The 144,179-nt window shown below is 34.8% G+C and overlaps 1 pseudogene across 1 annotated transcript; it reads right to left on the bottom strand.

The window, feature by feature from the left end:
• Nucleotides 1–51,176: 51,176 nt before the first annotated feature.
• On the bottom strand, nt 51,177–101,039 carry LOC308510433 (keratin, type II cytoskeletal 8-like; annotated as a pseudogene). Its single transcript has 3 exons — nt 100,917–101,039; nt 54,823–54,928; nt 51,177–52,516 (listed from the first exon to the last, which is right to left on the bottom strand). The product of its transcript is annotated as a keratin, type II cytoskeletal 8-like (transcript).
• Between the last annotated feature and the right edge of the window lie 43,140 nt (nt 101,040–144,179).

Below are 144,179 nucleotides of genomic sequence, written 5' to 3'. Positions count from 1 at the left end.
TGGTCAATGACAGATGGTAAATATATTCTCACCAACTGACAATTGTAATTCCCATGGCCAAATAGTTCCTATGTCATACAGTTCCCAGGTCAAAGTGACTTCATTCTATAGTGATGCTCAACAAATATGTGTGACTATTTTTAACAAACACATATTTTGAGTTACAAGAGGTGCTTGTTGTGTTTAATAAAAATGTAAATACTTGTTACAAATTTAGAACACTGAAAAATCTATTTGATCATCATATCGTGCTACATTATTCTGGAATGTTTTTAAGTATTATAAAGTACTCAGTTAACACGTTTAGTCTTTTGAAAAAAATATGTTCTCACAATGGAAACTAAAACAGAAAGACTTTCAAAATTGTTTCGCCCAGTTACACGTTTTTATGGGTATTGGAATTAGGGAAATGAGTAAAACGGTATACGAGGTTATTTTTTTATCAGGCTTTTGCTGTGTGCAATTGATGTTTTAGGAAAAAAAAAATTATTTGGTCCAGAGTTTCTCCAGATTGGTATGAATTAGATTTAAATGAAAGCTACTCTTTTATTTTGATATTGCTACATTACATAGAATCCTTTATTCTAATATCAGTAAAAAGGATCAGCTGTTCACTTAGAAAAAAATATGGTCCTTAGTTAGTCTTCAAATATGTACCAGATTAGAAATGCTGACAGTGTTGGCTAGTTCAACACAAAGATCTTTCCAGATTTCAATTTTGCTATTACATGGAAGTCACATTTCAGAGTCTGTAACAATCCCCCTGGAAATGGAATATACAAAGGAAGGTGACACACCCTATCCCCAGGGTTGAGACTGTCTTACTGAAAAGCATCCACTGCCTTGGACTGGCAAGACTTCTTGTGATCTTTTTTTTGTCCTTCATTCTGAGAATAAGACTGAGAATTTCGCTGGCTAAAATCTTGCTGGAACTTGGAAAGTAACAGTTTTCAATCGCTAATTTACAGTAAAGTCTAGGTTGGCTAGCTTCAAAAATGAGACTAAGTACAAAGACAGACGACCTCAAATAACTCCAGGAATGAGCAGTCGTCTGTGCATTAATAATCTGTATATGACATGCTTCTATGCAATGCCAAAGTATGTCATGCAGATTAAAACATGGATCTGAGTTCCCCAGTTTGTTTATCCATGTCATCATGTTAATCCAATAATTGCCAAATTTTCACATAATTTCCCTTCTACCCCATTCATACCATAGTATCAAGAAAGAATCATTGATCTTTTTTTTTTCTTTTTTTATTTATTGTGACTGACTTGACTCTACAGGTGAATATGAGGAGAATTTACATCTTAATGTTGGGTCTTCTAATTCATGGGAAAGGCATCTCTCTCCATTTATTTAGATCTTATTTAGCTTCTCTCAGCAATATTTTGTAGTTTTTAGTGTACAATCTTTCATATTAGGTTTATCTCTAGATATTTCTATTTTTGATGCTATTGTGAGTGGCATTTTTTTCACCCATCCCCCTTCCCCACCCCTTTGACAACCATCAGATTTTTCTCTGTATTGGGGTCTGTTTCTGTTTTGTGTTGTTTTGTACTTTAGATCCTGATATCTAATTTTCTTACTGTTATTTTTGAGGAATAATATATCACCCTGAATCTGAGAGGCTTAAAAGTCCAGCTAGTGAATGAGGTCACAATTTGTCAGGCTGCAATATGCACTAAATTTAGTGGGCAGTTTTTCCACAGGTCTCACCTAATCTCACTTACTCATCAGGACTCACCTGGGGACTGATTGGAGCTGGCTGGTTTGGAATGCCCTCACTCATAGCTCTGGGGGATGGCTGGCAGCTGGCTAGTGCAACAGGAGTGACCAGGTCACAGGTCTCTCTTCATCCAGCAGGCCAATCCTGGTTCATTTACATGGTGATTGCAGAGTTCCATGGACAACAAGAAAAGGACAAGTCCCAATGCACAAGCATTTTCTCATTCTCTGCTTGTCTCATGTTTGCTATTACCCTATTAGCCAAAATAAGTCCATTGGCCAAGTCCGGCATCAGAGTGGGTGGGCACTCAGAATTCTAAGGAAAGGCCACATAGATACAGGGAGGTGAAACATTTGTAGCTATTTTTGCAGTCTACCATACTTATTAATCATATCAGTTTAACATGCAGAACTGAACATTCACTGGGTTTATAGCTTTAGTTATGTTTACTAGAAAATAAACCAAAAATTGCCACAGTGCTGTTTTCAATAGGTCAAAAATTTGAATAAATGTTTTAATCTACAATTTAACATTGACTAACATTTATTCAGCTTTGACTATATAAAAAAATCAGCGTTTTATCTACATTATTTTTTTTTGAATGGAAAAATGAGGCAGCTGAGTGTATTATTTATGAGTATAGATCTAACGTCAGACTGCCTCTGTTCAGTCCTAGAGGATTTCCTATTATTACCTGTGGGATTTGTGTTAAATAATCTACCTCACAAGGTTCTTGTGTTTTCATGTATTAGTATATACACGGGCCTTATATGCCTAACATATCATGACTGCTATGTAAGTTATCACTATTATGATAAATTAAGTATATTATCATCTCCATTTCAGTAATCATGCAACCTAGAGAAATTCATTAACTCAACAAAATAACAGAGTCTGCATTTAAATTGAAGATAATCTGAGTCAAAATTCCATAGTTCATCTAGTGCACTCTATTTTGTGCAATGGGGAAACAAATATGGAAACTGTTTATACACACAAGTAATATTTTTTGCCTATAAATAATTCCCCACCTTATTAAAGATTTTAACATAATAATCCAAACCATGGTTTTCTTTTTCTTATTAGCATGACAAATATTTTGACCTGAGTAATTTTGAATAATTGCCTCCATTCTAACATAGGAATTCATGATCAACAATTCCCAAGTTATATTTGATTAAATTTCTGTCTCAAAAAATATTACATCATTTTTACTTTCTTTCTGTTAATTGTAGTCATAAATACGCATTTTGCCATATTCCAATATTAAGGGATATTAAGGGTTGCTTTGCCTATTGAAAAAGATGCTGAATATAACATAGCATCTAAAAACATGTGGGTTTGAATTCCAAATCTTCCACTTAAACAAGGCCTAGGCAAGTTATTGCCTTCTCTAAATCTTAGTTACATACACAAAGATAAAAATATGACCTACATCACAGAGAATTAAATGAGATAAAAGATTTTCAAAAACAAGAATGGTGGGTAGTATATAGTTAATATATGCTATGATTATTAAGAGTTGCAATACTAATTGTTTTATTAATTTGAACAATTCTTTTTGAGTGAATTTTATGTAAATCAAATAAAATATACATGTTAGTATTAGGTTATTTTACCATTTGGATTCTGTTATAACAGCTCTGATAAGGTGTTATGAAAACACTTTTTAAGGTAAGTGGAGCATAGTTTAAACTTATTTATGTAAATAAAAATGGCAACTTTCTGAGAAGGAATTAGTAATGGAGAGTAATTTCACGGTGCCCACGTATCATAAGCGTCAGCTTACTGGTACTGATTTACTATATAAAATACTGAATAGTTGGGAATTGGGTGCTGGATAGCATAATGGTTAGGACATGGACACTAGAAACAAACCACCTAGGTGGTTCAAACACCATCTCTATCAGTTTCCCTGACTGCTTATGTTGGGCAAAGACCTGACTCTTAGTTTCCTCATAAAAAAAATAGAATTAATACACAACACATAGATTTACTGTAAAAATTTAATAATGTCACTTTTATTAAGAACCATATGAAATTGTTAATATTTCCCCCATTTTTGATCTACAAAAAAGGCAATTTCACGTGACTCAACTGACTAGTATAGTTACTTAACAAAGCAAGTACTGAATCAATTTTAGCTGCTACTATTATTATTGTTGTTATTATTAGTAGTATATTACCTAGGATTATATAGCAGGATACCTTCTTAATCTATGAATTTTTGATAATGTAACAACAAAGTATAAATGAAATCTAACTAGTAAAATTTTAAAGTATGCATGACATGGAAACATTTCTAAAAGAAAAAAAATATATACCAGTGAAAAATTCAAATGGATTCAAATACTCTGAAAATACTGGGGGTGCCAAAAAATGTACACAAGCGGACACTTTGGTCAACATTGCTCAAGAGTAGTTCACTGTAATCAGAAGTGTCTGGGTGTTGATGGTAACCACTTTGAGCACCTCTTGTAATTGCAGAAGTCAAATGTGACTTGTGTTCATCTTTTGTTATTGGTATGTACTGAGTATTACAATTTTAATACAGTTTTCCTTTCTTAAAATATATGTGTTTTCTTCCTCTTCAGTATTCCATAGTAGGATATTACTATGAAATAATATATGAACCTTTTGCTGAAGAGGAATATAAATACAACAAAAAACAACCGAAGATGCATCTTCTGAAAATTAATATCTATTGAAACACAGGTCAAGGAAGCCAAAACTTTGTTAGACTTCCTGATAAGGTGTATCAAAACAGTTCTTAAACAATCTATAACAGTGAAATTCTACATTCTGCACATGACACAATGAAATTTCATCCTATGTTGCTCTAGTTGTTACTAAACACCTTACTAAAACATCTTTTTCTTGGCTGCCACACGTCTGAATACATCACCCTCTTTATCATCCATCTCTGCGATTTCTTATTACCTACCCCTGGCATTGCAACTACACCTCTTAATCCTCCTGACCATCACACTCACACCAATGTCCACTAATGAATGGAGCTGGTGAGATACCATTCTTTCTTTGGGCTGTTTATATGCATTAATTTATACTGGGGCTGATGATCCTCCTTGGTGAGTAACGTGAGCTAATGTAACGACCGTGGCGCAAACATATTAAAATTGTTCAAGGACTACTTTTATATCTGTGGAGTCCAGATTGCCTGCAGCAAGAAAAGAGCTTCCTAGAGAATACTCAGCTAAAGGTAGGAGGCAGGATGGTGAGCCAGATGGAGACTCAGGGACAACCGGCAGAGAAAACAAATTCCAAATGTGGGTTCATGGGATATTCTAATTCTAACCTAGGTGTTTGGACACCAAGTTCTAATGCTAGACGACAGAGGTTCTCTCCATAATTTGAAAGATTTTCTGAGGACTATAATCTTTTGAAATAGAAGTTAAGTTTGGTTTAGTATACTACCTATCTACCAAGTTGAGTGTTACATAGGAATATTGTTTTTTCACTTTATTAGCACAGAGATATTGCTCATCTGCTTCAGGGTCTAAAGGTGGTTTTCCAAATCCACTCAGAGTGGCATATTTCCAACTTCACCTGCTCCTAGGTGATGACAATGGCCTCAGAAAGCGTGCTGGAAACCACGAACATTGCAGTATTGAAAACTGGACTGGCTGCAATTGTTGCTCGGCCATCTGAGCAACCATTGAGAGAACAGTTTTAATAATTCTTGTAATATATTTTGTCTTGAGTAAGCTCTTGTTGGATGTCCTAAACGGGCATAACAGGGAAAAAAATATGCTTCTTTTTATTTTGTAAGAGTTGAAAGAAGGCAGAAGTTGGTGCTAAGATTTATCAAGATCCAGTGTCCTCTTGGGGATGACCTTAGAGAAGCACTGTGGATTTGTGGGGAATTTGGGCCACCCAGTCCTAAGTCTGCTGCCCCCAGAGGCAAATTACAATTCAAAGGGATTCATGGGCCCCAATATTCTTTCAGGCAAGCAAGATTGTTTCTGGAGCATGGAGATTTGGGTATTAATATCAACACCCTACATCTGCAGTGGATGAATAGTGGGGCCTGAGCCCGTGTTAGCAAGTGAGGTCCCTGTCATGGTCCAAAACAAAAAATTACATTCATAAAATTTTATAAAGTAAGTAAAAATTTGATCCAATTTATTATTACTCCAAATTAGCTAACATTTTTTAGGGATGGCTCTAAACATCAGTGTAAATTGTTACCAGATTTTTCTTCTTTCTACCTGGAAGAATTAACATAAAATATGCTTTTTAAATGCATACAATATGGTTTAATAACTTTTGATTCTTGCTCCTTTCCTTCTCTTGCCTTTAGCTCTTGGCTGACCTAACCGGGATCGAGCCACTCCCTTCATTTTCCAGCAGAGAATGTACTCACTCTTCCAACTTACGGTAGCCTGATGTTTCTAATCAAATATAAGGACTTGCGATTTAGTTTGAAAGCATCAGCATAATACATTTAAGTATAGACAAGTTATTACAAGTGTTATTTTCTGGTTCTTAAAATAATAATACTTGAGGCTATTTTACTCCAAATTCAGACTGTATTAGTAGTTTTCACAGATATAATCAAATTCCATATATTTATTATTTTAATTAAGGTTATGTTTTTCTTTTATTTTATCCCTCTATTTTTTAATCAGCATGTATATAGATAAAACCCCCTCCCGATTGCATAAACTCAACTCAATTTGTTGAACAAATACGGAAACTCTATTTAGAGAAGATATTGTCAGGCACCAAAAAGAAGCAATTGTGCTTTCTATTTCTTTGCACTAGAATGTATTTTACATAATAGATGCTCAATAAGTAGTTATTGAATTAAACTAAAGCATATTTTTTGTTTATGCTTTTAAAATAGTGAAATTAGCATATAGCTTTAGATAGGCTAACAATTTGCACAGCAAGAGTTTGGGCTTCAAAAAATGTGCCACAGCAGAGGCTTAGTGGCTGGACTGCAAAAGAAATAAGATGATTTCAAGGTTCTTCTCCTGTCAGATAGGAGAAAGCCTGCGTGAGGCACACAGAAATGTTTAGCCAATGATTCACTGCTCTGGTGATGGACACTGGAGTACAAAGTGCAAATCTGGAACCATATGAACCCCAAAGACCAATACAAATGACACTGAAATGTTGTTAGTCATATCCATCAATATTTTCATTTATATTTCAATATAATATATAATATTGGTGGATTTGGAGTTGACAGCAGAAGTAGGTAAGGAAATGGTACTAGGAGGCTGGCAGACTGGGATGCAGGGTGGTGACTGAGCTATTATATAACATGATGAGACAAAACCCAGGCCACCATAGCTAACATATGAGTGAAGCCCGATTGTTATAGGAATCACACGAAAAAGTGAAAATCTAAAATAAAAAATGGGTAGATATTGTTAAAAGACCATGAGCATTGGAACTAGACAGACTTGGACTTTAATCTGTCTGTGGCATTCAGCACATTAAGTAATGTATTTAAGCCCCACTTTATCCTTGCAGCAGGAATAATAATAAATCTATGTGAACTATCTAGCACAGTGCCTTATACATGGTAGAGGCTCAATAAATGTTAATATATGTCCCCCTGGGAATGAATAATGAATAGATGTGTGAGCTGTGGCAGTTGTTCAAGGAGACTCAGGTAAAAGGAAACTGTTCTCTAGCACTGAGGGGCAAACCCATTCATGGTATGTGGCACCAAGACCTCCTTGAGTTCCGAGGAACCAGGAGCAAGACCTACTCTCCTGAGACAGAGATCAGTCGTCCTCTCGGACAGTTTAGGATGGTATATGACTCTCTCTATTTTTCCAGTTAAGCAATAATATCCCTTATTAAAAATAACAGTAATTTCCTTTTATCTCTATAACAGCCTATGAAATATATACTATTATATTCATTTCCTGCTGAGGAAGGTAAAGCTCAAAGAATCTAACTTTCCCCAGTATACCTGTAACCTATCCACTTCACTCCAGTTTTGTCAATACCCTCGTTCAGATCACTCATTGCTTGCCTGTACTACTCACAGACAGACCTTCCTAATTAGAAGCCTCAAACCCACTATTTCTTCCTCTAACCAACCTTTAGTAGCAGTCTATTACTTAATGTAAAAATGTATATTTAATAAGTCTTTATTTTTAAACCTTTCATTACCTTGCCAATGCATTTAAAGCAAACATCAGGATCCTTTAAATTTATATTGAAATGTATCACAGACACAGGAAAGTACACAGATCACAGTTATAGAGCCCAATGAATTATTACAAAGTGAATACACATATGTAAATACCAGCATTTCTCAATTATTATTGCCCACACAAAAGATAACCACTATTCTGACTTCTATCCATATAGAATGGTTTTGCCCATCTTTGAACTTCCTGTAAAATAAATCAGATAGTATGTACACTTTTGGTTCTGGCTTATTTCACTCAACATATGCTAAATTCTGCTCTGCTTTTGGGTATAAGATGAGTTTTATCCTTTTTACTGCTGTATAGTATTCCATTTTAAGTATTTACTATGATTATTTATCAATTTCAGTATTGATGAAAATGTCCCCATTTGGGGTTTTTATGAATACTGCTTCTATTAAAATCATTAAATATTTTCTGTTGTGCGCATATGTATGCATTCTGTTGGGTACAAGTTTAGAAATAAAATTGTTGGGTATGCATATGTCTAGTTTTAGAAAACACTGCCGGAGTTTTTTTTTTAGAGTAATTGTTTATATTTTCATTGGCAGTGTTTTAAATGTCCTGTAGTTTTGAATCTGCACTAACATTTGGTATGGTCTTTTAATTTTAGCCATTCATGTAGATGCTTAGTGGTGATTCATTGTTTAAATCTGAATTGTTTAATAATGAGTAATCATGTTAAGCACTGTTTAAATATTTGTAATGGTCATTTGGATATCATCTCTTCTGAACTACCTATTCAATTTTTTTTATCTTTAAAAAAATGGGATTCTGGCTTTTCCTTATTGATTGTAGTTTCTTTTTTAAAAAGTATGCACTCTGGATACATGTCCTTTGTCAGACTGATATATTACAAATATCTACAACTATCTACAAATATCTACAACAATTGATATATTACAAATATCTACAAATATTACAACTCTGAGACTTGCTTTTTCACTGTCTTACTGTTATGTTTGGACAAACAGAAATATGTGACTTTAATAAGGTTAAATTTATCATTTTTTTCTTATGTTTTTTCATGTTTTGCTTAAGAAATGTTTGATTATTTCAATGTCAAGAAGCTATTCTCCTATCTTATCTTTCAGGAAATTTATTGTGTATCATATACATTTAGGTCTGCAATCCATTTGATTTTTGTGTGTGGTGTAAACTGGATATATAGTTTTTTTATTTAATTTTCTACATGGATATCCAAATGAATCATTACCACTTATTGAAAAGAACATTTTTCTTCACCATATTGCAGTGGCGCCGTTTCATACATCAACTGAATCTGTAAGTGTAGATCTGTTTCTGAACTCTCTATTCTGGTCAATTTGTCTTTGCTTGCTTTGCTTGTCTTTGCTTGCTTATCTTGCTTGCAGCAATAATATACTGTATTTAAAACAAGTCTAGATTGTCCAGTAGTGTGTATTCCTGAACTTCATTCTACTTTAAGAATAGATAGGCTATTCTTGATTCAGAGTTTTCATGTAAATTTTGGAATAATCTTGTAAATTTCCTTACACATGTGCAGACAACTACAATCTTCTGGGGTTTTGATTGAAATTGATTTTATTCTATTGATCAATTTGGGAAAAATCAATATTTTTACAATATTGAGTCTTTAAAACTCATGGTATATACATTACCTTGTTTAGGCTTTCTTTTAGTTTGTCATTGATATTTTATAGTTTTCTGTTTAGATTCTTGTATATTTAGCATTAAATTTATTCTAAGTTATTGGATTATTTTATTCTATAATAAAAAGGTTCTTTCTTAAATATCATTATCTAATTGTTATAAATATATATACATTGATTTATGTATATTTTCCATGTCAATATGTTTTGTCAAATTTGTTTGTTAGTTCTACTTTTTTTATCCATGGATGATTCAGGATTTTCTATATTCTATTATTAGCATATTATGATTATTTTAGTCTTTTCCCACTATCTATGCCTTTTATTCCTTTATTGCCTTATTAAACTCTATAATTTCCCAAAAAGTGTTTAATAGAAATAATGAATACCTTATTTCTGATATCAAGAAGCAAGCCTTCAACATTTCACAATATGCATAACATTAGCTGTTGTTTCTTTTAGAGATATCTTTTAGCAAGTTAAGAAAGTTCTTTTCTAGTCATTGTTTTCTTAGGTTTAAAAAATATTTCTTATATTTTAACTTTTTTTTTTTTTACAGTATCTCTTATTATCTTATGGTTTTCCCTTAATGGAGTGAATTTATCTTTTTTGGGATTTATAGTACTTTTAGATCTTTAGCTTGATTACTTTTGCCATTATAAAAGAAAAAAAGACATTTTGAGAAATTAGCTTTGCAAATATCATTTTGCCGTCTGTTCTTTTCTCTGCTTTTTGGACTCTAAACATATGATGGATTTCTTTTTTTTTTTTCTTTTTATAATGTTCTATAGTTTTCCAATGTTCTTTTTCTTTGAAAATTTGTAATTTTTGTATTAAAATTTATTGAGGTGACAATAGTTAGTAAAATTACATAGGTTTTAAGTGTACAATTCTGTAATATATCATCTATATATCACATTATGTGTTTTCTCTCCTTTTTTTCTCTTCATCCTCTTCTGCCCTCCTTGTTCTCTTCCTTTGTTTTCATCACTATGCTTCAGCTTGAATTCTTTCTACAGATCTATATTTCAGTGTACTAATCCTACCTTTTGCTGTGTATAATATGATGTTAAAATAAAAAATTAAGTTCTTAATTTTAATTATTGCAGTTTTTAATTCTAGACTTGCCATTTGATTCTTTTCTCAGACATTCCATTTACAAAACTAGATTTTCATCTATTTTAAACATATTGATAAAATCTGTGGCTGCCAACTTGAATAACTAGGTGATCTATGGGTCTGTTTCTCGCTGAAATCTAGAGCTTTTTAATGAAAACATCCTAGCAGCTCTGTGTGGTATTATCATCTGCAGAAAAGGTTTACTCCATCCTCTAGTGGAAATCTTGAGTTGTGAAGATCAGAGTAAATCAGAGCTTAGCTCATGTAGCTGGATTGAAATTTTTGTATGGCTCAGTTGATCTCTGTTTTATCTATTGCTTTTAGGGTGCTATTCTTTGGGGCACTAACTCAGAGCCCAGGATATTTATTAGAGTCCTTCCTATTCAACAAGTCCTTAATTTCAATTCTGATCTCCTTGGCACTAAGAAACTTCCAAATAGTCCTGTCAGCTTTTAAATGGTTTCTACTTTCTGCTTACATTTTTAGATTTTTTTTTCTTTTGCATAGGGTGGAACAAATGCTTCTAGGATGGATGCTGCTAAGTGTAAATAATGTAAGGCCAGTTCTCTTTGCCTTCCTCACTCTTAGGTTTTGCTTCTTAAATTCTGATGACTTACTCTAATTTTTGTCTCTCAATCCCATATATTTTTCCTACATACCCCATGTGTTAATCAAAACGTATTTCTTCTCTTTGCCTAGTTATTGTCTTCTGCCTGGTTATTGTCTTCTGCCTTGTTTCTCCATCTCTCTCCCCACTCCAAGAATTAGCAAATGCTCTGAGAAAGAAAGCTTTTCCTAGAACGTTAGATCACCACTTTTTGGTTCACTTCTCTTTGGGATTTTGATCCCTCAAGTTCTGATAGCCTTAGCAACTCTCTAATGATTTCAAACAAATCCTTACCCCCTTTATAATGTTATGTGTCTTTTCTAGTTGTTCTCAGCAGGCGTGTTGTCAACCAAAGCTACTCTTATTATAGCCATAGGGAAATAGCCAGCAAGTTGCTTTTGATAATTCAAAAGTTATATATTGCTTTTGAGTGTCAGAATCTGAGTGATTTAACAAGCATTGCATAAGCTTTAATAAAAGACATAAAAACATGAAAAATGTTTGCTATGTGTGAAATCCTTTAAATAGGCAACCCAAAGGCACTATGCAAATGGAATGGTTCTTATTTCTGAAAGAAGAATAATTGAAATGGAAGGATATGCTAGTTTTTTTAGAATCTGAGAACAGATTATATTACAATATAAAATGGCAAAAAAATGTATCAATGTATAGTTGCTTAGTTTACAGTGGAAAGATCATGCTGATGGCAGTACACAGGAATTTCCTTTGCAATCCATTGGAGACCTAAAATATTATTAGTCACTTGTTTTTCAGCTAAGGCAGAGAAAAGAAAAAGGGTCCTGCTGTACTCAGATGAATGGTGAAAACTTCAATGGCAACAAGAGAGTTCTACAAGTTGAGATGTTGCAGATCACTGGGCTCAAGAACTGTTACCACTGGAGGGACCGTTTCACTTTTACTCTGCCAAGAAACATTAATAAACAGTTGATTGTTGCCAAAAAGATTAGGACAGCGAAAAGGAACTTATTGAAATGATTTTAAAATCCTGTAAACCACTTTCAGCTGAAATTATATTTTGGATTTGAATTAGACAAAAACAAAAACAAACCTATATCTCTATTTATTTTATGTATTAGTTTGTTAGGTTTAGGTCTAATATCAAACTAAATGTAAATCATGCCACTGAATCAAATTTAGACTTGGACAGGACATTATTCAGAAGCTTTAGAGGGTAGAAATAAATATATCTATGCTTCTATTTTATGCATCGGGGCTGTATTTTCCTAAAAAAATAGCGTCCATTTGAAAAAATGTATTTGGTTTCATAAACATTATGTATTTTCTATGAGAAACATATTATTTTGAAATTGTCAAGCAAACATTTTAATGCTAAAAAACGTCTAGTATATAAAATTTCATATTGTTATAATATTTTATTGTGAAGAATGCATTATCTATTTATGCTTTAATAATTAAATGTTAGCCACAAATTCCTAGACTCCGAAAGCTTTGTTAGCACTGTAGACACTCATAAACGTATTTCAACTAAAGGTACTAAATCTATAAATAGCAACAATTGGGAGAGTCAGAGAAGAGAAAGGATTACATTTCCAGATAAAACGACTTGTTTACAATTATAGTTTGTATAGGTGGAGACTGCTGACTCACTGTAACTGACATACTCATGGCAGGGTAAAAAGCTATTACCCAATCATTCTGTTTCTTATTCACCCTTGTTTATAACATCATATTACTTAATCACATCATTATTTTATATAGTATATAAACACTTTCTGCAAGTTTTCCATGAAAGGAATCTATTTTTTTTATCAACTTCTATATATTTGTTTCTTGTACCATGTACCATTCATTTGAAACTCCCTAATGTGCCAATCTGTCATTACCAGTATTATTCCACGATTGAACCTCCTATGGAACTTGTGTGGAAAGAATCTACATGAGAATTAGCAAAATCAAAATCTATCTTTGCTGTCCCATTACTGCCTGGCTTGGGTGAGACACTTCCTAGTCTTTTATTTGTTCTTAGAATGAAAGGATAGCTACATATAGTCTCTGGTTTTCAGTTTAAGTTATTTGATTTGATATTACTTTTTTAAAGATATACTATAACTTCTATTTTTTTTCAATTGGATAGAGTTTAACATTTATTTAATTTAAGTTTTCTTCAGATCTGAAACTATTCTACTCTTTGTAGTTTTTGGACACTGTCATCACCTTCATCTCCCATGAGTATTTCAGATAAACTGACTATGCAACTAAAAAAACAAGCAAAAAACAAAAACGTTTCTTAAAGCAAACTTACTGGCAAAGATTTTACTAACATATGGATGACCAATTGTCCCAGCACCATTTCTGAAAAGTCTGTCTGCAACTTCAGCTCTGTCAAAAATCAAGTTTCGCTTGTGCACTGTTGGTGGGATTGCAGATTGGTGCAGCCTCTATAGAAAACAGTATGGAGGTATCTCAGAAATCTGAAAATGGAACTACCCCATGATCCAGTAATTCCACTCCTAGGCATCTATCCGGAGAAATACAAAACTCCAATTCAAAAATCTGTATGCACTCCTATGTTTATTGCAGCACTATACACAATAGCCAAGACATGGAAACAACCGAAATGCCCATTGGTAGATGACTGGATTAAGAAACTGTGGTACATTTATACAATGGAGTATTACGCAGCCATAAAGAAAAAAGAAATCTTACCATTTGCAACAACATGGATGGATCTAGAGAACATTATGTTAAGCGAAATAAGTCAGAAAGAGAAAGACAAGTACCACATGATCTCACTTATATGCGGAATCTAAAGAAAAGAATAAGTGAATGAACTAATCAGAAACAGTTTTGGGAACAAAGAGGAAAAACTGAGGGTTATTAGATGGGCGGGAGGGGGTGGGGATAAGGGGAAAGGTGAGGAGATTAGAAAACAGTCCGTAACCACAAAATGGCCTCAGTGTTTTTGAAAAATTTGGGGAACGTAATCAATAATGTTGTAAAGATTTTGTAGGGTATCTGATGGACACGTGTCCCATCTGGGAGACCACCTCAGGGATGATGTAGATGCCTGATCACTGCACTGTACACCTGAAGCTGAACAATAATGAATGCCAACTATAATTTCATATATATAATGTGAAGGCTTGGTGCGATGTCGGAGGGATAGTGAATGGGGGGATGGGGGAGGGGGGTTCACAGTGTGAGGGATATAAATGATGAATGTCTAAGTATTACCTTGTCTTGTGCACCTGAAACTAAAAAAAAAAAAAAAAAAGATTTATTTCTGGCTCTCTTAGTCTGAATATTGAGGGATAAACTACTGTATTAAAAAAAAAAATCAAGTTTCTATATTTGTGTCCACCTGTTTTAGAGCACAATATTCTGTTCTACTGTTCACACTGCTTCACTGCCTTATTATTATAGTTTCAAATTAAGTTTCAGTCACATTTTATTCTGTTACAGGAGTGTTTTGACTTTTCTTGACCCTTTGAAATTCCATATACATTTTAGAATTTACATCTAAGTTCCACCAGACTTTTTTGATCTTGTTAGGACTGCACTGAATTTATAGATTAAATTGGGGAAATGATGTCTTTATCATATTGTGTCTTCCAATCCATGAACTTGGTATATCTCTCCATTTATTTAGTTCTTTCAAATATTTTGCTATAGTTTTATAAAATGGTCCTATAAGTATTGTGCATATATTTTGTTAGGTTTAATTTTATGTCATTTATATTTATTTAACCGTACTGAAAATTTTATACATACACACACAGTAGTACAAGTCAGCTGCATATATTTTTCTACTGGTTTGTGCTCATGGTACGTTGTTATATCTTTATATGTATTGTGTCATTTCAATACAATCTGCTAATCGGAAACTTATCTACGGAAATACTTTGAGCCTGGGATGAAGTTGGGTTCTTTCAGAAAGAACTTGTAATTACTTCTGTCAGTAACCTGGGAGCAACAAGTCTAGGGTGTTTTAAACTAAATTCTTAGCTTAAGGGTTTTCTGGACTTCCTTTTAATATAAATTCAGACTATCAATCTGTATAACAATCTAGTTATGGTTACAAATATAATTCTCAGGAATGATTTTTTTTTTTTAAATTCTTTGTGCCACATCACAAGACAGTCAATTGCCTACCAGTACCCAGCTTGGGGAAGAGTATTTCTAGCTCATCTTTATAAATCAGGTAAAACTTTTTGGCTGGGTTCTAGCTTTATAGCAATCTTCATTATACCCATCAAGTCAGTCTCTGGAATTGAATTTTTGTCCCAAATTATTTACATTTGCAAAAACTGATGCTTCTATTCACTGAGTTCACAAAATTCTCCAGAAATAACCGAATTTAGTGTCCCTTTTTCATATGAGTCCTTACTTTTTTGCCAGATCATGAATACATTTAAGAAGATTTTTATCTAATATTTTACAGTGGATAAACATGGACAATTAGACAGCCATATTACCTGAAGCAGAATTTCCTCATGTATATTTATTAAATGTTATTTAATTATATGTGAATACTATTTCAATTAAAATCAATATTTAAATTTTAAAAATTAGTACTAGAACAATAATCATTGATAATATGTAGTTACATAATAATTGTTTCCAAAACCTATTCATGGAAAACACCTACAAGCAATGATAACCCAATAGGAATAAACACTATTCATCCATGTTATGGCTCTCAAATATAATTTCCCATTAAGAGGAACTATGGCTTTTGTAAAGAATATTTATTTCAGCCATGAGGCAAGAAATATATAATGAACTTGGAGAATTTCAGTGAGTCACCAATCAAGCATTTATCAACATTCTCATTTTATGTAAAAGGACATGGAGATCAAGATAAAAGAAGACATTTTTCAAATACTGGATAATTTGAACAGCAAAGACAATGATTAATGGTAATTGTATAAAGCCCATTAAAATTGTATTGAGTTTAAAATATAGAGAAACAGAGTGTGAAAGAGATACAGAAAGAGAAAAAGAGAAATCTGACAGCACTGAAAGTAACTTGACAAAAATTACTCTTAAAATCAGCAACTAAAATGAGAAAATCAAGCATTTATTCTGGAATGTGATATTTTTAATTTTTTTTAAATTTATTAGTTTCAGGTGTACAAGACAAGGTAATACTTAGACATTCATCATTTATATCCCTCACGCTGTGAACCCCCCTACCCCCATCCACTATCCCTCCGACCTTGCACCAAGCCATCACATTATATATATAAAATTATAGTTGGAATTCATTAATGTTTAGCTTCTGGTGTACAGTGCCATGGTCAGGCATCCACAGTCCAAATAACCTTGGATGGTGAGGGAGGGAGAGCATTCTTTACAAAAATATTCCAGCTGATAATTAAGAAAAGAATAATTAAATGGAAAAAAAATACCATTTTGTTATCCCCAATGAATAAGTGACTTAGGCACATAATCGGTAAATTGATAAATTGACTGTCAAAATTAAAAGGGTTTGATGTTCAAAAGATATCCTTATGAAAATGAAATGATAAGGCACATATTGAAAGAAAATATTTTTGAAAAGTATTTCTGATAATGGACTTGTATCCAGAATTTATGAAACAGACAGACAAACAAACAAAAACCTCTTTCAATCCAGTATCAAGAAGGCAGATAAACTAATTGGCAAAACTAAACATTTAGCCAAAAGAAAATGGATTACAAATAAGCACATGAAAAGATGTTCAACATCATTAGTTACTAAGGGAAATCAAATCAAAACCACAGTGAACTATCTCCATACACTTATTAGGATGATTATAATGGAAAGTAGGATATCTGTACCAGATATCCGTGGAATAACTGGACCTCCTGTATATTTCTAGTGAGAACTGAAAAGCTTTTTTGAAAAGCTGTTCGGAAGTTTTTGTTTTGTTTTGTTTTGTTTTAATAAACAAATAAGAGGCAAATGTTTTTTTTACAATCAAATCATTTATAATGTTAAATTTATTTATAGGTAGATCATTCTTCCCCTGAGGTTATGTGGGAAACTCACATCTTCTGAAATTCAGAATTGTTGTAAACACAGAAACAAGGGAGTTAATTCTGTGATTAAAATTTTAAATGTTTAATGGTACAGCTATCTTTTAAGAAGTATATTTTAGACAGATAATCTCATTATCTCATATTATGTTGAGAAGTTTCTACTATGACTTTTCTTTGTGTCCAGATGTTTACAATTCCTTTCATCCCGTTCTCATTTTCATTGTGCCTAGTGCAGTGTAGATGTTCAATAATTGTTCATTTAATAAACTAATTATTTTGTTATATATAAGATTATATTCCATCAGGTTACAGTTTAGTCTTTTGGACTTTTGAATGACTGTGAACTTTTCAGGTAATGCTGTATACCTCCCTTTGATCAAGTTGTCTTTGCTATATACACTAATGTAACCAGATTTCTAAGCTATGTGTAGCATCTCAATTTTATCTTCTTTGCACTAATTTATAAGAGAATAAAAGATGAGAATTTGTAAAGCAGATCAAGTTCTTTTAAATTTCATTCATTCACTTATTCTTTTATTCTCCAAATATTTATCGAACACCTGAAATGCAGCAGATGCTCTGCTTTCTAAGGATCCTCTTTCAAATACATATATATGTTCTAACAACATGTCATTTTATAACTTTTGAGAAATTTTATTGACCAGAATATTTTGGTTTATTATCAGTAAGGTTGCTTTCTTCCTTTTAATATTCCATTGAAGCCTTTAGTTGCAAATTCTACCTTAGTTGCTTTAAGTTAGGAGAAAAAAAAATATGTTTTCCAACTAAAAACCATTTTGTAAAATTTATGTTTGGAAACTAAATTTCATTTTCCTCATAACATTGGTGAGCATAAAGATGTGTATGGCTTCAAAAACCATTTATAATTAAAACACTTAATTAAATGGGTATAGAAGGAAAGTACTTCAACATAATAAAGGTCATACATAACAAACCCTCAGCTAATGTCATACTTAATGGTGAAAAACTGACAGCTTTTCCACTAAGATCAGGAACAAGAGAAAGATGCCCTCATACCACTAGTATTCAACATAGTATTGGAAGTCTTAGCCAGGGCAATCAGGCAAAAGAGATAGATAAAAGGCATCAAAATTGGAAATGGAAAAGTCAAATTATCACTTTTTGCAGACAATGTGGATATGTGGATATGCAGACAATGTGGATATATATGTGTATATATATATATATGTGTATATATATATATGTGTATATATACCCTAAATATATTATATATTTAGGATATATATATATATATATATATATGTATATATATACATCCTAAAGACTCCAACAAAATACTATTAGAAACAATAGACAAATACAGTAAAGTTGCAGGATACAAAATCAGTGTGCAAAAATAAACTGTGTTCCTATGCACTAACAATGGAATTTCAGAAAAAGAAATGAGAGAAAAAAACAATTTGTTTTGTAATTGCAACAAAAAGAATAATATACCTAAGAATAAACTTAACAAAGGTTGTAAAGGACTTAAACAACTGAAAACAAAAAGACATTATTATAAGAAATTGAATCAGACTCGAAGAAATGGAAAGATATTTTGTGTTCATGGATTGGAAGAATCAACCTAGTTAAAATGGCCATAGTACCCAAAGCAATATACAAATTTAATATAATCACCATCAAAATAATAATATTTTTTTGAGGAAATAAAACAAAAAACATCATCAGATTTGTATGGAACCACAAAAGACCCCAAATAGCCAAAGCAATAAGAAAAAAGAATAAGGCCAGAGGTATCACAGTTCTTGACTTGAAATTATACTACAAAGTGACAATAATCAAAACAGCACGGTATTGGCAGAAAATCTGACACACCGACCAATGGAAAAGAACTGAGAACACAGAAATAAACCCACATATATATGGGCAAATAATTTTCGACAAAGGAGCCAAAAGCATATATTGGAGAAAAGAAAGCTTCTTCAATAAATGGTGCTGGGAAAATTGGAAAGCCACATACAAAAAAATAAAACCAGACTATTTGTCACCACACATAAAAATTAACTCAAAATGAATCAAATACCTAATTTAAGATCTGAAACAATAAATTGCATAGAAGAAAACATAGGTACTAAACTTAAGGACTTTGGTATTAGAAATAATTTTGTTAATTTGATCTCAAAGACAAAGGAAGCAAATGTAAACATAAATGAATGGGACTATATCAAACTGAAAAGCTTCTGCACAGCAAAAGAAACCATCAACAAAATAAAGAAGCAACCAATGGAATAGGAGAAGATATTTTCAAATTATACCTCCGATAAGGAGAAAATACCCAAAATATATAAAGAACATATACAACTCAATAACAACAAAACAAACAATCCAATATAAAAATGGGCAGAGGACCTGAACAAACATTTCTCCCAAGAAAACAGCCAACAGATATATGAAAAGATGCTCAGCTTCCCTAGTTATTGGGAAAACACAAATATAAACCACAATGAGATACCACCTCACATCTGTCAGAATGGCTATCATCCAGAAGACAAGTAATAACAAGTGTTGGAGAAGTTGTGGAGAAAAAGGAACCCTCATCGCTGCTGGTAGAAATGTTAATTGATATAGCCATTGTGGAAAATATCCTGGAGGTTCCACAAAAAATTAAGCATAGAATTGCCATATGACCCCGCAACTCCTCTTCTGGGTATCTACCCCAAAAATCCAAAAACATTTATTTGTAAATGTATAAGCATCCTTATATTCATTGCAGCATTATTCACTGTGGCCAAGACATGGAAACAACTGAAGTGTCCTTCATTAGATGATTGAATAAAAAAGATATGTTATGTATTACTTGGACATAAGATGAAATATTGCCATCCAATACAAGATGGACAGATCTTGAGACTATCATGCTAAGCAAAAGAAGACAGATGGAAAAGGCCGAGAATCATATGATTTCACTCATATGTGGGATATAAAACTGAAAGCAACAAATAAACAAGACAAACAAACAAAAAAAGACTCATAGACACAGACAACAGTTTAGTGATTACCAGAGTAAAAGTGGTGAGGAGGGAGGTAGAAAAGCATAAAGGGTGTGAAATATATGGTGATAGAGGAGATATGACTGTAGGTGGTGATCATACAATTCAATGTACAGATGATGCACATTTGAAATCTATATGATTTTATTAACCAATATCACCTAAATAAATTTAAGAAAACAAGAAAAATTAAAATGCACGACAGTCACACCAAACTGTCACAAAAAACAGTCACAAAACAGTCATAAAAAAACAACCAAACAAAAAAGAAGTGTATAGCTTTTCTAGTGTGTTTTTTGGTTTCTTTGATGTACATGGTGTGATCACAACATAAGGTCAATACCGCTGCCAAGTGCCACCCAATGTAAAGGCGGGGATCTTCAATACAGGAATCTGCGCATTGAACCTTAGTAACAGTGTGTGACAAGTTTCAACTTGTTAGGTGCTGTCAGTGGGGTGTGAGCTATGGTTGAGCGAATGTGTGTTTTAAAGTGTGCTGTAAATCATCCTCTAACATGACAACGTTCCATGTCACACATCGCTTCTGGTATATGGCCGTTTCTGTCAAATAAGAACATTACAGTGTGTCCTCATCCACCTTATTCACTAGATCTGGCACCGAGCGACTTCTGGGTCTTCCCCAAAGTCAAAATGATTTAGAACATCGAGGCAGCCACGTCAGTGTAACTAAAGACACTCCCGAAAGAGGACTTTCAGAACTGCTTCAGAAAGTGGCAAGAATTATGGGATAAGTGTGTTTGAAGCCAAGGAGAGTATTTTGAGGGGGATTAATAGAAATGTGTCTTTCACTGTAATTTTTTTTTAAATTTAAACATTCACCGCTTTTGTTGATCACAGCCCTGTGTGTCTCAGAACCAAAGAACATAAACTCTCTATTTGCTTTTTATATGTTGTGAGGACTAAAAAAAAACAGTAAGTACAATCTACTGTTTACTAACTGTAGCTTCCAGTAATAGGAAGTAAAACTTATACTCAATATATTACATATTTAAATAAATTCCCAAGTGATTGCATGATAATTTATACCCTAAATCAACAAGTTCTGCAAGTCAATTTGCATAAAATTCTAAATGTCACCAGTTTTACAGGATACCAAATATTTGAATAAAAGAGAAAACTAAATCATCCATTTATTTTCAAATATTCAGATGTCATTCAGATCAAACATTCAGATATGTGATGAAATTTATGTTTTCATTGTTTCATACTAGATAGATATGTATAAATGTAACCAATTAGATCTATGTACTTTAAAATCCATAGCTAAAATGTGAAAGTATACTATGCACAATAGAAGAATACATTTTAAACTTTGCAGTAATGCAGTTATAGAACCAATCACTGAAATTACCATTTTCAAGAGCTCCTTTTGTAAATGTAATTTCATTCATATGACTTCAATCAACTAAATTCTTTAGTCTGGATCCTATAAATATATTTGAAGCTACAAAATAATAGCTATCCATTATTATAATTTAATCCTCAATTCATCAAAGGGTCTTAAACACGAGTTCCATTCTTATTAATATCAAATATAGATCAAAAAGGTTAAATTTATAAATTAGTATTTTAGCTTATTCAAAAGGTACTTTGCTGAGGCTTACATGAATAAAAACTAAGTAAAAGCATATGGAATCAAATTCACAGATTCTCTGTGCTCTTTCACATTATTTTCATTCTCTTCACTACTCTTTCTATTGAAAATGAAGTAACTAAACATTTAAGTTATTAAAATGGAAACAAAGATCCAACTCAGAAATAAAACAATCACCTGCAAGTATTTTAACCTTTAGTTAGAGCTCCTAAGATTTGGACATACCTATTAGTACTTCCATATTAACAAAATAAGAAATGTAAGTATTCCTGATAAATAGATAAAGGATATATCCACCCAATATCAGGAAAACTGTATTTAAAGTAGAAACTTTTTCATTGGTCATAAGATTGCATAAAAAATTAAACAATGGCTTTTAGTTTCCAGTATCTGAAGTTCAAAAGAGGAAAGATTAACTTGTATCAAAGTATCTGTTTCCATCCAAATCATTTTTATACTATATTTAGAAATCACGAGTGGTACTAATATATTTTTCTTGGAAATAACTAGTGAACTCTCCAAAGACTATGATTGTATTTTTTTTTATCTAAAAGTATGTCTGGCTTTTATTTATTGAAATATTATGACCTAGTAAGTGACCTGTTATTCTCAAATGTAGACTCTCCCCATAACCACACCCTTTATCATCAGGGCTCCAGTGAGATTAACAATGAATATAAAATTGCTTTCTTTTTCGATTTTTTTCTTAATATGGTTTAACTTAAATTACATGCCACAAGAGATAGAAAAAAATCAAATAAATGAATTCCAATTTGTATTAATATCTGATAAAATATTTATGGTTAAACAGTATTAAAAATCTACAGTCAAATGAAGATTTGAAGACCATTTTTCATTGTATTCATGGTTCATATTTATTATATGTACAAGGTTGAATTTGGTGGTTTCAACTCGGTGGCAGTTCTTGAAGCCAATTAGATTATTTAGCTTCATTCAGAAATTGCATAAGAGTTTAGTGATTTTTCTCATGCGTGGAAATTTTTAATAAAAACTGAAGATCTTTGCTGATTTTTATTCTTGGATTTCCATAGGTAACCAACCAACTCAAATTATTTAAGGAAATAATCCCAGATGATAGGATCATTTATTCATTCAACACATACCTACTAATTGCCTATTATGTGCAAAGTACAGTTCTAAATACTAGAAATACAGTGTTAAAAAAAAGAAAACAGAAGCTCCTATCTCATGGATAATATGAATCAGTGACAAAGGACAGACAATAGACAAAATAATAATACGTTGTTATAAAACGTAAATTAGTAAAATAAAGTCGCCAAGGAAATAGGAATTATTAAGGCATATGGCAGTATTATATAGAGCACAAAGTGAAGGATTCTTTAGGAGATATTTCTGGAAACGTTTAAGGTGAGTTTTGGGATGGTCAGTACTGGTATGGGGTCAGGGAACAGCATTATGGAAAGAAGGGAACAGAATATGCAGAGGTCCTGAGGAGGGACCATGTATGAAGGATGTGAAGGAGTCCCAAGCGGCAAGAGCAGAGAGAGAAAGGGATGAGTAATCAGAGATATGATCAGAGAGGTAATGCTTGGGGGCAGACTGAGTAGGGATTTATGGCTATTTTAAAGGTTTGGAAAAGTTCTCTATAAACTTTATTCATAGTACAGATAGTAATTTTAAAACTGTTTGAATTGCACTTAATGAGTATTAATTAGTGCTTCAGTATTAACGTGGAAAACGAGTGCCATTTCTGTTCTTTCCCCAAAGTTATCATTTGTCCAGCTTAATGGAAATTCTACGCATTGGAATGGCACAGTGCTCTGTTCTTGTCCCTGTCTTGTCAAAAAATGTAGTGGTAATTCAAGTGAAAGTATAGAACTAATATTTATTACATTTAAACTTTAAATAAAGCATGCAAATGGCTAATATGAAACACTGAACTAAAAATACTAGAAAAAATTGGAAAGATAAATGTGATAAGATTTCTATTTAATTTAAAAATAACAAATTGCATAATTTGGGAAATTCCTCTTAACAAATCCAATAAAATTAATACAGGATTTAATTTTATCAAAACCTTCAAAAGATGTGACTAATAAAAAGAAAAAACATCCAGCAATATCTTAAAATGTAGCATTAGAAAAATAGTGTTCATATCATAAGACATAATTGTCTATGTCCATCTCTTGTCACAGCATCTGGGATATTGTGTTCTATTTTTGGAGCCACATTTTAAGAAGGACACATAAACTGAATCATGCCAAGTAGAGGACACAATGGAAATTCAGGATGATAACAGGTCAGGAAATGATTTTATAAACCATACAAAGAAATAGATATAACTCTGTGCTTTTCGCTTCAGACTTTCTCCCGACCCCTGCTGTGAACCTACTCTCAACATTGCAGCAGAATTGAGATTTTAAAAATGTCAGAGAATTTCACTTCTCTTCTCAAAACTCTACAATGGCTCCACAAAGTGCTTAGAAGGGTCTACAAAGCTGTGTAGACCCCTCCTTCACAGGGCTCTAACCTGCCCTCTCCCACTATACCCTTCCTTGCTCACCCTGCTCCACTCACATTGGCAGCTTTGGCTGTGCCCTTGGCACAGGCCGTTCTTTCTACCTGGAACACTGTCACCTTGAATAGTCACGTGACTAATGCCCATACCGCTTTCAAGTCCTTGCTCAAATATCACCTCAATTAAGCCCACCTGCTGACTCTATTTAAAACTGCACACCACCCCTATTTCTGCATGGTCACCCCCTTGCCCTGCACTTCCTCTTTCCACAGGACTTATCAATGTTTACAAACTATATATTTTACTTATTTATTATGAATATTGCTGTTTCCCCAAAAATAAGACCTAGCCGGACAATCAGATCTAATGCATCTTTTGGAGCAAAAATCAATATAAAACCTGGTCTTATATTAGGTTAGATAATACCCAGTATTACATTATAATAAAATAAGATCGGATCTTATATTAATTTTTGCTCCAAAAGACACATTAGAGCTGATTGTCTGTCTAGGTCTTGTTTTTGGGAAACATGGTGTTTTGTTTGTTTTGGGCTATGTCTGTGCTGAAAAGGAAGCTTCATGGGAACACGAATCTTTGTTTTGCTCCATCTGAAATTCTCAAAATAGATCATAAAGCATAGTAAGATGTTGAATGTTTCTTTAATTAAAGTGATTTTTTAAATTGATTTCACTCAAAAAAATAAATAAATAAGGCATTATGATCTTAGAAGGGCAATTAATGATATCTTTCATAGATTTAATAGATAGTTTTTCCAGCAGAACTTTTCACAATGATGAAAATGTTCTCCAGAGTCCAGTATTATGGGTCCTTACCACGTGTAGCTGATGAGAACTTGAAATGAGCTCATAGTGTGGCTGAAGAACTGAATTATTTTCCATTTTATTTAATTTTCATTCATTGAATTATATAGTCACAGGAGTCTAGTGGCAACCACATAAGACAGTACAGCTCTAGAAGCATAAACTAAAGCTACTGAGCAAATGTTAATGGTAAAAATTGTTGAATTCAGGAAGAACATTTCAATCAGAGGCATCCAACGATGGAATGGGCCACCTTATCAATAGAGTGTTCTATGCCTCATTGCAATCATGTTTCAGCAATGGCCAGGGGGTCACATACCAGAATTATTACAGCAGAGATGCTTGTTTGGATAGGCTAGCTGTACTACAAAATTAATGTAATTCCCAAATTCAATATCCTATTAGTATATGCTTGCTACTTAGAATTCTGTCTACTATACCTTCTTTAGTATTATCATTGTTGGAGAGAAATCCAGTATTCCAAAAGTAATGAAGGATGTGCTAACAACAAATAACTTTTTAAATCCTCAGTTAGTGAAGGAAGAAAGTATATTTATAAAGGTGCCAAAATAAAATAAAATTATTACCATCCATTTGGATATGAAACCAGGCTTTACAATGAGGAGACCATGGGTTCTGGAATCATACAGGCTCCAGAAACTTGGGGGAATAGGAATTCTCTGATGGTTTAAGGTCACCAAATGTCCATCAATATCATTCTTCTCTACTTCCATAGTAATAGAATTTAGGCCGGTTCATGGGTGCCCACCCAAGAAGGACATGTCCGTAAGCCTCATGCAACGAAGCTCTTGGCCCTGAAGTATAAGCAGAAGTGATGTATACAAATTCTGCTTTGATTACTGAAAAGGAAATCTCTGGCTCTGGACAGCCTTTCTTCCTCTCCTCACTGGCTGAAATGGCAGTGATCAAAGTGACTTTAGATATTCGAACAGCGTGAATATATTATTCACTCAATAAGTTCAAAGCAGATCCACTGAAGTTCTGGTATATAGAAATACTAGTTAGTAAGATAAACATAAGGCGTGTCTCCCAAAGCAAAAAAATTTTCAGATATCTGTTTTTCTCAAACGTGATTTCTTTCCCTACAGGTTAACATTAGATTTGCAAGTACAAATTTGGGGAATAGTCATGGAATAGTGGTTACCATGACAGGTAAACCTTTACAATTGCTACTAGAGCTGGTGACTTTTCAGTTTCATTTTTAACACTTTATATGAAAAAGGGAAAGGCTATTAAAGCAACGACAAAGATACAGGTGGGCAGGCACCTTTCCTTTTTTCTTACATGGTACTTAATGTTTGACAACAAATACGCTTAGATTTTAGGCTGCAAATTTGGATGGCATTCAGAGGACGTGAAGCAGTTTCCTGATGCAAACATGGAATTATAATCAAACAATGAGAATAGTTAAACATGGCATCGCCCAACAGTTGTTTAATGATGGACTTCCTTTTCCCCCTAGTTGAAAGGTAAGGGTTCATTGCAACCATTCAGTAGTCTAAATACAATTTGTCTCTTAAAATATTTTTTGACAAAAGCCATAGTCCTCTGAATGTATATTTTCTCATGTGCAAGTCCTAGGTTTAATAGGTATTTTATTAAGCAAAATTGTTTCCCCCACAAAGGCTTGCCAGAAGTCAAAGTTGAACTAAAAAGACTCACTGTTTTACTCCTTGTTGTATTTCTGATATAATGAACTGTAATTAGTGTACCTGACATATATCATAATAAATAGAACATTCAGTTTATAATACAAGCAGATGGTAAAGTTTAGCCAATTTATCTCATAAGGTAGCTTTTTTTTCTTCTTACGATTCTTTTTTTTTTTTTCTGTCTGCAGTCCCATTTTATTTTACTTAGATTTTTCTTAATTTTTATTAAATTTATTAGGGTGATATTGTTCATTAAAATTATATAGGTTTCAATGTACAATTCTATAATACATCATCTATATATTGCATTGTGTGTTCTCCACCTACCACCCAAAGTCAATTCTCCTTCCATCACCATATATTTGATTCCCTTTACCCTCTTTTAACTCCTCCCTTTCTCCCTTCCCCTCTTGTAACCATTAAACTGTTGTCTGAGTCTGTGAGTTTTTTGTTTCTTTGTTTGTTTGTTGTATATGTGGGATATAAAACTGAAAGCAACAAACGAACAAGGTAGTATTAAGTTTTAAAACAAGAAATTTAATTGCTGCTATTTTCTCTTGTTAGGTGTATTCTTCAAGTTTGAGCAACACATTCAATTCCAGCATTCATCAGAAGTTCAAGTTTAAGCAAGTTATTGAAATGATGTGTAATGAGGTCTGTTTTGAAAAGGAGAGTACTAAGAGCCTTAAGATTTTCTCATAGGTAAAAGTAGTCTATTGCTTCCAAGAGGTACTGGGAGAACACTTAAAATATTTAACATGCAATAAATTACAAGGTTGAAAATGAGTATATTGCAATAAGTACACCAAAAGCCAACTTTCTGTAACATATCCTTAAGGTGATTCTATCTAATACCCAGTGTTAGTTCTGTGCTGCAAAATAAATATACCAATGCAACCAGACCAACATATATCTAACAAACTTCATCTAATTTCTTGCTCTAAACATAAATGAAAGGAGGCAATTCTTGAGACATACATCTATTAAGTTCCTATGGCATGTCAGATACTGAGTTAGGTGATTTATTTGTGTTATTTCCTTCTCCCAGCAACCCTATGTTACTGTGTTACTGAATTTGAAAGATTATGAACTAAGACATTCAATTAAACCTTTTTTTCAGGCCACACACTTGAGGTAGCAGTTGAGTTTGGAATAAAACACAATTCCACTTTCATCCAAGGTCCATTCTCTATGAATTTGTCATCATGCTATCTCAAAGTATTGCCAAGTGTAATTTGATTGTTCAGAGTTCAGGTGAAGAGTGAAGAGAGCTTTTTATCCACACAATGAATGTTTCTGTGCTCAAATTCAGATCAGAGCTGTCTCCTTTTTCATTGCATATTCATTCAATATCAGAATGAAACTGAAAAGAAAGTGTCAACAACTCGTGGTCTAGACATAGTGTGTGCACAGCAGTATTCCTTGTCAAAAGGCAGTAGACAAAAGTAAGGAAATATTTCTGATCAAAACCCAGTTGTTTTCCTAACTGCTGTTCTCCATTTCCAGCTGCTCCAGCCTTTCATTCGGCTGCAGGAAGTTAATGACAGCTGTTGTAAGGATTATGATGAGAGATTTCCTACTTTAACTGATCTTCTGGACAGGCTAATAGCTTTGATCTGTCATTGTTCCGTCTGATCTAGTGCTGGCAATAGAAAAACCAGTCTTATTACCATTCGATTAAAAGCTGATCCAAAATTAGATATGGAAATAGAATTATATTGTTCCATTTTGTTTAAATTATCATGCAACTTAAAAGGACTAAGTGAATAAGAACATCCATAAATGGAATACGATTTATTAATTGTCTTGGCTTTCTAAGAACACAAAAGTATTTTACTGAAAGAATAACAGCAATTGGGCATTATCTCTCCAAATCCCAAAAGTTATTTCACAGCTATAATGAATTTTAAGTGATAGAAATATTTCTTTAAAAGAATATAAATAATATGAAATAATAAGAATTAAACCCAAAGTGATTTTCAGAACAAAATGATACAATCACAAAGATGTGTCAAAAATATCATCGGTTTACTCTGAGTTTTATTGACTGAATTTTTGTTTTTCATTTGGATCCGTCAATGCATCTTAGAATTGGCTTTTGTAGCACTGTTTAGTTCTCCACTGGGTTCACATCAAAAATTTTCTACTCTAATCACTCGCCCACCCTTATCCCCATTACTCACTCACAAAATAGTCTGCCTCCTACTTTGTTTGTTGAAAATTTCTATACTCTGGAATTCCTGTACATTCTCTCTTCCTTATTACCTCCAGACTGTTTTTAAAAGTTTGCCCATGCTTTTATCATTTTCTGTGGTTTCAGAAAGGGTTTCCTCCTTTTTGGTCTCACCTTTCCCATCGTGCTCATTAATCCAAAACCCATTTTATCCACTTCTGTTCTGAGTCAGAATTTATGCCAGGAACTAGGAATTCAGAGATGAGTAATGTCCCCCTGAAAGCACTTACTGCCATCTTCTCCACTATCAATTACATTCTATCACACTGGCATCACCAGGCTTACCCTTTCCCCTGCCTTGTTTTCCTATGCATCAAAACAAACACAGTGAAAGAAAATAAAACAAAGCAAAACAAAATAAAAACAACCTCTTCCTATTAAACTATTGTCCTATCTCTTGCCTTGCTGTTATCGCTCAATCCCATAGTAACATTCATATCTATGAAATTTGTTTCCACTTATTCAGCACCAAGTAGTTCCTTATGCTGGAAGCACCCCTGCTTCCATCACACCACTTACCTGAAATTTACTTGAATATCATCTATGGTATTCCAATGGTCTTCTTTGAAGTCCTTTTTCTCTATGACTTATTTTCAATACCTCTATGCCTTATTTTGACTTATTTTGAGAGCTTTGGGAATCAGTCCCTTTGTTTCTGGCTTCATGAGGCTAATTTTTTTTATTATTGTTCTCCCTATTTGTCTGATGTTTTTCTTCTCTGTCTTATTTGCTGACCTTGGGCTTCTCATAATTCCTAAATAAAAGTATTTCCCAAAGTTCTCTTCTATCTATCACAAAATTGTCTAGTATAATGTCTTCAAATAATGTCTTTGTATAACTGCCTACCAAAATTGGATTTTTTATCTCTTGGTGGGGTGGTTGGGGTGGAAGATTATAATGAGCTAGCCTCCATCAGGGGTTGAGATGTATTTATCTAAGAACATAGGGAAGAAGAACTCTAGCAGTATGTATGTATGTATGTATGTAGATATGTGTATGCATATATGTATGCATGTATATATGTATGTATTTTAGTTATTCAATGAAACCTAGTGATAATCTCTTGGTTACGTGGTAGCAAAGGTCTACTAAACTAGTACTAGGTCATAATTAGTAAAAATATAGATGTGATATTAGCATTTATAAAGAAGAAAAATTAGATGGTAACTCATGCATCTCTAATGACATTATTGAGAAGGAGGAAAGGATGCATTTTGTGGGAAGAGAATTCCCTGAATCCCATCAAAGTTCAAATCATATTTCCCCAAAAGATAGGCCCTGCCTGCAAGGTCATTGTTTTGTAAACCTCAGGCAAGCTGTGTTTATTACTGAAGAAAATTTGGGGAAGGCATAGCACAGATCTGCTCAGACTTTTCCATAGGACTCCAACCCTTCAGGTTATAAGGTTACCATTTACCAGTAAATCGTAAAAAAGAAAAAAAAAGGGGGGTCGGCACTGTGGCTCAGGCAGTTAGAGCTCTATGCTCCTAACTCCAAAGGCTGCTGGTTCGACTCCCACATGGTCCTGTGGGCTCTCAACCACAAGGTTGCCAGTTCAATTCCTCGACTCCTGCAAGGGATGGTGGACTGTGCCTCCTGCAACTAGCAACGGCAACTGGACCTGGAGCTGAGCTGCACTCTCCACAACTAAGACTGAACAGACAACTCGACTTGGAAAAAAAAAAAATCCTGGAAGTATACACTGTCCCCCAATAAAGTTCTGTTCCCTCCCCCAATAAAAAAAATCTGAAAAAACAATTCAATCTGTTTTTTTTTACCTTATACAAATATACATAAAAACGAGGAGACACCTAAATGAATCATTTGTTCCTTAGAATTTCTTAAATGGAAGATACAAACACAACCTGCTCTAATACACTTTCTGTCGCTTGCCCTGTGGAAATAGCATCAAAGATAGGAATTTCGGTCTTAGAAATATGGGTATACTAGAACACGGCCTGTGGCCCTAAAATTGGATGAATAATGCTTGCTGTCATAGGGATCAGAATACCCCTTGCTTTAAGACACTAACCACACATCTGAATCTTAAGAATCTCTTAAGAGAGTCAGCAGGTGGCTAAACAGGTATAGTTACTAGATACATTACTATATTAATGACCCCAAGTTACCCAATGATAGTACCTATCATTTTTGATGACATTGATTTTGAAATTAGCTTTAAAATATGAAAAACAAGGGCATGGATCGTTATGGGCAGGCTATTATAGGTGGGAAGAATAGTATGATTAAAAGGTAAAAGACTAGATAACACGCTAAACATTCAAGATTTGGATACTATTTCAGGTTAGCTTAATGTAGATGTAGGAATATAGTGGATAGCCACATGGGAAGCTAATGTGGTTACAGATTGAAAGGGGTCTGAAGGTCATGCCACATAGATTTGTACTTTATTTAGTAGGCACAATCATTGGCAGGAGGGGCGCCAATAATTTTCCCTCTCCCACATTTTCAAGAGCGTGATATAAAAATAGCTTTGTTTTTAAGATCAACTAAGTAATTACTCAAAAAAATTTGCAGGTTATACACTAAAAGCACAGAGACCAGTTTTAAGAACTTTGTTTCTCTCTCTCTCTTTCTCACCCCTACTCCTTTCCTTCCTGCTTTCTTTTGTTAAAGGAATAAGGTAATGACAGTCGATATTAGGGTAATTATCACTGGGATGGATAAAAAAGAGGGGAAGACACTGGCAAACAACAACAAAACCATCACAAGAACATAGAACACAGATTTAGTATGGGAGAAATGAAGAGGTTTTGAAGCATACGGTAATGAGACAACAATGCCGAATAGAAACGGGCAAATCTGTGTAGCTCAGAGATGGAGGGCAAGAACTGCAAGTTTGTTTTCATACATGATAAATTAGGGCAAAAGGATAACAACCAGGGTACATTTGGAAATTCAGAAGGAAGATGTGGACAAGAGATAGAGATTTGAAAATCATCCACAACAAAGTAAAATAAGCAAACAAAAACAATTCAGGGAGGATTTTTATGTTTTAAAGTCAGTGTTTTGCTGAGGGAGTCTATCTTTTGCCACAAGAGTCCTGGACTTCATCTCTTTTACATAAGTGCCCTTCTAAATAATTCAGTGCAGTGCTTATTGTGTGAATGTCAAGCTGTATCAGGGGGGCTGTTCCTAGGAATAAGCCAATATGGAAATGTTTTTGTCTGCTAATTGTTTAATACTTTCCATAAACAGCTTTATCTGCACAAGGTTTCTGCTTGTGCTTGAACTTCCCATGCTAGTACTTTCACCATAAAAAGTTGAAGAATGTAGAACACTCCTCCAAATCTTGTTTTGGCAGAAAAATCTTTCTTGGGGTTTTAAGTTTGTACTCAGTAAAGCTTGTGATTGAAGCAGCATCACGTCAGACTAGATGTAATCATTTTTTTTAATGTCCAACAAAATGAAATCCAACCAACCTATTCACATAAATACACAGCAGTGGGGGTAGAATCATATTCTATAATAGTAATAGAATTTCTAGGAAGTATTTTGGAAAGATGGGAACCGGGATTCAGAGCAACTAATTGAGGCTTTTGTGGGAATCAATAGTGAAGGTATGTAACAGCTAACAGTCAAAGGAATGCAAATGAAAATGAGAGATCTGGTTTCATCCTATCAGTTTGATAAACAACTAATTACAGTGGAAAAATAAAAATAGATTTATCATTGATACCAATGAGTAGGAGAAATAATCCTCTCCGACATTGTGATGGATTGAAAACTGGTTACATTTTTATAGGGAAAATTGTATGTGTAAAAATAATTAATAACTATACCTTTTCATTCAAACTCCAACTTCTAGGAACATGACACTAAGATATAAACAGATGTTGGTCAGTTGAAACTTGGAAGAACACTTAGCTTTGTAGGAAGGGATAAACAAATTTGGGGACAGCCATATAATTAAACAATATACAATAATTAAAACTAATAATATTGATATGTAATATTATTTTAAAAAGCTCACAATGCATTTATTAAAATAAAAAACTAATTACAGAAGAATATGCATGATCCTATGTACATATATATTATATGCACTGATTCACTTTGACTAGAACAAAAATGATCAAGTATTTAGACTATCGCTCCATATCCACCAAACTAATGGATATTTGTTTCATAAAACAGGCTTTCTCCTTCCTCCTGAATCCTGGCCTTTTTGATGTGCTCATCCATCAGAAAGTGTAGGTGGAAGTCACTGAACAGGGAGTCTAGATGAGGTTCTGCATTAAAAGTGGCGAAGAGCAAGACAAGAAGAAAGCAAAGGCAGATAGAGCCGATTAAAAAAAAAAAAACTGCTTAGAAGAAAGAGCTTGTGAAAGTAATAATGAGTATCAGAGATTTGAGAGAGGAAAAAACAACTATCATATAGGTTGAGATACTGTGAAAAGAAAAATCAATTTACCGTGTTTTTCCGAAAATAAGACCTAACCGGAAAATAAGTTCTAGTATGACTTTTTCAGGATGACATCCCCTGAACAAAAGCCCTAATGTGTCTTTTGGAGCAAAACTTAATATAAGACCCAGTCTTATTTTCGGGGAAACATGGTATCATCTATCTATCTATCTATCTATCTATCTATCTATCTATCTATCTATCTATCTATGTATCATCTATCCATCTACCATCTATCTATCTAGATGGCCAAGCCCCATACCAATCAGAATCTCTGTGTGTGGGACCCAAGCATAGGTATTTTTCAAAATACCACAGGTGATTCCAATGTGCAGCTAAGAATGAGATCTACTGTTCAAAATGTGGTTATGAGCCAGCAATATTAGCCTCACATTTGTGCTTGTTAAAAATGCAGAATCTCAGGCCCCACACAAAACCTCTTGGATTAGAATCTGTATATTGACAACATCCTCGGGTAACTTATGTGTACATTAAAATTTGACAAGCTCTAGAATATTGCTTGTTGAACATTAGAATCATCTGAGAAGCTCTAAAAAGATGCTGGGTCCCTCTCTCAAAGATTTTTATTTAATTAATCTTGGGTATTTCCCTAGGCACTGATATATAATTTTTAAATTTTATTAAATTAATTGGGCTGACACTGGTTAGTAAAATTGCATAGGTTTCATGTGTACAATTCTGTAATACATCATCTATATATCACATTGTGTGTTCACCATCCAGCGTCAGTTCTCCTTCCATCATCATGTATTTGACCCTGTTTATCCTATTTCACCACCCTCCTCTGCCTTACCCTCTTGTAACCACTAAACTATTGTCTATGTCTATGAGTTTTTGTTTGTTTGTCTTGTTTCTTTGTTGCTTTCAGTTTTATATCCCTCATATGACTGCAGTCATTTGGTTTTCAGCTTTTTCTGCCTGACTTATTTCGCTTAGCATTATAATCTCAAGATCCACATTGTCACAAACTACAGTATTTCATCTTTTCTTATGGCCAAGTAATATTCCATTGTATATATGTACCACAATCTTTTTTTATCAAATCATTTATCAAAAGACACTTCAGTTGTTTCATGTTTTGGCCACCATGAATGACGACACAATGAACATAGAGATACATATATCTTTATGGATAAATGTTTTCAGATCTATGGGGTACATATTCAGAAGTGGGATTGCTAGATCACATGGTAATATCCAAAATATAGAAAGAACATATGCAACTCAACAACAAAAAACAAACAATCCAATTAAAAAATGTGTAGAGGACCCAAATAGACACTTCTCCCAAGAAGACATACAAATGGCCAACAGATATATGAAAAAATGCTCAACTTCACTAGTTATTAGCGAAATGCAAATCAAAACCACAATGAGATACCACCTGACACCTGTTAGAATGGCTATCATTAGCAAGAAAAGTAATAACAAGTGTTGGAGAGGTGTGGAGAAAAGTGTATGATACGTACACTGCTAGTGGGAATGTAAATGGTACAACCACTATGGAAAACAGTGTGGACGTTCCTCAAAAAATTAAGAATAGAAAAGGGAAACTTTTACAAAAAAATGTGGATTAAAACTGTACTCTATCAGCAGTGTATTCTGGAAAAGTTTAGGTGCATAATTGGATCTCAATCAAAGTTTAATTTTTGTAGGACATTATTTCTTTAAGTGTAATTTACTGTTTAGGCTAAATCACTTTTATGCATAGATTAATAAAAAATAATTTTTAAAGTAACTGGAAATATTTTTCCTTTCTAAAACAAATGTAAAATTAAATGTAGTCTGATGCTTCTAAAGAGATTTATAAATAAAATTTATTTTCATGCTATTGTTTATATATATACAGGTGCGTATGCGTATACACACACACACATACACACAGTTGGTGTGGAGAGTTCAGCTTAGTTACATACATGGTATTGCTACTTGGGCATCCATTTTGTGTAGCCAAATAGCCTGCAGGGGCCTTAAACTAACACTAGATCCCTTCCGCAAGCACATGCCCGAGATAACAGCCTTCAGAGTCACAAGGAAATGTATGTTCCTGATATGACCACTTTAATAACCCTTGTGATCAACAGTCTCCTTGCCTCCCAGGGCCTTCCCTTTTTAAGTCCCTTAGATAAGATTCCCATGTATGTGACCAAAACCCCACTCCTTTTGGTTTGGATTGACCAGTCTGGCCTTAGTCTGGAAACCTCAAAGCATTCTTCCCAGAGACCCTTCTAAAGGCACGTTCCCAGTTCCTGTCTCTCTCTCTCTGCCAGTAACCTGCCTTAATCTCCCTCTGTGGCCCCTTGAAAGATGCTATATATTTCCTCCAGGACTGTGAGTGATAAGCCTCTCTATTTCCATTTTTGTGATTTTTTTCGTTGAATCATGGCTCACTACACTCCAAGGATCTATTTACCAAACATTAATTTAAAAAATCATGACAGTTGTTTTCTTTATATTTATTATATAAGCAACAATATTTCTAGGTTTTTAAAGGTAGAAGAATGGGTCTTCTGACAGAAGTAAGGAAGCCAGCACAAATCCTGGACACCTGAAAGACCTTGCTTGTAGAACATGATTAAATCACAGTTATAGTATCCTTTATTTCATTCTTCCATGGGATTGTGAGAGTCTACAATCTGAAGCTCTGAAGCACTGCAAACTGAGGTTTAAAGCTATAAGTTTACAATTATTGAGCTAAAAGTATTACTGAACACTTCTAAACTTCGGTCTTCTCAAACATAAAGAACCAAGGATAAAGAACCAATAAGCCTAAGAGTTATATAATAACCATCTTTTATTTTAATATACTTTGTTACTAAATTACTTTCATGTCACTATGACCAGAGCAACACATGCCCACACCTAGCTGCAAAGGAATCAGAGAAACCTACCAAGTTGCGGTCATGGACATTCAGACATTTTTTGGTAGGGAAGAAGGAGAGAAGAGGTATTAATAGATACATATTGGGGTAATAATATCTAACTCACAAACTATTGTCATAAGAACAAAATCTGAATACACACATGCACACATACAATCAAACTGAACATAATATCTTGTAAAGAGTACATAGTCATAAAATATTATGTAAAATATCTCCCTTAATTTTCCCAGGTTGAAAAAAAAAACATATAAAAATCTAATGACTTCAAAAACAGTTGCACAGGCATTTTTAGAGAACATATGTATTACGTTTACATTAAAAACTTTTATTTCCCCAACTAGGTCACAGAAGTCCTGGTAATGATATCAATAAAGCTTTCCTATAATTTAATACATATTCGCTAATTTAAGCATGAATTTCTTCCACTTCAGTGTTTGATATAAACAAGGAAATGTAATAGTGTTCTTGAATGCAAATACAATATGTTTAAGTTTTACATTAAATATAGTATGCTGGTGGATGACTGAGTAGACATAAAAGAAACTCTGGAAAAAGTCTAAATCGAAAATTTAAGTTACATTTGATAGCACTTGAAGCAGCAAATGGAGGCTTCCCTCTGGAAACTATTCCAGCCTACAGTACCAACTTTCAAATTTTAATTGAATTCACTTTACAATGTTTGTAAACTAGGAGAAGGTTTTTATTCCAGAGAACCTTCCAGTCTGTGCCCCAGCACCCACCCTGGCTTGCTCTCAATGGGTTGCAGGTACGTCCAGAGGTGGGCCCATCTACCTTTGGTTTTGCCAGTCGTGGGCTGTTCTCCTAGTTCTAGAGCAGCTTTGTCACTTTACCCCAGCATCCACTAAAATACTGTAATTTTTTAGATGTACTGGAACTTTTCATGCATTTATGCTTCATTTTCCTAACTAGATTGTATGTCTTAAGAGCAGGGACTGAGTCTTCCTTCAGAGCCTACCTACATGGTTATATAGAATTGGTGTTTACTGGAGATTTTTTATTGATTTTTAACATAAACACATTACTTTTGTCTGGCATTCATTATCTGTGCATTGATGTACTAATATATGTTATCTGTGTTATTTTGTTTAAAAAGAAAAATGTTAGTCTCTCCTATTCTCTTGATGATATCTGCACTATAATTGCCTCATGATGGAATTATATAGAATACTTTCATGAAGCAATAAATGTTAACTTGCATTCATATCCAATCTTTTTTCCCATGCTCTCTCTTTTATATTGGTTGTAGGTTTAATTTTATCCTTGGAGATGAGATCAGTGCTCATCAACCCCACCCTGTGCTTAGTTATAGAACTTCGAGAGCTTGGAAGGTACTTGGAAATCAAGTGTCCCAGCACTTGCATTTTACACATGAGGAATCTGAAACCAGGAAGGTTTCAATTTTCAGTTAAAGAAACATTTGTTAAACATCTGTCGTATACTCAGCCCGGGGGTAAGTCTTGGGGATAAATGGGCAAATTAGATATAATTGCATACGAATTAAATGTGATATTGTATGTAATAAATGGAACACAATGCATGACATGCCATGCTCATTCGTAAAACACTATTTGAACATTTTCCATTTAATACTGTAGCTCCTAATTTTCCCAGATTGGAGAGGGTGTAAAAAGGCCTGAAAATCATGTGGCAGATGAGGATTCCTTAAGGATTTCCCTCTCAGTCTAATAAGACACTAATATCATGACTGTTCTATGATTCCACTGCAAGTAACTGCAACAGGAATTTAGCCAAGGTGTCTTGACTCTTGTTTAGTGCCTTTTAACTCCAGTTACAACTCATCTTCAAGCTTCATTATTATGACTTACAGGTTCTTACTGTTAAGATACTAATGCCACAATGTTAGAAAGTAGAAAGAAAAATACAACAATGAAAGAGAAGTAAGGAGAGCTTTTCTCGACTCTACAATATACATTATAGAAAACATGCAACATTAAGTAAGAAAATACATGTATTATAGGAATGATCAATTGCAGAAAAGAGAATACTACTACTTCAGACACCTCAAGTGCCCCTGGCCTAAGGGTACTCAAGTAAGGACCATTCATGGTCCTGTTTGCCTGCTTTTCATGAGAAAATTATTGTCCTAATATGCTGTGAATTGGTTGCATTCATCACTGTAAGGGCGTAGAAAGAAACAAACTTATTTAATTTAATAAATTAAAATTATTTTAAGTACAGGTATAGGTGATATATATTCAGTTTTTAAAGAAATTATATTGCTACTACATCATAAATGACTTTAGGATCTGACTTCTTTCTCTATCTCCACTTCCCTTGATGTATTTCATCCCCAGTTCACCTTTAAACCATATCCAAATCAAACCCTTTCGCTTCTGGAAAACACCTATAGGTTGTTTTGTATTATATAAGTAAAAATTCAAATTTCCTCAGCAGGCATAAAATAAACCACTTGCTCCATAAAATCTCAAAAACTCAAAAATTTGAAGCTCCTTGCTTTCTACCAAGCAGCTTGAAAGTTCCTGTCGATGTAATTTAAATAATTAAATATCTTAGTCATCGTGGGCTGCCATTAAAAAAATACCATATATTGGGTCGCTTAAACAATGGACATTTATTTCCTCACTGTTCTGGAGGCTGAAATCCAAAACCAGGATATCAACATGGTCAGGTTCTGGTGAGGGCTCTCTTCCTGGCATATAGACCACCTCTTCTTGTGTCCTCACATGGCAGATAGAGAGCAAGAGCAAGCTCTCTGGTGTCTCTTTTTAAAATGGCACCAATCCCATGATAAGAGTCCCACCCTTCTTATTTCAATTAACCCTAAATACACTCTAAAGGCTCCATCTCCAAATACATTCGGGTTAGGGTTTCAACATATGAATTTTTATAGGTCACAGTTCAGTCTACAGCACTAAGCTTTAATAATTTCAAGCTACTCTCGGTCTCTTCTGGTAAATACTGCAAGGCAGGAATTAATTGTATCCATGTATAAAAATACTTAGGTATCAATTTTTAGCTCCTTATCTAATCATTCAGTCAACACAAATGAGTTTAAATATCCCTTCCACGACTACAGATAGAGAGAGTATCAACCCCACAAAAAGAATGTGTTGTAGTTAGGGATAGACTTACTTCTCACCAGTTTGCCCATTTAGGTTTTGCACTAATTAAAAAATAGATACACAAGTTCGATAAGGAATAAAATACTAACTTAATTGGCAGTAAAACTGGATTTCAGGATTGAATTTGGAGCCATATTGGACTTTCTGATTTTTTTATTTTTCCTCCTGAATGGAACTAAAACACAAATGTATTGATTGAGGATCTGGACAATAGTGACATACATACAACAAGGGCAGGGCTGTCTTGGTTAGATAACATTGTGGAAGCAACACGGAGGAGAATAAGAGGGGCCGGTGGGTGAGCTGGTTCTAAGAGAGAATCACAGGCTGGATCAGATATGTCTACCTAGAAACTCTTCCTAGTTTTCCAGATTAAGGAAGTCACTTCTCTTCTTATGTGAAAGAGCTAATGAGAGCTGGAGGCAAGGGCAGATACTTAGTCATCAGTAAAACTTTCCCAATTAGTGAGCTGAGGCAGAAATGTGAAAAAGTGGGAGAGTGGTTTGTTTTGATTTCTGCTTTGTTTGTGTGTTTGATTTCCGTCCAGAATGTACACACAAAACTCTGAGAGACTGAAAATGGCTGAAGCACTACAGAGCTCAGACAACATTTCACTAATTATGTAGAATAATTACTTATTCTTTCATAAGTCAATAAGGAATGAAGCATCAATACTTTATACATTGAGCAAATGATTAAGACAAGACTAAAATCCATTAACAGTGAAAAGAGAAAATAATCATAGTTGAATTCAAAATTCCTTTCAGAGAGGAACTTCTCTTTGTTTAAGAAAACACAATGATAAGCCATTTAGCCTAAAAAGGGACATTCTAATTGCATGGTTTGGGATAGGACCAAAAAGCACTTTAACCTACTCTACTTAGAAAATGAGTAAAATTGGGATGGTGGTATCACAGAGGAGAGAAGAAGGAATGAGAGATTAAACAACAATCTCACAAAAAGAATGTGCTTCAGTTTGGAGAAACTTGTATCTCACAATTTCTACCAATTAAATTTTAAACCAATTGAGAAATTGATACAGGAGTGAGCTAAGAATAAACATCAGCAGGAGTAAAACTGAATTGGAGAATGTGAATTGATCATACAGTCAAATGGGACGTTTTCTACTTTTTCCCTTTTGTATTGAACTGAACCACAAATAAGCCAGGGAACAAAGGATGAGAGTGGATATAGGCTTGGATTTTCTGCTCTTTAATTGCTATCCATAGACAGCGACAGTCATCAAGGCGACTCTTGTACTGACCTGGCTGCCAAGTGTGTCGTGGTTCACAGGGAAACAGAGAGAATAAGAAGAGAAGCAGATGCAGTGGGCAGCTGTCTGAAGACAGAACATGTTTTTTGCCAAAAACATAAACAGTCTTGGGGTGGTGATGGTTGTTGATCACTGGGGTCTACTTAGAAATGGAAGCCCTGTTGCAAAAATGGACATCTCAGTGCAGACATCATGGGAAGAGTCTATCGGCCCTCCACATCGCTAAGCCTCCAGCAGGAGGGAAGAGTATTATTTTCAAAGATACCAAGGCTGCATTCTTCAGCATTAAGGAGAAGGATCCAGCTGAGACATGTACGTAAGTGCCCAGAGACAGAGAACAATGCTAATTGAACTGTGATCTGAGCCTATCTAGAGTTGGTAGGTATCTGCCCAATTCTAAGGCAAAAGGAAAGGGGGGGGGGGGGTCAATATACTTTCTTCATCATATTAATAGCTGTCTCAAGCAGCTAATCTGAGGAGTCTGGACTGCGTTGACAGTATAGAAAACTAAAAATAACATTTAGTCCCTTGAGTGATTTGCAGCTTTTGGGACATCAGCAGAATAAAGTCTGCCTTATTGGGTGCTTTATAGCAATCACTCTTCTAGGAGGTACTGATATGGCAGTGATAAAGTGTCTTCCTCATGGGTTTTAGAACTCAGGACTGTAGGTGGAAGAACATGATATACAGTGAGAAGACTTGGACAGGGGACGGTGAGGTCATCTAACTATGGATTAGCAAAGTGGGGAAATAATGTCACTGTGACCTCAATTTGTACCCACAGTCTTGTTTGGCTGGATTATCAGATTACATTTAACTGTCTTTATTCCTTTTCTTATTCTCTTCTTATCCTCTTTCTGATACTTTCTTATTCTCTTCTTATCGTCTTCCTGATACTTACCTTGTCCTTAATGGCTATGGATATTTTAAAATTATCCTTCATCTAACTTTTGGTAGAGACAATGCCCATGGTGCCAGGAAGTCTAAGATGGGTGGACTACAGGGGAAAGAAGTGGCAGTTTTAGCAGCATCAGTGTTTATGTGGCAGCGATGCTTCAGTCATTCCTTAGTGGTGTGCCAAAACCACATCTGTGGATAAAAGTGTTTTTAACAACTCCCCAAGGCATGCTAATGACTCAGTTTCTCTTACATGGAACGTTATATGTTTATAGAAATTACCAGATACGACCTATTCTTTCTTGGGTGTGTGTATGTGTGTGTGTGCATGTGTCGTGTGTGTGTGTGTGTGTGTGTGTGTGTGTGTGTGGAATAGGTTCTGATATCAATCTTCCACTCTTCCTTACTCAAGTGATTACCACTAACTAGCATGCAGAAGAAAATTGTTCTGATTAATCCTGCTATAGTTAGAAGACCATCCTAATTTGCCCCTAAAAAGCCTAAGAAAGGAAGAAAGAATATTCCCTGTTTTCTACATTCTGGTACCAAATGTCATACAATCTAGTAATGCCATCCCATCAATGTTTCAAAAAATAAACTCCTTTATAAAGGCCTACATTTTTTTTTTTTTACTTAAATTTGAGAAGATATTATTGAACTTAAAAGAGAAATGCCCTTCTATCCCCAGGTAAAGTATAAACATCTTAAGTTTCCATTAAAAATGTTCAAATGAAAAAATCATCCATAATTCTTGGAAGACCTAAGGTAAGCATGTCAATAATCCCTTTGTGCACTCAGCGTTATTTTCAGTATGCCACACTGGTTTGTTAGAATTACAGTTCACCTCTCTCATTACATCAAGATGACCATAGAGAAGAAAATGTAAAAAGAAAGCAACATGTGCCCCTATGGAAATAATAAGGAATATCTGCATTTCGAGAGCAATGCCATATCGAGGATGATTCATAATAATACCAAGGGCTACTAAGCAACATTAACCCACCTCTTTTGAATTTACTCAAAGAGAGCAAAAAAAAAGTGTTTTCACAGTTGTCAGAAGCCTTAGTTGACAAGGAGTCCAGCTGAATAAAGCAAAAGAAACAAATGACCGGTAACAGGAGTTGACATCAAAAGTTTTATGGAATTCCAAACTTGAGTAGATATCTTGACTAAGGCAAGTGTAGAAAATAAAATGAAATAGAACATTACACCATTCATGCTTTTGGGCTCAAATGAAGTATATTTTAAAGTTTACATAGGAGGTTACCACAGAATCACACAATAAAATGTCAGTTTGCCATGAAGGACTAAACTAAACAAAAAAGTATAAATGTGAGTAAAATTTCCTCTGTAATCAAGGAAGCTGTTGCAGGACAGGTGCGTGTCATAGAAAGTAATTAAAGCTATGCCATAAAAAATGGTATTTATAACAGTATAAAGTGAAATATAGGCTTAGGATAATCATGACAAGAATAAAACAGAAAGCAAGAAAATATTAAAGCAGAATTTTGCAATATCCTGGCTAAATATTCAAATACTCTGGCTGAATTGACAGAGCTCTTTCTATCATGAGTAGAAGTCTTCCCAAATTACTTTGGCTAAAGTTTATCTTGGTCAACTGACCTGTATCTTCATATAATTGGCAAAGTAATTTATATAATGGGAAAGAACTTGAACATTTCTTAACTGTGGCAGATAGATGATGTAGATAAATTGATACATAGATAGATTTTTTTTTTAACTTACGCATACCAAAGCACATTTCTGATGTTTCACTGCCCAGGTAGCATGATCCAGAGAAGGAATGCTCTGATAATTTGAACTACAAATACTCTAATTTATGTCACAGTGGTCTGTCATCATAAATTAATAAACTCTCACATTTGCGTCAGTTCTCTGAAGATCTCTTTATTCCTGAGCACTGAAGGTTGTTGGTGTTGTTCTTGTTGTTGTTGTTGTTTTTAAGGCATAGGGGCCAGATCTCCAAATCTGCATTGACTTGATGGTCCAGTCACACTTCAGCAGGCTTCTCTGTGGATTGCAGTGCCGTCATCCATCTGCTTGCTTTGTATACATGTCTTAATTATGTGTATTATGTATGGTGTCGATAGGCTTTTTCCACCTGAAATTGTCACAACAGTTCTGCCACGTTGAAATACTAAACCGATTTCAATAATTTTTTTTCTCCCCCAAGGCTAACATTAGTTGAAAGAAAGGACACTTTCAAACAGAACCTACATGCTTTGTTTCCTTCATGGATTCCTGCACTCAGCAAGTATATAGAGAGAATACCTGTTGTGTTGTAGAAATAATGCTCAACTTTGGCAATATAACAGTGACCAAGTTAGAAAGGGAGACTGATGTCTGGGAATTTATGTCTTCATGGCCAAGACCATTAAATGCACCATTTTTGTGATGCTGTGTGATACCAAGTTTGGTAAGTCAGTAAAATTTTAGTAGTGAAAGTGATATGCCAAAGTAAGACTAAAATGATGAATAGAATTACTCTAGGAAAAACACACACACACACACACAAATGGAATGGTGAAGTGACCTTTATTTGTTTTGATAAAATGTTTTTGTTAATAAGTCACGTGTCAAATTTAGCCTCTGAGGACACAGCCGTAGACCAAACACACTAGGTCCCTATTCTCATGGAATTTGCATTCTGTTTGGGGAGACAAACAAAACTAATTTAAACACCTATAAATAAACAATCTTAGATAGCAGAGCTATGAAGAACCAAAACTGGGTTGTAGTGACATTATGTTTGCCTCCCTAGCATCTATTTGCTCTGATTTTTTTTCAAGGATTTACTAGTTTTTCCATGGAGCTCACATGTCTCTGGGAAAGCTGAAGTCTCTCCTAGCATTAGCAGTGAACACAACTGTTCTAAAAGTAATTTCATTTTTTTGCAAGCCAATACTTGAGAGCAACCCAAACCAAAGTAAAACAGTTTTTGCATTCACTTGACCTTAGATGTTAGTTCAGGGATGGGTAATGTAACACGTTCTAGCCAATGAAACATGAGGGAAGCATTTTTCTAAGCCTCTAGGGAAAATGTTCTTAAGAAAAAGGGGGGAAATGGCCCCTGTTTTCCTAAGGTTGTGATGCCTACAGTTGCTACCATATCTCTATGTGGTTGAGAGAATCTCAGTGAAACAGAACAAGGTTCTTGGTGACTGATGCTGATTTCTACCTGCCTCTGGATATCGGATTACATAAGCCAGTGATCACAGTTGCATAAATTAATATAATTCTGAATTTCGTGTACTCATCTGAAAATGATGTAAATGAAATCAGAGAAATGTTTATTGTATTAAAAAAGAGGTGGGGGGACAACAGGGGATAGTATAGGTTCTGTTTTAGAATGGCTGGTCAAAAATGGTTTTTCTGAAAAGGTGATATAAAGTGAGATAAGAAGTTACCAATGCTGAGTCGTGACTGAAGAACCTTCCAGGAAGCTGAAAGAACAATTCAACAGTTGCAAGGTTCAATCAAGAATAAGGAGGTATGACATTAGAGATGAATGATGTTCCAATGATAAGAGGCTTATGAGACATATGGAAAGGTTTAGAATTCAATCTAGGAAATATTAAAGCATTTGAAGTTTGGGGATGACAAATTACTGTCTTTTTTCTTCTATGTAATATTAAATATGATGATTTTCACTACTGTTAAAATGTGTTGTGTAGTTTACAGCAACCACATTTCACTTTACAGTGCTGATGAAATTAACATCATTCTTATGACATGAACTTGTCTTGTTTCTAAAGAATTGATGACAGTAATTGCTTACAGAACACGATGACGTTCAGTTAGTAAAATCCATTAACAAGAAGTAAAGATCAAAGACAATATGATTTCAATGAAAAATAAATTATGTTTGGAAATTTTGTCTTTTTAATTATTGTATAAATAAAAAAATAAAGTTGCAGGATGTAACTGCCAAAGAATTTTTTTTGTCTAAAATAATTCCTCATCAAGACAGCATTGTACTAAGAATAGAGGTAATTGAGATAATTAAGGAGGTGTGTCTTAGAGAAGTGAGGACTTTTAATTGATATATGCTTACTGTACCAATTTAAAATGGTTTCCTAAACTTTCATATTGCTACTTTTCAGAAGTTGTGTATCATAAATATATTTCTTTAATCATGCATATCTGCAATAAATACTCACTATGGAAACATATTGGCTGATTTCCACAAATATTTACTGAATTCCTTTGTGTGCAATGCACTATGCTAGGGACTTCAAAGAAAAGTATAACAAAAAATAAACAAGATTCTCTTCCTACCTTAAAATATCACAACATCTCAGAGAGAAGCACCTAGAAAATAGAAAATCATATAAAATAGAATGAGACACAATTTTGAAAGAAGTATAAAGAGGAATTAGAGATCACTTTGCCTAGAAAATCAAGAAAAGGCATCCTGGACAGGCATTTCAGGGATTCCTTTACACACAAGGTAGTAGTTACAAGTGAGGTAGAAGGGATTCAAGTAATTTTGAATTAAATAATGGATTTTTTAGTGGGTGTAGTGTAATGACTATAATTTACTCATGTCTGATTTGCCAACTGCTAATCTCAAGAAACAATTCATATTTAGACTCATCACAGGGAGTTATAATTGTCCATATCCCTTAACACACTGTATGTGTGAAAGACTATTAGTATTACTAATACACTATTAGTAATAGTGTATACTATTAAAGATGTATTTCCTGAAGTCAAGTAATTAGCAGTGTGATAAGAATCCAGAGAGGAAAAACAGAATTTGCTGATTTTTAATGCATTTTCCCCCAGAAGCTAACTAAGTGTCAGAGACCACACACATAGCCAGAGCTGTGAACTATATTATAAAATAACTGCAATTCCAAATCTGATACTCAGTGCCTATGTGATTTTGCTCAAATCCCTTTGCCACCCTTAGCTTTATTATTAATATTTGTAAACTTGAAATAATATGTGCAGATTTATTCTAAGGCATTAGAAAATGCATGAAAGTATTTTTTAAGCTTTAGAATTGTGCTTTCCAACATGGTGGCCACTAGTTATATCTGGCTATTTAAATTTAATTTATTAAAATAGAATAAAATTTAAAATTAATTTCCCTAGTCACACTAACCACATTTCAGGTGCTAATAGCCACATGTGGCTAGTAGCTACTATATTGGCATCAAATATTTCTATCATTACAGAAAGTTTTATTGGACAACACTGTTCTAGAATACACTACAAATATCAATTGCTTTTTCTACTTGTCTTTATGATCACAGAATAACATATTCCAGTTAATCAGTGCATTATTTTAGGTAGAAAAAAACCTTAAAAAGTATAAAATCTATTTCATAAGAAAATGTCTTCTTAATAAATTATTATCTATATAGTGCTGTGCATTATTTTTTTCAAAAACCTCAATTATATTTGACAGTCCATGGAGAGAATAATTTGATTTATATATAGGATCAGAAAATGCAATCAGGAATAAAAATCATTCTGTAATCATAAGAGTAGAAGTCATACCACGTTTTAGAAAATGCTCCAAACACTGTAATATATATTTTTAAACTTTTTAATGTATAACATACATAACACTAAGTACATAGATCTTAAGTCTACAGCTTGGGGAATTTTTACTTACATACACATCTGTGTAACCACCACACTTCTAGCCTTAGAAGGCTTTGTTGTGTTCATTTCCTAAAAAAAGTAAAATAAATCCCTCTCCACAAAGATAACCACTCTTTTGACTTCAACCACTAAGAGATCAGTTTTGGGTCTTGCCTCCACCTAAGTGACACTAGATAGTCTACATTCATTTTGGCTTCTTTTCAATCAGTATTATGTCTGTGACATGAAGCCATATTCTTGCAAGTAACAATAACTAACCTCTACTGTTCTGATGAAGGTGAAGTGAGATCACCACTCAGAGAGGACAGCGTAGTTGCCTAACTAGTTTTCTGCTTAGGAAAATGCCTTTCCATGGTTCCAATGTATATTAACTATATATACTGTTAAGAATTTGCTTAATAGATATATTTTTATGACTTTCTGCTTTTTAAAATGCAGAGTTTCCAAACGTCATTGTTCTTGTCCTTTAAAAACTGTACTTAAAGCTTATTCTCCAAGGTGGCTGCCATCTTTTCTGAATTTGGTGATCCCTGCAACTTAAATTCTTCTGTGAGTTTCTAGCTCCCTGAAGCTGAGGGTTTTTCTCCATACAAATAGCACTTGGACTTGGCAATTAAGGCAAAAGATAAGAGAGGTCTTCACTAAGAGAGGTGTTTCAGACCTTCTTCTCTTTTGTGTAAAAGCAATTGTGAATAATATTGTTTTTCTAATCCCTAGATCTGCAGTCCTGTTTAAAGATTAAACAATCACAATTGTCCTTGTGAAGATCTAAAATCTAAGCATTAGACCTGAATAGGTTTGAGCTTTAAAACTTTTCCTATGTAGAACACGCACATGAATAGAGTATGAATAGAGTTACCACTTCTTAATATGTACCAGGTACTCTGATACCCTTTACATAATCAGTATTTTGTGTAAAACTCACCTCCCCCTTTTATACACCTATGAGATTCTGAGGTAAGGATTGTATTCTCCATTTATAGATGGAAAAACAAAGATCAGGAAACTTAAATAATTTCCCTCATTGAAGTTAATAATAGAGCCTGGGGGCCAGCCTGGTGGCTTAGGTGGTTGGAGCGCTGTGCTCCTAATGCCGACTTTGCTGGTTTGATTCCCACATGGGCCAGTGAGCTGCGCCTTCTACAGTTAAGATTGTGCACAACAGCTCTCCCTAGAGCTGGGCTGCCGTGAGCTCGGCACAAGAAGCCATGGGATGCTGCGGGCTGCTGTGGGCTACTGTGTGCTGCCAGGAGCAGCGGTGCCCATTGTGAGCAGCTGGCAGCCAGCGAGAGCTGCCATGAGCTGCTGTGATTGGTTGGCCGACCGATGGCTGGTGACCCACTGCCTCAGTCAGGGGAAGAGCAAGGGTCATAATACCAGCATGGGCCAGGGATCTGTGTCCTACACAACTAGACTGAAAAACAATGGCTTGAACCGGAGTTGGGAGTGAGGCAGAGTTGGGGCGGAGGCAGAAGAAGGGAAAAAAAAAAAAATAAATAATAGAGCCTGGCTTCAAACTCTATCTGACATGATTGTAGAAATCTACCTTTCTTTTTTTTGTGCTTCCCTAAGAAAGTATGGAAATTGTATAGATTTTAAGGCAGTATTATATGTTCTGTACATCTTTATGTCTGGGTTTATATACAAAACCAGTTCCTCTGAAGCCAGAATCACACCTTTTAGCGAGGAGAGAATTTTTCTAATTGTAAAAGCTAAAGGCTAATGCTAACAAATTGGAAATGACCTTAGAAATAGTGTAATCAAAATGTATCGAAAATAGAAAGTTTAAAATGTTTTAGGTCTAAAGTAATGCTTATATATTTTTATAATTTGTAAACTATTTATATTGTTATAAAATGTCAAATTGTATTCTACAAAGCTATGTACTACTGTTGACTTCCAAGTTTCTTTTTCATTAAAGTAGGAAAAAGGTTTCCCTTATTATAGCACAAAGAATTAGCAAAGGCATGTACATAAGCACTTTGATTTTATTCACTAAATGTTGTTCTGTTGCATACTGGAAGGTAAAATTGAAGATTAACATACATGTATGTATTATCACTGTTAGCATAATAGTCAGACACATTCTAATCCAAAGGTGGGGAAAAGGGTTAAACTGTGTTGAAAAAGTAAAAACAATTAATGTAGAATATACAAAATCAAATATTGTCAATAAGTTGACACAATTTAGGCCTCTATTGCAGGAAAATGAATCTTTTAAAAATGTTTTTAAAGATAAAGCCATAATGGGTTCTTTCAGTCATGTCAGCTTCTCAGTGAATTTAAGAACTATTTGATACATGATGTTGTATGTACATGGTAACTGAGCTATTGTCTTGCTCTCTAGGATTCACTTTATAGTAAACCTTGAGATCAAAATGTAAAACAGTTAACATTTCAGTACTTAATACAAACTTCATTCCCTCTATTTCTAAACTTTTAGCTGTTGTCTAAGGTTTTGCTGTTTTACCTAGATAGATGAGGTCTCAAGAAACGATTAGGTAAAACTATTTCCTAAATGTACTATTGGGTGTGGGGCGTATGGAGTGGGGAGAAGTCTGTAAAAACTGTAGAGCCGTTGATGAGGTGAGTTTTCCCTGCAAAATACTCAGTTTCAATAATCTCAGAGAGGACCGAGTCAGTGAACCTGATATGGAAATATGTTTTAAGCAATCTAAATAATTGCTGTTATATTTACATAGTAACTGAACTTTAAAAAAATCAGCAAATAATGAATGAAAAGGGGGTTCTCCCCATTAATATTTCAAGGGGAGAAAGAAAAAGGCCATAGCAATGTAGTGAGTTAAAGAATCTTTAAAGTAATTAGCTTTAGATAATTGCCTTGATAAACGACTAGATTTCTGTTTGTAGGTCCTCTAGGAAAAGATTTTTATTTCCAAGATTTAGAAAAGTAGATTTGCACAAAAGACAGTTCTTGTGACTTCATTGATCTTTCACAGGGAGTGTGTTCCAGCTGAGGAAGCCAGAGTGTATTTTCTATTGGATCAAGCTCGAAAGCAGACATTTACGGGGGAATTCTTCCATTCGGCTCACAGCTGCTAGGCTAGTTGGATGGAGCTTGCGCCAGTGAGTGGAAGGTCATGAGTTTGATACTTGAACAGATCATTCTGTTTCACACAGACAAAGCTCTGTTAACAAAGGCTTAGATTACAGCCTAATTCCCCCCAGTGCTAGCTGAGCTCCAAGTATGAGACTATTCCCATAAGAGGAACCAGTCTCTCTAAAGACCTGATAGCTCCCCAATGAACAACACATAAAATTGTTTTCAGCATCAAATGATTTCTGCCAAAAGGTAAAGACAACCAATCACAAAGAAAATGGGAGTCAGTATTTTTTAGCATTTTCTGGAAAAATAATTATTAAAGCAAATCAACCTTTAAAAAAGCTATCAAAATTTTTAACTAGAATGCGTTTGTTTTTAGGTATGGTGGCGACAATTGAAACTTTATTTTGGAAAAAATACACTTGCCTTTGCTTTTAGTTGGGGGGATGGGTAAGAAGCGGTCCCCCGGGCAGTAGACTCCCAGCTACCAAGGTGGGCTAAAGACAGGCCGAGCCTAAGGCGGGTGTCCTGTGTCCAATGCTCCCCTGCACAGGTCCTTTCCCACAGGCTCAGAGGCCAGGAGACACCCCAGTAGCAATTTACCATTTACTTGGGAAGATGTCAGATGACTCAGATACCAGTTTCCCATTATGAATGTCAATCGTCACAACCGCAATCTTGAAGGAGCTAGTACTGGATGTGGCTGAAGGGGCTGGTGCCCCCACCAGAGCTGAATTTGGGCTGGCAGATCAGGCTGTAGTTGAGGCCAGGGCTTGGGAGGCTCCCACAGGCCGGGCTCAGGCCACCGAGGTAGCCACTGGTGATCTTGGTATGAATATTCATAGGTTGCATCCAAAAGTCCAGCGGGCTCTACTCGTCCTCCAGCAGTTTGCGGTAGGCGGCAGTCTCCACATCCAGAGCCAACTTAACCTTCATGAGTAACGTCCGGGTACTTGTACAGCTGCCAGGCCATGTCCTGCTTGGCGGTTCTGAGAGCAGCCTCCAGCTCAATGACCTTGACCTAAGCATCCTTGAGAGCCAGCTCCCCACACTGCTAAGCATCAGCAACAGAGGCCTCCAGGGAAGCCTTCTGGCCTTTGAGGGCCTCCATCTCAGCTCGGAGTTGGCTGATGTTCCAGTTCCTGTCAGAAATCTCCGTCTTCCTGTGATGCCGGTCATCCCAGGCTTCCCAGCCAACGTCAGCAGCTCCTCTGACTTTATCTGGTACATGGTCTCAGCCTCTGTCCAGCTGCAGTTGGTGATCTCATACTGGGCCTTAACCTTGGCCATGACGCTGTCCAGGTCCAGGGAACAGTGTTCGTGGACAGCACTACAAGATGTCAGCCCTTCCAGGAGGGACTCCAGCTCTTCCCTGCTCACATAAGCTCCCCCCACATCCTTCCTGATGAAGGCAAATTCATTCTCCATCTCTTTGTGCTTGCTGATCTCGTCTTTGTCCTTATTCTCCACCAGCCCTTGTGTGTTGACAGACTCTGCCTCCAGCCTTGGTTTCTCCACGGCCAGTGTCCGCTGCCGCCACTTGTTGATATAGCTCTCCACCACGTTCTCCATGTTGCTGCAAGTGGTCTTCTGCTACTGCGGGAGGATCCACTGTGTCTCCAGAATCTTGTTCTGCTGCTCCAGGCTCCGTACTTTGCCGATGAAGGAGGCACACTTGTTGAGGGTCTTGATCAGCTCTTTCTCCTAGATGCACATGGCCTGGATATTGGGGCCCAGCTTCAGGGGGCTCAGCAGACACTGGATCACTTGGACAGCTGTGATGCTCCCCACACCCCCAGCCCCACTGTAACTTCCTGCCAGATTCATGTTGATACATAGGCCCGCCCGATAGCCGCTGCCCACCCAGGAAAAGGCCGAGGAACTGATTGGGGTGCTGGGAGCACTTGAGTAGGAGTGGCTGCCGAAGGCCCAGGGGCCAGAGCTGGACACCCTGTAGGTCTTTTGGGTTACCTTTGTGGACACGGTGGAGGCTGGAGTGGAAGCAAAGAGGCCACACCAGACAGAGACTCAAGAAGGAGCCCAAAAGCTCTAGAATGCATATTTTTAAAATTTTGTTTTTCTATAAAATGGATTAGGCTTTTTTTAGGGTAAGAAACAAATAAAATATTTCTGGTCTAAGACATTAAAGGAAGGATGCTCAACAGAGAATCAATCATTTTGGAAGAATATTTTAAAATTATATCCATATGTGGTAAATTTTAGAAATGTGTAACTTGTTTATGTCACAATGTTTAAAGGCATTTATCCATTAACATCTTTGAAACCATTTAACTTAATTAAATCAGTATTTGGTTGGTTCTACATAGGATAATTTTGTTTTTACCCCTTAGTGTACATTTTTAATGTATAAGAATATAAAATAAAGGGACTCAACAGTACTTGAGATTGTTCTTCACTTAACTACCATCCCTCACAACATATAAATGGTAACTAAATTCTGTTAATTTTCTCTCTCAAGTATCTCTGGAACAAGATGTTTTTGTCTCCACATATGCTGCTAATACCTCAACTTCATAATATTCTCTTGTTGGTTTGCTTGCCTCCAATATCAGAGTCATCTTTCCAGAATGATCTTTCTAGAACACAAGTTTCACCACATCATTTCCTAGCTCCCTGTTCTCTTTATAATAAGTGTGAGACTCTCCATGATCTGTGTCCTGTCAATTGAGCCTTGGTATCTATGAGCCAGTTATACTGAATTAGTTCCAGTTTTCCAAATGTGCATACTTGCTAATTGTTCTATTCATTTACCCACTGTTTGAAATTTCTGTTTAACTCAAATAGTCATCCTACCCTCTTTTCTTTGCAAAACAAACAACTGAATTTTTTACTTCCTCCATATAGCATTCAACTACTTGGGGTGGGGCCTGGGGTGCTGGGCCCTCCACAGCTCCTAGGGATGAGCCATGATTTGCCTAAGCCCACGCAGTGTTTTCCTCTTCTCCTAGCCTCTCCTGTGACCACAGATCACTCTTAGTGTTAGTATGTGAACCTCTGAGTCAGAAGGACGGTCTTGCAAGGAGAGAAGACAGGGATTTCCCTCTGTTCCTACTATTGGTTGATGCTTTGGGAGGTGTGATACTCTAAATAGTTTCAAGGGAAGAACTCAAGGACAGACGCTAACCCATAGAGTAGCAGAGCAGAAAGAGAAAAGAAACTGGGTTCCTTGATGGTGTCTTCAAACCATTGAATTAACTCTGGACTGACTCAATCTCCAATTTTGTTAAAAGAGATGACAATTTTCACATTGTTTAAGCCACTTTTAGGTGGGTCTTCTGTTCTTTGCCATCAAAAGCATTCTAATTGATACAAATTCCCACAGCTCTTAGAGAGATGTCTTTGCTCATACATACCTCATCTCTGCTAATATTCACTTCCCCTGAAGACGTCCCTTAAGTCCCACCCACTTAGAATTCACGTTCTCTTGTGTGCCTTTAAGGTTTATGCATGTAGTTTGTACACATCCTTAGAGAGTACTGCAATACTCTACAGACACATCTAAGACATGTTCTGATGTGCTTGGCATGTATTAGGTTCTTACCACCTGTCTATGAACAAAGTATGAGAAAATGAAGGACTGCTTTAATTCATCAATTTATTTAGGCCCGTAGGGTCACAGGACTCACCTTCATATAAATGGTAAGCACATTATTCTTGCTGATGAAGATAAATGTTAGTTCTATGTGCATAAAAGTGTTATTTAACTATGACACGCCAAAGGCATGGGGAGTGGAAATCATATTTTGAGTTAGTTTTGCTAATATTACATAATTTTGAAATATTATTATGACATCTTTCATTGATTTAGAAAAAAGTTTTTGCCCTTGAAAGCTCTTCATATGTGTAATTATATTTTGTTCTTCACAATACCTTTATTAAATGTAGGAGAGAGCAGTGTTTTTAACATATCTTCCAAGTAAGAGTCCTTTAGCTATAGAGAGGATAATTTATTATTTTCCTGGAAAACTGAACTCCTTGAGCCTCCTTTTAAAAAGCACCTTACACTTACAGTCTTCTCTCAGGTTAGTCTCCTTTTTATCTCTTTCTAGCTACAAGTTCTATTAATAGATTTTCACCAATGGCTGCTCATATTGCATCAGAATCACCTGACATTTTTGTTAAAAAAGTTACTTTCTGTGCCTCATTCTAGACCTTCTTAATGACATTGACTGGCATTGTTTATAGTTGAAGAAATTATGCTTTTCACAGAGTATCAGGTGATGGAGACATGACTTTTAGAACCACGATTCTATGGATTCATTTTTAGTTTACTTTTTCACAGCTGCTATCACTTACTCTGATCCATATTTACTTTCCCAGGCCATGACTGTTATTAGAGTAAGACTGACTCCCATCCCTTTTGCTGCCTGTCCATCAAAATAGGGCCCTTTCAAAGCGTGGTGTTGCCTACGCAACAGCTAAGCAGACAACATAGATACTAATGTTCTCCTAGAGGTTAAAGTCAATCAAGCTGTCCTGAAATATGCAAGGCAAGGTTGCTCTCTCACTTTCCACTTTCTATTTTGGCGGATGCTGTAGTGGCCTCTATATCCCCACATATGGGGGCTGTGTTGTCAGAATTCAGTCTATGGAATTCAATTTTCCTTACTTGGCAATAAGAGAAACGTTACCATGTTGTAGTAAAAGCTATTTGCTTGCTGCATAGTAAATACTCAATTATATTCACTTTTTTACAATTGCATTAAAATTACCAGAGACTGAGAGACGAAAACAACACAAATGTATTTCTCACAGCTTCCATGGGTCAAGAATTCAGCATACCTAAATTGGGTTCTCTACTCAGAATCTCACAAGGGTGCAAGAAAAATGTGGACCACGGACTGCTCTCAGCAAATAAAGGTTGCTCTCAATGTCGTACAGGGTGTCAGGCGGGGTCTCTGCTCCTGCTCCCCACATAAGAACGCAGGACATGGTAAGGCCAAAAAGGAACACCCAACGGAGCCATAGGTAAGGGAGTCATACTACTATATTCTTGCTGGCAGGTGGGTTGGAGACACAGGAAGCAGGAGCCACACTGTTCGCAACCCTCACTGCACCGCTTGCAGGCTCAGCCACCATCTTCTTGCTAGCCCCCATTTTCTGCTAGCGTAGCCACGGCAGTTATATTAGTGGCCAATGGCTCACTGGTTACAGCTGATGGCAAACTAGCCACAGCTGATGGCCATCCAATCACAGTTGATGGCCATTTGCTACCTGAACCAGCACCTTTCCACGTGAAGCCGAGAACCTGAAAACTGCACTCCTGGCTCTGTCCCCACACTCTAGCCCTACAGGGTCTCGCCTCACAATCTACACAACAAGCGTCTTCCGCGAGGGGCCCTGTGCGAGGAGCCTGGAGGTGAATGCAATATCCTGGACACAGCCAGGCTCTCTGGACACAGCCTGGGTTTCTCAGGGCACCACCAGTCCTTTTGGGCACAGCCAGACTTACGGGGCTCAGCCAGTGTTCTCAGGGCACTGCCACTCTCTCTGGGCAGAGCGCAACTTCCTGGACACAGCCAGGGCCTCTCACATGTTCTTGATGGCGGCCACTCGAGACATAAAAGCAAACATCCGCCAGTTCCACTACATGGTGGTATGTTCCCAAGCAAACAGTCAAGTGGTCCACTAATTTAGGGATGGAAGGCAATTCCCCATAGTCATTCACCAGGGCTGTCCTGGGGTTGAGGGACGACCTTGACCTCACCCTCATCTCCCATGGAGGACTCAGCAAGTGTTTCCTCCTGGGACTACAAGTCCTGCATCCGGGCTGCCTCAGCAAGAACTTCCCAGCCCACAGGGCCGCAACAACCTTTGCTTTCTCCGGCCTCTGCTGGTTGGAAAACCGTCCACATCTTTCCACCCCTCCATGAGGGTCCAGTTCTCTGGCAGCTGCTCCTCCTGGTCTTCCTGAGACTGAGTATTCATACGCACAAACTGCTCCACTGCCCTTCTGAGAGCTTTGGCAGGCACCGTACCCTGCTATGAAACTGAGCTTTTATATGCACAAACTGCTCCGTTAACTTCCGGAGAGTTTCAGCCGACACCACACCCTGCTCGCTGCGCCATTTGTCGTGCAGGCCGGCCTGTGGGGTCTCAGCTCCCCACATAAGAACCCAGGACATGGTGAGGCCAAAAAGGAACACCCACAGAGCCATAGGTAGGGGAGTCATACCACTATATTCTCGCTGGCTGCATCCGCCTCTCTGCAATCCGCGCTTGCTAGCTCAGCCACCATCTTCTTGCTAGCCCCCATTTTCTGCTAGCATAGCCACAGCAGTTATATTAGTGGCCAATGGCTCACTGGTTACAGCGGACGGCCAACTAGCCACAGCTGATGGCCATCCAATCACATTTGATGGTCATTTACTCCCTGAGCCAGCACCTTTCCACGTGAGGCTGAGTCTGGAAACTGCACTCCTGACTCTGTCCCCACACTCAAGTTTCTGCCACGCAGGCTCCTCACAACATGGCAGCCTACATCTTCAAGGCTGGGGCCTGTATCTTTATGACCTCTGAACCCTCTTTTAAAAGGCACACTTAATTAGGTCAGGTTCACATAGGAAATCTCACGCTTGATTAAGTCGACTGATTAGGGCCTTTGATTACATCTGCAAAAACCCTTTACTTTTACCATATCATGTAACCTAATTACAAGAATGAAATCCATCCTATTGGTAGGCACCACCTGCCATTAAAGGGTAGTGATTATACAGGGCACGTACACTAGGAAGCAGGGCTGTTGGAAACCATCTTAGAATCCTGGCTACTACAACAATAAATATTCATTCTGAATATTTTTGGCACTATTTTTTTTATCAAAATACGAGTAAATGGAGGAAAAAAATGAAAGAAGACAAAAGAGTATGTAATGAAAATATGTGTATTATTACAGGTACCCTTCCCAGTTTGTTGGCAATGATATTTTAGAAGATTCTTATATATGTTTCCAGATTGTGCTATGCATCTAGGTGCTAAAACACTATTTTTTCTCATTGTTTTGTTTTTTTATTTATCAATCTCCAAGATATAGAATTAGCAGCACATATATATCTACCACATATGCGTGTATATTTATATATATGTACTTGTAATATTATTCCATTGTACAGATGTATCTTAAGTTATTTAACTAGTCCTCTATTGATAAAAATACATTTACTCTTTTATTATTGTAAATATATCTACTGTTTATGTCATTTTGCATATGTTTATATATTATAGGATAAGTTCCCAGAGGTAGAATTTAAATAGTAAGTGTGCTTAATGTTGATTAATATTACCCACTGTTTTCAAAGATGTTGTATCAAGTTACACTCACAGTCTCCTTCTATTATCGACAACATTGCATTAGAAAACTTTCAGCTTTCCCAGTCTGACAGGGGAACAATCATGCTTCATTACTGCTCTCATTTATATACCATTTACTACATTCGAAAGCCATTGTATTTCTTTTTTGATAAATTGCCTGTTTGTATTCTTCATTAGTATTTATCCTATGGCATTTCTTGTTCCCTGGCACATAGTGGAATATTCAAAGAGAAGGCCTTCCCCAGCCTGAGAAGCAGGAAGTATACTCTTCCTGAATTTCCAAAGCATAGCGAGTCAATTGAGCATCTGCTTCATCAGGAAACCAACTCCACGACTGGGGTTTCCATCCCATGGGACGCCTGGTTCTTCTCTTCCTCCTCCTTCCTCCCTCCCTTCTGCTTCACGAGATAACAATCGTGTCAGGTCGTTTGTAGCTAAGGTTTTTTTTAGGTAGGTAGCTTTAAAAATGTTTATGCTGAAATCAATAATAGGCGCAGACTCAGAAGATACGCCTTTGAACTCCAGGTGTGATATTTGTTAGCAGTCTGTCCTCAGATAAATCATTTCACCTAATAAATCGCTTCACCTAGCTGAAGCTCAGTGGTCATAAGCCTTAAACTATATAAAATATGTGAGAATAAAATAAGCTAAATAAATTATTTAAAGAAAATAAGTATTTTCACATTTTTTTGCCATTGGTGTACTATATGATGCCAGCATGTTCTGAAAATCCGAATTAATTTTAATCTACAAATGCAATGAATGCGGTAACACAAATAAGTATGTACAAATATCAGTCTTCGTTGTTACCCAGAGGCAAAGCATGAGCCATGCCACAAAATAATGTTTTGGGAGTTTGAAGTACACAATGCTATTAAAATGCAAGATGATGAAGAATTATTTTCCTTAAGCTATTCAAAACATTCAACAATCTCATCAATCTAGGTTTAAAAATGCTTATTCTGAAAGGTTTCTAAATACCAAGTACTTTTAAAAATGTTTAAAAAAGCCGTCTTTGGTATACAAGAATATGACAAATAAAAGTAGATGTTTAAATGGGAGACAACACCTGAAGAGATAAGTTAGTCTCCTCAGGTGTTGTTTGGATTATTTGTTCAAGGGTTAGTCCCTTAGAAAAGCTTGAGAAAAAGAGAATGAAATTATACTGTCATTATACTCAAGTAAAACAGGTATCACCTTAAAACGTTGTAGAGGGCGGGTGCCTGTAAGGCACCATCACATGACTGAGAAGCATGAGATAGAGGAAGTTACTTGGGTCTTTAGATAACACCCACATTCTGTAGGGTGTGTCCAGATGGCTTAAGACCTGCTAGCCTGCGGCAACCCTGCTTATGTTAATGCCCCTCCACCCAGCAAAAAAATGTATATAACCCATGATTGAGCTGCAATAAAGAGAGACTTGATCAGAACTCCTGTCTTGTCTCCGGTCTTTGTGTCTCCCATTTTCCTCACTTCTAGGTGCTTCGGGGTCCCTCGTGTAGTGTCCCGCGGGTCGGGACAAAACGTTTCTAAAATGTTCTTTCTACAAAACATTTTATTTAAATATATAAATTGTTATAACAAATTACACTTTAAAATTTTATCCATACATTAATTTGGGAGGAGATCCATACCAAATAAGACTCTACATTGGAAAACTGCTTGTAGGATCATAAATATAATGGTCAGTCTGGTTTCATATCCCTCCAGCCCTCCAGCCTTCACATCTGGGGGCACCTGAACTCCACCTGCAGCTCCAGTCCCATCTCAGGCCATTCCACACTGGAAAAACAAACGAGTACAGATTCACGCCTCAGCACCAAGATCCCTTCCACTGGAATGAAGTAATGTGCCTTGGGTCATTTCATGGGGTGGAGGTGGGGAGGCCCCGTGAAAGGTTAATATCCACGAGCTCTGAGTTGAAGATTTTCAGTGATCTCAATATGCTACTGGGAGCCTAATTCTCCCTTACACCTTGACTTGCTCTTTCAGTCCAGGAAGTGAGCAGAGACTACCACAGCCCTTATTAAAAGCTGGCTCAGAAGAAGGGAAGATATTCAACATCTCCCACTCAGGAGTATAGGATGCTTACATATACCTTATTAAAACACATTCAGGAAACATACAGATTGTGAGGCCTCCACAGAATGTATAACTCGGCCATAATTGCTCTTCCACCTGTTTATTTAACAGTAAGACTAATGAAATGGAAGGGGTCTATATGCTTGTATAAAAGTAGAATAGCCTATTGGAGAAAAGGGGGAGAGGAGAGGAAAGGTGAGGAGAATCTCTCTCTACACTCAGTATGGAGTACTCTGCAGAAAAAGACTTCCTTAAAGGTAGAAGTTGAGCCAACCTTACCCATATTTGTACTCCGAATGAATGCAGCAATGAGACAAGTTGTCTACTTTATTTAACAGTTTCTTAAACCTGCTGTAAGGGGAAAATGGTCAATGAGGCTGGTTTGCTAGAAAACTAACCTAAAAGACGCTTAGCAGAAAGGGCTTCAAAATTATGACATTCGTCCGCTTTCACTTTGTGTTTCATATGTGGTAACCACACCTCTACCTTATACCTTTATACTTTAATCCCTTAGTTGATTTCATGTCTACTATCCTAGTCTCTTTGAGTCTTCAACCCAGATGTTCCAAAGGACCAGACTAAGTTAGAAGCATAAACTCACTCACGGACTACTTGTGTGTAGTAAGCACACAAGTCAGTAAGTTGCTTTACTTCTTTGAGCGCCAATTTCCTCATCTATAAAATGATAATAATCATACCAACTTCATTGGTTTTTAAATTCCTTGAACATACTTAGACAAATTATTACTACTGTTATTTTTTGTCAGTGATGGGAGCATTTTGTCTGGGCTTCTGAAACTGCTTGCTAAATCTTTCTACCATCTGGGACTTCCATTACTTTTGTCCCATCCACCAAGACCCTGCCTGCCACTGAGGTGTTGGTCTCTCTGACAGAACATGCTTTTCTTGTTAAAGTTCCTTGTACTTGCTGTTATTGAAACCTGTCCTGACCACCTGTATAGACCATCAGCTCCCAAATCATCTATTAATATCCAGTACACTCCCAGTCTGGCTACTTCACTGACTCAAGGTTTGGTCACTGATTTTACTCAGTGAACACATTATTGAATTTAGCAAAATCAGTTACAAATCCAGTGCATATTCTAGTGAAATTCAACAGAGGAACTCTATAACATTTCTTCCCTTCAGCCACTCTCCTATTTCTAGATAACTTAATGAACACACTTTAAGCTTCCACAATGCAAAACTAGAAATTTTTAAATAGCTGAGGGTTAGTATTGCAAAAGATTTCAAAAGAATCTAACCACTTTTTATTAACATTCCTAGTATATTCTCATGTTCTTGCTTTTAAATTTAATTTGGAGATCATGCGGAGTTGTGTCACAGAACTGCATTTATTTGTTTAGAAGACTCTCAAAAAATTCTAAATCCCAATTACAGATGCAGAGTTTTCCAAATTCAAGCATACACCTCAAACACATATTATTACCAAAATCCTATTTCAAAAAATGATTTTTTCTTCTTCTATTCTTTAGAAGTTTTGTTAATTAATGGGGCTAATGCTATTACTATAATAATTATTATTATTAATGTAATAAATATGATGATGGTTATTAATGTAGTGAATATGATTGACTTTTTTCATATTAGCAAAGAAAATAAAAATGTAACTCTTACATCCAACACCATGCACCTTATTCCTGGGCTTTCCTGTCTTACGTGGAAATTGTTCGTGTTTGTGGCTAAAAGAGGATATAGCCCCTTGAAGTCATCCTTCCCAGGTTTCTAGTTTGAAAGGTCTAAGCTTTTGAGGCTGGATTGCTGGATAAATCTTGCAGGGGTTGGAAGCCGTTTAACTTTCAAGATGGAAAGAGACCAACCTGATCCCTGCTGGGTTTTGAGATGGTCATGTATTAACTCAGCTGCTCCTAAAGAAAGAGTGTGGGCCTCTGAGGATTCCTGAGGGGGACCGGAACAGAGTAGTCTCTGAGGGCTCCAGCGTTGGGAATTTCAGCAGTGGTCCTTGAGGTTAACACCATGGTCAGTACAGAGGGAAACTGTAAGGAAGATTTTGTCTGGAACAATGCTTGATTAATAGAAGACCATAAAGAACAATGGTGGTGATGGTGAGCAGCAGGGACAAAAACATTTTGTCTATGGTTTTGCCTGAGCAATGTTTCTTATATAATACAAAATGCAAAAAAGAAGGCAGGAAACACGAGCTGATATTGACTTGGGGGTAAGGTCACAAGTTTTCCCACCTGTATGAAATATTGACTGGCATAACATCATATGAGCCCATGTGTGTCATGGATCTGTGTCCCTGGCCCATTTATGCCCTTCCCCACATGTACCCACATGTACATCTAGGAGACTTGAGAGATTGATTACCCTGGAATTCCTATTTCTGCCTCAGTCTCAAGCAAGACTCAACAATAGGCTCTGACTGAATCACTCTATAATGAGTACCTGTGAGTGCAGAACACCTGTATCTGGCAGGAAATATAATGATTAAGTCAAGTATCAGCCAGCCAACATATCTGACAGTGCTGGTTTTGTACATTCCAAATTACGGCATCAGAGGAAAGTCTGTCGGACCTCACTCACAGAACCATGCTTAACTGTTCTCTCGGGCACCTCTCCAAGGTGGGTGCCATCCACAGGGGCACATCTTGGTGACTGCATGAAAACTTTGTGGAAAAAAAAAAATAGATCCCTTCTCTCATCATGTGGCTGTGACCTTATGGTAACATGTTAGGGCTCAGTAAGTGACAGGCAGGTTGGATTTCAGCTACCAATTTTCCCTTTCGGCTGGGTGCTCTTATATAGGAGATGAACTGCACAACCCTGTGTGGCATCCCTGATATCTTGTCCGGATTTCTGAAATCGGTCTTCCCGGGTAGCAATCTATAAGTAGTCAATGAACCTTTGTGATAATTTAAAAAATAATTTCCCTCACTTACCCATAATTCCTCTGTTAAAGATGCCCCGATACATATATCAGTAATGGAGAAATAGTCCAATAAAAGTAAGAGTCACTGGCATATATTTCACAAGGCATATTCATCAACAAAAGATGAATGGTTTTACTGTGGAAATTTAGGAATAAAAATTGTGTACCTGGAATCAACCTTAGGAATAAAAAAAAACCAAATTTTGATGGAAAAGAAAATAGACATTAGAAAGTAGCAGAATGTTGAATGTGGGGAACTAAAGAAAGCAAATAGAAACTGGACCAAAAAATGAAGAGATTAAAGTAAATGATATAGAGTGAAGAAATGCTTCATCTAAGTTCTTTAAGATATCCTGGAACATGAACAAGCTGTCTGATTATGATCACAATTTTGATGGAAGAGTTTATACATTTCCAAAAAATATTACCTTCCCAGAATATCAGAATAATAGAACACCATTGGAATTAGGAAACACTGAAAAAGTTGACATCAGTTATAAGACTAAAGAAGGGAAGACTATGGGATGATTACAAATCTTCAAACACCTAAGGGCTTATTCTGAGAATGCTGAAATTCACATTTCTAGAGAATTTAAACAGAAAAAAATACGTAATTAAAAGAAACACCTCACAGTAGTTAAAAAGCAAATAAAAGAAACAATATCAATGGCAAAAAATCAAAAGAAAAAAAAGAGTGCGTAAAATATTCATCAAGAGTTCTTTGTGTGCATTATCATTCTCCTTTGGCTTGAGCAGCAAAACCCCCAAATCTCTGGTGTGTGACACCATCTATTTTTTGCTTGCATAACAGGAGTGCAGGTTGGCTGCACTTCTTCTGGGCTCAGCTAAGCTTAGTTTCACTTGGTTGGCTTTGGCTGTGTTTGACTACACTTTGTTGGGCTTGAGTCTGTGTGTGTCTTCTTCTGGAACCCAGGCTGAAAGAACAGCTTCTATCTGGGATATGTTGATGAAAAAGGATAGGAGCAAGATGGACTGCTAAGGCATGTTTTGAAAGCTTCTGCTTGAATGTCTGCTCATATTCCACTGGCTAAAGCAAGTTACATGCAAAGTCTAAAATCAATGAGGCAGGAAAATATATTTTATATATTAGTTTGTTATGGCTGCTGTAACAAATCACCAACTAAGTGGCTTAAAACAACAGAAATCTATTCTCTCAAAATTCTGGATTCCAGAAGCCCAAAATTAGTGTCACTGGGCTGAAATCAAGATGTTACTATCTAAAATATATAAGGAATTCATACAACTCAACAAGAAAAAGACAAACAATCCAGTTAAAAAATGGGCAGAGGACATGAACAGAAGACAAACAGGCCATTTGTCTTCTCCCAAGAAGACAAACGGCCAACAGATATATGAAAAAAATACTCAATTCCACTAGCAATTATGGAAATACAAATCAAAACCACAATGAGGTATCATCTCATAACTATTATAATGGCTATCATCAACAAGACAAATACTATTAGGTTAGTGCAAAAGTAACTGTGGTTTTAGTAATTATTTTTAACCTGTTAAACTGCTGTGGAGAAAAATGAACACTCATACACTGTTGGTGGAAATGTAGATTGGTGCTGCCACTATGGAAAACAGTATGGAGGTTCCTCAAAAAATTAAAAATAGAATTACCATATGACCCAGCCAGCAATCCCTCTCCTGGATATCCACAGCCCAAAAAGTCTGAAAACATTTATCTGTAAAGATGTATGTACTCCAATGTTCATTGCAGCATTATTTACAGTGGCCAAGACATGGAAACAACCAAAGTGTCCTTCGATAGATGATTGGGTAAAGAAGATATGGTACATATACACAACGGAATACTAATCTGCCATAAGAAAAGATGAAATAGTGCCACTTGTGACAACTTGGATGGAACTTGAGATTATCATAAGTGAAATAAAACAGACAGAAAAAGTCCAGAACCATTTGACTTCATCATACAGGGATATAAAATTAAAGGCAACAAAGAAATAAGACAAACAAATAAACAAACAAAAGCTAATAGACACCAATAACAGTTCAGTGGTTCCCAGAGGGTAAGGGGGGTGGGGACATGGTAGAAGAGGGTAAAAGGGGTCAAATATATGGTGAAGGAAGGAGAACTGACTCTGGGTGGTGAACACATAATGCAATATATAGATGATGTATTATAGAATTGTACACCTGAAATCTCTGTAGTTTTGTTGACCATTATCACCCCATTAAATTTTAATGGTAAAAAAAAGGATATTAGCCAGATTGTGCTCCCTCCAGAGGCTTTGGGAGAGCAGCTGTTCCTTGCCTCTTCCACTTTTGTTGGCTGCTATCATTCCTTGACTTGTGCCCATGTCACTTTAATCTTTGCCTCTGTCTTCACGTTGACTCCTCTTCTGTATGGATGCATTAAATCTTCTCCTGCCTCCCTCTTATAAGGATACATGGCACTTGAGGTCTACGCAGAAAATCCAGGATAACCTCCCCACCTGAAGATCCTTACTTTAATCACATATTTAAAAACCATTTTCCCCCAAAATAACATAAAGTTAAAGGTTCCATATAATAGGAGCTGATATCTTTGGAAGGCATTATTTAGCCTACTGGAGTTTACCTATAGAGAAGCATGGCAAGAAAAAAAGAAATAAATAGCACTAAACAAATGAAACAATCTAGCATATATGCGGTATGTTAGGAACAATTGCCAGCTTGAAGAATGACACAACAAAGGTACAGGCGTCTTGGGAAACCTTTAAAACAATACAGAGAGCCACCCCGTTGCTGGCTTTAGGAATGGCCTGTTTACAGACAATGGACATCGGTTGTCTGATGTCATTTTTCAGTTTTCTAATTAGAGGATCTTTTGATTCATTTTCTTTTTTTTTTTAATTTTTTTTAAATTAAATTTATTGGGGTGACAATTGTTAGTAAATTTACATAGATTTCAGGTGTACAATTCTGTATTACATCGTCTATAAATCCCATTGTGTGTTCACCACCCAGAGTCAATTCTCCTTTCATCAATTCATTTTCTAATTTTAACATAATTACAGTTACTAGCATTCAAAGAGCTATCTATCTATCATCTATCTATCTATCTATCTATCTATCTATCTATCTATCTATCTATCTATCTATCTATCTATCATCATCATCATCTATCAACTTATTTAGTGCCCCTAGCACCTTGCACAGTGGCTGGTACATAGTAATTGTTTAATTACTTTGTTAAATAAATGCATGAAAATAGATGTGATATCAGCCCCTTTGTAGCTTACAGTCTAAAGATCTGGAATCTGACCTTGTCCTACTTACCCGTCAACAGTTGGCCATTTTAGAGACGTAAAAACTAAGATGCATAAAGTAGGGTGATTTGAGCAAAGCTTTAAGGAAGAAGCTCTTTCCAGCTTATCAGAAGGAAATAAAACTTCTATTTGTTAGAAACATGATGAAACACTGAAAGTAAGTAGAACTGCTACCTCCATTGTGAACACAAGTCATGGCTTTTAATTCTAGAAATAATAACCAGGGCAAAATTTTCAGCACAGGAGAAAACAGTTTTTGTTTGTTTGTTTGTTTTTGATTATTACACCTCCCTCATATCTACATGGTCTTTTTCTCTTTGAGTGGCTATACAAAGAAAAAAATTAATGATTAAAAAAATCCATGGAGACATTTGTTTGATATTTGGTCCTGTCAAGAAGTCCACACTTAGGAAACATCCCTGGTTTCAAACAGCCCATAACATCTATTTACACTTGGTTTACAGGATTACTATATAAAAAATGCCATCGTGCTTTATTGGCCCAATAATTGTGTTATAGCTGTATTGCCAAGAATAACCCTTCTTGCTTTGGTAGCCTCGCTGGTTATGGCACATGTAGTTAGGTAGTAGATAGGAGAGCATGAACCAAATGTCTCCATGGATGTTTTGGACAGGGTCAAATATCAAGGGCCTTCTGTCGTGGACCACATTTCTCCATGGACATTATGGATAGGACCAAATGTTCTACCATGGAAATTACCTTTCCTTGTTGTGTTTTGCTCTTTTGAGAAGGCTTCCCCTCAAGAACTATCAAACAAAGGCCATAATGTCACAATTTGCAGAAAAAAATATGCAAAAGTTTCAACATTAAAAAATGCAAATTAAGACATATGACATAACTACTTGTGCACAAATTGTACATTAATACCTTGCTGATAGCTATAAACTAGAGCAGAAAAGTCTTCAAAATGTCCACCCACTAGACAAAGGATTCCATTTCTAGAATTTTACTCTAAGAAAATAAGAATATGTGACAAAGTTTACCCATAAATATATTTATCAGTACATTGTTTATAATAAACAATCAAAAACAACACTTATATCTATCATTAGAAACTTATTTAAATAAATTGTAGTTTATCCATTCAAAGGAATGTTAACCAGACATTAAAAATGATTATATAGGTTAGGCATCAGCCAACTATGGTCCACTGACTAGCTGCCTGTTTTTTGTTGTCGTTGCTGTTGTTTCTTGTTTAATACACCCATCAACTATTTATTTTTTAGGCCATACTTTTTTAAAACTTTACAGTTTCATATACTTTCTTTTGAAAAATGAAAATCATTTGTTTCTGTAAAATTAAGTTATATGAATGTTGGATGGTGCCAGAAGTCAGAGGTCAAACTATGCATTGAGGTCTGGAAAAACTGACTGGAGATTACAAAAGGGAGTCAGTTTGTAATCTAGACAGCTCCAAGGGGTTCCAATTTGGAAATAGATTTAAAAACAAAACAAATAAACAAACGAAAAAAAAAACTTTTATGACAGAACTTTTATTTACATGCATTAAAGTGTTTCACCTTCCTTTTCACCTTACTCCAAATCCTCTAGGATTATCAAAGTCAGTTATTGCTATCTTCCTTTTACAAATGAGGAAACGGAAACATAGCAAGATGAAATTACATTCCTAACATCATCTTGGTAAATGTTTTATTTATAATGTATTGGGATAGTCTTAGTTATTATGACTATCAGCCAAGTACTTATTAAGGAATCTTCATGCTTAATATAAAGAAAATAAAACAAAAGGCAGGAAAGAAATGAATGTCTCAGAGTCCTTACATAAATCATTTTTTTTTTTAAGAAATAAAGAGGTTACCAAATGAAAGGCAAGAACTGCATTTAAAATAGAAAATAAATTTTAACTGAGGATAAAGTCAAATAAAATGTCCAGGTCAAGGAAAAGTCAACCAGTGAACTTGAAAGTATCCCAGAGTGTTAGAAAACTATCTGAAAAGACATTGTCTTGGTTGGTTTAAACTGTTAACTAATGTTCTTTAGTTTCCTTTCAGCTCTGAAATTTTTAAACTTATTTTTTTTACTGAAAAAAAACTGTCAAAAGATTAATGCTGTTAACATAATATGTACATTTTCAGTATTGGCTCTTGCAGTAGAAAAGGATTACAATATATCTGGAGTCCATGTTTCTACCTTAGTGTTTAATTCCCATGAGGCTGGGAGGATGTGGTTGCTTAGCAATCATGCTCCACACAATTTGTAAATCTGCATATCCCTTCTCTGTCTTTATGTGAACTCAACAGAAAAATATGTACATACAACTTGTTCCATTTCACCTCCCAACCCTTGAACTATCGAAAATAACAAGTGTTATGCATAACACTTGTGCAGAAGCCACGGATGTAGTAACGCAGAGAACTGCAAACTCAGGGGAGAGACAAACAATGACCTAATAATTCTGGATGCTTTTGCAGGTAATGGTGGTAATAAAAATTTAAAAGTGAAAGATCTTAAAGATAAAATTCAATGGATCACTTTTATATAATTTCCTCCCAAAATAACAGCTGTGTAAAACTATTAATTCCCCAAAGGCAAGAAGAATATGATTTATTCTTACATTTATTTCTATTGTCTAACATAGTGCGATTAATAAATAAAATTAAATAAAATATAAACACATTAGTGCTTGAACTGGATAAAAGTGAATTTCGATTCTAAATATGGCAATTACATATTATACATTCAATTTATAATTGGACTAGAAAGATTAATCTCCCAAATTGTTTTGGTTTAAGATGTCTAATATAATTTTAAGAAATACTAAAATAGTAAAAATGACTTTAAATACTCAATTTTAATGATGATCTGATCTTTTTTTAATGATTCTTCTGCTAACAGAAATGGATCCTTTGTTACAATTCAAACAGAACTGAACTGATAGTTTTGTTCCAATGTGGGTTAAATTTAGCCAAACAACCAGTTTGGTCTACATTTCATTGAATTGCTATCTAAAAAGTGGTTTGGCATCATGGAGATAAACCACCAACTCTATTTTGATGATCTAAGTGAGGAAGAGGATTGAGATGGTGTTTCAGGCCAAGACACCCAAATAAATCCACATTCACTTTTGCCTAGACTCTTCAGATATTTATTAAGTGGAGCTGTCTTAAATTTTTCTTTCACATCTGTTCTTAGACAGTAAAAGTCTAGAAACATTTTCTCATAAACTATAAAGTGGCTCTTTAATTTTATTTTTTTTAATGTTAGCTCCATCTCATTCTTCATTGTGTTTTTGGAAATGAAGCCAAGAGAATATGTCTTCTATGAATATGATATATAGAATCCATGTAAAGTAAGGTCAAATATTTTATACAAGCATAAGAATTTAGGAATGTCAGATCTATAACACCACACAGATCTACAACAAAGGAGACAGCAATATACAATGGGAAAAAGACATCTTCAAAAAATGGTGTTGGGAAATCTGGGTAGATACATACAAAAAAACCTAAAGTAGACCACTTTCATATACCATATATAAAAATAAATTCAAAATCGATTAAAGACTTAAATGTAAAACCTGAAACCATAAAACTCCTAGAGGAAAACATAGGCAGTAAACTCTTTGACATCGATCTTAGAAATATGTTTTTGGATATGTCTCTTTAGGCAAAGGCAACAAAAGGAAAATTAAACAAATGTTTCTACATCAAACTAAAAAGCTTTTGCACAGCAAAGAAAACCATCAACACAGTGAAAAGGCAAGCTACTAAATAGGAGAAGATATTTGCAAATGATAATCTAATAAGGGGTTAATATCCAAAATATATGAAGAACTCATATAATTCGATATCAAGAAACCAAACAATTCAATTTAAGAATGGGCAGAGGACATACAGACATATCTCCTAAAAGGACAACAGATAGCCAACAGACAAGTGAAAAGATGCTCAACATCAGTAATCATCAGGGAAACACAAGTCAAAACCACAATGAGGTGGTATCTACCACCTCACACCTGTCAGAATGGTTATCATCAATAAGTCAAAGAACAAATGTTGGTGAGGATGTAGAGAAAAGGGAACCCTTGTGCACTGTTAGGGGGATAGCAAATTGCTGCAGTCACTGTGGAAAACAGTATGGAGGTTCTGCAAACAATTAAAAATAGAACTATCTTATGACCTAGCAATTCCATTTCTGGTTATTTATCTGAAGAAACTGAAAACACTAACTTAAAAAGATACATGCATTCCTATGTTCACTTCAGCACTGTTTACAATAGCCAAGATATGGAAGCAACCTAGTGTCCATTGATAAATGAATGGATAAAGGAATTATGATTATGTGTTTGTGTGTGTGTGCATGTGTGTGTGTACATCTAGTCCACCCTTCAAAGCAATTTTGGAACTCTTTTTCTGGAATGGCCATCATTGCTGTCGTCGTATTACACTTGATGTCCTGAATGTCATCAAAATGTCTTCCTTTCAATATTTCCTTTATCATCAGGTAAAGAAAGAAGTCACTGAGAGCCAGATCAGGTGAGTCGGGAGGGTGTTCCAATACAGTTATTAGTTTACTGGCTAAAAACTCCCTCACAGACAGTGCCGTGTGAGCTGGTGCATTGTTGTGATGCACAAGCCATGAATTGTTGGCGAAAAGTTCAGGTCCTTTTCGTCTCACTTTTTCACGCAGCCTTTTCAGCGCTTACAAATAGTAAACTTAGTTAACTGTCTGTCCAGTTGGTACAAATTCATAATGAATAACCCCTCTGATATCAAAAAAGTTTAGCAACATCATTGCAACAAGTTCACAAACTTGTCAGATGATATATATATATATATATATATATATATATATATATATATATAGAGAGAGAGAGAGAGAGAGAGAGAGAGAGAGAGAGAGAGAGAGAGAGATTTCTTAATGTACACATACAAGTTCCTGGAATATTAGTCAGTCGTAAAAATAATGACATCGTGACATTTGGGACAACATGAATGGACTTAGAGGGTATTACGCTAAGTGAAGTAAGTCAGACAGAGAAAGACAAATATCATAAGATTTCACTTATACATGGAATTTAAAAAACAAAACAAACAAAACAGAAATAAAGTGATTGATACAGAGAACAAACTGAAGGCTAACAGAGGGGAAGGAGGTGGGGAGATGGGCAGAAAAGGAGAAGAGGATTAAGAAGTACACACTTGCAGTTATAAAATAAGTCATGAGGATGTAATATAGAGCATAGGGAATATAGACAATGATGTCATAATGACAATGTATGGTGACAGATGTATGGTGACTAGACTTACTGTGGTGATCACTTTATAAGGTATATAAATGTTGAATCACTATGTCGTGTACCTGAAACTAATATGATATATCAAGTGTAATTTAAAAAATATTATTGGTGAAATGAAAAACCATTTTTTTCTCTTTTCTTGGAATACCTAAAATGTCACAGTATTTTATACATATATATCATAAATATCTATATATTCATATTTATATAACATTTATATCTTATGCTTGTTACATATAATATATATTTATATTTTTTAAATAGATCTTTAAAATAATTGAATTTTAGGTTTGGAAGCCATCTTAAATGCAACTTCCATTTAATAGAGAAATTCTCTGAAAAGGGTCTGTTGAATGGGGGAGGGACCTCACTTTTATGCAATTTCATGTTATTGAATAAATGACCTCTTGTATTCATGAAATATTCTGTCCTCATAAAACAGTGGTTTCTCAATAAATGTATAATGACATCAAATTCAAACTCAAATTCTTAACTTTTATCCATTAATGCTAGCTCTGCCCCTATAACTACACAAAATCAACCTCATCCTTGGCTTCATAATATTAGGTTGGTGCAAAAGTAATTGCATTTTTTGCAATTATTAACCTCTTAAACCTCAATTACTTTTGCACCAACCTAATATTTGAAGGTATATATTTTGAGCTTCCAAATCTTCACTTTCCCAGTATAAACATACCAACAAATAACTTTTCCCAGGGCAAAAACTGTTTCACAAAGGGTATTTATTACTGTCATATCTCTATTTTCTTCAAAATATAGAGCACACAATTAAATATCTGAAATGCAAATAAAACTATTGAAATACACTCTGGGGATATATTTCTATTAATGAAAGCCAATATTTTATTTATTTTGTGACTCTGATCAGATGGAGTCACTGCTGGCTAAAATTACTGCTGTTATCGTAGTTCTTATTTTTGCTTGTACATTTGGTTTTCAGTTATTATTATTATTATTTACTATTAGGCTAAGTTTTACATATCCTGTACTTTTCAAATCAGGAATAAAATAACTTAGCATGCTACCATCATTGTCCGCTACCGGCCCCTATAGCAGACATTGACAGTTACTGCCCTTTTTCTTGCAAGGTCCAAATACCAGCGCAGAATTTTCATCTTTTAGTGTTGACTAGTAATACTATACTCATTTGTTTTTACTTCTAATCTTAACTTCAGGATGTACATTTTACGTGTATTCCATTTAATAATGTTAGTTTTACTTCTATGTTATTTGAAATGTTTTGATTCCCAATTCTGCTAACTAACCTATAAGCTATTATTCCTAACTCCCTCCCTGAAATTTGATGAACTTTCTTTTTGTTTTTTCCATATTGTCCTAATCTGATACTGATCCATTATTCTACCATTTTTCAAATATGTATCTGGAAGATATTACTTATATTTCTATATTTATACTAATTGACCTCAGTTTGGGCTTATTAGTTATTGGCCCTGTTTTCAAATACTCTTTCCTCCTAAGCATTTCTGTTTGTTTGTTTGTTTGTTTGTTTTTTGGAAGTCACTTTCTTCCCATACATGTGATCATAGGAGTGGAGGTAGGAACATTAATTTTTATAAAGAGGGAAAAGTTGGCATTAGAAAATAATCATTTCTTTCACTTTCCCAGGTGAAAGTTTAACCTAAGTAAATTTACAGTCCTTAAAATAGTTATGAGGATTCTAACTTTGATCTTAGTCAGTTAGCCCCATTTGTTCTACTCTTTATCTTTGAATATCATTTACCTTAACTGAAGAGGCAAGAGCAGGAAAAAAACATCTTGGTAGATAAAATAAATTTATTTGGTCTCCATGATGTTTTAGAGGATTGAAAAGAAACTATTCTGGGTAAGTATTAAATATAATTATGATAGTATTGATTCATTATTTATTGAGTTAAAATATCCTAGACGTATATATTTTAAATATTGCATATAATATACAACATATTTTTATAATGACAGAGTAGATTAGATGACAGTTTGTGGTGTATAATTATTTTAATATTATATCTGTTTGGTCTCACTCATTGTATATTTATAGTCTCCGATTGACAAAATTTTAAATAAAAAATTCAAAAATCTGTGTTCCTGTATGTGTATCCAGGAGATTTTGACAAAGACTGTTTCAATACATTAATCACAATCATAATTTGGAAGTCATCCATATAGTGACAAGAAATTCAAGTTCTCAAAATGATTTCTTCTCTCCTCTTCCAGTTTATCACAATGGCATATTTATTAATTTATTTCCTGATATTTAGGTTTTTCAGTTTCCCATTAAAAAGCAAAAATCACTAAAATGATAAAATGCTATTCAATTTTATATTTCCTAACTCTGACTAGTCCTGCTTAATTTAATTCAAAGGACTCACTTGCTCTATTTGCTCTTTTAATATTCATGGTTGGTAGGACTCTGTTTGGCCCCTTAGACATTCCAAACCATTGATTTTTAAACTTTTCTATGCTAAACACCTGGGGACAGAGAAAACTCACATCAGTGATTATGAATTATGCACCTTTGGCACACAGTTCCTTTCAGAATGGTCCCTTTAAAAGGCATTCTGAAAATTCTTAGAAGCAAAATGCTTGAGCAAAGGTTGGGAATTCGAAGTGCAATAAATAACTGTTAGAGCAAGGGCCAGGGATGCTGAATATCTTTCAGTGGATAGAAAAAGAGATCCAACACAGTACGACAGTCACTGCCAAATCACTATAATCTATAGAAAATGTGTGACAGAGGAGACTTGAAGCAACTTTCATCAGACTTAGAGAAAATATTATTAAACTAACAATAAATTTAGTGATCTCATCTAATTTTATTGATAAAGATCATTTTAGAAATATTTCATAATACTGCACAGAAATACTTTAGTAACACCATGATTATAAATTGAAAAGATGTCTGTATTGAAAATAGATTTGTTTGGATTGCCGGCAATGTTTCAGGCAGTATTCCGATACTACCCCTAGAGTTATGCCATATATACCCTACATTACTATCTCTTTTTCTAACCCATTCTCTATTCCAAATTATTTATGAAATGTAAAATACGAAAGGTATTTTTAGGCACGAGAGATAAAATTTAGGCTTTGGCATGAGGCATTCATAGGAATTTACTTAATAGAGGGTAGTCCATTCTATCAAACGCCTTAAGGGATGATTTTGACACTACATTTCTAAGTTAAATCTTGTTTGTGAGAATACTGTTTATTTTATTGTTTCTATGAGACTTGGCAATTTGTATTGATGTGATATCCCCTTTTCACTTAAGATTGTTTTTCTTTATCTTCAATGTGCAAATAAGTCTGATTTTAACTTATCACTTGTTTTCACTCTAACCTTGCCGCACCAATAACACAGATCTCTCAGTTATTTATAACTTTTCTATGGAATAGCTCTCTCTTCTCTTAAATCTAAACTTTTTTGAAATAAGTATAAGTATCTGGTTACTTCATTAAATCATTAATGTAGTTGTAATTAAACATTTGTATGTTTAAGTACATATTTTTAATCATAAATTACTTTCTTTTTAGTTTTCCTTTATATTTTAGTGGAGACATCACGGTATTTTTTAAATTACGCACATTGATGATATAATCATTTTATCTATAATTTTATTTATTAGTAAAGGGAGGATTAAACAATATTTGTCATGTAAAAGGGATGTTGGGTCTAATAGGGTTGGAAACCATTGTTATAGAGTGTGTGAAAATCTGAGTACAGGGGAACACGTGCACAGAGCTGGCTTCGAGGGAATAAGATCTATGAAGTTCAGACAATTAAATTCGCAAACTTATTCTAGAAAAAGTGCTACGTACATCATTGCTGAATACACTACGGTCACCTTCGAAGTACTCCCTTGGGAAGCTATATGCTGACACAAGCACCTAGTACACCCTTCAAAGCAATTTTGGAATTCTTTCTGGAATGGCCATGAGAACTGTCATTGTATTACCTCAGATGTCCTAAATGTCATCAAAATGTCTTCCTTTCAACATTTCCTTTACCTTCAAGTAAAGAAAGAAGTCACTGGGGGCCAGGTGACTAGGGAGAGTGTTCCAATACAGTTATTTGTTTACTGGCTAAAAACTCCCTCACAGACAGTGCCGCGTGAGTTGGTGCATTGTCGTGATGCAAAAGCCAGGAATTGTTGGTGAAAAGTTCAGGTCGTTTTTGTCTAACTTTTTCACACAGCCTTTTCAGCACTTTCAAATAGTAAACTTAGTTAACTGTTTTGTCCAGTTGGTACACATTCATAATGAACAATCCCTCGGATATCAATAAACGTTAGCAACATTTTTGCAACAAGTTTGTGAACTTAATTGTCAGACCTCGTATATCTTCTCACAGAAGCCTATGCTCAGAAGGCCCTCAACCTTAGTTTAATGATCTGTCATCATCGCATTAAAACTTTTAATACATTTTGAATAAGGGTCCCACATTTCATTTTGCTCTGATTCTTGCAAATTGACTACAATAAATAACTTGAAAGCGGTCCACAAGTAAAAGCTGATGTTGGTCTCCCTGAATAATTTCATCTCCTACCAACTTCAAAAAAATGGTAATTTTCCCCAATAATAAATTCTTATTCTTGATTCAGACTTCTTTCTGGAGCTCCATATTCATGTTTTGGAGTGCCCAAGTCAGCCTCTCCACGAATATCCAACTCTCAGTGACCAGCAACATCGGACACTAATTGACAAGGTGCACAACTGGCACCATTAATTATTATGCCTCCTTGTGCCACATCACCTCCCTCCTCTGTGAACTAATTGATCCTCATCATATTTATTTCATTTTCTCAACTATTCAGATGCAGACAATGCCTTAGGTTCATGCACTACCATTTTCATCCACATTGTTATATACTCATGATTAATCTCTTGAATTCTTATTTCATAGCACTATAATTCAACCTCAAATCATGCAATGAAAAACCTTGTTCTCTTTAATTCTTATCATTTAATATAGTACCACATTAAAATTTTAAATAATTCTCCATATATTTTTCAACTGAATCATTATGTCTTGATCATAAGTTGCGTTAAGAATGGTTTCTTCCTAATTCTTCAGTTACATTTTTGACACGTTCTTCAAAACTATACTAAGTTTTTGACCAAATTGAACTTCCAGAAGCTTCTTACACACCTTATTCGTTTAAGCCTCTGTGCTGGTATACACAGGTATGCTATTTTGACTGGAAGATCCTCGACATTATTACTGTGCTAGCTGGGTCCTCCTGAAAGCAGGTGGTAAGATGGAGCTGAAAGTGCAAGAGATTTATGGGGGATAATGCCTGTGAAAGATAAATGGCGTAGAGAGAAGTGAACAAAGAAAGCCTGGAATACAGGTCTGACCTCTTTATTTAAAGGAGAAGAGAAAGGAAGGAGCCGGTACAGTATAACGATGAATAAGTCTCGGCCAGCCTCAAGAGGAACTCTGATATGAAGATTCCCTTATGTGGAGTGCCATGTTGGGCAGAAAGGGTCAGGCCCTGGTATCCCCACCATTCCCTGTTATTGGATGAGAACTGTGACTACTCAGGAAGAGCCTAACTTAAGCATAAATGCTGTGGTGGATCCTAAAAGCATTGACTGGCAGATGCTCTATGGGAGAGTAAATGAAGAGCACACCTTCCTGATTGTTAAAATTCCCCATCTAAGACAAATACTTTGTTGGAATGTGACAGAGAATAAATCAGTCACATTCCAACAGTTCATAAATTAACAACTCTAAATAATCCTTCAAACTCAGCTCGAACAGCTGAATCTTGATCTTTGACCTTTCTGGAAGGAATAGTGTACTCCTATAACTCCTTAAACATTTCAGTACTAAAGTACACTAATAAAATCATATGTTGATGCTTGCTTATCCCTATTGACTATGAGACTCACTCCTAGCAATGTGTTTGGGTAGGGTTAGTGGAGCCACGTGACCAGTTGGATGCTAATAAACCCAGGAAGAAGGGAAAGATAATGTAAACTTAGGAGGGACAGGGGTGGGTTTGAAGAGAGTCAATGTCCATGGGACAGTCATATCAACAACAATAACAAATCCAATCACAGTTTAGGTTCCATTTTCCTGAGCACTGTAGCAGATAAAAGAATGTGATTTCCAGAAAATACTTTGGCAGACTGCAAACCCTTTTAAAATATATATTTTATAGTATCCCCTTAAATACCCCAACATGAATATTATAGATAAAATCGCCTACCTATTCCCATAATCTAAAAAGATCAACATTTTGCTTTACTTTTTCTATAAAGGAAGAATTAAAGGAAAATAATTTATAATGAAGTAATGTGTATCTCAGTGTTTAAATCCTCAGTCACCACTGCACTAGCAGACATACTGAGGTGGTGTGATACTTTCCCCTACAGGTAAAATCACTGTGAATGTGACAATTATACATGTTGGCTGATGATTACATGTTGTACTGCCAACACACCCTAGTTAGGTTTCTACATTCTCTCTCTCTCCACCCTCCTCCCTACAATGAACACATGAATTATTAAAAGGACATATTCCATCTTTCTTTACAAATAATTTCATCTTTACATACCAAAAAAAGGATTTTAAAATTGTGATAGAATTCACAGAGGTAACATCACATCTGTGTATTTAATGACAATCAAGTAAACAAAAAAGAGAATAGCATAACTTTAGTGCTGGCACTGTTTTGTACACAGACCATTTCGACTCACTAGCTTAAAAACACCAGTATTTAGATAGTGCCACCAATGTATGAGATAAAGTAGAACAAGCAAAAAATATTGCTCTGTAGATTCTTTTATTTGCTAAAGACAAAAATTTGATAACGCACTGTAGGACAGGGTTGACAGATAATTAAAAAGCTAAAAGCAAATTTCAAGATTTAAAAAATTCTAGTACCAGAAGAACAGTTAAAGCATTCAGTTGGCTGCAAATAATACAAATGTCTGACCACTATGCTGTACACCTGTACACCTGAAACTAATATAAAATAATATTGAATGTCAACTATAATTTAAAAATTAGAAACACTGAATAATAAAAAAATAATGGAGTCAGCTTTTTGAAATAATTCCAAATTAAATGATCTAACTATGATATCATACCTCTGTAATATTACAAACATAACCTCTCCGGGAAAAAAAGTTTAAAGAGCCAAGATTAATTGAGAGAATATAAATGCATGCATTCATTTTATGTTGTAAGGAGTCCCAAAGAGGATTTAGAATGTAAAGGAAACAGGAGGAATGATCTTTACTTGTCACTTTAAACTTCGATGCTGATGGAAGCAATTTTAAGACAATATTCTTTTGCTAGTTTTCTGAAATTTCAAGGCATTTCATTAGCACTTTTATTTTAGGGCCTATTAGAGTTATCCAGTTTTATAGCTCATTTTTCATATATCTCTGTGCCTCTCTAGATCTAAAACTCTTTTAGGACAAGAATTACATCTTATTTTTCGATATACTATAAGACTAACACAATATCTTGAATGCAATACAAACTAAATAAAGGTATATATTAAGTCAATTTGTGTACTGAGAAGTCTAAATTGAGTCAAAATAGAATTGTAATTTAATCTTGAGACAACTTCACAATTACCATTTTATCTGGATGAGTTAGACCCAGGGATAAAACATTTATTGCTGAAATACTGATGACTGATTCTTGATTCAGATCATTAAAGATTTATGGTGTAGTTTCATCAGTAAAAAAATATCAGGAGGACTGTTAAAATGATTTTTTCTTTTGATTTGAGATTCACAATTAAGAGATTTTCAATAGTACATCAACACTAATGTTCTATATTCTTATGTTCCATATTTTAGGTACTCTGGAGACATAATAAAATTCTTTAGGTGAAATAAATTTTAACTAAGCAAAGACGTGTTTATGCAAACAATCTTTGCCTAGTAACATGAGTTTTCAGATCCAACATACTCTTGCCAGGTTGTGGACATTAAAATGCAATAAATGGGATGAAGATGAAGATCTTTCACCTCTTAAAAGTCTGTTGCTATTTTGAACTTATTTCTAAGAAAGCCTTTGGTAAGATGTAGTTGAAAGCTGGCCTTTTTTGTTCTTCTTCAATTTGAAAAAAATGAGGACAAGGATGGGAATTTTCTGGATGTAGGAGAAAGATGGAAAGATGAGTATAACCATGCCCATGCTCAATAACTTTATAGTCCAATGACAGAAAAATTAAACACAAACAGGTGTCTCAAAAATTGAGAAGTAAAATCAGAACAAAGAAAAAAACAATCTCTGGTGAAATCTCCCCACTGTACATTGTATCTCTCTCCCTGAAAAATAATATATCAATAAAACTATATATTCATATACATGATATTCATTTACCATTTGTAGTTATCTCAAATTCCTGCATTCTTTTTCAACTGGGTAAGACTGTCTTTTCTATAACTCTTCTCTCTTCCACTTCAAATTTCTGGTATAGTAACTAAAGCTCCTATTTGTAGGGTTTTGTTTTGTTTTGTTTTGTTTTTTTTTAATGTTTTTACCTTTTTTTGTTATTAAACAGATCTGAAGTAAAATGTTACCTCTTACCTGAACTAACCTGGTGTGTGTTATCACAAATGTTATCCCTGCACCTACCTGTGGGTTTAACATAAACTAATGTTTGAAAGCTTTTACTTCTATTTGTGAAATCACTCTTTTTATTACTTCATTCTATAAATGTATCCATACAACTACTAGTCTTATGTTTTAAATCTCATTGGGAAGGGTAGCTTGAGAGTGGAGAAGGGTCTCTAACAATATCTATTGACATGACTGAGTTTTACACAGGCAGATACCTTTGGTCTATTTATAAAGGCTAAATAAATATGAACAGCAAGTATTATCTATGCCATGACATTCTGAAGAAAACAGATGGATGTATTCTTATCTACAACATTTAGATGAAAAAGTAGTAACATTCAGTAACTATTACAAACACTTAAAAAAAATAAAACTCTGAGATGCTTGGGAAGGTCCTGAAATTTTTTTAAAATTCTAATTCCTTTTCCAGTACTCTATTGTGTATCATGATTTTTACAAACTGTAAAGCCCACTGGGTTCTATCTCTCTGCATGATCTTACTCATTTTCATGGTTTCTTCTATCATCTGGCTTTTGCTAAAGTCAGCACCTTGAGAGCAAGGGTTGTATGTTTTCTTAATTTCCTCATAACTTATTGTACTCCTCACAGGAGTACCATAAATATTAACAAACTATAAAAGTGTATCTAAAAATTGGTCTCATCTTTCCAAAGAGGGCCTTCATATTAAGTTAGGTCCTGAGGAATATACACTTATATTTTAAGGCCATTAAGATTTTTAATAATCTGATTTGTTATTTGTATTACACGTTCTACATAAAGTATGTTTCATTCTCAGGAAAGATAGTGTACAGGAGAAGGGTTAAGAATATAGAAGGATTTTGTCCTTAAAAAACATGCAGCCATAATGGCAAATTTCTAGAGTTTATTAAATTAATAGTATAAATAACCGTAGTAAAGCTAGAATTCAAGTCAATCAAAGAACCACTGTGCTGCTGATGTTTCAATTCAAATTTTGTTAGGATCACAAAATGTGAGAGGTCAAGTTCATTACAGCCTTTGCAACTGGTATTAAGTCATATAAGCATGTGGTGAATATGTTATATTGAATAGTTATGACTAACACATGTGTAAGAAAAATTCATTCACTATTTAATTTATAAAAAATTTTCAATGTAAAAATAGCACATTTAACTTTATAGAATAAAATTTTAGAGGTTTACCTGTAAAACAAAATATAGATGAACTCCCAAAGAGAAAGGTTTCAGTATTACCAAGGAAATGAAATTGTAGAATTCTCTAAAAGCGTAGCCTGTTAATCTTATGTGGTGGCATAGAACATGAAAATGCAATTCCTTCTTTTAATTAAAGCATAAGAGATTCCTAAATGACAATATATCATGAAATCTATTGTCTACTAAATTAAAGGTCTGAGAAATGAAAGCTATGTCTGAGAAAAGCAAAACTCCTTATTACTTCCCATGGCTCTGCAGCCAATTACTCCAGGGTAAGGAAAGTTGTAGCTGTATATAGCACTTTGTCTCAGTGAGCTGCTATGAATTTTTATAACAGAAAATATAACATTTTTCATTAAAAAATGGAACTGCTGATTTCTAGAGTTGATTAATAATAGCTAAGAAATAGTTTCCAATTTTATATTGTAAGAAATGCAAATTAAAAAAAAAAGTCTGTAAGTCATTTATCTATATTTACAGTTTGAACCGCGAGTATCCAATGAAACGTGGATTTTTTTTCAATACTATAAATATATGTACTCTTCCTTATGATTTTCTTAATAACATTTTCCTTTTTCTAGCTTACTTTATTGTAAAACTACAGTATATAATATATATAATATACAGAATGTGAATTCATCGACTGAATATGTTATTGGTAGGCTTCTGGCCAACAGCAGGCTATTAGCAGTTAAATTTGGGGGGAGTCAAAAATTGTAGGTGGATTTTCAGCTGCACTGGGGGTCAGGTCCTCTATCCCCTGCATTGTTCAAGGGTCAACTGTAGTTTAATTATAGATAGAAAAAATAGGAAACAAGTATTTTTTTTCTTCCATATTTTTGAAACATATCTTCTTTTTATTATATAATGTTATTTCAGTTTAGGATAAAAATTCCCAAATTGTTACAAAATTGGGAAAAATGTTTTCTTTACTCTTAGGTATGCAGAATTGATTTCTGCATATTAGACATCCAATGAAAAGGGTTACATATTACATTTCATTATTTACATAAATCAAACTGATGAGTGATGTGCATAGTATCACAGTATTGAAGCTGAAAAGAAATGCCTTCAAAGAGTAAGATTTAAGATGCATCAGTGATTCCAGAGTCTGCCCTGGTGGAATCGTCTGAAGCAGATCAGCAAGCCCCAACCACGCCTCTGCAGAGTTGGTAGTTCCCGAGAAGACTGGGAGTGAACAGGACATTCAGAGGCACATAGTACGGTGCCTTTCAGAATTCATGAGATCAGTCTGCTCAAACTTGATTAAAATAGCCTTTGTGCATACACTTAGCGTCATCACTGAGTGTAGCTATGACTGATACAGTTACCTTTCAAAAGTATGTGTTAGGCCACTTCATTTTTACAAAAGACGTGCATTACTATCTATTTTCACTAAGCGAAAGAAATCTGAAGATTTTTGCTTTTACAAGAAAATGCAAACCCCCCCCCACGATAATAGCATTCAGCGTTTGCTTCTCAGTGAGCCATTACTGAGGCAGTACACACCCATAGTAGTGAGGGTAGCCCTGCCAAGCTCCTTCCCCCAAACTACATTCAGCATTTCAGCATCGAGTTGCCCTATCTTTGAACTGTGTCTGTGAGCCTCTGTGCTTTATCTCGATTTATTTTGTGTACCTATAAACAAGATGTGTCCTAAGGTGTCAGCAAAGCCTTAAGAGAGCTCTTAATGGTGTTATGTTTAGCCTAAAACTGGATGTAATTAAGCGTTTCAATCGTGGTGCAAAATAAACACATTAGGCATGTGTTGAATTTTGGGTCTGGTAACACTCAAAAGATTTTCCATAGGTAATTGCTTCTTTGCTTCATGCCCTTTAGTCTTACAAGAGGTTTCATAGGAATGCTTTACTTTCGGATAACAGGGAGAAACCTGCAAATGAAGGACTTCTTTATCCAACCAGAGTACTGAAAAGGACCTGCACAAACCACCCAGCCCAGCGTGCTCCAAGTGTTCAGTGCATCCCACTGGTGGGGCAGGTGATGAGTTTAGGTGGTACTTTGGTGTACGAGGTATGATCAAACACAATGAAAGTTTAAATAATAATAATAATAAAACTGTTACAGTAAAAGACACATTGCCATTAAACCCCCTCAAAATCCTCCCCCTCGCTTTGAACAATCGTGGTGCAACACAGATCGCTTTGAACACAGATCGCATCGTTCTTCCCACTTTCTGAAGCAGTTCTGGGAATCCTCTTTCGTGTCTTTAGTTGCACTGTCCCAGCTGCCTTGATGTCCTGACTCATTTTGACCTTGGGGAAGAGTCAGAAGTTGCACGGTGCCAGATCTGGTGAATAAGGTGGATAAGGACACATCCACCTTATGGATTTTTATTTGACGGAAATTGCATTGTGCCAGAAGTGATGTGTTACATGGAGTGTTGTCATGATGGAGGATGATGTACAGCACACCTTCTCTCAAGTGTAGCTCACACCTGACTGACCGCACCAAACAAGCTGAAACTTGTCACACACTGTTACTAAGGTTCGTTGCTCTGCTTTCCATATTGAAGGTCCCTGCCTTTCTGTTGGACGGCACTCAGCAGCAGCATTCATTGTATTTTGTGATCACAATAGAAAGGCTCCGTGTCACACATTGCTTCTGGTGCGGCAATTTCTGTCAAATAAAAATATTACGGTGTGTCCTCACCCACCTTATTCACCGGATCTGGCACCATGTGACTTCTGGCTCTTCCCCAAAGTCAAAATGACCATGAAAGCTAAACGTTTTGAATGGATTCAGGACATGGAGGCAGCCAGGACTGTGCAACTAAAGACACTCACGAAAGAGGACTTCCGCACTGCTTCACAAAGTGGCAAGAACGATGGGATAAGTGTGTTTGAAATGACAGGGATTAATGACAATGTGTCTTTTACTGTAATACATTTTTGTAAATTTAAACATTCAGTGTATGATCGTGCCTTGTTACTAGTTTCTTAAGGCTGCCAATATCACCACACACTTAGTGGCTTTAAACAACAAAAATGTATTCTCTCATAGTTCTGGAAGCTGAAAATCTGAAATCAAGGTGTAAGGCCCCGCACTCTCTCTGAAGGCTCAATGGAAGGATAATCCTTTGCCTCTACCTAGTTTCTGATGGGAATGGACCATCCTTGGTGCTTCTTTGCTGGAGACACATCACTTTGATCTCTGTCTCCACTGTCACATTGCAATATCCTTGTGTATCTGTGTCTGTGTCCAAATTTCCCTCTGCTATAAGGACATCGGTCATTGGATTAGGACACATAATCCAGTATGTCCTCATCGTAACGTGGTTACATCTGCAAAGACTCCATTTCTAAAGAAGATCCCATTCACAGGTACTTAAGGTTAGGACTTGAACATGTGTCTCTTTTGGAGGACAAACCAAAGACGAATGCTAATTTTTATATTTTAGTGTACATTAAAAAAATAGAATTAGCCCATCAAACAATGATTTCACTGATACAGTATTGTTGCTTAAAATGACTAAAGACTAAAGTTGAAAGAAATAAATAAATTTAAAGGAATATCTTGAGTGAAAGTTTCTATAGATGTTACTCAGACATAGGAAAGGTTGTGAAGTTGATGCATTAACATTTGGAACTTACTGAGCCAGCCCAACCCCTCTCTACAGGCAGGATATTATCTAGAGAGAAAAATAAGGTAAGTAACTAAGCTTCTTAATAAAAAGCTTCCCAAAAGAGATTGTACAATCTCCCTCACAATTAGGTCATTGTGCTACAAATCTCATTGCCTGAAAGTTCTTCCTTACATCTAACCCAATCCCTCTTCAGTTAAAAAAGATGACTGCTAGAAACATACCCTTTATTCAATTCAAAACCATTAAGTCATTTAGCATACAGGTATATAAATTATAGGTATGCAAAACTTATAGTAGCTTAAGAAGTTAATAGTTCTATGACACATGGATTGTTTGTTACCTATATAAAAGATTTAAGAAGAAAATGTACATGGTTAAATATAAAAATTAGGGTTCAGACCCAAATAGCATGTGTTCAATTTTTTGAATCTTGTGACAATAAAACATATAACTTTTAAGATTGAATTTTTAATCAATTTCATGCTTCAAATAGTTATATAAATCTTGTCAAATCAAGAAAGGGTAATGTGATAGTACAATCTAATTTGTGAACACCTAGAATACAATTTTGTAATTTGGATTGACTTATACATTCATTTTAATTGATATATATTTTTTTAGGATAAAAATTATCTCTTATGCAACAGTCATTCAAAGCCTCTCCACTATAAATATAATTTTTGTATGAACGATCTTGTGCCTTACTGTCTTTTGCTCTCACATTTTCTTTACCCTTTGCAAAAAAGTAATGGCTTTAATTTTGAATAGTGGATGATCATCCTAGCTTTGTGCCTAAATCCTCATGGTACTCTTTTCTAGCAAAATTACATAACAATTTTATATTCATATTGCAAACTGATAATTTTGCAGTGCTTTGTGGCATAAAGCAGAACTGTTTAAAAAGTTTTTTAAAAAATAATTTTAGAAATTTAGAAATTTTTAAACTTTCACTTTTAATATTACATTAAAAACTTCTTTTTAAAGCCTTCTTAGAGCAAAAAAAATTATGTTAAAATATAATTTTAATCAAAAACATAAATCAAGTTTAAGTCAACTTTTTCCTTAACACTGTATTTCAATTTGGAAGTACTGGCATAGAGGACAATAAGCAAAACCATAAATTTCTAGTGAAAAATATTGTTGGCACAAATTCATGAAACTCTAGAAATATAAACTGAATGCAAAAAATGTCAGAATATTTATGTAATGTACTGAATATGTTTGGAACACACTTTTTATTGATCATCAACCTTCCACAATTTCTGAATTATTAGTCAGGCATTTTGCTTTCACCTTTCCTTGATCAAACTGATACAATGGTCATTTCACAACACATTCCATCTTCTGTTGAAAGATAAGGAAAAGACAGTAGGTAGGAAGTAAAATATTAATAGCTAAAATTATTTTTTAAGATAATCATTCATGTTCTAATAACTATGGAATTGTTTTGTTCATAATCCCCTTCATTTAAAATTTCTGTTAGGCTTTGTGCTAGCTTGGATAATCTTGAGAAAAATCTGTTAAATATGGGTATACGAATATTTGGTACTATTTAGTTTAAGAGTGGAATTAGGCAATAAGAGTCTAAGCAATTCCATTAAAAAGGAGAAATGTTTATTCCTACTGTCTCCTTGAATCTGCTTAACACTCAAGTTTGTTACATTATATCTTTGAGAATCACAGATGAAAGATACTTTCCCTGAATGAAGTGAATTATTTAGTGAAGCTTACTGAAAAGCATCATACAGTACACTTCACCAAAGCTGTTTGACCCAAAAGATGAAGAATCACTTTATAGACTAGAGACTCAGTGGCCACTGGTTTCTAAATTTCTTGCAGAAGTCCTGAAAACCTCACTTGATTTGTTACTGCCAAAATAACTCCTTTAATGTATCCTTTGTTTATTAAATGAGTGTTTAGTCTAATATGTGTCTAATACGTCAAACATTCCTGGCTTTGGAATCTTATAATCTAGGTTTTTCAGTATGGGACACATACTGGTTGTGATTTTCTTTTTAATTATGAAATCATATAGAACTTCAAAATCCTCATTTCTCAAGTGAGATAATTATGTTAACCTTGAAAGTATTTGTACTGATAAATTGAGAAAGTGAATGTGAAATTCTTAGTGTGTGGTTGGCATATTAGCACAAATTTCACAAGGGATAGCTAATGCTACTTGTTTTGTTTTTTGTTTGTTCCCCTCCAATCAGCAGTTCTTGAACTTTTTACTCTCAAGACCTCTTTTCAGCTTAAAAATTACTGAACTCTAAAGAATTGTGTTTATGTGGATTATAACTGTTGACATATTTAAAATTAAAGTTGAGAAAGTTTTGTATTTATTCATTTGAAATAACAATAAACTGATTAAATATTAACAAATAAGATTTGCTATAATACTTTATTTCTAAAATAGTTTTTAAAAAGTATTTGCTGTGGTATGTTATATTTGTTGGAAGACTGTAGAAAATCTGGCTTCACGTAGAGGCATAGTTGGAAAACTATGTGATATTTTATAATCTTTTATGTAATGGATATTCTTTTCTTGATGCCACACAAACACTAAACACACAGTTTCTAAAATGTTACTTGCTAAAGTTTAGTTGCATGATAGTGAGAAAACCAAACTGAAACAACATCAATAAATATTTCATACTCTGTCACATGAAAATCTACTGGCCTATTTTACAATGTCCGTGGATTTTACTGGAAAATATTGATTCACTGAGATATGTAGATCTTCCAAATCTTGACACATTTCACTATTGTACTAGTTTGCTATGGCTGCCATAACAAAGTACCACAGACTGTATGGCTTAAACAACAGAAATTGATATTCTCACAATTCTGGAGGCTGGAAGTACAAGATCAGGACAAGGGCAGGGATGATTTCTTCTGAAGCCTTTCTCCTTGCATTTTAGATGGCTGGCTTCCCCCTGTGTCTTCATATTTCCTTTTCTCTGTGTGTTTGTGTCCTAATCTCTTCTTATAAGGGCACCAGACATGTTAGATTGGGGGGTTCATCCTAATGACTGCTTTTAACTTTTTCTCTTTAAAGACCCTATCTCCAAATGCAGTCATATTTGTAGGTAATGAGGGGGTGAACAGAATTCAAAATGTGAATTGTGAGGGCACACAATTGGGGCTTCAAAAATTACGCAGTATGAAAAATCACCTTTGTTAATACTGTCATCAATGTCATCAGAAATATCTGTAAGTATTGGGTAGCTATGGTTGCTACCCAAAATTCTAATTTTCTTTTGCAAGCTTGAATTTTACCATGAATTTCAAAGAGTGCTAGTTCTTGACTTTGAAGAGACAAGCTCCCTTTAATCATCAAAAAAACAAAAAAAAAATTCTGCCAGATACTCTGAATAACTAATTTGCGTATCAATTTTCCTTGAATAAAAAATGGTGTTCTACGAAGTTCAATTTGTAACTCACACAATATCCTAAGTGGGTTTCATTGTGGTGATCACACTTTGGTATGCAGAAGGGCTTCATGTGATGCCCATGTGACATCCCATGTCACATAACCACGGAAAAAAGATGTGTACGCCAACATAGATTTAATACAATCAACGATTTTTACTGCTTCATTGAGGACATTCTTAAGTGAAACATTTATTTAATTACAAGTGGATGACAGTGAAGCATACAATAACTACTAGTGCAGTTTGGTGACACTGCTTTGTTTCATGCTAGGGCATCAGAAGTTCTACACACCATATTTTTTGCCCCAATGAGGCAAATGTCAGAACAGTCAAAAAATAAAATAATGTCTTTGTGTTACTTTGAAAATAATACTGACGTTGTGGACTCCCTACAATTGTTGGGGGGCTTCCACAGTCCTCAGCCCACACACTGACAACTATTGCGTCAAATACACATTAAAGTGTAAACATTTTATTATCATACAGACCTGCAATGGCACTTTATCAAGGAATTCTTTGATGAGGATTTGGAGGGAGGTGATAAAATTAGGTCAGTATAGTGTATATTCAAGAGATTCTTTGCATGATAAATGCAATTTCATCGTTTTTTTTTTTTTTTTTTTTTTTTTTTTTTTGCTTTCGCTTGGCTATTTTTATTCTGCTTAGAAAATTGCCAGACTGAGCATTCAGGAGCTCTTTGAGTCTCTAGGGCCATATGAATATGTGCATGTTACTTTTTGCTTTCCAGCAGAATCCAATGAAATAGTTTGCCAACAGCACCATTTGGAGAAAGTTTGGTTTGAAGGAAAGAACCTTACAGATTTGTGGCTCTTATTTGTTAATCATGAGACCAAGTTTATATTTTGTTTTTTGGGTCTCACTGTCACAGATCCCTAGCAAGGATTTAAGGATTTAGACATGTTTTCAGTTCCTCGGAAGTTCCTGAAATATTTCTAATGATTAGACATGATGTGTTATTACCAGCATTTCTCTCCCTTTAAGGAGGTCCTATTTCAGTGTCTGCTTCAGAAATTCATGCTTGCGGTAATTAAATGTCCAAACCAGATACATACCCACTTTCTCTTTTCTTTCCTTTTCTGCCTTTCTCCTTCCTTCCTCCTTTCCTCCCTTCCTCCCTTCCTTCCTCCCTCCCTTTCCATATCTATGTATTTAGTTGCTCAGGTTCCATCCTTGTCGATAAAATGTATGAATTTCATAAACATATTAACTGAAATACGTCTTCTTGAAAGGCATATTTCAAGAAGCATGAAAAGCATGCTTCTTGAAAAGCATGACATTAAGAGGCTTTTGACTAATAAGACTAGGATTAGGCAGCTTGCTTTCTCACTAATTATAATAAGTACCGCCCTTTCAAGTTACACCTGCTGTCTTGGTTTTCCTATCCCTAAATAATACCTGTGTTTACAATTTCAATAGGAGAATTAAAACTATTCTATGTACTTACATATAAATAGCTGTTAACGTATTAGTTTAAAATTATCCTAAAATTATAAACGATGAAAAATCATTTAAATAATACTTTTTTTTACATGGGTGATTAAAACTAGTTAAGGATAAAAATCTATAACCATATGTAAGTTTTATATCTTTGAGAGAAAAAAACAAATATTGTATTCAGAATATATCTCTCAACTGCCTTATGATATTAATGTAACATTTTAGTTACTGTTCTTCTATCATAGCCCTTGAATATGGAAGTCTCCAAACATATCAAATTATATATCTCTAAAACCACTCTTATTTCAAAGTATATATCTATGCTTATTGTACCTAACTTGCAGGATACATATACCTTCAAGTTAGAAATTATTAAGAAAAAATTATTCAAAGTTATTTTCAAAACCACCTGACCTCCTGAAATACGTGAACGAGTGGTTTATGGTATTGATTATTTTAGTAAAAGTAAAAGACGATAAATGTTTTTTAGTTAGCATAGTACATCAAAGTTGAATTCAGTGAAATAAACTGGTCTCTAGGTATTTCCATCCTGAAAGAATTATTGAAGGCTTTGATCTTAAACATTCATGTCCACCTCTCTGGATCAAATTTTAACCTTCATCAGTCTTTGCTCGTCAACAATTTATTTTTTTTCCAGAATCCTGAGGGATATACATAGGCTCTGTTCAGTGTTGGTCTGAAGGCATTAGATAGTTCTGATAAATGAGTATTTATAAATCTGTTAAAGCCCTTACTTTAATCTAAAGAGGCAAAAACACAGCATCAAAAATATAAGTTTATCTTTATGATATATATGTGGGTTTTTTTCTGGCTATATTTTAAATTAGAATAGGCTGTTTGCTCCTTATAGAAACTGGGGAAGTGGAGAAGGGATAGAAGACAAGTGACCTATCCAGAGTCCATCCCCATCCATTTTTATTCTTTATTCCTTATTTACTTGAGACTGTGTGTGGCATAGGTAGGTGGGTGAGGGTGGGGATTGAATTTTTTGGCAACCAGAACATCTATCTCGCCTGAAATTGTTACCACAATGAGCCTTGTGTCCTGAGAGCAATTCTGGATATTTAGCACCATTTGTCTGTCAACAGCTAGTCAGGAACTGTTTATTTTCCATTTTATTGTGTCATAAAAATGCATCCTTCAACATGTCGGAATTAAAATTTACCTTTTTTCTTATTAACTAATTTGGTAGGGCTGAATAATTTGCAATTTAATTTGTCCAAATGGTTTCCCAGCCACCTTCTTAGTTTTTCAGAGACTACTGTGCAGTACCCCATATTTGCTGCCCTTTCCTCTTTAGCTGGTGCTGAAGTATTTAAAACTTGTTTTAAAACTGTACTATTGGTGTGCTTTCAATATGTTGGCTTCATCTTTTTTCCTCAATTACATTTCTATTTTTAACTTTTCTAACCTTCTGGATTAAACGTTGAAACCAAACTAAAGTTTGCTTCCAGAAATAACAATTGAATGGACAGTTACAAAATTTTTGTGCTATTAGCACACAATATACCAAAAATCCTATGGGGAAAAATATGACTTTTTGGATGACAATTTTTGCACAGTATGGAAAGTGTAGTTGTTAAAAAATAATCGAGAAACATTTTACTTTTCTTGTGTGTGTGAAGCAGAATGGAACATTTTTAATTAAAATATTTCTCTACACTCCTAAATAGTCATCAAGTAAACTTATGATATACTAAAAAGCTTTTCAGTAAAATGTAGTTACAATAACAAACCATATTCCATGTATAATATCTTTCCAAAAGTGATATATAGATATGGTGTTATGTTTCTTTAGAAAGTTAACATTGTTTTATGAAGGATCATAACGTCATGCTGTCTTACTTTACCAGTAGGTCTTAATGTGTACCTTAACACAATGAAAAATACAACTATTCAAAACAACCTCTTTTTTATTCAGAATTTTAATGTTAATATAAAGTAATATCGGGCTGGCCCGGTGGCTCAGGCAGTTAGAGCTCCATGCTCCTAACTCCGAAGGCTGCTGGTTCGGTTCCCACATGGGCCAGTGGGCTCTCAACCACAAGGTTGCCGGTTCATGTCCCGCGCAAGGGTGGCAACTGGACATGGAGCTGATCTGCGCCCTCCACAACTAAGACTGAAAGGACAACAACTTGACTAGGAAAAAAGTCCTGGAAGTACACACTGCTCCCCAATAAAGTCCTGTTTCCCTTTCCCAATAAAATCTTAAAAATATATATATATGTATATATAAAGTAATATCATTATAATATGCTAGATGGGAGACCCAAGTACTAAATGGCTAATGGATTTTGTTTTCCATTTAAAACTTGAAAGAAAAATTATGTGTATGTGTGTTATAATGGAAAATATTGAGTATCAAATGTGTATGAAGATTCTTTAGAAAGTATTCAGTACCACATTGTTTTTTATGTTAGGTCATTTTCCCTATTTTCCCAATTGATGAGAAAGAATCAGAAAATGAAGTGACTGATTTTTCTTAGTAAACTAAGTTTCAAGTTAGCTTTTCTGTGCTGTACACATTCTTAGTATCCTGATAGAACTATTTCTTTCTTCCTGTCATCTAAGTCATCATTTGACTCACACATATGCTATGTATGTGTTTATACATAAATATATGTATATATAGTTATATACATATATTTATGTATATAGTTCTCTCTGCAAAAGTATTTTAAAGATAATTTTCACACCATTACAATATAATCCAACATATTTTTCTGTACTTTCCGAAAATTCTACTCACTTACAAAGTGATAAGCTTTTCAGAAGTATTTTCTGAAGTGATAAGCAGCAAGCAGCAATATACATAAAATGCAAGATTCATGATATAAATAATAAAGTTAATCATGTGAGACTTTGTTAGATGAGATCTTTAAATATTTAGAAATATCCACATTATTGATTTAAATTCACTTTCTTTTTAGCTATTTTCTTAATATAAGTATAGCCTCTTTTTACTCCTATGTAACATATTAAACGTTGTAGGAAAAATATGTTTTTATTTAAATTACAATAACTTTGGCAAAGTTGATGTTGAAATTTTAAACACATCTCATAAAATATGTTGAACCTACTCCATATTTTCATTAAATGTAGCAAGTGTTACATCATATGTTCTTATGGAAATGTTTTAACTGATTAAAATAAATTCTATTAAAATTAGATAATTATTCTCATGAAATATTAGTAACAGACTTGGGCTCACTTTTCTATTATTTGTGAAATTTGGTTTCATTTGTAGGTGTGTGGACAAACGTGGAAAGAATGTGCAGACAGTGGCAAATGGTTTCCACGTATCAACATACTGAAAGAGAGCAGAGACGTAGAATGGCTGACAGGAACAAAGGCAAGAAGTGCAATCTTCATATTATAAAGCAAGTAAAATTTTGCATTTCTAAGTACTTTTTAATCTATTTTTAAACCAGACTACAGCATAATGACAAATTTTAAAGTCTAAATCTCTATTTCTAGTGTTTTTCTTTGTAAACATATATCTCTCCTTTTGACATGTTGGCTCATCTAAAGACCATAGTAACATTTTCCAGATAAAATTTTACATAAGAAGGTGCAAATGTGGCATTTTTCAAAGTGCGGATCAGTGGTTTCCCTTTATTTTTATACACATCTCATATCTGTGTTTTGAATCAGCATATTTTTTCAGAATTCACTGTGTATATTTTCAATTCCTGAATATATCACCGTGTTTAATCACAGTTAGTTTTTAATTATCATAAAGAATGTACAAAAAATGACAGGGATCTTATACACATGTGGTTGGTCTGTGTATGTTTCTCTAAGATAAGCAAAGAATTCTCAAATGTTTTTGTCTGACTAGCTTTATTCATTCATTCTTTATTTCATTCATCAAACCTACAGGAAATATTTATTGAATAAACTATGTAGAAATCAAGCTCCAAAAAAGGATTTCAATTAGAATGTGCTTTTTGTTTTCTTAAATTGATTTTTTACTTTAATCTGTTAAGTCACTAATTATTGACTACGTAAACTCTCAAGTTAATTTATGTACTTAAACATGATGAATCATGGAGCTTGCCCAGAAGTGATTGTCACATTTATATTTAGGAACATGATTTAATTTTCTTCTTTTTAAAAGCTATTGCTATTTTAGTGACTTTGAAAGCTGAGAAGAGTGCTAATCCATTCTTTATTTAAACTTTGGTTATTTATTTGATCTCTTTCATTTCTTAGACATATTAAATTCTGTACTATACCTCTTATGAGCCAGGATGTACTAATCATAAAATATATTAAAAATTTCATTTTACAATTCAGCCCTATACAGAATTTTATTTGAAACCCCCTGTGTAGAAGTCTAAGTGCAGATAGAATAAAAGTCAAGCCCATGTACTGAGAGATTATATTTCATTATTAATATGTGTGAACTTTATTATCTCGAACAGTCTAACAACTTCTGAAGTTGCTCATATTCTGTGAGATTTTAATTTGTACTGTCATCCAAATTTTTTTTAATTTTTAATTTTATTTTGGAGTCTAATTTCCTGATAATTTCTGAGTTTAAAATGGCAAGGAAAGGACTTTTGGAAATTGCAAAAGGTCATACTGTCACATGAAACAAGTTAGGTGCAATGAAATCCTCTTATTAGCAAATGTGGAGCAAATTTGGTTGAGAATAGATCAATGTTGTAGAAGTAGAGCCAAGAGCATTCTTTAATTTCCTCCTTATCTTTCTCTTTGATCATTGCCAAAGATAATACCAGAAGTAATTATATGAAAAATAATTTGATATCTTACTACCTCTTGGACTTAGTAAGTATCCTTTTCACCTGACCCTAAAAAATTTTCTACACAATTTATTTGCTTATAATTGATTCTCTTATCTTAAATATTCACTCTACTAAGAAAGACTCTCCTGTTTTATCAAAGGAGTAGATTTCTCAAAGGCCCTAGGCAAAAATCACATTTATAACCTGGTCACCAGCTCTGATTACTTCAGGTCAAGTCAGATAGATAGATAGATAGATAGATAGATAGATAGATAGATAGATAGATAGATAGATAGGCAGACAGACAGACAGACAGACATATATTTAAGTAGTCTTCAAATATAAAGAAAAGAAAGCAAGGAAAAGCAAAAAGTGAGGTAAAGAGGGAGGGTAAGGTGAGGAGGAAAGAAGACCTAATTTATAATATCTTATTTAGTCTACTACAATGATTTATTTCTTACCTCAAAAAGACTACCTGGTTACACAAGAAAATTCAATGTAGTAGCAAAAATAAAAAGAGAAATAAATTGTTTGAACAATAAACATTTAACAATAGGAAACAGGAAGTGCAATGTTTATAGTCACAGTAAATCCTTATGAAATAAGTATAACTTCTCCAATTAAATCAACTTATATATAGAAAAATGATTTGGCCAAAATCACTCAAAGATGTAAGAATTTTGTCATTCTACTCAGAAATTGAAACATAATAGCATTCACCCAAATATAAAATAATAATCTCCTTTATTTTAAAGTGGGCTTTAAAAATTATACTAATTTGGAAGTTTAATCATTAGTATGATAATGACTAAAGCTAGACATTTTAAATAATTGTCTTATTTTTCTGCTTTTGGGCTTCTAATTTTTTTTTCTTTTTTGTCTTTACAGTTATATTTTGACTTTCTACACATCTTATTTGGAAAAGTGTAAACTTTTCATTGCAACATGTATGTTGCCTCATTCTGTACTATGCTTATTTTTCTGTACTTTTCTCATTATAGGTTTAACTTTTAATATGGCCTGTTGTTTAGGAATTGGTATAATTAACTCAGTGCTCAGAAAAAGTCATGTGCACGGTTCTAATTAATTAACATAACTAATATATCAGAGGAGCTGATTACATATAAAAGCATGCCTCTATAAAGTGATTTACTCTAAAAATATCAATGGATGGATGATGGCACATTGAAATGTTGCATTGGGTAGATAATTGATATAAAGAAGTCGCCTTGATAACAATATTACGAATATGTTGAAACAGTGCTTCTCAAACATTAATATACCTATGAATCTCCTGGAGATCTTGTTAAAGTGTGTGTTCTGGGGCGAGGCCTGAGGTTCTGCATTCCTAATAAGCTGTCATGTAATATTGATGCTACTGGCTCGTGGACCACATCTGAGTAGTGAGGATCAAAAAGACCTCTCCATATAAATACATTACAAAACCCTATTCTAATAAATGTAAAAATAAAACCAATACCTTACACTTAGATCAAGCATAGCCTTCAGAAGAGATTTCATAAGCACATCACTTAATCATTTTAAAGACAGAAAAAAAGTGACTGAGAGAGTGTAAGTGACTTGTCAAGAGCAACAGATCATAATTAAAGTGATAAATCTGAAACCCAGGTCTCCTAGATGTGAACGTTTTCCATACAGAAGTTACAAAATAATTTAGTTCGTTTCAAAACAGCAAATGACTATTATTTTTTTGGAAGGAGGTAGTATGGGGTGACAGTCATGGTTTTATTTTTTACAAAGGGTAACTTGTGGTGAAGTTTATTTAATTCCAATATTTCTAAGAAACCTCACTATATTCAGTGTAGTTATCTGCTATAAGCTCATAAATCAAAGTTTTTAACTAGTGATAATGGATTTATTTTTGATCCTTTTACTCTTTAGCAGGCATCTTGATCAATCAATAAAGCATTTGACTGAAACTCTTTGCCCAAAAACATTTATACAATTGCAAGCTCCTAAAGACATAATTTGTAAACTCCCTCCAGAATTTATCATTTGATGAAGGGCCAATTTTCACTTCTTGAGTTTGCTATTTCCCGTCTAGACAATTACAGAATGTTTTTTTTTTTCTTGGATAATTTTGCTGTTCTTTCAATTTTGTTTTCAAAGTTTACAAAATGATGCAGTTGCTTTTTAAGACCATGAACTTTAAGAGTAGAACTTTTCTCAAATACTTACAAATATCCCTGTAGGAGTCTTGTTCACTCTTTTTTCCCCTAATCTTTATTCCTAACTCCCTTATTCTTCCATACCATGATATATTGCTATATATTTCAGATTCTTTTCACAATTTACACTGTTTTTGATGATATTTGCATTAAAGAGCAGTCAGACTAATGTTAGATATTTGAAACCAGAATATTTTGGGGGTACATTATATTTTCTCGAGTGATATAAAAATGGTCATATCCTAATTTTATTAAATAACATATTAAATGTAAAAAAATAGATACTGTTTGCACTCTTTCTAAAATAATTAAAAGTGTATTTATATGCAATAACTTTTTAAAAGTTTTGGTCATAGTAACATAAAAACTATTTCACTACATCAAAAAGTTTGGAATGGCCTGATATCATTATTAAAATCATTAGCATGCAATAGTAAAGAGTAATTTCCTAGATTTGGGCGGTGTTAGAGCATAACTCCAGATGGAAGCTGATTACTTACCTATAAAATACTTCCTTTTAGAACTGAATAAATTTAGATGTTAGGAAGGGATGATGCTGTTTAATTACATGACTGGTTTAGAATATATGACTAGCTTCTTTAGGTGGTACATCTGTCATGCCTCTCACAGAGATATCTGCAGCTTTATTCCATTCAGTTCTACCTCAGCTACTTATCACAAAATAAAACACACATATTCCTGATATAGATTGGTTAATAAACATACTAATTTTATAGTTAAACTTGATTTTAGGCCTATAATAAGAGAATTTAATTTCTCCGATGAGAACTGTCATGAATGGACCAATATTACTCAAAATCTTATGACATTATAAAAGAATATTTAAAAAAGCATATAGAATTTTAATAAACCTTTTTATAAAATGCTGGTTGCTTTAACATAAATTTTATCCGATGATAAAACAATGGTACTCCATTTTAGCAGGGATAAAAATAGATTAAAATACAATTAAAAGACAAATGTGAACATTTTTTTTTAAATGGCAACTCCCCCATAAACTGACTGCCCCATGATTCTACGTAATACTTGTTACAGCAACCTCCTTGGATGTGTTATCTATGGAATGGCGTTATTCATGTTATCTATGGAATGCTAATTATGTTTTAAAGCGGAAACCAAATAATGTAGTCCACACATCATTATTCTTAATTTGTATTTTATTTAAAAAATTAATCTGTATATAACCTAGGTTTGTTAATATCTTATAAAAAATAAAAATACATTTTAATACTTTCTAATAACTAAATTGATTTTGAGTTGCTATTAAAATAGATTTATATATATACAATTTACTACTTTGTAAAACATTACCTCATAAGGCTCTAATTAAATGGAACACATGTATATATTTGTATTTGATTATATAGATAAATGGTAAGTCTACCTATCTAGGACTTAAAGAAAGACTATATAGTTGGATTTCTGTGATATAAATTTAAATTTTGGCAATTTTTCAAGATAGACTTTTAAAATGAGGATACTTATGTCTTATTTTTTTCAGATATGTGTATTCACATTTCTAATTTTAAATAAAATTAATTTGACTGAATACCTGATGTCATCCCTAAAATAAGGGGGTAATGTGAAAAATATTCAACAACCACATTGGTCTGAGGTTTCACTAAACAGATAAAACACTAGGCTTCTCAGAACAAAGTTCAGGGTGAACAACTTTTAAGGACTGAATACAACACTGTCTACAATGGAAAATATAATTTTAGAATGTGATGGCCCATTTCTGGAGGAAGCTAACAGAAAATCAGTTTCTTCATTAATTTCTATGCATCAGAATACCCATGATCCAACTGAATGTATAATATATGCCTGTTCATATTTTTACACTTCCTCTTGTATTTACCCATTTTGCAAACAACCTTATTATATTTGGCTCAAACTTCTTAATGTACAACCTTGAAATTCTTGGAGTGTTATTTTACCTATGAGTTACTATATATTCAAGAAAGTTGCTATTATTACTATGTCTATGTCTCTAATGAGCAAACTAAGGTATCAAAAGGTTGAGTGACTTGCCCAAGGTCATATGGCTCATAAAGGATGGAGCTGGGATTTGGCCTTGCTTGGAGTGGCACAGAGGGTATATTCTTAACCATTTTGCTGTGGTGACTCTCTGGCTCTAAATGGGACATTTTCTGATGCCTATAAATTTAACTGATGCCTCGAAACTGAAAATGATAGGAAATAAGATCCTCCACATTATAAACACAGATGCTAGTTACATCCAAGTTAGATTTACTAAATAGCAAACACAGTTCACCCAGGTCCACAATATATAAGAGAATTTGAATGGCTGACTTACTGAGGCAGTTGCATAAGCAGCTTAATCAGAGTGCTGTGATATTTACCTTTCTTCCCCCAGCAGCCTCCTAAATACAAATGAGGAGTGCTCCCGAAGGTATCATGCTATGCATTCCACCACTGGATGCTTTCTAAGCAGTAGAAACTCATTAGGGCATTTCTGAGGTTATTAGGCTAAAGCATATTGAGATAATTCTTGTGCAAGCCTGAGATGCATCTCCATGATTTGGAGGATATTTATAAACAAAGCATCTGGTGTCACTTATCATCTGGGACCACGGAGCAGGATAAGGAAAAAAAACATGCAGTGTGAGTACCTTGCCCCCTAGCAAGTGACATGTGGCAAGGATGGAGGAGTTACCTACCCATTGGCCTAGTGAAAATGATGCACAAATGGCCAGGCTTAAACCATCATCACAGCATCCTATACAAGAGAGTATCCTCCTGGGGAAAAGGATTCCAGCAATAGAATTATTTTCTAAGAAGTGTGCTTCCAGGAAGTGGAAACTAAATGGAACCAGGAAATATACATGGGTCCACAAGTGCCTTAGGAGAATCCATTATCATAACTTATGAAGAATTGGCATTTGGGGCCTGACACAGACTGCTCAGAAGATAACAAAACCAATCACAAAAGATATTTCCCTCGTTTTTCTCCAAATACACTGGAGAAGAAAACGCGACCCAGGAGCAAAGGGTGAGAAATAGAGAAGAAAGAGCGGAAAAGCAGACCCTGTTGGCCTTCCCACTACCAGTCCTCTAGCCAAGCTAGGTAATAGCTGTACCATGCACTGGCATTTAGTTTAATTTAAAACTTAAATCTTGCATTGCATGCGAGATTTAAGTTTTAAATTAAACTAGAATGGACTTTTTAATACCAAAAGGAGTTAATCATTAAAATTAGACTTGTTCTTACGACTGAAATTTATAGCAAAAAATTTCATCCAAGGCCGGGAGTATCAGAAATGTTTTAAGGTACTAGTTTGGAAGAGAAAAAATATCCAGCCATTTCTTAACTGTATCTTCATTAGATTCAGTCCACTTATTAAAGGGTGTTAAATACATGGCACCTGTATTCCAGGAGCTCACAGTTCAAAGAGTAATTAGATGTACAAGTTGTTTCAACTTGAGAAGTGCAAAGCACATGCATTTATTAACAGGAAGGGTATCTAAACTAGTGAGCTTATAAGAGATACTGAAATCTATATTGGAACCTTAAGTATGACTCTATTAGCTATGTAAAATGTGGTAGACATGGAGTAATGGATTGTAATTAGTGTTCTAGGCAGAGGGAGTTCTATTCAGGAAGATTCTTATATAAGGCATAACATCACACTCTGAAGACATCAGTCCAACATGAATGTTACTCTATGGAGGAAGAAGGCAACTTAAAATGTTTTGTGGAGAGAGGGGTGAGAACCCCAAGGCAGTAAGAATGCCCAAAGCAAGCAGTAATTTTAAAGCCATGCTTTGTTTTGTTTTGGTTTAATTTCTGCAAAGACATTTACTAACCATGGATAGAAATACCAAAAAACAGTTCTCAGAAGCCCTTCAACTGAGATCAGTTAGGGGAAAAAAAAAGAAAAAGAAAAAGAAGAAGAAGATGTACAAATTTCAAGGCAAAAGAAACTTGAGGGGCAGGTAAGTAAGAAGTTCACTTACCGGATCCAGAAGAAACACCACACTCTCACAGCCACAAACAAGAAGGTCCAACTATTTGAACCAAGATGTGTTTTCTTTTTCAGGCTCCTGCCTTCCAAGCAGGCCTGACGAGTCACCTACTCGCCTGCATCTTGCTTCTTCCTTTAGGTTCTGCTCCCCTTTGGGGGCACTATTTCTTAGGTGGGTGAGGGGGCGAGCCAACAAAGGCTCCAACGTCCTCACAGTTTATCACTTCTTTTTTCCAGCCGGGTGTTCATCGCACCTGCATATCATCCAAGTTGTTCCGGAGCACCTCTCTGTGTGCCTGTAGGCTATAGCCATGACCTGTGTGCTTCATGGGCCACCAGCTGCTGGAGACTCTGGCTGAAATGGCACCTATACCCATGAGGCCGACCTGCCTCCGGGAAGGAGATGGTGTAGGGACAGAGTCTCAGGGAGCAGTTTCCAGGCTCTCGACCTCATGTGGAGGGGTGCTGGCTCTGGTAGTAGATGGCCGTCAGCTGTGATCAGATGGCCATCAGCTGTAACCAGTGAGCCATTAGCCACTAATATAACTGCCGTGGGTACGCTAGCAAGTGCGGGTTGCGGCTAGCAAGTGGGATTGGCAGAGAAGCATACAGTGGACTGTGGATAGTGTTGATCCTAATTCCTGTGTCTCGCCTGGCCTCCAGAGAGACCGGGTGCAGGAAGACCCCTCGTTGGGGGTACTGGTGGATGTTTGCTTTTCTGTGTCGACCAGCCGCCATCGAGAATACAGTGGTATGTTTCCCCTATCTATGGCTCCATTGTTGTTCCTCACCATATCCTGCATTCTTGGATATTCTTGGATGCTTGGCCTCACCATATCCTGCATTCTTGTGTGGGGAGTGGGAGCTGAGTCCCTGCATTACAGAGGGCTCATTGCTCTGCACCAAGCCAAACTGCTTCACCATGGAGTAGGCAATGCAGTGACTTTCTTCAGGTTATCTTGCCCCTCCCCTGAGAAGTGACACTGCTGGAGTCGATTGCTCACTGTGTGGACAGAACCCCAAAAAGCAGTTTCCAGGCTCTCAGCCTCACATAGAAAGGTGCTGGCTCAGGTAGTAAATGGCCATCAACTGTAATCGGATGACCAGCAGCTGTGGCTAGTTGGCCGTCAGGTGTAACCAGTGAGCCATTGGCTACTAATATAACTGCCGTGGCTATGCTAGCAAGAGAGAGAAAATGGGGGCTAGCAAGAAGATGGTGGCTGGCAAGCGTGGACTGCTGTTAGGACGGTGGGTTGCAGATTATGTAGATCCTGCTTCCTGTGTCTCCAACCCAGCCGCCAGAAAGAATGTATTGGTATGACTCCCCTACTTATGGCTCCGTGGGTGTTCCTTTTTGGCCTCACCATGTCCAGCGTTCTTATGTGGGGAGCAGGAGCTGAGACCCCTGCCTGACACCCCGCAGTCCACCCCGCACGACATACTTATTGCCGCCCAGGGTCATGCACATCACTCACAACAGCTGCTCCTTGCTGGAGGGCTGCTGGTCTCTCCAGAGCGTCAGAGCAAAGCCCTGTTCATCCATGACAGGATGGAAGCCTGCATCACAGCCTCCGTGTGCTCCAGCAATCAGCCAACCCAAACATGGCCTGACTGATGAAATGCAACTGCCCTGAGTTCTTTCTTTTAGACAAGCTCTTTCTTTGCTACAGTTGGGCACTGATGCGCTTCACTTTGCACGTGAAGATAAACATGTGGGCAGACTCATGGCTGTCCCACGCAGCGCCCAGTGTGCTGCACGGCTTCAAGACCCAGAGAGGAGCCAGCAGCATTTCTGAACCCAACACCAGCTCCGACAGGTGCTGCCAGTAAAAACTGCTGGCCTGAGTCAGTTACAACCTCTTCAGGTGCTGCTTGAAAATCGACTCCTTTTCTGCAGTGTGGGAAGGTTGATGAAGACGGTCGGAGTCTGGCTTCAGCAAAGCATTGTCCAAAACATAAGCTCGGTTCATGGAAGCCAGAACACTAACGTGTTCTGTGGTACCCATTCTAGCAATTTCCACCAGAAGCTGGTTGAGGGTCCCCCCCGCTTCTTGGTGTTGGAGAAGCCGAATGTGGTGGTGCATGAGGGGGCGCTACTTACGCACTACATGCATCTCATCAGTGAGCAGTATGCTGGCCGGACGCTGGCTTCCTTGAAGAGCCTCCACAAAGAGCCAAGGCCTAAGCCTGCGTTGACCTACACAAACTGCGGGCTGGCCATCGCCAAAAAGGGCCCTGGGATCTTTGTCACTACCTTGGCCAGCGGTATCTTCCTACAGCCTGGAAACAAAACAACAACGTGCACTTCAGAACTTTGGCACCAAGGTGAAGGAAGCACCAAGGCTGAAGAGTTATCTGAACTCTTCAGATAATTCACAAACTCTTAGATTTCTATTTTGGCTTCATGAAGTTATCCTGCTGTCTTTACAGTTGACTCCTTTTCCCTCTTGCTGTCTATAATAGTAAAAATGAGACACTTTAAGTGATTAAAAGCACAGAAACCACCTTCCCTTCTCATCATTCCAAGCAGATGGAAAATATGTCACAGCCGCCCACTGCTGTCATCCCCAAGGCAGGGTAGATGTTTCCAAAAAGCACATAGGCTTACAGGAACCTGGGATCCTGGCTTTGCCTTCGGCATTCAGCTTCTCTTGAGCTGCCAATAGATTCTAATGAACTGTTTCGCAGTGGGCAGCCTGTGTTTGGTACATCCAGGCCAGCAGCAGCCTCTGGAACCACAACACTGGAGTGCAGGTCGACCTCCACCACATTGCCCCAGAGTACCGCCTGGACGCACTGCACCTTGACTTTGGCTAGCAGCTCGTGGCCAAAGTCGATGCAGGAAATGTCGCCCCCTTGGTGCTAAGTGAGTTCAACAGGCTCTCCATGACAGCACGGAGGAGCAGGTGAGCAGCCACTCGTGTGAAATGTGGTCCACTTCTCCTGTGCCTCCTCTCCTCTTCACACCTTCTTAGGCCTCCACTTCGATTTATTGTTGTCTTTACTTTGGTAATAAGTACCACTGAAAGTTTCCAGAATCTGATTGGGTACTGGGCCAGGTGCTGTATCAGCCACCACCACTTATCCCTTCGAAGGTAGGGGTTGACAGTCACTCTTGAAAGCTCTGTAGGTCCCATCCTCCAGCCTGGCGACACCCACCTGAGGCCTGTGGAGGCCTGTGAACCAGGCATAGTCTCCTGCCTGCCCCAGTGTGGGGGCCTGGGCTCCAGCGCTACCCTAGGCTCCCCCAGCCCTGACTGAGGGACTTTTTTTTTTTTCCAGTTTGTACCTTAACCACTTTATTTACTTTTGAAGGGGAAGATAATTTAGCTTTCCCACAATTTCCATCAGCCTACTTCCCTAAATCAACCCCCACCCATACATCATAAAATGTGGTATACTTGATAGTCTAATGAATCTTCAAACTTCACTCCTTTTCCTACCAAACAGTTCTCTAAGCTTGTCTCTTAGACATTCTGGAGCCACTGTGTAAATATTATCAACCTTCAAATTGTATATACATATACATATATTTATATATTTATATTTAGAATATACTAATACAACTCACATTTCACTGAATCATAGTGTTTTTGCATTTTTGAAGATTATTTCTTAAGTTTCCTGTTTTGTTTTATGGAAATACAAGTGCAGTAAAAACAACCTAATAAACCTGGGGGAAGGATCTAAGTTAATAAACGCCTGTAATATGTTTACTAAAAGACCTAAACACCAGATGTTCAGCCTTCCTAATTCTATGTAAAATGTTCATAACAGCAACTACTGCTTCTGCATCCTGTCTCCAAGACTTATGAATAACAAACAGTTACCTCGTTTTGTTTAGCATATAATATGTGGCTCTTGACTATGTTCTGAGCATTTATTTGACTCACATGACACAAGTTTTACAAATACTACTGAAGGTTTGCATTAAGTGAATACCCAAGGGCCTAGGTAAATGGATATCTAGGTTGAGTTATTGCTTAAGTGGTGTTTAACAAAATTATGCTTGCATCACCTGGGGATATTTTGAAGGGATGGTTTGATATAGCGGACAGCTACTGTAGTACAAATACTCCCTTCAATTGATTTAAAGGAGAATCAAGTCATGTAACGGGAAAAAATATACTCAGATAACCAATGCCACTAACTGGTGATATAATGGACCTTCTTTCCTAGGCAATGTTATCGATTTTGAGAGCACAGTTCTTTTGCTGCTATGTAAGAAAATGAGACAGAGCTGTATGTGTGTTTACCACATTTGTAAATTCTATAGGAAAGGATTGGCCCATTGCATTTTATTCAGAGGCAAAAGAGAAGGTATATTTCTCTAGAGTGTACATGTTTTAGCCCACAATATACTTTCAAAATATGTACAGATTTTTAAAATACTAACTGTAATCAAGTCATTTATGTCAATTAAAATAACTAGCTATTTTAATTTTTAAAAATATTATCTCCCTTGAGAGTATTACAATATTAACATAATATTGTTATAATATAAACATTTCATTTAAGTGTCACATAATGGGAAGATGCTGAATAGGCAACGTTTTTATCTTGGAATACTCTAGGAATGATCTGCTGGTTCCTTTTATAGGTATTCTTTTGCAAAGACTGATTAGAATCATAAAGACAAATAGTATTAGAAGTCTCCACCATGATGTATATAACTGTAAAAAAATAGGTGACTATTTTAGTTGTGTTTAAATATAATTTACCATATGACCCAGCAATCCCTCTCCTGGGTATCTACCCAAAAAATCTGAAAACATTTATCCATAAAGACACGTGTGCTCCAATGTTCATTGCAGCTTTATTTACGGTGGCCAAGACATGGAAACAACCAAAATGTCCTTTCATAGATGAATGGATAAAGAAGTTGTAGTATGTACACACAATGGAATACTATTCGGCGGTAAGAAAAGATGAAATAGGACCATTTGTGACCACATGGATGGATCTTGAGAGTATAATGCTAAGTGAAATAAGTCAGACAGAAAAAGCAGAGAACCCTATGATTTCATTGATATGTGATATATAAACGAAAACAACAAAAGAACAAGACAAACAAATGAGAAACAAAAACTCATAGACACAGACAATAGTTTAGTGGTTACCAGAAGGTAAGGGGGGAGGAGGTTGGTAGATGAGAGTAAAGGGGATCAAATATATGGTGATGGAAGGAGAACTGACTCTGGTTGGTGAACACACAATGGGATTTATAGATGATGTAATACAGAATTGTACACCTGAAATCTATGTAACTTGACTAACAATTGTCACCCCAATAAACTTTAATTATGTATATATATATATATAATTATGTATATATAATTATGTATATATAATTATGTATATATATATGTGTGTGTGTATATATATATATATATATATATATATATATATATATAATTTACCATTTCAAGGAAAGAATTTTGCAATCCCAAATTATTGGTAAAAAAAAGTTTAGATATATTTATAAAAACTGACATTTTTAAAAAACACAATTCTCAGAATATCATTCATGAAATCTCCAGTAAAACAGTTAATGGCTTTTTCATAAACATATTAATAATCTGTACCCAATAACTGCCCATGGTGAATGTTAGATAGTCTAATAGAAAACAATGTGAAACACTGATTTCTAGGTTTTAGGTTGTTGCCATGTCTTGGTTAGTGTAAGTAATGCTGCAGTGACTGGGAGTGCATATGCCAAATATTTGGCAAGGGTGGCCACGGGGACATACAGTTTTGATGAGGAAGGTCCATTTATTTTGGATGACAAAAGAGTCAAACCAAAAAGAAAGGATATGGAAGGAGATTAGGAGATGAGGAGGAACCGAGAGCAGTATCACGGACAACATGCGTTGAGTGTCTGTGCTATGTAAAGGACTCCTGTGGCCTCTCCCATCTTGAAGGCGATCTAGAGCTACGTGAGAATAGGAAAGAAAGATAGTAAAATGAAAAGAAACATCAACAACATCAATTATACTTTTCTTAAGTGCTCGATGCTTTTCAGGTCCAATTCCTATAATGGCAACAGATGACTTGTCAGTATTAGTGACAGAAGAGTCAGAGGTCACTCTAACCATTCATACTCAACCTCTCTTTTCCATAAAGAAAGGATGGCTCTTCTAAAGGATCTAGGGTTTCAAACTAGACAAGGTCCCTAAATTTGAATATTTCCAGGAATTCTTATTCTGATGTTTCCTCTAAATATATAGACAGTTAAGATGTATTTCTGGAAAAAGTTGGTGAGGGTAAATTCATAGATATCTATTTGATGACAAAGAATAATTTTGAAGATCGCCAAATACATGAATTGAATGGAGATATAAACGTCGGAATTATTTTAAATGTGATAAATTACTTCAAATATTTTTTAGCCATTTCAATGAAATTTTACATACACAATTGCAGGATGAAGAGTGAAATGGTTGATGTATCACTATAAATAGTATATATTCTTTGCTTAAGTAGTTAACAGTCTAGTAAGAAAGACACATTACTAAATATGCATTTGTGATGTGTCCTTCCAATTATAGTGGTCAAGCCATTAAGTCTTGTGGAGTGCAGGAGAAGGATTCCTAAAGGATGACACATTTGTCTGAGTAGTTGAATTTCATCAGGGGTGCGTGTGTGTGTGTGTGTGTGTGTGTGTGTGTGTGTGTGTAGCATTTAAGAAAGAAAACCGAAAACTCAGAGAAGATGATGAGAATGTATTTAAAGTATGACAGCCCATTGTTAGGAAAGCCCATTTAAAGGATACTATGTAAAAATAATGAGCCCGATTGATGCATTTTCAAGTTATTAGAACAAAGTCCTATTGAGTTTTGTAAGTAAAGTAGAAATCTAACTTTTAAGTGTCTCATTATAGCATGCTCTCCACCATTCTGTATTCCCCAGACCTCTGTGATTTCACAGATCTTAGAGGCAAATGTCATTTATTTTGTTCTCATTTTTGTAAACTATGTTAACCACACACAGCAATGCATATTTATGTTAGTCTGTTTCCTGCCACACAACTCTGCTCTGTTCTCTTTCCTCTACCCCCAACTGCTGACATTCAGATGCACTTAGGTAGGTACACACACACACACACACACACACACACACAGACACACACACACTAAAAAAAGATTTATGTTTCTGCTTGATGACTAGCTATTAAATACCGCCTTTGGCTATGTGAAGATAACTAAAACACACAGGTAGAACACATTTATATAAAGAGAAGCAATGTCAAGTTCACGCAATTAATGCTAGAAATCAGCCATCAAATAGGATTAGCTTAGCTTTACTGGAGACTTTTCCTTCAGATATTAAACTTCCATTTCTCCATTGAAGATTATTATTTTTCACTCCAAACATCCAGAACTAACTGAAGAAAATAACCTACTTGTCTAGACATTGCCTAATAGACCGTGGGGAAGGGAGGTGGGGGGACGGAGAAGATTTGCAGCAAAAGAAATATCTGCACAATAAGTTAAATGTATGTATGGTGAATTGTTTTCAGAATAAAAATATTGATTGGATTCCATATGCACTTTTTTTGGAGGGTCCATTAATTGACTAGAGTATATTCAAAGAAGAACACATGGCACTTTAAAAACTATTTATGAAAATAATGTGTCTCTAATTTGGGAGAGACTTGAGTAATTTAGGTAATTAAGTAAGTAGTCAGTAGGTACATAAGATAATGAACTTACAGAAAAAAAAAAGGAAGCGCTACCTTACTCTGCTATTATATACTCGTGTGCTCCCCAAGAAGAATAGAACATAATGTGTAGAGGATTAAGAGGTTCACCAAAATTAACTCCATTTTCCTTTCATTATTCCAAAAACTTAATGTGCTCAAAACATTGAGGGGAATGTAGCAGGACTTGTATATACTTGGATTTTAAATTCCCATGACAAGCCTCTCTGTTCTTCATGCTCAGAGCTCTCGCCCTTGACAACTGTAACTAAACCGTAACTAAACTATAACTGCTTTCATATTCTATGCATTTGCCAACACTGTTTTGTCATCTGTATGACAGAAAAGTGTATAATAATTGATGTATATCTCGGCATAGGTTGACCTCTCTGATTTTAACACAGGAGTATTGTTTATGAGATTAACTAGAGGACTTTTGTTGTGCAAACTGTGATAAAAAGTGAGGTATAGTAGAGTGAGAAACAGACCCCATGTTTAAAATACATAGTGAAGTGCAGATTAGAGAATAGAACCTAATGGGAGAGAGAAAGAAGAATACGACAAGAAATGATGGGATAGGAGAGTTTGGAGTGTAGATGGAGAATTAATTGGGAGGTGATGGCAATTTTTTCTCTCTTGCTTGCTGTGTGTGTGTGTGTGTGTGTGTGTGTGTGTGTGTGTGTGTGTGACAGAGGAAGTAGACTTTTAATAATTTTTTCTATGCTGAGTTTGATTCCCATTTGGCATTTTCAAGAAAGTTCATAAGGGTAACTTGACTTTATGTTGGCCACATCTGTAAATACTATATTTATAGGGTCTCATAAAAGATATTTTTAAAAGATAAATTAATCACTCTCATACAAACATGAAATGGACATGTGCAAACTATTTTGCTTAACTCGTTAATAAAGGATACAACTGGTTCAAAGGAGAATGATAAGTACTACCCTTATATCGGTAAATCAGAAACGCCAAAATGAATTTACAAATAGATGCAAAATTGGCTATTGTCCACAGAAGGGAGGTAAGTCAATTGCCCCTTCACTAGGGAGAATTTGTTTGCATATGGAAAATAGTAATATTCAGTGCCAGGAGTTGGTGGAGACAACCTGAAGGGTAAGTTAGTCAGGACATCCACTAATTATTTTTGCCCAATTCAAAGTGTTTTACGATTTTTCCTGGCTGTATACCGGATTTAAATTGGTTTTCAACTATGTTTTAAATATGCCATATACTTATAAATTGAGAGAAAAATGAGAGCAAAGGCAAAATGTTATTGATTCAGCTCAGTTTTTCAATTTTACAATGGTTGTCTGGTATAATGACTCTTTAGATTCTGCTGGTTATCTAACTTTCCGTCTAAGTAAATGCTTTAGTTATTATATTAAAAACTCACATTGGTATATATACACAATGGAATAATATTCGGCATTAAGGAAAGATGATATAGGAACATTTGTGACAACATGGATGGATCTTGAGAGTATAATGCTAAGCGAAATAAGTCAGACAGAAAAAGCAGAGAACCCTATGATTTCACTGATATGTGGTATATAAATCAAAAACAAGACAAACAAATGAGAAACAAAACTCATAGACACAGACAATAGTTTAGTGGTTACCAGAGGGTAAGGGGGGTGGGGGGAGGGAGATGAGGGTAAGGGGGATCAAATATATGGTGATGGAAGGAGAACTGACTCTGGGTGGTGAACACACAATGGGATTTATAGATGATGTAATACAGAATTTTACACCTGAAATTATGTAATTTCATTAACAATTGTCACCCCAATAAATAAATTAAAAAACAAACAAAAAAAACTCACATTGGTAAATCTTACACTTCCCATTCTTACCACATCAACACTCTCTTCGTCTTCCCAACTGATAAGTGAAATGTCATGGACATGATCTGTTGTTCTTGTCCCACTGGAATGGAGATATAAGTGAGAAAAACACAATCCTGATAAATTCAGAATAGGGAGCATTAATTACAGGGATTTAGAGTTAATTTGTTTAAAGTGAAGTTCTCACTCCCAGGTTCTCAGTTTCAAAGAATTAGAAAGGCCACATTAATTTGCCTAATGAATGGGTATTGAGCATTAAATGCTGAATAAAAATATAAGTAATCTTAGCACTTGGATGGCCACTAAGTTATAACTACACAATTACTTTTCTACTTTTCTGGGAAGCCCTTTAACAAAATGGAATCAATCATTGATTTAAAATTTGGAAGATAGTTAAGTGTTTTGCAATTTACAAGTAAAATATGAGAAATATATTGGTGGTGCTATGCCATATCCACTGATTTTCAATTTTGAAGCAATGGACTTGCAATTTAAAACAATACATTTTAATTAAAGTAGATTGCCCCTATACCTAAGAAAAGCAAGAGATAAAATATTTTGACATTGTCTGATTAAAGACTCAACACTGTCTTTTAACAGAAAGACCAATCTAAATATGTACCACACCATATCATGAGAATGGGTTACCAAACTGTTTCTGTTTTACTTCATCTATGTTAATAACACTTTTAGCTCAAGTATGATGTACATCCCTATTAAAGTGATGGAAATGCAGGAAGTTTAGTCTGAGAATTACTTGTGTAATTTTTCTTGTTTTGTACGTTGGTGGTACCTAAGAAAGATTAGTCACATCAAAATAGTTTTGTGTCATTTCCTAGGTGATTTACTACATGTAGATATTAAGCTTTAGTTCAGGGTAAATAAACTACTAAGAGCCAGTATGAACAAATTTCCAGAAAATAATTTAGTACATTTAACAAAAACAAAAAATAATTTGAAGTGTTAATTTTAATTAGATTTCTGGATAAGGCTTGCGTTATATAACATTCTTGCTTCAAATTGGTCATGCAAAACATAAATTTTATGACTTGTTAAGGACAAATTACTGTGACTTTCCCAGCAAAAACCAAGCCTAGCAACATTATGGGAAACACAATTTTAGTAGCTTGTTAACAAGAAAATACAATACTGAGGCTTTCTATGCTTTGTCCTTCATTGAGGGATAAAGAAGCAATAAAGTGGTACAAGTAATAAAATTGCTGTTAAACTTCAAATTAGGCTTAAAGAAACATGCAAGTTTATTAATCATCATTAAAGTTATAATCAGGCCTACATACAGTGTGGAGGAGTTTGTAGTTTAAACCCTTTGCTTTTAAACTAGTTACCAATTAAATTATAGCTACATTATAATGTGGTATTTCTGATAAAGCTTTCTTTGACCAAATTTTAGTCATATTTCTCTGAGCCCTTTTTTAGAGCAGGCTTCGCCCTTGGGCCTTGTCCTCAAGCCTACCTAGCCCCGTTGTAGCAAGAATCCTGCTGACTCACTTTAGAGAGAACCTTCTACCCTCAATATCTGTACACCTTAGACCCTGGCTTGCTTTCACCATGAATTCTATTAAGTAGGCTTTGCGAAAATCCCCCACACATTTGATGTCTCTTAGTAATTTTCTACCCACTGATACCCCACCCCCCACCTGTGTGTTGGCTGTGTAAATCCCCATATGTTCTTGCTGTATTTAGAGTTGAGCTAGAAATCTTTTCCTTTTGCGATAATCTTGACACCCATAGCAATAGTCTTGAATGATATCTTCCTTATTGTGTACCAAGTGTCAGAATAACTTCTTCTTTAACAGTTCAAAGGATATATTTGAACCAGAGTAAAACTCAAGAAAATGCCTTTGATGCAAAAAGTTCTTGAAAGTACGTAATTAATTACTCAATTTCCAATTTTCTCCTGCACAATTTTAATTTGTATTAACATTGCTGTTCAAATAGTTTTATGAAAACATTCAAAACACGTATCGTAAGAGTTCAAATTTTATTTAAATACATTGCTATAAAAATTTAAAGACAACTTTGATTTTTTTTTTCACCCTTGCTCCCCAGGATAACCAGCATCAATGTTTTGTGGATTTTTAAAAATATTTCTTCCTGGAATGCTTATTTTTAAAGCATTAGTTGAAGTCCTCAAGGCATCATTATTTTACTCTCCATGACTGACTTATAATGTGTTCACGTCTTGTACTATATTTAATATAGAAAAGGACAGTGATTTTGTTTTCAAATAAAACTAAGCACAAAGCTGGTGCTTCATGAAATTCACACAACACACAGAATCATAAACTGTGAACATTCTTGGGAGTAGGGTAGGGGAGTTTGGTGGTAGTGGTAGTAAAGAGAAGATTGGACAATGTTCATGTTACATATTTCATTTGATTTGTACATTTAAAAAATTACTTTTACAGTAAAAAATACAAATTTAGTACTTAGAATGTCTTTGATCGGTAATTCATACAATAATGATGGTAGGGTTTACTTCAGATCCTTATTGCTCTGCGCATTATGTCATGTCCCTAGAAAAGGCTCTTCCATTGTGTGAAGTGCTAATTGACTGCTAATCGAGTCAGTCTGAATTAACTGATTTTCTTCAACTTAACTCAAATGAAGATGTTATGCCATTTCCTTCCCAGCACCACTTTAGAGCCAGAGTCCCCAGCTGCCCTTTTATTTTCATTCCGATGCTATATACTTGAAAGTCTACAACCTTGTTCAAATCATCACTGTTATCATTCAACCACACACAATTTACTACCATCTCTGTGGATAACTTCGGTAGATTGTTCACATACTTATTTTTTAACCAACTTCAGCTGACCTCATTCTCATGGTTTCCAAATTAATGTTGGCGATCAATGTAACTCTTCTAGTTCACATCGTCTTACCCCCATCAATAACACTGAACTAAGTTATTTTCCCTCTAGCTTGACCACCCAGTATTACATCCCCCCTCTGGACCTCATCAGCACATCTATATCCAACAACTCAGACTTTGTATTTGGCATGTGTAATCAAAACTTCCTGTCTTGTTTTCTTTCCCATTTCTCCACACCCACTAAATCAGTTCTCTAACTTGACCGAGAACGCCAGTTTCTCAGCTTCTCTCTTTGTTTAATTAACTCTCTCCTTTCTAGATATATATGTCCTGTCTATATATATACACCTTCAGTCAGTAAACATTTTTTTAATCATTTTCCTGATTCTCTGGTACCATTCTAATTATTTCTGCTGGTGGGATTCATGGTACTTCTTGTGGGTGAGCTATCCACAATTCCCTTGTTGATGCCTGTGTTCTAAGCCTTGTTGTCAAGCCTTTCATTATGGGTATGCTCCTAAATATCTATTGGATAATTCAGCTCTTTGATAAAGATAGTTACACATTTTTGTAAAAAATTCTGTAGGCCACCATGAATTCTGATAAACGTACCTGATAAAACTCAATGACTCTAAGAGCAGCCTAGCTCACTAAGGTAAGTGCGCTATAACATCTGTACCAGTAGAAAAGATAAGACTTGAAGAGAGGTTTGACAGCTTTCAAATATTTTAATCTATGCCAGTGATTCTTAAATTGGAGTTCCAAGTCACTTAAAGAACCTGTGGATAGCAATGTATTTAATACTATAGAATTTATTTTCTCGGGAGATAACCAAATGTGGCATTCCGTGAATAAATGCATTGCAGAGTCCAGACTCTCCAGTTGATCAGTAGCAATAACTCCACGGGGAGTCTGTGTGGCTCCTTTTAGATTTGAGAACTAAAGACTAAGAGGACAGGTTTATCTGTCCCATACACACCCAATATATGATGATAGAACAGGGACACATCACACAAAAGCCACATAACACAAAAATAGTCTCACTTGAAAGGGAAGAACATGACTCAAAAATTAGTCAATAGCCCACAGCTATTCTGAGATGACTGTGAAGGCCTCTTACCCAGGATGTCAGGGGTTCCCGTAAATAGGGTGTGATTCTCCTGGGAGAGCTTTCGTTCATCTCTTTTATTTTCCATTATCCGTTTTGACCAAGGCTCTTTTAATTCAGGCTAATGGCTTCTTTGGTTGGCGGTTATTCTTTTTTCACTCTGTTTGCTTCCGGTCTATTCTTGTGTCAGGACCATCTAGATGCTTATTAAAAATGCATTTGCCCTAACTGTACTCAATCACAAACTCAAGAGATGAGGTAGGAGGCAGGATCTGGAAATACGCATTTTAACAAACATGTTAAATAATTTCGGTTCTCTGTAAATTTCCAGAAATGCTGGATTGAACTGAAGGTGATTCTTTAAGGTAGGGGACCCTTTTTAGTTATTGAGAGGTTAAAAAATAAAAAATAGAGGCTGGGATCCTGAACTAAGCTAGTGACAGAACATCTTGACAAATTATAGATTTGAGAGTTATTTTGGAGGTAGATCCACAAAACCCAGAAACACAACAGGGAGGAGATGTCAAAAACAAATGAAAAATCAAGATGAACGTCCAAGTTTTGCATGGGATAGAGTGCATAGGAGTGCACCCATCAATCAAGTGAAAGATAAAAAAAGAGAGTTTCTCTTGTTGATTTGGAGTTATCTGTGGAGCAGAGGCACAGAGGGAGTGTTAATTGTGGGTCATCGAAATGAAAAGGTAAGAGAAGGAAGTGGAGTTTGTAGTCTGAGGAGAGACTATTATAAACTATTCTGTTCCTGTGTTGTTCATCTGAGGTCTGATTACATACTACCATTTCCTTAGGTCCTTATGTTCAACAGGAGCTCATTGGAGTCTTTTATGCACTGGAAAGTAATTATGATTTTTTTCTTTTAAAGTTATGAAAATTCCTTGAAAATAAGAACTATGATTTATCTAGGAGAAAAAAAAAGGAGACTTCTACTTGACAAATTAGCTTTGAGCCTGAAATTATTCAATTATATTCCATTAACTACAACCCCCAATCCTATGGACACTCAAAGGATGTGTGATTCTCCTGCTACCTTGCCTGAGACCTTGAAAGCATTACTTCTTTTCAGCACTTGGTGTTAACATATATAACTAGGAACATGTTCGAGACAAAGTTTCCCTAGCATTGGAATTGATGTACATCTTTTAACACCCCCAGATCCCTGGTTAGACTAAAGGATTGATAAAACCATGTGTGTAAAGTATCTGTTACCGTGACTTTGCTCATATATATATATATATTTTTTTTTTACTCAAAAAAGTCAAGAATTTTGATTATACTTTACTTATAATGATCAACTGGAAGTATGGGTTCACTCTGTTTTTCTCTGACCTAAGATTTTCACTAGAATTTCTCCATTTAATAAAGATAGAAAGAAGACAGGATTCAATGCATGTGTCCATGCCATAGGAAGATAATGCAAAAGTACCCTTGGAGGGTCTCTCAAATGACTCTACCGATATAGCAGGGTGCCCTGGGGATGTATCAATATATCAGTGTGTCTCCCAGGAGCGCTAGATCAGCTTATCTCTTCTAATTGGGATCATTTTGCCTGGCCAGAGAACTCTGACCTGTACACTACCCCACTGCCTGTCATCCCCTCTGCCACCACTCCACATTCCCTGGCTGTGCTGCAAGACAACCCTCAAATTCTATAAGACACCTGTACTCTCATTCTAGAAAAAGTTAAAACAAAGAAAAGAAAAATATGTCATGTTAAAATACATATTTTTATTAATTTTTATCTGCTGAAAATATATACATTTAGAATACTTTTCAAAGGTACTCTAACTTGTCTTTATGTTTTTGAAGTTTTGTGTCCATTTCTACTATGCATTAGGCAATTATGAGCTTTTTATTTATTCTGCACAAAATTTTATGTACGTAAAATAGAAAAGAAAATATTTTTGGCTCAGTATAAATCACATTTATAGTTTATTTCTTAGCACAAAACAAGGCTTACCTAGTTTTTTTGTTGCTGTCGTTTTTCTGTTTGTGTGACAGTAGAATGCAATAGCTTCATAAAGGAGAGGCAAATGTTTATTTACTTTTTAAAAAACCTTAAGATCGACTTAAACGTGTCCTTTATCTGAAAGGCCCTGAAACCCGACCTGGTACTTAAGATTTGTGAGACCCCTCTGTGTTTCTGGCTCAGGTATTCCCCACATGGAACAGAGGAAATATCCTGTTTTTTACAACACATTAAGAGCAAATTGCTTGTAGCAGTATCGAGTGATCTGTAATCAATAGAACACTGATGTGATTAAAAATGGTAAGTCAGTGGAAAATTCTTCTAGAGGAGTAATAGTATGTCTTGTTGGGAATTTTTAATGAGATAATTTCAATTCACTAACATCAGAGATACTTTCTTTGAGTACATATTTCATTAATATCCTAGAAATAAAATTCTACATTTTGAGTCAGTCAATAAAGTATTCTTTGTTGGTATAATACATATATACCTTTTATAACCAAATAAAGTACAAAACATTTTAAAACTGTAACAATAGAGGTGGTTGGAAACATTTTATTAAACAAAGTGAAATAGTGAAAAACATCCATAGAGTCAAGAGTTCATTGATGCAAAAGTTTTGATCATTGTCAGGAACTTTTACAAATATTTCTTTGTTCTGCCTAGCAAATCCCAAATTTCCCATTTTTTTTCAAAATAATAGTAATAGTAATAATATGCTTGACATACTATAGGGATAAATTACCAGTTACTAATTTGTTATTTAAAAAAAAAAACAAAACATAAGCTGTTTAGTTAGTAATTTTTGGAGATGTACTGAACCATGTACTTTTCTTCTCATTTTTTACTACTATGTATTTATATTTCCTAGAGACACCTAAATAAGTAAACAAGATGGTGTGCTCCTAATATACAGGAAATGTCTGCAAACTGCAGAAGCGTTTTAAGAAACCCAGTCCATCTCTTTATTCGATTGTTTGAAATTATGAAAAATAATTTTTTCTATGAGCCACACTTTATACCATTTTTTCACCTCCAAACAGACATATAATGAATTCATACACAATTCATATTTGAGGTATTTTTTGTTTGTTTGTTTTTTGCATTTAACTAAGTTATATACTGATATCACATGTGTGTATGAATTTGAATTTTGTAAAATGTTTTTTAAAGAGAAACAAATAGGTCCAAATAATTTTCTTTAAACTAATTACCATTTACTTGATTTTTTCCATGAGGCCAAAATGATAATTTACTGTTTTTAATGTTAATAATCATTTGAACACACTTCTGACAATAGAGTCAAGGAAGGTAATAATTGAGCCATTTTCTTCAACAATGAACAAAGAAACAGAAGTAGTTCTTTCCACATATTTTAGGCAAATGATTTTTCCAAAAGTGATTTTATTTCCTCTCCATCACATGACTGCTGCTACACAGAAGGAATGCTTTGGTCCCTAACACCACTTGTCACTCAGACTGTTCAGCCTGGCACTAAACATCCCCTTGCTTGGTTACCTATTTTTTCATATGCCTTTCTTTCTTCCTTTTATCATTCTTTAAAAGTAAACATATTGAGCACCTACTATGTGCCAGGCACTGTGCCAGATAGTACAAATATATTTGCTCATGTAATTCTCATAAAAACACCGTCAATTTGGTGCTATTCTATTCTCCAGTCACAGATGAGAAGCTTAAGAATCAATAAGTGACTGATCTGAGTCTAAACTTTTCTCACTTCTTAAAAGTGACGAACAAACAGGATTTTACAAGCTCTTGAACATAATCATTTGGTAATAAGAAATAATCAGTGGATTAATTGATTTAACCTTTATTTTATTGCTGTAATTACCATTTCACAATATATTTCTCAATTCTACTGGCTTGACTTTTACAAATACCGTATGTAAATAATCTGACTGGATTTTATACTCAGCACTTGTTTTATGAGTTCTCAACCAAGGTAATTGCACAGCGCTGCTCCTCTCCAAACCTTAAAAATGTGTGGGGTCGTTTTGGTTGTCAATAATTGGGGGTACTTCTGTCATTTAGTGGGTGAGGGTTATGAACAGTAATTATCTCATAATACAGAGGAGACTTCCATGCAACAAAGGACTATCCTGTCCAAAATGCTGACAGTAATCCTTTGGAATAAAACTGACAGAAAAATCAGCACAAAACTCAAATATTTGTACTGAGGCCACCATTACTGAGATCTTAATCACTGCAAATTATTTCATGCAAAGTTTTTAAATTAGGGATCTGATAAATGCATTAATGGGTCCTGAAATCAATATAATATTTTGTTACTCAGGTTTTTAAAATAAACATAAGAGAACACACAATATCCAATTGTAGAGTTTTCTGAGAGTTGGCATTAAACAAAAAACTTTAAAAACCACTTACTTAATCTACAGTTTGCTGTTTTATTTCATCACAACACAGCCCCACTCAGGGACATAAGGCAATTAAGTGTCTCCCAGAACAGTAAATCAGGCACCAATTATTTATGCAAGAAGTATATATAACCCCAAACAACAATTTAATATTTTTGAGAAAATTTTAGTGAAGGAGACAAGACTACATATATATAATTTTATTTTACTTTTAATTTACTTTCATTTTACTTTACTTTATTGTGTTGTATTTTCCCCCCAACACAAGTGACCTTGGAATTCTGAAAAAGGAAAGATGAATATGAACTTGAATAGTCAGGAATTTGAGGTAGATGTTAGATGAATTATATTTTGAAGAAAGTGTGGAATTTTAATTGAGGAAAAGGAGGTAAGAGGAAGTAAATTTCTCCCTCATTGAGAGACTAAGTGGAAGAATGTGAATATGCACTTCATTTAGTTTTAATTTTTCCTTTCTCTTCCTTCCTTTCTTCTCTCTCACCTGAAAAATTTAACCTGCCTATCTTGTTTTTAAAAATCAATTCTCATTAAATTTTTGAAATTTGAAAGTTCATAGATAGCTTTAGAAATAATTAAGCTGATATTCTGATTACTTTCTCTCAATGACAATAGAATCTGAAATAGCAGGTGATGTTAATTCCTAACATAGTGTAGCAAACAGAAGTGACCTAGTCCGTAAACCAAATATGGATTTTGTATTTCCAACATCTTTTCAACACATGCTCAGAGCTTTGACATGGTATTAGCATAACATTTTGAGCTTAGTATAGTGTCAGCATATATTTGTGGAATAAATAGATTAATAAAATGAAATTGACTATAGAAATTAATTTTTCATTGCACTATAAATATTCTTTATTTAAACATAAAACTCTTTAGAACCTTAAGTATAAACAATGGAAAGTAGTATACCCTAAGTAGTTATACCCTAAGTATAAACAATGGAAAGTAGATCACTGTTTCCTTTTTTTATCCTGCTAAATTATATGTACTTTTTATTTGTCAGTCAGTGATCATCTCATCTCTGTTTAAACAATTTCATGTGGTATTTTCTGAAGCAAGTTCATTTTTATAAATGAAGTGAAACTATACGAATTTCACATGTATACGAAATGTGAAATATTTCCCAATGTGTTAATATTAACCTTTGAGTATATAATAATATTTCAATTTGTATGCATTTTGCTTTATGAAACAATATTTGGGAAGGACATATATGTACCAGCTGTCAGAATTCCTTTATTATGAGACAGTTGAAATTATCTCATAAACTGACACCCCCACCGCTGCTTCCAAAATTCACATGCAATCATTTTAGAGCCAACAGCTGAATTGAATTCTAATTTGTGTGGTTAAAAAAAACAAACATATATATATATATAGATATATAGATATAGATATAGATATAGATATAGATATAGATATAGATATAGATGATATAGATATAGATATAGATATAGATATAGATATAGATATAGATATAGTTTTATTATATATGTGTGTAAATTAACTTAGTTCTTAATTATAATTACAAATCTGTAATATATCTATGGAATAGAAGAAATCTATGTCTTTATATGTCGTGATTAATAGAAAATTGATTAATATTACAGCTATTTCCATGTTTAATTTGTAGGCTTGGAAAACTACTTTAAGAAATAACTATTTGTTATGCACAGGCTTACCCAGAATTATATTTATTCTAGGTAGATTTGTAAAGGATATTTATCTTCCAAATAAAATATTTTATGTCACAAAAGATGCCTCAAATAAAAGTGCCTATATGTCTTAGAATTGTATGGCATTAATATGATTTTGCTCAGTCATTTTGTATCATTCTTGTAGATAAGCAAGGTACATTTATAAGACTGATTTTTGGATTGCATTTTCACCATTTTTCTTTTCAGAATCTATCACAGAAACTAGAATTTCTAGAATTGTATTTCTAGAATTGTATGTTAACTGGATGTAAGTCCCTCACACTCCAGATTCATTCATACAAGCCTGATATGTGTGGTTTTTCACCTTCCAGAAATTGTTCAGCTGCTGATGAATAAGGATTCCATGCCCATTGTGTGTGTATGTTTTTCTATGCCTGTCCAGATCACCCCTTACTAAAGGAGTGAGTCTGTGTGATTTGACTTGTACTACATACTCCTGGCCCTGGCTCTTTGGGGTGAGCTGGAGTGAGCTCCTGACTCAAAGACTCTCCTCCAACCATAGGTGAAAGAGATAATTTGTTTCTTTGTCAAGAATTTTCAGTGAGTTGGTGGTGAACTGTGAGGTGTGTGGTCCTGAACCCTGTTAGTCTGGTGCTCTGGCAAAGGAAAACCAGGAACAAGACGAATCACAGGGATGAGAAACTATGAATCAGAAGGAAATCAGCAGAGAACTATATTATAGAGTGTACTAGTGAGGAGCATTAACAGGCTGAGCATCAGAAATGAAAAATCTGCCCAAAAGAGAGGAAGAAGAAACCTACTATTGTTTCCCATATTTTCTATATAAGACATGGTTGTACTTTCTGCAGTTTGATTCAAGTTGGAATCTTTTAACACCTTTCTGTCATTGTTCTGTGTGGGTTTTAGTTCTTTGTAAGGAAAGAGCTTTAATACTCTGTATCAGTAGTAAACTGTCTCACTACACAATCCTTTCCTGCATGCAGTAAAAGACAAAGGATGTATGTGTATATTTCAGATAGTGTACTCACTGGTTATAACTATTTGTATCTATGGAAAAGTAACACTGTTGTAAGATTTCTACAGGATAGTTGCATTCCTTGATTGCAGTGGGATTCCATGATTTCCAATTACCACGACATTATATTCCCAGTATTCAGATAAAAATGAGAAATAACCTGATGTACAGATGCCTTAGAATAAATTAGCCAGGAATAAAAGTACTTACTTGAACAAAGCAATGGTCAAATGTGTGTGCCCCTGCACCCCAATCATATGTTGAAAACCTAATAACCAAGGTGATGTTATTAGTAGGTGGGAGCTTTGGGAGCTGATTAGGTCAGAAGGGCAGCGTGCTCAGGAACAGGACAAAAACCTCCCACTCACAGCAACATTGACTTCTCTCCCATGTGATAATGGGCTTGCTCTATAACTGTAAAGCAGAATTACTTGTTTTTTTACCCATTCTGTAACCAACCTACTTGGGCAATTTATTTTCTGTTATTTCTTAGGAAGCTTCTCTTCCCCTTTTCTATCCTCCTGCGGAAGGGAGTTTATAAGAGATTTCAGAAATTCTAAGACGAAAGAAACATTTTACCCTGAATTTAGTTGATATCAACAACTGTCTCTTCAGAAACAAATGATGAGATCGCTAATTGTGGAATTAGGTCACGGTTAGGAAAGATGAACAAGACTAATTTCAGATATTTTCAGGCAGTGTATGTGGAATACATATTTATTCTTTCTTTTACCAAGAAGAATAAAAGCAAATGCCTATGCACCAATTTATAGTATACGTATTGGGTACATTTTATTTAAATCCCACAAATCCTACCAAAACTTGTCATAGTAGATGATATTTTGATACCAATTTTACTACCAGGGAAACTGTGAAACTGTGACTTCAAGAAATTAAGTAATATAGTGAAAAATGTCATTGAATTAGTAAATGATGAAGCTGGCTCTTAAACTAAAAACTTTTGATCACAAAGCTCAGGTACTTTTCATCCAATAACACTGTCATCTTATTAGAAAAATGCTTCACAATATAGTGATACCATATGTATTTTCAAAACGTCTATGTAAATGATATCAAATTCATTCGTTTATGCATTAATCAAAAGAAAATCTATAGAAGGATCAAAATGAAATATATTGTACGTTATCCATAGTTTTCTCACATCTGCGTCCTTTCTCACAATTGCTCTTGTGAGAGCAATTGTGAGGGAGGCTCTCACAGGTGAGGTGAGGGAGGCTTTAGTATGCGTAAATATAGTTAGTTACATGTTGTATATTTATATTTATGCATATGCATATTATATACTATAAAGTGAGGTTAAGTAGTTTTTTAATTTAATTTTTCTAACTTTAGTGAAAAAGTTTTCCACCTTCTCAAATTTTGCACTTTGAAAATGTTCAAAATATTAAATGTTCCACTTTATTAACAATAAAAGGAAATTCTGAAGTTTTACTCTCAGATTACAAAAATAAATTTTCTGTGCAGTCCACTAATTACATGACTATTAAACGTAAAATAATTTAAATTAAACTAAATTTAGTTATCTTCACTCAGAGTCCACATCTCAAGTGCTCAATATCCACTTGTGACTACTGGCAGCCATATTGGACAGCATAGCTTCCCAAGGGGGGTACTTTGAAGGTGACCATAGTGATATTCCACAATGAGGTATGTAGCACTTTTTCTAGGATGAGTTTGCGAACTTAATTATCCGACCTCATAGTTGCACCTAGTCTTAGTAGCTACCTATAGTAAAGGTCAGTAACAAAATATGTAGGATGATTGGCATATGACAGATACTTAATAAGTGACAGTTTATATTAACATTATTGTATAAATATGAAGATTCCAAATTAGCTGACTCATTTAGTCAGTCTGGCCAGCCAATAAACATACAGTTACAGGCCCATTTTCTCTAATCTCTGAGACCTGTTTTGTAAAATCTGTTGAAGAAATGTGTGACTAGTGCTCGTGTACTTTTTCTCTTTGCCAATATATGCTTCCATTCCAGTGGAGTTAAGCTGAGAATCATGATTTCACAGACCATGAGAACTAGGAACAGTCTGAAATGTACGTAAACCAACCTCCTCATTCACAGATGTGGCCAGTGAGGTCCAAAAAGGTTAAACGGTCCCTCCAGAGTTGTACAGCTATTTGGCCAAATTTCTTCCAGGAAGCTGGACTGATCCCAGCCCTGCTGTTTCTTCCATCACTTTGCATTTAGCACTTATGTTTATATACCCTTGTATATTTGTTTATATAACTTCACAGTTGCTCTCTAGTTGCTCACATGTATGCAGAATTTTTCTCCAAGTTCTAAGCTTCTTGAAAGCAAGGACCTTGGGGTCTTCCCCTTTTAGTTTCTTCCAAACAAACACATTAGTATTATGAAAAAAATGACAAATATTTAATTAGTGAAATAATTATTTTGGATTCCACAGTGGAGTTAAAATTCTGGCATGGAGGGTATCTGAGTCTGCTCAGGTAGTTATAACAAAATGCCACAGACTGGGTAGCTTACATAACAAAAATTAATTTCTCACTGTTCTGGAGGCTGGGAAGTCCAAGATCAGGATACCAGCATGGTTAGGTTCTTTGAGAGCTCTATTCTTGATTTGAAATGGCCTCCTTCTTGCTGTGTTCTCCAATGGTAGTGAGAAACAGCCAGCGAGCTCTTTGTGTCTCTTCCTAAAAGAGCATGAATTCCGTCATCAGGGCCCCTTTGTTATGACCTCATCTAACCCTAATTATACCCCCAAAAGCCCTATCTCTAAATCCCACATTGGGGGTCAGGGCTCCAACATGAATTTTGGGGAAACACAATTTAGTCCATAGTATGAGGGGAAAGCTTTTAATGTAATTTATGTAAGCACTCCATTTCAGATCAGTCTTGTTGCATGTAGACATTTCACACATTTACATACAGCAAACACATGGATATATGTACACACATTCAGAGTTGGCTCCATTTCTGTAGTTCACGTTGTTCCTGGTTCTCAGAATACTTTAGTCATGGTGATTTGAATGGAGAGAGTGCTTTATAAACACCACATCTTCTCCTAAAATGCTGATATGCTCCAGTAGATTCATTGCCTCCCATTCTCCAATTATCACAATCATGAACCAAGGTATATGCCATTCTGCAAATTTGACATGGCCATTTTCACTAAATATTAAAAAATATAAATTTGAAGTTTTTAAAATACCAAGTAATATTGGGATAGACTTCCTCAATACCTTAATCATGCACTCTGATCTTATGCAGTGATTGCCACTTCTTAGAATCACAGATATGTTAAAGCTCAGGTTATCTCTGTTAGAAGCCAAGGAAAAGAGGGTGGAGGCAGAATTAAGATCTCAAAGTAATGGAATGAACTAATGCCAAAATTGTGTGTTCATATGTTACTGGGTAATAAAAAAATAAAATCAATGATTGTACATTGTAACAGATTCAGATTAATCATACCCAAACAACTATATCAAATAGACCTCAACAAAAAAGTATTACTTTTAGTCAGTCATTATGAAAAAGAATGGTCATGTTTCTCATTTATATTGGGTTAGAAAAGGGACTGAGAATACTTCAGCCTATTCTCCCTTATAGTTTGTTTCATGTATCCTCAAAGACATGGACATAATGTTCACTTACATTAAGGCTATATTCTTACTGTATTCTTGATATGCATATTTATGTATTCTGAGAATAATAATGAAAAAGAAAGGATATTTTTCCTTTCCCAAATTAAGGAACTTTTATTATCAGCAATTTCTTACAGTATTATTCTGAAGAATTTGGAAATATAAAATTCTCCAAATTATTTAAATTAAGTTCCTTTCTTCTCTCTTAATACCTGATGTATTAATACACTCATGTTCTGTAGATTTCAGGTGTGCTTTAAAATTTCTGATTTCTATATTAAATGATTAAATTAACTGAGAAAATAGCAACCACTCAATATCTTTTTAAACTCATCATGATTACAAATGAAGATTAGAATCGTCATGAGTCTTGTTAATGTAATCAAGCACACCAAGGTTATTAATTTCAAACAGTGAAACCACCTTTATGTAGTTTAACAGAAAAATGAATTATTGAAATGATAGTTGGTATCTTCCAGAACCAGCAGGGAGACTGTTGATCAGGACTGAGAAAAAATAGAATGAAAGGGAGACCAGGTAGCCAAGAATACAGCCACCATCACATCATGTGCTCAGCCTGGTTAGAAAACTGCCTCCAGCGCCAGCAGCTCTGGACATGCCCTGCCGAATTCTTGGAATTCAACGCAGCTGCCTCTATGGTCACTAGACACTGGCTATTTTTACTGCCACCACAATGTTCCAGAGGATTTGTAAACTATCAGTACAGAAGTGCTGTCTAGGGCAGACAAAATCTGACTGGTAGAAGAGCGATCCCAAGCTCAGGCTGACTCACACGCCTGCATCTGGGCTGCTGGGGGCTTATGAGAACACAGATCTGGCCGTTTCACCTTCAGAAGACTTTCCCAGATCTCACAAAGTGTCAGACTGCCCAACCATTGGAAGACCATTTCAAACCTAATCAACCAAAGAGCAAGCAATATCTATCTCACTGTCTCTTGTTGATTTCTATTCCTGCCTCTGCTGTGACTAATCTCTGGCCACAAAGAAGCTTCAAACAATTTTTTTTTCCAAAGTAAATTATCATGTTTTTGAACTGTTGGCTAGCATCTATACCTCCACCTGAATTTCTTAGGCATTGCCGATGTTTTTATTTTTTTTTTTTATTTGAAATATTATTCCTTCTAAACCTTTCAAGGTTTCATTTCAGCTTCATATTCAGCTTTGACTCATTATCAATAATAAAGAGTTGAACTGTACCACGGCAATGTCTTCTTTATAAGGTGATCTTTATTGGATTTAGTTCATAAAACTGTGATGAACACCTGATCTACTATCCAGTTGTTAGTCTCTCTTTATTAGGTGTTAGGTATGGTATTTAGTTCTTGCGAGTGAATTCACACGAAGAATATGTTATTGGTGCACAGCCAGAAGAAAATTGTCAGTTGTTCTCAGACCTAATTTGCTCCTCTCTACAGTAGTAATGCCAGCCTATCAGCGAATGTTAAACATAATTCTTACTTTCCTTCATCTGTTTCCTAGATAGTTGTCTCTAAGTGACTAAATGCATTTGTGCAGCTGTTAGTACTGGTATAGAAGACACACACGCACGTGCACACACACACAAACACACACACACACAGAGCTGGTATTTCACCCACACTATTCATCTGCTAGTTACAAGCAGAGGTATGTGCAGGTAAACTATAAGCAGTAATAGACCCAAACTCACCATTTCACAAAAGACAAACATTTTATGGATATGAATTATGCCTCTGAATATTAACCCTAAAAATAAATTTGTTATGCCTTCTGTGCAGCATATATGTCAACATAATATGCTAACATCCTGACTAAAGAGCTAAAAGCCTTGTGAATTACTGAGGTAGAACCTACTCAGAGGATATGACCAGGTTTCCTCTGCATTTTCAAACATAGCAACATAGTCTTAAATTAATGAATACAGTTCTATTATTCAACCCAATAAGAGAAGCGATCAATATTAATTCTATCCAAATAGGTTGATTTACCAATATTTGTTGATCAAGTGTATCTAGTACTAGTTGAAAAGCAATCTATTGAATAAACAAAAGAAGTTTAATTTATGAGTGCTAGGAATTGGTAATCAAAGGAAAAATTTTAAATAGTACAAATATACATGCAAGTAACCAAATTTGGAAAGAAAGGGAGAGAAGAAAAGAATGTAAACAAGTTAAGTTACTTTAAATTCATTGAAGGGTCCCATCAGATACGGGTTAAATTTAATAAACTATGATATCAAAAAAAAAAAACAAAAAAACATTTAGAGGTTTGCAATTCATCCCTAGAACTGTGAATAGAAAAGTTCAAGTATGAGGTCAGACAATTAAGTTCTCGAACTCATCCTAGAAAAAGTGCTACATACCTCACTGCTGAATATCACTACAGTCACCTTTGAAGTGCTCTCCTTGGGAAGCTATGCACCTATGCCAGTCCCTAATCCACCCTTCAAAGCAATTTTGGAACTCTTTTTCTGGAATGGCCATCAGAGCTGTGGTACAAACAGTTTCTACCAATGGTTTGTCCAGTTGGTACAAATTCATAATGAAGAATCCCTATGATATCAGAAAAAGTTATCAACATCATTGCAACAAGTTCCTGAACTTAATTGTCAGAACTTTGTACTGTTACCTATAAAGATTAAATTTTAGGTCGGTGTTTTGTGTGTGGGGGGCGAGGGGAAGAGAAGGGAAAGATGGAAATGATTTTATGTTATAAACTTAAGATTTTATTGTTTTGTCTACATATGCATATATTACATGAAATATAAATATATTTTCATTTTAAACAAAATGTACAACAAAAACAAAAGTGTTAAGCAATCTTGAGGAAAAAAATTTAATGAACAAAAATATGCAGGGAAAATGAAGTGCATCAAATTTCTTTATATTGGAGTAAAAGAAAATTGAAAACAGAATAAGCAGGGCACAGAGGGATTATATAAGCAAATGATGGTATAACTATATGGTAAATTCCTTTACTGTCATGAAAAATGATGTTTTAAATATAAGTTTTATTGACTAAATATCACTTAGGACTAGGTTTGGAACATGAAATGGAAAATTCTAAAAGAATAGTGGTTTAGCTACAGAATTTTAATTTTCTCATGCATAAAAGAATTCTGGAGGCAGACAGGTCAGTATTGGCATTCTATGATATGGCTGCCAGGCTCAAGGCATGGCTGCGGGTCTGTTTTAAAGAATGGTCAGATAGTAAGCACGCTTGGAAGTTATAGTGTTTCCCTCCTAAGCAAAGTGTGTTCAGGCTCACTGACTGTTGTAAGAGTTTCAGGCTTCAAATATATGGTGATGGAAAGAGAACTGGCTCTGGGTGGTGAACACACAATGTGAGATATAGATGATGTATTACAGAATTGTACATCTGAAACCTATGTAACTTTGCTAACAATTGTCACCCCAAAACTTTAATTAAAAAAAGTTTCAGGCTTCATAAGTGCAGGTGTGACCTGGCCCTCTTCTCATATAACCCTTTTTTAGGGCTTGCAGTTGGCTCTCAGAAAACTGGGAAAAAATGCTGCCGTTCTGACCACTGCTATCGCTGTTAGAAATTAGGTCCTTTATCTCTGACTCATCAATCTTATATCTTCTGACAGATTCTAAGACAGTGGGAGGCTAACTTGTTTGCTTGCATGAAGTGTAAAATATCAGAAACTTTGCAGTTTTTTTATAGTATCACACAACATTTTTGCTAATATCCCTTTGACCAAAACTTAGTCAGACATGCACGTCTAGCCACAAGGGAGCCTAGGGAATGTCATTATTTAGCTTAGCACTAAAATTGGTGTATTGTCACTAGGAGGAGGGAATAATAGATTTCAGAATAGGAGACAAAAACTTGCTGTCATAGCCTAAAAAATTGTTCACAATTTATTTTCATGTGAACAAAATGAAACATACTAATAAACAAAGAAATGGGTCACACATTAACGAATTTATAACAGATGCTTATAGAGGTTATCTCTAGGTAATGAAGATGCATTCGTTTGCTAGGGCTGCTGTAGCAGAGGACCACCACCTAGGTGATTTAAACAACAAAAATTTATTGTCTTATAGTTTTGGAGGCTAGAAGTCTGAACTAAAATTGTCAGTGGGGTTGGTTCCTTCTGGGAGCGGTGAGGGGAGAGTCTATTCCAGCCCTCTCTCTTTGGCTTGTAGGCGGCCATCTTCCTCCTATGCCCTTCACATGATGTTCTCCCTATGTGCATGCCCCTGTGTCCACAGTTCCTTCTATATAAGGACACCAGTCATATTGGGACCCATTCTGATGACCTCATCTTACCTTAAGTGAACATATCTACAACAAATCTATTTCAAAGTGAAGTCATATTCTTAGGTACTGGTACTTAGGACTTCAATATATGAGTTTTGGGGGGCTCGTCTCAATCTATAACAGAAAGTATGGATGATTTTTGCTTTATTTTATTTTTTTCTTTCCAACTATTATTGATTTTTTAAAAATTATTTCGGTAACTTAAAAATATATTTTTAAAAACAAATGTTCAAAATATTTTGTGTATTCATTGTGTTTATACAATCTTGTTAAAAACCTCAAATTGTGGTTTACTGTCACCCACATATTTTTTTAATCTTTAGTGAAAAATGTTGTTTGGTAGCTGAATTGAAAGATTCAGCCTCCAGATTTGCCTCCAGATTTGCCACAACAGATTGTTAACCTCACTTCCAGCACATTTTTATAATGTGTTTTGTTTCGCTTTGCCTGTTTGCGTAAATCCTCGGGACTCCATATATTCACAAATTTATTGACATATTTAGTGCTTTGACTTGTAGCGTTTCATAAGAGTGGCTTCAAGTCTGGGACTTTTAAACCATGCATTATATTTCTGACTAGAATGCTAAATTGATGGGAAATCATATCAACTATGTTTCATTCCCAGTAATATAGAGACACTGAGTGGGAGCATGTGAGTGATGACTTTTCCAGTCGGATGTGAAGGTAATTGTAACAGTTTGACATCCAAGAACAGAGTGACTGCTTCAGGCATGAGGACATAGGGAAAACACCAAGATAAAAGGAAGACTTGGAAACAAAGACTACATTCTGAACCAGTTCTTTCCAAGTACTTCACTCTGGAAGAGAACTTGTTAATGAATAACTACTATTGAATAGCTGCCATGAAAGCAAACAGAGAGCTATTCTACTATTAGTTACATTTTCATGCAAAGGTTACTCATTTGTTCCTGAAAACTCAAATATTCCACATCACCATGAAGTATAGGGTAGAAAGGAATGCTTAGGTAAACAAATTAGACCAAAAGAAGAGGTAGGAAACAGGAATAAGGAAGAAAGAAAAGTTGACAAATGAAGAAATCTAAAGCTAAAAAAAAAAAAAAAAAAAAAGGAATGGGGGAAAGGCAAGCCCACATTTCATGTAAGGAAATGTGTGGTTCATTTTACTAAGCCCCAGATAAAATTTGAGAGCTAATGTATTAGTCAAGGTCACGGAAAGCTGTGTCATTATATTCTTAGAAGTACTATCCCCATACAGCAGTATTTATTGTATTTTTAAAACCCTGGTTGCCATAAAAGACTAGAGCTTTATATAAGTATTATCATTCTTTACTTAACAATAACTATATGATGGCAAAATTTTAAACATCTGTTATTTCCAATCTCATTTTAACAATTTAGCACTGTATTTATTGGACTATTCCTGATTTTTTTTAATGTACAAACAAGTTCCAGTTCTTTATTTTTTTGTAGAGCATCTCTCATAAATCTGATTTAATTTCTTATTTTCCATTCGATTTCTTGGTTTCTTTCAGGCCTCTTACAATATCTTTTTATCACAACAACCACCACCCTTCCATAAGAGATCACAAAGAAAAAAGGACAGGATTCTGTAAGATATGTCCTTTTGGTTACTAATATGTTGGAGAAATAAATTCCAATGAACAGTGACATTGATTAAACTTAATATTTTTTATTCTTTCTTTTCTTTTAGTAGGTTTTTCCATAATAAATGAGTCAATATCAGATGTTTCCTAATAGCGCCTCTCAAATTTCAAAGAAACATAAAAAAGTCCAATAGACACTTAAGGCTTCGGGGTTCACGTATGGAACTACACAACACTATTTATATTTAAAATATTGACTAAATTGGATGTTATATAAGCAAGGCTTTACATTCTCTTGAATTCCAACAAGCAAGCTCACACAAAGTCTAAAGGTGTCCGTTACTCTAAGTACTGGTTTGAAGGCATGGTTCAATGTTAATAACTAAAGACAGGAGATATTTTTCATTTTCCAAGTCTTGAAACAAGTACATCTGAGAAAATGAAATATTTTAATCCGGTCTTATGAATACTAATTATAGTCTGAATGAGGTGCTTTATTCATGAAAAAAATGGGGACAAGAAGCAACAATTAAAAAAATACTAAAGAAATCTAAATGTGCTGATGTAATAAATAAAAATTATTAGGTAGTATATCACTTCTACATTTTTCACCCCAACTTCTTCTCCTCTTTTGATTTAAACTAAAAGCATGCCTTGCATATCTGACACCCAGAGCAGGTAATTTTTAATATCCTCTACATTTCTATACAATACAAAATTGTATTCAGTAATAATCTTGCAACAATTACTAATAATCATTATTGTAAGTCATTCTTTAAAATGAAATAATTTAAAAGAGAATAAATTTAAACTTTAAAGATATTATGCAAATTCAATAAAATATTTATTGTATTAATTGAAACATATAGTTTACCACCATCCTTCAAAACACATTACCCCTTTCATGTTTACAATCTATTTTACTTTTAAAAAATTAAATATAAGTAAAAACTCTTAAGTGGTCACATAGTGAGGTACAATTAAAGTTACTGAACTTATTTATTTTTACAGTTACTGTGCTTTCACCATTTATTTAGAATCTACTGTTTAAATACAAGACAGTAATACTGTGGGGATGAAGAAAAGAGCTATACCCAGAACTTAAATGATTCTGAACTAATAGGAACTGAGTGTAGGAACAAACACACATCACCGAGGCTGTGTATGTGTAGGTTGAAGGATACAAATGTATGAAATAGTTTAAAAATACTTGGGAAAAATCTGAAAGTTACTTTTTTAATAAACCTGAGTTGCATGCTCATAAGATGTGAAACATTTATATCTAAAGAGGCCACTTGATTTGCTGGGACTTTTTTTTTTTCAGATCTGTTCAATATTAAAAACACAGACATAAAACATTTCTTTTCACCCTGAAAACATGATATACTGAATTGTATTAAGCTAGTTGCAAATTAGATCAGAGGATGCTAATTCATGAGAAATGTGTCTCCTCCCCCTATTTTTCCTTTCCTTTAACACTAAGAGATGGGTATAATGTAACCATGCTTGCTTTGGTTAACAACCAGCATGGGTTTGAATGCACTGAATGTGCTTTCGAAGGAAGCACAATACTTGACATTTTCAACGCATCACTGAACCAGAGGGCAAATAGAGTAATTCTAACATAATATAGCACATCAAACTATCCACACTAAAGTAACTCAATATGTCCTGTGTATATTTCTCCTACTTGAACAAGTGGATCATCAATCTCTTAGGCAACTTTCGCCCAGCTGTAAATTTATGATATTATACTTTCCAACATGTTCCTGCTCAGTTTTCATAAATTGTCCCTAACATACAATCATTTGGCAAAAAAAAAAAAAAAAAAAAAAAAAAAAAAGACTTGAAATATTTATTTCTGATTGGCAGATTACTCTAAAATGATTATTATTTCCTATTGAGAATTTTGGGACTCTACATAAACTATTAAAAATAATGTATGTATCCAACAGAAGAATTATCCATCCAGTTTTCTTTTAAATGATTTTGTACCTATTTAACTAATGTAGTAGCTGAGACGGTCACCTTGAGGAGAAACAGTTGCTTTCAGATAGTAGAGTTTACATAATCCCTAAACTAAAAATTAAACATTGCATAAGAGCAATTATGAGAATTAGAAATTCTGTGACAAAGTAGACATCTCCCTTAATGTGAATGATAAATAATCTACATATAAATATACTAACTCCCGCAAGGTAGTATGTTTTCTTTGCTCATTAGATCTTGTTTGTAGAAATTTTATATATACCGGGGCTACCAAAAAAATGTATGCAAGTGGACACTTTGGTCAACGTTGCTCAAGCAGTAGTTCGCCATAATCAGAAGTGTCTGGACGCTGATGGTAACCACTTTCAGCATCTCTTGTAATTGCAGAAGTCAAACGTGACTTGTATTCATCTTTTGTTATCAGTATATACTGAGTATTACAATTTTAGTAACTGTATATATTGAGTAATATAATTTTACAATGTGTATGCATTTTAACCACAGGTGATTAAAATCAGCTTGTGGCTTATCTGAACAATTCTTTAATTATATACAGTCAAGTTTTAGGCTTAGAAGATTGTGTTGCATATTTCTTTAATAAATCTAAGCATTTACCATGCGTACATCTATTTTAAAAAATACCTCCACTGGTCATTTATTATTTAAAATATTTGAGCATTCTGCATGTTTTGGGGGTTTAAAATGTTTTGAAGAGTTTATAATCTCATGAGAAAATACATGTTGTTGCACAGTGTGTTTTATTTCTGTTCTTAGGTAACAATTAGGGAGTGTGCAGTTCAGACACCTTACAAACTCATTCTTAATAAGGTATTGCTCAAATTGTTTGTCATATGTTCTTCTAAAGATTCATGGTGCAGACCTGACCTATGCCCCTGCAAATAATAGAAGTAATCTTATCTCCTGGAAAGAAGAGTCCGTTTTTAGAGCAGGCGACTCATCTTCCATGGCTGTTTAGGCTGAGACCTGGAAATGAAAAGTGAATGTATAGAGCAAGAGCCTGAGATTGTTTATTTAAAGAGAAATTTACAAATTTATTAGAGGGTAGAACTAGGGTGTATTGCTTTGTTTATTTGGAAAAATACATATGTATATGTGCTTCTTGGAAACATAAGTTTGCATTCTCGAAATTAATTACCACACTATCTCCTCAGAGTGTTTTTAAAGGCTGAATGGGAATTCTTGCTAAAGATATCCAATAACTAGCACCTGCAAATGATAGGGCTTTGATTTTTGAAAAAGATTTTGATAAAAATGTCTTAGAGAAGGAATAGCCAAAAGTTCCAACTTAGTATGAAACTAATTCTATAGAGAAAACGTATGGTTTTTGGAAACCTGGAAATAACCTAAATGTTCAATAGTGGTTATGAGTTAAATAAATCATATAACATCTATGTTATAAAAAAAAAAAATCAGGCCATTCAAAGGATGTTTTAGACACAAAATATTTGAAATGAAAAAATATTCATGATATAGTAAGTGGAAAATGTAGACATTGATGGATTTTATTAATATTTACCAACATAAAATAATTATAACATAAAATTATGAGTTATGATACATTTAATATCCAACATAGTATATTATTTGTTAAAATTTCATTAAGTTTATTAAAATTATTAAATTTTTACATGTCTTTTAAATTCTACCAGTTTGAAGAACAATTATTATAAAAGTATGCACTACATAAATATTGTGTCATTTACAATAAATGTCACTAATTTTCATAGTATGTTTATAATTCATTAAACAATATCCTAAGTATGTTATTGCATATTAATTCACAACAAATCTATTAGGTAGAAACTATTATTATTCCTGCTCCACAGATGAGGATACTGACAATCAGAGAGGTTAGGTTAATTTTCTAAGATCCCAGGTATAATCAGTGCCAGAGCTAGAATTTGAACCCAGTTGTCAGGGCTCAGAGTCTATTCTCTTAACACAATACCTCATTAAGAAATGTAATCATTTAAAAAATATAATGTTTCCACTTTTGCCAGTTTTTAAAGATTTGTGTGCTTTTTTCATCATTTTGAAAATTTACATATAATAAATCATTTTTGTTTGTTAAACAGTTCTGTGAGTTTTAGCATATTCATAGATGGGAATAACAACCACCAAAGATAGGATGCAGTACAATTCTGTTATCCTCTTGACTCCCTTTGTAGCCACACATTCCCCCCAATTCAAATCCCTGGCAACCACTCATTTTTCTCTATAGCTTTTGCTTTCAGAATGTGCCATGTAAATGGCATCATACATTGTGTAATCTTTTGAGGCTGGTACCTTTCACATAGCATAATGAATTTGAAATTCATTGATGTTCTTTCATGTATCAACAGTTTGTTCCTTTTCGTTGCTAAGTATTTAGTATTCTTTTATACACAGTTTGTTTATCCATCCAGCACATGTAGGGTGTTTGGGTTTTTCTCATTTGAGGGCAATTATGACTATTGCTGCTATTTGTAGGCAGGTTTTGTGTAACAAACCTTTTCATATTTCTAGGACAGGGTTTCTCAACCTCAGCACTATTGATACTTTGTACTGGATAATTTTTTTTTACTATAGAGGACTATCCTGGGTATTGTAGGATGTTTTACAGCTTCCCTGGCCTCTGCCAGCTGAATGCCAGTAGCATCCACAGATGTGACAAGCAAAAATGTCTCAAGAATTTAACAAATGCCTCTGGGTGCAAAGTCACATACTGATAAGAACCATTATTCTAGGATAAATACCAAAAAAATAATTGCTGTGTCATATAACTTTATAAGAAATGGCACAATTATATTACAGGGTAGTTGTATCAATTTGCATTCCCACGAGCAAAATTCATCCTCAGTAGCATACAATTGTTAATTTTTTTTTGCTTGTTTTGCTTTTTTTGGTCTCAACTATACTAATTGATGTGCATTATGGTTCTTTTTTAATTTGCAATTTTCTAGTAACTGTTGTAGTTGTACACCTTTTCTATGTGTATACTTGTCATCTGTATATGTTTGCAAAGAATCTGTTTAGGTCTTTCACCCACTTAATTTTAATTTTTTGTATTGTTGAGTTCATATATTCTAGTACAAGTCCCTTTGACAGATATTTGGTTTGGAAATTTTTGTCCCAGTATGTAGCTAGTTTTTAAAATCTTTTGCAGGGAAAGCGCTTTGCATATTAATGAAATCCAATTTGCCAGTTATTTGTTTGACAAATTATGCTTTTAGTATCTCATTTAGAAATTCTTTGACTAATTTCAGGTTATAAGAATGACTCCAATGTTTCCTCTAGTGTTTTATAGTTTTATGTTTTATAGTTAAGGTTTTGATCCATTTGAAGTAATTTTTTTATTTCAAGTGAGATATATGTTGAGGTTCCTTTATTGGATTCATTCATATAAATGTTCAATTGTTGCAGCACCACTTCTTGAAAAAAGTATCCTTTCTCCACTGAATTATCTACACACCTTGGTAAAATTCATTTGATTCTATCTGTGTGGGTCTAATTCAGCATTATCTATTTTGTCCCTTCCATCTATGTGTCTATCTTTTCACTAATGACACAATATTTTAATAACTATAGGTCAGCAGTGAGTTTAAAATGGGTAATGGGATGATTCCAGCTTTGTTCTTCTGTTGGATTATTGGGTTGGCTTTTCTTGTACATTTTATTTCCATATAAATGTTAGAACCAGCTTGATTATATATACAAAGTTTATGCTGGGATTTTAATTGGGTGGTGTGATATCTTTAGATCAATTTAGGGAGACTTGACTTTTTTTTCCTTCTTGACTTATCACATTGTCTAAGGTCCTTAATACAATGTTGAGTGGAAGTATAATGAACAGATATCCTTGCTTCATTGCTGATTTAGGTAAAACACATTTAATTTCTCACCATTAAGTATGATGATAGGTTTAGAATTTTTGCAGATGCATTTCATCAGGTTCAGAAAGTTTCCCTCTATGCCTAATTTCCAGAGAGTTTTTATCATGAATGGATATTGAATTTTTTCAATCTCTATTGAGATGATTAGTTGTCCTTTTTTGTTTAATCTGTTAATATTGTGATTTTAATACATTGACTTATTTTTGAATGTTGAAGTAACCTTGCATCCTGAGATAAACCCTGAATGATAATAATGTATCATTCTTTTTATGTATTGCTCTATTCATTTGTCTAATATTTTATTGAAAATTTTGTGTTCATGAGGTATATTGGACTATATTATTTTCCCTTTTTTGTCTATGTAAGTTCGCTATTAAAATAATGGTGGCCTCGTAAAATAGTTTTGGGAATGTTTTTAATGTTTCTGTTTTCTAGAAGATATTATGTGGATTTGATATTACTTTAAATTATTGGTAGAATTTACTAATAAAACCATCTGGGCCTGGAGTTTAATTTTTTTAGAAGGTTTTAATCTATGAACTAAATTTGTTTAATACAGGATATTTCCAGCCATCTAAATTTTCTTGAAATAGTTCTTTTAAGTTGTGTTTTTCAAGGACTAGGTCCAGTTCATCTAATTTGCTAAATGTTTGTTTATAGCATGGTTTTATAGTATTCACTTAGTATCCTCTGAATGTCTGTGATATTCTCCCCTTATTTTCTGAAAATGCTAATTGAGTCATCTTTTTTTAATTCCTCATTTTGTTTAGTCTGTCACTTTTATTGATCTTCTCAATCAGTTTTTGATTAAATACATTTTTCTCTATAGTTTACTATTTTCAATTTCATCAATTTCTGCTCCTATTTTTATTATTTTCTTCTTTTTGTACAAATTGGGTTTTGTTTGCTCTTTATTTCTAGTTTCTTAAATTGGCAGCTTAGATTATAGACTTTATTCTCTCTAACATACACATTTAAAGTATAAATTTTCCTCTATGCACTGCTTTATCTACCTCTGTCGATTTTTGATATAATATATTTTCATTTTTTCAGTTCAAAGATATTTTTTATTTTCTTTGTGACTTATTTTTTTGACCTGGGAATTATTTAGAAATATATTGTTTATTACAACAAATATTTTCATTTTAACAAATACTTTTCTAGGGTTTTTTGATTGTTTTATTTTTATTTCCATTATGGTCATGGAATATAATCTTTCAAACTTTTAAATTCAGTAAAGTATGTTTTCTGTCCCAGAATATGGTCTGTTTTGGTGAATGATCCATGTATACTTGAAAAGAATGTATTCTACTGATGCTGGGTGGAGTATTCTATAAATAAGTTGGTTGATTGTGTTCTTCCGGTCTTCTAAATTCTTACTGATTTTCTTTCTATCAGTTCTATCAGTTGTTGAGAATGAGTGTTGAAATCTCAGACTGAAAACATCCTGCTTTATTTCTGCTTATTTTCTTTTTTTCTCCCAAAGTCTACTTTGTCACATTTTAATATAGCCACTCCAGTATCTTTTTATTATTGTTTGAATGATTCATATTTTTCCATATTTGTCTTTTCACCTCTCTTCTCATTATACTTCAAGTTCTTATATTTGAAGACAACATGTATTTTAATCTTTTAAAATAATTAAATATGACACTGTTTTTAATAAAGTGTGTTATACCTCTTACATTTGATGTAATTGATATGGTGAGATATAGATCCAACATTTTATTGCTAATTTTTTCAATTGTACCATCTGGGTGTTTAGTTTCTTTTTTCCTGTCATCTTTTTATTATTAATTTATTTTTAAAATATTTTAGTATTTAATTTAATTTATATATTTAATTTTTCAGTATATTTCTTCTGTAGTTTTTAGGCATTGCTATAGTGGATTACAATGTACATACCTAACTTTCATATTCTAGTTAGAGATGACATTTTACTTCAAGGGAAATACAGCCTTACAAACATGTAGATCTCTTTACCATTCTCTCTTTATGCCGCAGTTGTAATATGTATTACGTCTATATAATATTTTAGATACAAAACTATTGAAGACCCTCTGAAAAGGCTTTCCTCTGTCTTAGAAAGGACACAACATGTTTCAATTTTTGCTTTCTTCAAGGATTCTTGAAAATGTAGCACTGTTTTTAGGACTATAAACAATTTTGTCCAAGAGAACAAGGTAGCATACTGACTGACAATGGCAGAAAATAAAAAAAGGACTTCGTGTATATGTATATATGTGTGTATATATATAATATATATATGTACATATATACATATATATATGTACATATATATATGTGTGTGTGTGTATATATATATATATATATATATATATATAGAGAGAGAGAGAGAGAGAGAGAGAGAGAGAGAGTAATTTTGTTTACCTTCTATGTGTGAAGAAGTTTGTATATGTAATTATAGTTCTTTTGGGGTTAAAAATATCACATCAAATATATATATTTTTTTGATTAAACATTATTTTTTGACATTCACTGCCAATGCATTTGTAATTTTTAAAGTCTCTGTTGAAGTACTTCCTCACTTGTTTCTGATAATCTTCAAGGATTATTCTATTATATTCACAAGCAAGTCCTGTCAATGAGACTACAGCAGGGCGAACTATAGCTTGCAGACCAAATACTATCCACCACCTATGGTCGTACTTTTGTAAATAAAATAACTATCCAAATACAGCCGCCCCCATTCATGTACTAAGTGTCTGCGGACGCTGTCTCACTGCACTGGGAGCTGCAGTCAAGGTGGGTAACTGTGGTCGAGTCCATATGGCCCACAACACCTAAAGTACTTATTGTCTGACCCTTATGCAGAAAAAGTTTGCTTACCCTGACAGAGTATCCAATAGCCATTTTTCCGTGTTCTACTTTACACTGATTCCGTGAGGTGATGATATGCCTACGTAGATCACACCCCTGTAGCTGGTACTCAACTTAAATTCCCACTTCAGATATGATGTCACTGATAGTGCTGGAAACCACTAAAAGAAGGGCCTTTAGAGTAACATATTTACAGCCACTGCTATCAGGATGCCAGACATCTCTGGTTGTCACTGGCATGGATATTTGTGGTCCCCTGAAATCTTTGCTGTGACACAGCTGAGCTGTATTCTCATGTGCCCCACATGGGCATAGCCATGCCAAATTCCATGTATGTGCAGAGAATATCCAAATCTCCCACTTTTGTGTTAGTTTTGTGTTAGTTTTAAAATTACTACTTTTGTTGTCCGGTATCTTTACAATCATAATGAAACAGTTTATTATCGGGTTTGGATTTTGTTTGTTTGTTTGTTTGTTTGGTTTTATACTTTATCTTAGGATTTGCCCGTGAGTTCATGTCTAGGGCAGAACATAGATTTGAGTGACCAACACTGTATTGGACTCAGAAGTATCTTTATTTTCTTTGCACATTTTGTGCCTTTCTCTCTTTCCTTTAAAGTGAGTTTCTTCCCAGAAAGTTACCTGTGCCTTTAGGTAAATGAGCTTATGGTAGGTCATCCTCACCATTCCCCATGTCTGTATTTCAGCTGGCATAACCTAAGTTCTATCTGAATCCTTTAACCATGATTCCACTATTGCAGTCAATCCCTAACACAATTCTGGAGGAATACAGTGCCCACCCTACCACATAGATGAGAAAATTAATGCTTAGAGGTGTTACATAAAATGTTCAATTTTAAGCAGAATAAGCTAGGTGAAACTCAGTCTCCTAACTTTTTTTCTTTTTTCTTTTTTGTCACCAGACCAGGATGCCAACCTCTGGGATACATAATTGTACATTTCTTTTTATATTAATTATTTTATATCTATATTTGAAAATTAAAAATAGTGGGAAAATGAAGAGTAGCATCAAAATTGAAGGAAGCATCAGAAAAGGACAGCTTTAGAATTGGAAAAGAACAGTTTCATAATTTACCTTTGGTGACTTAATTGGCTGATTTATGTAAAAGAGCTTCAGATTCGTTTTTTTCAAGCAACATCTGTGTAGAGCTCTTTTTTTTTCCTCCCTGAGGGCTTCTCGAATCACTGATCAAGTTAAGTCTCAAGAGCTTGGTCCCACAAATACAGAACCTTTCCTAAGCAGTGTCTTGGTCTGTTACACCAGACATTGAATTTAACTCAGATTTGGCCGTTTAGGGTACCTGAGATGGCCAGAAGAATGAACAAAGCACAGTGAGTACATGAGCTATTGTTCTGGTCTTCAAATATGGTATTCTCCCAGAATGGGGAGACCACAGGTGGGCTGACAAGACAGGTAGGTTTTCAGACCATCCATGATTAGCTTATAACTCTCCATAGAAAATTATATGTGATGGGGGTGTAAAGTATTTATTTTGTGGTCTTTTGATTGAAACTTTTAAAAAGCTATGAGCAAGTAGAAAAGCAGCCTGCCAAGTTATTCATACTTTGAAAAGGTATTTAAAGGATATCATTTAGGAGAGCTGCTGTACTTATATAAAATAACAAAAAAAGTCTAGAATTATTTAGAATTTTATTTGAAATACCTTACAAGGTTCACACGTTAATAAAGTTTGCTTCTCCCTTCTATTAATGTTATATCAAACTAAATAGAACTTCATCAAGCACTGACTAATAATTTTTATGTTGTCTTAAATAGACTTGGACACAAGATTTTAAGCATTTTTACATATTTTCATGAAGTACATGAAAAATATCAACAGTGCTTTTCCAAAATCTGTGATTCTGTCCTTGAGCTATTAGCTTGGTTTGTAGCATGTCCATCTTTCTTTAACTGCCCTGTATTATTTATGCTTCTGCTTTGGTGAAGTGTTGTTGTTGTTGGTCTTAATTCTTACCTCTGTTTTTGATTTTTTTAAGAAGAAAGAAACAGGATGGTTCAATTTGTAGAGTTAAGAGGCATTTGTTCTTGATTACAGCACTTAACGTGCAAATTATAGTCACCTCTTGGTACAGAGGTGGCACGGTGCCAATTTCCTGGGATATTTAATTCAAACAGAATTTTTCTTGAGCAGCCTTAATCTATGTGTCTGCCACCAATTACCTTTTCTCCCTTTTTACAATGATGTGGAAATTCTCTCTTATCCAGAAATTTGAGAGAGAAGTTCTTTAGTTTATCTGAGTAGCTATAAGTGGTGCAGAATCATTGATTTTTTTTAATGAGTTTAAAAAAACTCATTAAATAAACTCAAGATCTTAGCTTACTTAATCTGTCTTCCAATGATCTTGAAGGCACTTGAAAATGAAAAGTAAGTAGTTTGTACCCCTATCCGTATATAGCAGAGCATCAATTAAAATTCAAAGGTGTCCACTTCTAAACTTATTATTTTATCATAATTAAAGTTGAAAATTAATTACTTATAACATACTTAAGTTCAGATTATTAATTTCACATTTGATTTACCCCAGATCCTTTCATAGCCTTTACTGCTTTTTATTATACTGCCCTACTTTGAAGTCATACTGCAGTCCAAAATTTCTAAGAACCTTCATAAAACATTAAAAGAAAAATCCCAACTCTCTATTTCTAGATTCTTATATTGCAAGTCTACCTTGTAATCGTATATGCAATAAAAAACAAGATCTGTCAAACTAGGGAATCTAGATAGAAATTTCAAGTATAAGATACTTAATAAATATTGAGCAGTTTAATGTATGGCTTATGATTTTTGTTTTCTAATCTTTCAGTCATTCAAAGTGTTACTATGAGGAATCTATGGTAATCCAAAAAACAAAACAAAACAAACAAACAAACAAAAAACAGAAGATTGTATTTGAAAAGTGTATGAATCTAATATTAGAGGCTTGAATTATAGATTCATTCTGCATATAAATATTCCTGAAGAAATCCGATCTCATCTCTCACTTTCAATTCTTCACTAGTCAACAGTAGTGTAGCCTTGTTTTCATGCTTCGGAGAGCTCCCCTCTACAACTTGCTTTTTGTCTGCATTCCTCCCTTCATTAAATGGTAATGATATTGTATAAAGACAGTATACACTAGTAAAGAGAATAAGTCCACTGGTCTGTGAGCTCATCCAGAGCTAATCTAGAGCTCATAGTTCTGTATATATGGTTGACAACCAACAATTATTTAAAATAAGTACACTAATAAATAAAGTGCTTGGGTATTACTTTAGAAAATTATTTATCTCTTATCACTTGAGCATAATTTGTTATATGTTCATCTAATTTGAATTTTCTGATAGTACTACAGGGGATAAACTGTCCTTAGAAAGCAGACTTATTATGTATCAAAAGCTATGCCCAGAGGTATTCAATGTTAAACAAAGGAGAAATTCTCCCTAATTAATGTGAAGTTTTCATGCTAACGCAGGAGACTATTTATAAACATTCAGATTAAACAATTACAAACTACTAACATCACTAAGAAAACAAAATAGAAAGTAGAATAGATAATAATAAAATAAGTAGTAATTTATATAGGATGGTTAAATAAAGCATGACTGACTCGATAACACTTAAGGTGATAACTTGAGGATGAAAAGGAACTCATGTGAGAAGAGTTATGGGAGAAAATCACAGACACCCTGAGAAAGGAATATTTTATGTGTTCCAAACCTGAAAAAGGACCAATGAGGCTAGACTGCAATAAATGAAAAGGTAAAGAATATGCAGTAAAGGAAAAGAGAAAGGCAATTGCTACATAGTGTAGGGTCTATAGCCATGAAAATTAATTTTAATGTTATTTTGCATAGAAGAAAAAATAATTGAAAGGCTTTTATCACATCAATGACGTGGCTTAATAAATTGGCAGACGGAAAAATTAGAAATAGGAACCCCAGTCAGAGGCTTTTGGATAGAGATGGTGGGAAAAGATATGGTGGCCTTGTTTGGGAGGTGGCAGTGGAGAAAAACAGAATAGACTAATTTGAAATATATTGTGTTAGTATTTTAAACAAGGTCTTAGCTGGTTGGTATGTGGAGGGTGAAGGGAAGTGTGGAATTTATGATGACTTCTATATGTTTAGTTTTAACAGCTGGATGGATAGTGATTCTGTTTACAGAAGTGTGGAAAATTGCAAGTAGGTTAAATCTTGGGGAGATGGGTCTGTGAGACTTCAGAGTGAAGATGTCTACAGTCAAGTAGAGGATAGAATCCAACTCGGACACTAAGTCTGTCCCTGTTATAAAAACTTGAGTTAGATTTTCAGTACTTTAAAGACAGGAGTATGTATGACATAACCTTAAAAGAAAGTTTTGTTTTGTTTTTCTGAGAAAAATAGCCAGGACTGAGTCATGCGGAGCATCAAAATTAAGAACTTAAGTAGAAAAAGACCAACCACAAAGCAAGGAGGAAGACCATTAGAGTATAGTGTTAAGGCAATTAAGAGAAAATTGAGTTTTGAGAAAAGAGGAAGTGGACAACCATATTAATAGTTACTAAAAGGTCTAGTATATGAAAAGAGGGAATTATTCATTGGTTTTGGCAATATTGGTTCTCTCATCAGTACATGACCTTGATGTATGATTTTCAGAAAGTGATGGAGAGAGAAGCCAGATTGAAGTGCATTAAAG

This window comes from Rhinolophus hipposideros, assembly GCF_964194185.1.
Source record: "Rhinolophus hipposideros genome assembly, chromosome: 18".
Classification (NCBI taxonomy): domain Eukaryota; kingdom Metazoa; phylum Chordata; class Mammalia; order Chiroptera; family Rhinolophidae; genus Rhinolophus; species Rhinolophus hipposideros.
Note: the sequence above shows the minus strand (reverse complement) of the source record. Positions and strands in the feature narration are given on the sequence as shown.